This window comes from Peromyscus maniculatus, chromosome 4, assembly GCF_049852395.1.
Source record: "Peromyscus maniculatus bairdii isolate BWxNUB_F1_BW_parent chromosome 4, HU_Pman_BW_mat_3.1, whole genome shotgun sequence".
Classification (NCBI taxonomy): Eukaryota; Metazoa; Chordata; class Mammalia; order Rodentia; family Cricetidae; genus Peromyscus; species Peromyscus maniculatus.
This window is the reverse complement of record NC_134855.1, coordinates 134,603,268-134,734,187: the sequence shown is the minus strand read 5'-3', so window position 1 is coordinate 134,734,187 and position 130,920 is coordinate 134,603,268. Positions and strand designations below refer to the sequence as shown.

The 130,920-nt window shown below is 44.3% G+C and overlaps 3 protein-coding genes, 1 long non-coding RNA gene and 1 other non-coding gene across 5 annotated transcripts in view; 2 read left to right on the top strand and 3 right to left on the bottom strand.

Moving 5' to 3' along the window:
• Positions 1-4,533, top strand: part of LOC143273047 (uncharacterized) — a 9,783-nt gene extending 5,250 nt beyond the window's left edge. Inside the window, exons 2-3 of the long non-coding RNA XR_013050891.1 lie at positions 1-2,315; positions 3,593-4,533. The exon at positions 1-2,315 is cut by the window's left edge and continues 524 nt beyond it. This is a non-coding gene — a long non-coding RNA (uncharacterized LOC143273047). The remainder of the gene's footprint in view (positions 2,316-3,592) is intronic.
• Positions 4,534-9,852: 5,319 nt separating this feature from the next.
• On the top strand, positions 9,853-102,943 carry Pigu (phosphatidylinositol glycan anchor biosynthesis class U). The gene is made up of 12 exons (XM_042276564.2): positions 9,853-10,070; positions 22,855-22,919; positions 33,116-33,175; positions 34,239-34,301; positions 44,957-45,066; positions 48,774-48,874; positions 61,411-61,508; positions 74,363-74,517; positions 76,368-76,511; positions 78,592-78,716; positions 85,903-86,045; positions 102,536-102,943. The coding sequence occupies exons 1-12, from the start codon at positions 9,941-9,943 to the stop codon at positions 102,647-102,649; spliced, it is 1,308 nt and encodes a 435-aa protein (XP_042132498.1). The 5' UTR covers positions 9,853-9,940; the 3' UTR covers positions 102,650-102,943.
• On the bottom strand, positions 65,550-65,659 carry LOC121829279 (U6 spliceosomal RNA). The gene has a single exon (XR_006072046.2). It is a non-coding gene; the product is annotated as a U6 spliceosomal RNA (small nuclear RNA).
• Positions 102,944-103,117: 174 nt separating the features above from the next.
• Positions 103,118-104,718, bottom strand: Map1lc3a (microtubule associated protein 1 light chain 3 alpha). The gene is made up of 4 exons (XM_042276566.2): positions 104,535-104,718; positions 104,172-104,227; positions 103,977-104,083; positions 103,118-103,713 (listed from the first exon to the last, which is right to left on the bottom strand). Exons 1-4 carry the CDS (start codon positions 104,572-104,574, stop codon positions 103,551-103,553), a joined length of 366 nt encoding a protein of 121 aa, XP_042132500.1. The 5' UTR covers positions 104,575-104,718; the 3' UTR covers positions 103,118-103,550.
• Positions 104,719-121,724: 17,006 nt separating this feature from the next.
• Positions 121,725-130,920, bottom strand: part of Dynlrb1 (dynein light chain roadblock-type 1) — a 20,292-nt gene continuing 11,096 nt past the window's right edge. Inside the window, exons 3-4 of the mRNA XM_006988245.4 lie at positions 126,475-126,642; positions 121,725-122,087 (exon numbers count right to left, since the gene is read on the bottom strand). Of these exons, the coding sequence (XP_006988307.1) occupies positions 122,044-122,087; positions 126,475-126,642 (212 nt within the window). The 3' untranslated portion in view covers positions 121,725-122,043. The remainder of the gene's footprint in view (positions 122,088-126,474; positions 126,643-130,920) is intronic.

Genomic DNA, 130,920 nt, shown 5'->3' with positions numbered 1-130,920 from the left:
GTATGTATGTTTCTACTCTTGTTTGGTGTATTGTGCTTATGTAGCTCATTTAAAAACATAATGCATAGCTGGATGGTGGTGGCGCACACCTTTAATCCCAGTACTTGGGAGGCAGAGACGGGCTGATATCTGTGAGTTTGAGGCCAGCCTGGTCTACAAAGTGAGTTCAAGGACAGCTAGTACTGTTACACAGAGAAACCCTGTCTTGAAAAATAAAAAATAAATAAATAAAAATTTAAAAATGTAATGTATAGTTAGGAAATTATGTTAATAGTCATCTGTAATAATCAAATTTACAGTCACATTGGGTATATTCTCAAGATTAGACAGATATTATTTAGATAGATGGTCTTCAAACACTTCAAAGACCTATAGAATATGACATTTAAGATGTTTAATAACCTAAGGCTTTTCCTGACAGTGAAACATGTTTGCTCCTGACAGCACCAATGTATTTCAAAAGATGTTGGTGGGCATTGAAGAAACTCTGTATGGAGTTTGCTTTCTTTATGGCAAAAGCTAGCCATTTGGACAAAAAAAAAAAAAAAAAAAAAAAAAAAAAAAAAAAAAAAAAAAACTGTCCTTGCTTCAACTGCTGACAGTATGCTATCCAAACTGGACCAGAAGGACACAAAAGAAAGTGACTGTCAGACTTTGCCAAGACAAGGTAGAACAGTCCTTCAAAATTCCCTGCTTCTTAAAAATGTCTGTCGGATTTACTAGGCCTGTAGGCCAAAGATAGATACCCCAACGTTACAGAAGAACTTCTGGTGACTGTCCAGGCAGCCAGATGTCTCTGCCATTAGGTAATATGACACCCTTTCTGGGGTATCATTAGACTTACAGTTTTCCTTAGTTATGATAATAAGTAAATTAGACACAAAACTTTAGACTCATAATGATAAGATATATGATAGAGTATTTTCTCTGAATTTGCCAAATACAAATGGACTGGTTATTCTAATTGTAATTATTACTTGATAACTGTTTTTGTTGTGTATAATTTTACTATGTTAAAGTTAAGATCTTCCTTTTTTAATTAGACAAATTAAACAGAGAAACCCTGTAAACGCTTGTTTACAACTTCCTTTCTATTAAATATTTTTTGTACACTGTGGATATTTGTTGTTCTCATTTGTTGGTTTAATAAAAAACTAAATGGTCAATGGCTAGGCAGGTAGAGGTCAGGCAGGGCTTGTGCACAAAAAGAGAGTGCAGGGATGTGTTGTAGAATATTCTCCTTAAGATGTGTTACATTTGTTTATGCTGTGGAACATTTGCTTAATGATGCAAAGATGTATTGAATTCTTTCATGCTGCATTTGTTTAACTCTGCCTGTCTAAAACACCTGATTGGTCTAAGAAATAGCTGAACAGCCAATAGCAAAGAAGGAGAAAGAATCGGTGGGGCTGGCAGGCAGAGAAAATAAATAAGAGGAGAGATCAGGGAGGAGAGGGTGAAGGAGCAGCTACACAGCAAGCCACGGAGTAAGAAGTAAAGAAAGATATATAGAAGAGAAAGATAAAAGCCCAGAGGCAAAAGGCAAATAGGATAATTTAAGTTAAAAAAAAAAAAAGCTGGCAAGAAACAATCCAAGCTAAGGCCTGGCATTCATAAGTAAGAACAAGTCTCCACTGTGTTTATTTGGGAGGTGGGTGGTGGGTCCCCCAGAAGAGTGAAGAGTTAAGAAAGACCAACTACAGGGATGAAGGAGGGCAGAGTTGCCAGGCACATGCAGAGGAAGCAGGCGTGAATATGCTGTGCTGAAAAAGGTACTACCACATGGTAGAGCATAGATAAGTAATATGAGTTCATTTTAGCTGAAAGAGCTAGTTACTAACAATTGGCCGAGCATTTATAATTAATAAAAAGTCTCTGTGGTTATTTGGGAATTGGCTGGTGGGACAGAATACCCCACCTACAAGGAATCATCTTGTTTACAACTTCCTTTCTGTTAAATACTCTTCCTCTTTAGCTACAACTACAAAACAACCCAACCCACCTCAACTCAACCCAAACCAAATTCCTCTCATTTTTCTCAGGCAGAGCAGCTAGCCACAATACTCAGAGCTTACATAAACATCCTAATTGTGCCACCTGCCATCTGACGTTGGAAAAATTACTAAGTCTCTTTATGCCTCAGTTTCCTCATATGGTGATGAGGCCACCATAGCAGCTAGAATAGTGTATAGACATATGGAACACTTACTTTCCATGGCCCATTGTAAGCACTATTTGCTAACTTATTCTTCTTTTCATCCTTTTGTTACGTAGGTTACTGGGCGTGTATGCCTTTCAGCATGATGCTTTTCAAGGTATGGATTCTGAGTCAGCAATGTCAGAATTTCCTGAAGAAATAAGGAAGGCAGTTTACTGTAGAGAATCACAGTTTTTAGGGCAGACTGGAGGAGTTTACATTTAAAAAATACATTCTTGGGCCAGTGATGATGACTCAGCAGGTATGGACCTGATGCTGAGCCTGACCACCTGAGTTCAATCCTGACCCACAAGGTAGGGGGAGAAAACTGGTTCAGTTCAGTGGATTTTTAGGATATTCATAGACCAATATAACCATCACTATGATCTAATTTTAGAACATTTGATTACTTCATAAAGAAGCTGTATCACCTAACCTGGTGGCACAGGTCTGTAATCCCAGCTTCTGGGAAGACGGAGACAGGAGGTTTGAAAGGTCAAGGCCAACCTGGGAAATCTGTCTTAAAATAGAAAGTAGCTGTTATGGTGTTACATGGCTACAAACTCACATTCAGGAGGCTGAAGCAGGATGACTGCTGCAAGTTCTAGGCTAGTTGGGACTACATAGTGAGTACCCAGTCCTTAAAGGTACACGGCAAGATGCTGCTTCTAACACACACACACACACACACACACACACACACACACACACACTGTAACAGAAGGCAAGGAGACTAGGACTGCAGATCAGTTGATGGACTATGTTTAGCATACTGAAGTCCTGGGTCTGATCTGAGCACGACATAAATTGTGTAGGGTAGCTCACACCTGTACTTCTAGCACTTAGGCTGTATAGGCAGAAGGATTGAAAGTTCAAGGCCATCTTTGGCTAAATAGTGAGTTTGAGGCCAGAGCAACCTAAAAAAAGGAAGAATGGAAGGAAGAAGACAGAGGGTGGGAGGAGAGGGAGGAGGACAAGAAGGAGGAAGAAGAGGGAAGAAGTCAGAATCAAAACAACGCTGGCATACAGCTCAGTGGCAGAGTGCGCTCCACACGAGAAAAGAAAGACTGAGGGTTTGATCCCCAGTAACTCAGAAGGAAGAGAAGCAGAAGAAATTGTACCTTTTCTCACTCTCTTAGCCATCCCGAGTCTTAATCTTCCTTCTGGACATTTGCCTATTCTGAACAGTTCATATAAATGGAATTAAATAACATGTGTTTTTGTGATCTGGTTTATTTCACTTAGCATAATATTTTCAAGGCTCTTGCATATTGTGGCATATATCAACACTCCATTATTTTTTTATTGCCTACTTTGTCCTATTGTATAGATACAGGACCTTTTTGTTTATCCATTTCTGAGTACTTCTCTTTCTTTTTTTGTTTTTTGAGACAGGTTTCTCTGTGTAACAGCCTTGGCTGTACTGGAACTTGCTTTGTGACCAGACAGGCCTCGAACTCACAGAGATCCACTTGCCTCTGCCTCCTGAGTGCTGAGATTAAAGGCATGAGCGACTACACCTGGCCCATTTCTGAGTATTTATATGTTGGCTTTATAAATAAGCTGTCCACACTGTGTGGACGCATGTTTTCACTTCTCCCAGGTATATAGCAAGAGCTTTACCACTGAGCTACAAGCCTGTCCCATGCTTAATATTTTGTGGAATTGCCACACTGTTTTCCAAAGTGGCTACATTTTATGTTCCCACTGGCAATGCATGCAGGCATTTGTCTTGCCAGAACGTGTCATTTTGTTTGCTTTTTTCTTTCAGCCATCCCAGTGAGTGTGAAGTGATGGCTCATGATGACTTGGATTTGCCTTCTCCCAATAACTAGTGAGGCTGAGTATCTTTTCAGGGGCTCATTGGCCACTGTGTATCTTCTTTGCTGCCATGTCTGTTGAAATCCTTGGCTCATTTAAGGATTTGTCTGATGCATTTTTATAATTGAGTTGTAAGAGTTCTTTATATAGTCTCAGGCCAATGAGAGGGCTCAGCAGGTAAAGGCATCTACGGCCATGCAAGAAGGCTCCTGAATTAAATCCCTGTAATTTAACATGATGGAAAAGAACTGATTCCCACAATTTCTTTGACCTCTATATAAATGTCGTGGTATATGACTGACCCTTCCCTAGATAAATAAAAATAAATGTAAAAACAAATTAAGGGGCTGGAGAAATGGTTCATCAGTTTATAGCGCTTGCTACTCTTCCTAAGGACCCAAATTTGGTTCCCAGCAACCATATTGTTCAGCTCACAACTTCCTGTAACTCTACAGGGGATCCAATGCCATCTCCTTGCTTCTGTGAGTACTGCACTCATATGTAGCTACATTCACTTAGACACATACACATAAATAAAAAATAAAAACAAGTTTTATTTTTACATTTATTTTCTCTTTCTGTAGGCTGTTTTTATTTTTTGTTGGTATCTATTGGAGCAGAAAAGTTTTCAGTTTTGATGAGGTTGAGATGGTGTTGGTGGCAGCATGAATAGCAACAAGGAAGCAGCCCAGAGCCCGCACCAAATTGCGCAGAGGCAGGTCACTCTAGGTGAGTGTGGGCATGGAGCTGGGGGCCCGACCCTGGCCAGCCACTCTGCTTGCCTCGGTTCTGGCCTTTGGCCTGGGCCCTCAGCTTCGCACCTCCTCTTTACCATTCCGCAATTCACCAGTGAGGCCCGGATTGTAGGTGACCTCCTCCCAAACCGGCTCCGGAGCCAATCAGAAAAGGGCAGATCCCGCAACCCGCCTCCCTTTCTTTTTGATACCTCACTTAGCATGCCCTGACACGTCCAAAGATGCCACAGCCAATCAAGTTTAAACTAATGTAAGCGTTTCTTGCTTAGTCGATTGTGTTTGCTGGAGATGACCTAACTGTTCCTGGAATTCCCCGGGGTGGCCTTAAAAGGAGCCTGCAAGTATCTCTCGGGTCATCACCATTTTGTTATGTGGCTGAACGCTGCATGCCGGAATTTTCTCTCGAGAAATAAACCCTCTTGCTTTTGCATATGTGAGTGGTGGTCTTTTGTGGGGGTGATTTGAGACCCTAACAAGGTCTTAACGGGGCATAAGATAGCTATTAATCTGAGCTTATAGGTGGCCCTCTTGTTCAGATGTGTGAGCAGTCCCTCATAAAAAGACTCTCACCTGAGATTCCAGTCACTCCTTCCTTCCTCTCCTCACTCCCTCTCCCAGCTGCATGTATATTCATTTCAATAGGTGCTAACGTAGATAGAGGTTGGGAGATTAAGTGAAGGGAAGAAGGAGGCACCCCACTATGAAGCTTTTGTGAGGCAGTTACCTACGCAAAGTTGGGCTTTACGATGATTCAGTTATTTGGGGTCACATATGCACCTCTAAGTAAGCCCTATAAATTCATTGGCTCATCAAGCTAGACCTGGGTAGAACTGTGTCTTTGTTCTGTGCCCTCTCATAGGTAAATAGACATTTGTTCTCATATACCCACAAAAAATTAATTCAAACCGGGCAGTGGTGGTGCAAGCCTTTAATCCCAGCACTCGGGAGGCAGAGCCAGGCAGATCTCTGTGAGTTTGAGGCCAGCCTGGGCTACCAAGTGAGTCCCAGGAAAGGCACAAAGCTACACAGAGAAACCCTGTCTCGAGAAAAGAAAAAAAAAAAAAGAGTTAATTCAAGAGTCCAAACGATTTATTCTTTTGTTGCTCATGTATTTAGTGTTATAGTAAATAAGCCTTGTGCTTAACTAGGGGTCGTGAAAATTTACTCCTGTTCTCTCCCGAGGTTTAATTCTTGTAAGCCTTTACAAAGGGATAAATGGAGATAACCATGATTCAGAACTATTGATTTGGATCTCACTTCCATTCATAATGGTCATAGTTCCTCCCAGAGACAATTCTACTGTAAGAGCTTTTAAGTTATCTATTAAAATGATGTAATGAGGAGCCATAGAGATGTCTCAGCAGCTAAGAGCACTGGCTGCTCTTCCAGAGGACCCAGGTTCAATTCCCAGTACCCACATGGCCACTCATAACCGTGAGTAACTCTATTTCCAAGGGATCTAGCATCATGTTCTGGCCTTTGCAGGTACTACATATACATGATGCACAGACACACATGCAGGCAAAACACCCATATGTGTAAAACAAGAACAATTTAAAATGTTTATTTAAAAAAGAGGGTGTAACTAACACAACAGCTGTCTGATGTGTGTTAGGGACTGCAGATGTGCTAAGCATTTCTTTCTTTTCTTTTCTTTCTTTCTTTCTTTTTTTTTTTTTTTTTGAGACAGGGTTTCTCTGTGTAGCCTTTGTTATCCTGGAACTCACTCTGTAGACCAGGCTGGCCTCAAACTCACAGAGATCCGCCTGGCTCTGTCTCCCAAGTGCTGGGATTAAAGGCACATGCTACCACTGCCCTGCTTGTGCTAAGCATTTTACTGTGTATAGTCTTTTCAGTCTTTACTATGGAGTTGATGCTACTTCAACTTCCACTTTTCATAATGCAATATGCATATACCAACATCTATCTATCTATCTATCTATCTATCTATCTATCTATCTATCTATCTATCTACATACACACACACACACACACACATACACACACACACACACACACACACACACACACACACACATATTGTTTTTTCAAGACAGGATTTCTCTGTGTAGCTTTGTGCCTTTCCTGGATCTTGCTCTTGTAGACCAGGCAGGCCTCGAACTCACAGAGATCCACCTGCCTCTGCCTCCCGAGTGCTGGGATTAAAGGCGTGTGCCACCACCGCCTGGCCAACATCTATATTTTCAGAAAGAGAAATGTACAGACTAAATAAGCTCATGTAAAGAGTATGCCACAGTGCTTGAATACAAAGATGTGTGTCCTTCTCTATTCCTTTGTGACCTCATATGAACTTCTTAGCTATGAACTCTGAAGTTGATTTTTATATTATCCTAACATCCTGATCCCCCTCCAATCATTGTTTATGACTTAATGTTAGTTTTTGAAAGATTTGTTTTGCTAGACCTGGTGGAGCACACCTTTAATTCCAGCACTCAGGAGGCAGAGGCAGAGGCAGAGGCAGAGAGATCTCTCTGAGTTCTAGGCCAGCCTGGGCTACAGAGCTAATTCCAGGAGAGCCAGGGCTACACAGAGAAAACCTGTCTTGAAAAACAAAGCAAAACAACACATGTTTACTTTTAATGATGGGTCTGTGTTAATAATCTCTGTGTGGGTATGTACATAAGAGGCATCAGATCCCCTGGAGTTGGAATTACAGGCAGTTGTGAGAAACGTGGTGTTGGGAGTTGAACTCAGATTTTCTGGAAGAGCAGTATGTGCTCTTAACCACTGAGCCATCTCTCCAGCCTGACTTATGTCATTCTTAAGATTTATATCTCTTCATCCTACTCTTCCAGTCCCACAAAGGTAGAGGGTATAATCTTGTCGTCACATTACATCCTCTGACACTCAAACAGGCTTGGGCACACTGTGATCTGTTGCAGTGCAAGTGTTTATTTAGATGCACCAGGGCCTTTGGTTTCAACCCTAGCATCAAAGGAAGTAGGAAATACCTCTCCCCCCCCCCCCCGCCCCCGTCCCTCAAAAAATCCACAAATAAAAACATCTGATACCACTCTATTTAAAGGTCTCCAATGGAAGCTGGGTGTAGCGGGGCATGCCCTGGCCCCGGCACTTGGGAGGCAGAGGTAAAAGCCTTCTGACCTCCACATGTATTTCATAGCCTCCCCTATGCCATCAAAAATAAAAGCAAAAATCTTTAAAACAAGGATTGTCATGGATTTGAGGCCACTTTAAATCATATAGGTCAGACAGGGGGTGCAGGGAAGACCCCCACTTCAAAACACAAAAATACAAACAAAAAACGGCCAGCAGTGGCACAAGCCTGCAATTTTTCCGCAGCTGGGAGTCAAAGACGGGAGTATCATGGATGATCAAGGACATCTTCAAATACACAGTGAACTCAAGGCCTGCCTGGGCTACCTAAGTCCCAGTCCCTGAAAAGCAAAACAATGGAAAATAAGAATAAATAAACCTTCCAATGGCACATCGTTTGTGCTGGAATAACCCCCAGTTTGTTAACAACACCGAAAGAGCTCTGCTTGCCCGGTGTGTGTCTCCTTCCACAGCACAGGCTATCCTCGTCCCCTGGACCTGATCTTCGCTGCTCCTCTCGTCTGGGTTGTGAGCCTTCAACGGCTGAGCCGCCTCTCCAGCCCTCTTTTCTGATCCTCATGTATTTGTTGTTTCCTGACTGCTGAATCTGTTCCCTGTGCTGGCTATGATTAGTTTCTCACTCTGTAGGACTCATCCAAAATGTCAGCTTCTCCCCGTCTTCCCTGACCAGCTTGTCATGTTAACATCATCCCTTCATTCCTGATTATTCTCAATCACGCACTTTTTCTTTTTTAAAAAGGTGGTGGTTTTTTTTTTTGTTGTTGTTTTTTAAGCTGGGCAGTGGTGACACATGCCTTTAATCCAAGCACTCGGGACGCAAAGCCAGGTGGATCTCTGTGAGTTCGAGGCCATCCTGGTGTACAGAGTGAGATCCAGGAGAGGTACCAAAACTACACAGAGAAACCTTGTCTCGAAAACCAATTTTTTAAAAATCTTTAACTGAAACAGTTTACATATTTATGGGGTACAGTATGGTATACAATGTTTAGCAATCATATAGGGTAACTGGCACATGACTTCAGACACTACTTGTGTTAGGAACATCCAAAAGCCTCTACTACCTATTATGAAATATTTTTTTCTTAACCACAGTTATACTATTGATGCGCTGTTCCGTTTTCTTCATGGTTCTAAAATCTCCTGTATAATTAATTATTATAGCTAATCTTTAAGCCCTCACCTTAGCACTTCTCATACATTAACTAATGAAGAGGAATGCTGTTAATGCTTATCAATGGGCTCTCCAAGCCCCTGAGGTGTTGTGTTTGCTGATTTCTCAGATGTCAACACTCCCGCCTGGAGGGTTTCAAGCTACCAACCTGAACTGAGAAAAAGCGGGAGTGCATCATTTCACGGCGTTTACCACAGTAGTTGCTTTGGTTATTATCGTCAACTTTACACAACCTAGGGTCATCTGGGAAGAGGAAATCTCAGTGGTCTGTGAGATTGTCTGGATTTTGAAGCTGACTGAAGTGGGAGGGCCCAGCAGGTGTGCTTGTGCAAGAAAGCTGGCTGGGCATGAGCAGAACGGAAGGTGTGGAAGCAGCGTTCTTCCACGGTTTTAGCTTCAAGCTCCTGCCTTGAGTTCCTGCTCTGACTTCCCACGGTTAAATAACTTGCTGAAGGTCGCAGAGCTAAATATTAACCACTCCGAAGTGTTTCCTCAGAACACAGTATCACTGGTGCCTTGAGGATGGTTGCCGTTCAATAAATAACACCCGCCGCACTCTTTAAAACTATAAAGGCACACATTTTAACATTAAAAATATGCGCACGAGTGAAATTACTTCTTTCAAGTTTGCTCACGATCTCCGTGAAATTAGTACAGTATTTTTTTCCCCTTCTTTTCGGTGAACAGAAGCGTAGTCCAAACCTTTGCTACAAGTCTGACACAGCCTGCTTTCCGTCGTCCCGCCGCAAGACGTTCTGGGAGTGGTAGTCTTCGGGTGGGCGGGCTCCGGCAGCCGCCGCTGCGCTCGCTCGACCGCGGTACTACAGTGTGGCGCGCAGGTCTTGAGGCTCTTCCGCGTTGCCTTTTGCCCTCCCCGCCTGCGTGCCCGCCCCAGTTATCATGGCGGCTCCCTTGGCCCTGGTGCTTGTGGTGGCCGTGACCGTGAGGGCGGCCTTGTTTCGCTCCAGTTTGGCCGAGTTCATTTCCGAGAGGGTTGAGGTGGTGTCCCCACTGAGCTCTTGGAAGAGAGGTGAGGCCACCGGCTGGAGTGGGCCGGTCTGCACCGTCCCAGCCTCGGTGAATTGAATGGGAGGTGGAGGCAATGGCACCAGCGCGCGGTTCTGAGCCGACTGACCCGCGTCTGGGGTCCTTCGCGAGCCGAGGGCGGAGCTATGGTGTGGAGGATGGGGTGTGGAGGAGGAGGTGTGGAGTGTGAGCCCCGCTACCCGAGGGGTGGGTATCCGAGGGGGCGTGTCCCACGATCCCGAGTCGGGCAGCGGGATCCGCGGAAGGATGGACATCCGAAGGTGCTGCGTGCATTGGATCTGGTGGAGTGTTAGGGTTTGGCAGCGGTGTTCCGTCGGGTGGCAAAGTGGAGGGGGTAAGGGGGGGGCGAGGGAACCAGTGCTTTTGCGAGGAAGGCATCTGTGTGCTGAAGTCACCTCTGCCCATTCTAGGACTCTCAGTGCAGTTTTTCTTAGTCTTTGTCTCTTTAAAATAGGTATGTATACGTTTTACCGTATTGCATGCTGCTGTCCCCTCCAACAAGATACAGAAATTTGGCTGAAGGAGCCACAAGCCAGTAGAGGAAACGAACGCGTTTTTATAATAGTTTCCTTAGCGTCTGACCCTGAGTAAACTCTTTCATTTTCCAGAATGGACTAACGGAAGGACTAGAGTTTGGAAAAGGTTAGAAAAAGGGGGAGGTCCAGGTTGCAGAAGGCAACGAGGATCATCCAGAAATACCCGAGGATTTGAAATACTGAGAGTAGAGAAGATCTGTGGGTTAGGTTAGGGCTACAGTGTGGGGGTGCTGTGTGCCTGTGGTGTATGTTCAGAAGCTAAAGGAGGATGTTGGGTGTCCTGTATCACTCTACCCTTTATTCCCTGAGACAGAGTCTCTCTGAACTGGAAGCTATTTCCACTGGGCTGTATGGCCCAAAGCTCTGGAAGTTTTTGCCTGTCTCCACCCTTACAGTGTTGGAGTTACAGGCATCTGTGACTATGACTTTTTTTTTTTTGGACATGGGTTGGGGGCTTTGAATCAGGTCTTCTTGCTTGCATATCGAGTGCCCTGACCCACTGAACCATCTGTCCAGATCAAGTTTAAGTCTTTAAACAAAACAAAAACTGAAGTACGTTATATATCTAAAGCACATTTAAGTGTAGATGGAACTTAGTGAATTTTTATGAACCACGTGTACACGGATAGCCAGCACCCACATAAAAAATGTTAGCACCCTAGAAGTCTCCTCTGTGGCCTTACACTTTGTGTATTATTTGTTTTTGAAACAGGATCTCTCCTTCAGCTCAGGATGTACTCAAATTCATGGTGACCAGCCTTCAGGTGCTGGGATTGTGAGCCCCACATCTAACTTTATCCTCAAACTTTAGTATCACTTGTTGTCATGAACTTTTTTTTTTTTTAATATTTATTCTTCCTCTGCATGCTTTGTATTAAGACTCTTTCCCTGAGCTGGGCATGGTGGCACAGGTCTGTAATCCTAGCACTTGGGAAGCTGAGACAGGAGCATATCAAATTTGAAACCGTCCTAAGCTTCTTATAGAATTCAAGGCCAGCAGAGCTACATAGTGAGACTGTGTCTAGAAAAACAAAAACCAAACAGTGTTTCCCCTCTTACATAATAATGATTCGTTTAGATCTGGTCTTTCTGTAGTATTACGAGCTTCCTGGAGAACTGTTAGATTTATGCCTAAATACCTTGATGCCTTCCATAGGACAGGTTTGTAGTTAGTGACTACTGGATAATGTGGAAGAAATGGAAGCATAAGCTCTTATTTACAGGGTAGAAGAATTTAAAGATGAGGCAACGTTGTTTATGGTTTCTAGAATCTTCAGAAGAATTTGAATCTTTCTCTGCTTTGCCATTTACTTCCTCTGCGACTTTTTGTCTGTGAAACAGGACACGAAATGAGATAATCCATGTTGAAGCTTGGCACAATAAAGCCCAAAATATCAGTTCTGAGGTCTTGAGTTTGGGTACTGGAACAGTGATGACACTGACCGAGCTGAGTAGGTGAGTCAGGAAGGCTAGGGCAGTAAGTGTGTGGCATGTGTGTTGATAGTGTGACATTCAGAGGTTTAGATCCCCATAGCTTAGGTTCAGTATCTAGGCTAGAGAGAGTTGGTAGTTGTCTTAGTTAGGGTTTGCTGTGAAGAGACACCATGACCACAACAACTCTTATAAAGGAAAACATTTAATTGGGGTGTCAGCTTACAGTTTCAGAGGTTTAGTCCATTATCGTCATGGTGGCATACAGGTGGACATGATGCTGGAGAAGGAGCTGCTACAAGTTAATATGTAGACAACAGGAAGTAGACTGTGTCACTGGGAGTAGCTGGAGTAAAGAAGACCTCAAAGCCCACCCCCCATGGTGACACACTTCCTTCTACAAGGCCATGCCCACTGCAACAAAGCCACACCTAATAGTGCCACTCCCTTTGGGGGTCATTTTCTTTCACAGTAATCATACAGCATTTGCATCTCATTAACAAAGGGCAGTTATTAGTTCATTTTAAGGAGAGGATACAGTATCTGTCACTTATAGTTCTTTAAGTGAGATGGTTTAAAAGGAGAGGATACAATATCTATCTCTTATATTTACAGTTCTTTAAGTGGGGTGGATTTAAAAGCAGGTAATTGTGCCAGACATGGTGTCTCATAGTTGTAATCCCAGCATTTAGAGGTTGAGGTAGGGGATTCATTAGGAGTTAGAGGCCAGTCTGGGCTATATAGTGAGTTCTGGGTCAGCTTGGGTTACAGAGTAAGATGTCTCAAAACCAAACAAACAAGCAGGTGATTATATTAAACTCTAAATGCTAGGCATTTAAAGATAGTGAAGTAGGGCCAGATGTGGTGGCACACACCTTTAATCTCAGCACAGGAGGCAGAGGCAAACAGATCTCTGAGTTCGAGGCCAACCTAGTCTACAGAGCTAGTTCCAGGACAGCCAGGGCTACACAAGAGAAACCCTGCCTCAAACAAACAACAAAATAAAAGTAAAGTAGCAATCATTCTGGTTTTACATGACATTTTGAGATTTTTTTGAGTCACCAGCTCTTTGGATAAAGGGCCCAGTATCCTTATAAGACCTTGGTTGGCTGTAATATGGGCTTATTAGACATTGTGTGTGTACACAATGTATGTGCAGGTGTGTGTAGACTGGATTTGATGTTAGGTATCTTCCTTGATTGTGCAGCACCTTATTTTTTAAGAAAGGATGTACTGATTTGCTTTCTGTTGCTGTGATAAACACTGTCCAAAAACAACTTGGGGAAGAAAGACTTTATTTGGCATACACGTTACACTGTCAATCATTGGGGGAAGCTGGGGCAGGAACCTGAAGCAGAAACTAAAGCAGAGACCACAGAGGAAAGCTGCTTACTAACTTGTTTCTTCTTACTGGCTTGTTCTGCTACCTGTCCTGTACAACCCATCAATCCTACCTCAATAAGCAATTAAGACAATACCTCACAGACATGCCCACAGGTCAGTCTGGTGGAGGCAGTTTCTCAGGTGAGATTCCCTCTTCAGGCTGACAAAAACCATGCCATAGGGTCTTTTGCTGAACGTGGAGTTCACTGATTCAGCTAGGCTGGTGGTCAGTGAGCCATAAGATCCTCCTTTCTCTGCCTGCCTGGCGCTAGGATTACAAGCTTTTTAACATGGGTACTTTACCAGCTAACCATCTCCTTGTTGCCTGTTTTTTTTTGAGGCTGAGTCTCATGTATCCCAGACTGGCCTGAACTCACTCAGTTGAGGATTACCTTGAGGTTCTGAACTGCTTACCTCCACCTCCCAGATGCTAGGATAACAGGTGTGTGCCACTATGTTTAGTTTTATGTGGTGCTTGGCATCGAACCCTGGGTTTCTTGCATACTATGCAAGCACTCTACCAGTTGAGCTGGGTCCCAGCCTACCTGATGGGTTTTTAAGTTAGGGTATTATTATTTGCTCTTTTGTATGTAGATGGTAATGATGATGATGCCTCAGATCTATAATCCAACACCTGAAAGCTGAGGCAGAAGGAGTGCCACCAGTATAGTCCAGCCTGAGCTACAGAATGAGACCTGTCTTTAAAAAACAAAAACAAAACGACCACTGCAGGCAGAGTTTTCCTGGCCTGGCAGCTGCTTCCAGATTATTACACAGAGGCTTATATTAATTATGAATGCTCGGCCAATAGCTCAGGCTTGTTACTAGCTAACTCTTACATTTTTAACTTAACCCATATTTCTTATCTACCCTCTGACAAGTGGTGGTACCTTTTCTCAGTATGGCAGGCTCATCTTCTGATTCCTCTGTCTCTGCTGTCGACTCCTCTGGCTTCACCCTGCCTCATCCCATCCTTCTCAGTTTGGCTTTCCCACCTAATTTTATTCTCTTCAGCTACTGGCCAGTCAGCTTGTTTATTAAACCAATCATAGTGATGTATATTCACACAGTATACAGAAGGATTATTCCACAGCAACCACTGCCGCCACCACCACCACCACCAAAAAAAAAAAAAAAAAAAAAAAACCCGAAAACCTAGGGCTGGGGAAATAGCTTAGTGAGTACAAGTACTTGCCATGCAAGCATAAAGACCTGAGTTCAAATCCCAAATCCCAGGTAAAAGCTGCATGCATGGTGTGAGCATCTGCAATTCCCGTAATTTTACCAGGTGATAGGAGGCAGAGACTGGAGAATCCCTGGAATCTTGAGGGCCAGCTGGCCTGGCATATGTGTAGAGTGTAGCCCCAAGCTGGCCTGGGTGAGCTGTTAGGCCTAAAAACCATATCCTGGGTTGACATACTTTAGTTAACAAGGAAAGTTAGCCAGAATTGGAACTACAGAAGCAAAAAAGCTGGCTAGTATGTTTAGAGACTTTTCAGAACTATGGACTTTGATGGATTAGGCCTTTGTTTTCATTTTTTGCAGGTGGTAAAATAACACTATGTGCTCAGTTTTATAGCCTGAATGGTACTTCCATCATGGAGTCAGGTGTATTAAGGTCTGGGGGCCTCCTAAGGTCTGGGACCCTGTTACACATACATTCACATGATACATACATGAAAATAAATAAAACAGAAAGAAAGAAATGGGCTGACATGATAGCTCAGCGTGAGATTGCTTGCTGTCAAGACTGATGATCTGAGTTTGACCCTCAGAACTCACATGGTAGAATGAGAAGAATTGACTCCCCATTTTCCTCTGACCTCCAAATGTATGCAGTCTCACACACACACACACACACACACACACACACACACACACACACACACACATTCTAAATGAATGTTGAAAAAAACAACAACCCAGACTTAACAACAAAGATTTAGAGTTATAGTTCAAAACTGTTTATGTGTGGATTATGTTTGTTATATGGATGGGTAGGTGTGTGTGTGTGCCCACATTTGGAGGCCAGAGGTCAGTTCCCATTATCTTCTGTTATCCTGTACCTTACTTATTTATTATTTTAAGATACACCTACACACCATTTGCATACATATACATAATAAAATAATTCTTCTCCCCTTTTTTTTGACAGAGTTGAGCTGAGCTTGGTGGCTCATATTTGTAATCCTAGTACTTAGAAAGCTGAGGTAGGAGGGTTGCTGTGAGTTTGAGCTCATCTTCAGATATATAATAACTATGGTTATATATATAATATATAATGAGTGTCAGCTAGGTGGTTGACAGTGTGAGACACTGTCTCAAAAAAGCAAAACTAAATGAATAAAAATGGAAGAGCTCTAGGTCTGGGTATGTTGTTCAGTGGTAGATTACTTGCCTACATTTATCTCAACACAGCAAAAAAACCAAACAAACAAACAAACCCCACCCCTATCAATTAGATAATAATCCCTTCAAGGGAGGAAGGAATATTCTAGCCAGGTGTGGTGTTGCATACCTGTACTCCCCACTTGTGGAGGCCTAGACAGGGATTGCAAGTCTAAGGCCAGCCTGGGCTCTATAACAAGATCCCATCTCAAAAAAGAGGGAGGATTTGGTGTCACTCCTCTGCTGTACTTTGGGAATTTGACTTTAAATAAAATACTACATGAAAAAGGACAGCTTAAAGCTCATTAGCTCTTTGGGTTTTTCTTCAGTTTTGCCTTTTAAAATATTTAATTGTTATTTGCTTGAAATAGTCTTTGTAGCCTAACATGGCCTCCAATTAGCTATGTAGCCAAGAATGACCTTAGCTCCTGATTTTCCTGCCTCTAGGATTACAAGAATATGGTGCCATACCCAGGTGTGTGTGTGTGTGTGTGTGTGTGTGTGTGTGTGTGTGTGTGTGTGTGTGTGTGTGTGGTGCTGGAGGTCAAACGTAGGTACTTGCCCATCTTAGTCAAGGGTTCTACCCCTGAACTACAAGCCCTGAGTCTTTACTTTTTCTTCTCAGTCTTTGGTTAAACCTATTTTAGCCAACCTAGGCTACATGAAACTGTCTGACTATGACCCCCAAAAGAAAAAAGCATAAAAATTTTCTAGCCTTATAGTATTGGCAGATTGTTATATAAGTGTTAGAATCTGGCAGCTTGATTAATTCTTTGGTTGTTGTTTCAAACAGGGACAGACATCCTTACTTAATATTTTTTTTTAGGTTTTATAATGTCCTTGTTTACAAATCTTCGCTTCATTTTATATTCTTGTTTTATCACCATATCTTTTACTTTTAAAATTTGCTAGTACCTGATGAAGATCTCTGTGAGTGTCAAGCCACCAGGGCTTGGGCTCACCCAAGAAAAGGCCTTAATCTTCCTCAGCTCCCTCGAAGCATTTGGCCTTCAGGGTGGCAAGCTGCTTAGAGAGCCTCCTTTCTCCAGAACTTTGTAGAAGCCCAGTCATACCATGTCAGGGATGGCAGCTCTGGTCTTGATGTGGGCACCATTTACCCATGTCTGCTTGCTGATCAGTGTCCAGAGTTCCTGAGGTTGACAGTTGGGCAGAAGCTCTGGTTCTTCTTAAGTGATAATGCCTTACACCAGCTCTCCCAGACCATCTGGTTGATTTATGTCAAGTTGATCCTAAGTGCTTCCCTACTTACTGATGCTATGTGGCCAGATGTGGCCATGGCTGTAGCTCATGTGGCCATGAAGTGTTTGGCTTTTCCTCAACAGGATGGTAGCAGGAAAGCCTGAGGTTGTTCAAGGTGGAAGGAGAGAATGGACTCCTTCAAATTGTCCTCTGACACACACACACACACACACACACACACACACACACACACACACACACACACACACAGAGAGAGAGAGAGAGAGAGAGAGAGAGAGAGAGAGAGAGAGAGAGAGAGAGAGAATAAGTGGAATTAAAGAACATTTGGAAAGGAAAGAGTAAATGGGAACTTCATGTTTATAAAAGTATTTCTTTTTGCAGGCTAGCCTTGAACTTAAAGATCCCAATGTCTCTGCTTCCTGAGTGTTAGGATTACAGGTGTATAATGTATGTCTGGCTATAAAAGTATTTCAACCTTCTTCCTTTTTGCTGTACTCCTGATCTTTTTGTTTGTTTGTTTGTTTTGGTTTTAGGGTTTTGAGACAGGGTCTCACTATGTAGACCAGGCTGACCTCGAACTCATAGGGATCTGCCTGCATCTGCCTCCCAAGTGCTGTGATCATTCTTGGTTCTCACTGTAGCCCATGCTGGCCTGGAACTCCATAAATAGGACTAGGCAGCCTAAAACTTGTAGTAATCTTGCCTCTGCCTCCTGAGTGCTAGGATTACAGGCCTAAGCCACCATGTGTAGTCTGATTATTTTTTAAGACATTGAATGAATCCTTCATAGAGTCTGAAGGGAATTTGGGTACTCTTTTGGCTTGAGGTGAGAAATATACACTGTGGGCCCTAGGAAAGTTTTCATACATGTGCACTAAAATAATAGAAGTGACTAAAAGAGTTAATCATAAAGCTGAACATATTCAGTGGAAATATCTGCATAATGAAATCTGTTATACTGTGTGTTAAGTTTAAAAATCAATATTCTGAGTTTGTGCCTTTCTTATGTATTTTAATGTTACAATAAAGAGTGGTGTTTTCTATAAATTTTTTTTACATGAGGTTGACTTTCCTGCCAGATCTGTTTTTTCTTTTTCTTTCTTTCTTTCTTCTTCTTCTTCTTTTTTTTTTTTCTTCGAGACAGGGTTTCTCTGTGGAGTTTTGGTGCCTGTCCTGGATCTTGCTCTGTAGCCCAGGCTGGCCTCGAACTCAACAGAGATCCGCCTGGCTCTGCTTCCTGAATACTGGGACTAAAGGCGAGTGCCACCACCGCCCTGCTCCCGCCAGATCTGTTATCCATGAAATAATATGATGATGTATATCACCAGATACCAGAGCCATATTCTAGGCACTTGCCAGAGAATCCTCAAACAAGTTTACTGATGCACAATATCTAGCAAAAGTGTCTCAGGGAAAGGTGTGGAGTCTGCCCTCTAGCTACTTGCTTGAAAACCTCTCTGGATTAAATGGGAATGTGGAACCTGATGTTTCCAGACAGCCTTATACTGTCTGATCCCCAAAGGATTGCTTTTACTGCTGTGGTCAGGTGTCTTTGGCTTATGCTGCGGGAAGTCTTGTGAAGTGGGCTAATGAATCCTCTTCTTGGGTCTCTGGGAAGGCTGCTAGTCAGAGTTTAACAGCTGTCTTACAGAGCGGTCTCTATGCTGCTCCTTGAGCGCTATTTCTTTCTGGTCCCAGGAGAAAGGACCAGTTACAGCTGTCTCTGTAAATATTTATATATTTGTTTACTCCACATGTATACATGCACATACATGTGCTCAGAAGACAACTTGTGGGAGTTGGTCTTCTTCTTATACCATGTGGGTTCCCAGGATTGAACTCAAGTCATCCAGTTTGGCAGCAAGAGCCTTTACCTGGTTAAGGGGTCTTGCCAGCCCCGGTTAAAATTGTCTTACCAGGCAGTGGTGGCTCACGCCTTTAATCCCAGCACTTGGGAGGCAGAGCCAGGCGGATCTCCATGAGTTCGAGGCCAGCCTGGTCTAAGGAGTGAGATCCAGGACAGGCACCAAAGCTACACGGAGAAACTCTGTCTCGAAAAACAAAACAAACAACAAAAAATCATCTTAGTATTTATTTTCCCAGGTATTTCTTTTTTGTCCTCCCTCCCTCCCTCCCTCCCTCCCTCCCTCCCTCCCTCCCTCCCTCCTTCCCTCCCTCCCTTCCTTCCTTGGTTGTTTGTTTTGAGAAAAATCTTACAATGTAGCCCAGGCTAGCCTTAAACTTGAGATCCTCTTGCTTCAGTCTCTGAGTGCTGGTATTACATGTATAAAATGTCATAATGAAGCCCATTCTTTTTGTGTATTTGATGTTAATAAAATTTCTTTTAAAAGTTAATAAAATCGTGTCATATTTTACATGCTGTATTACTATCTGCTTTTCTCTCAGCATTCTGTGGACAGCTTTCCTTCAGTAAACGTAGCTCTGTAGTTTTTGTTTTTTGTTTTTTTGAGACAGGGCTTTTCCGTCTAGCCTTGGCTGTCCTGGAACTCCTTCTGTAGACCAGGCTGGTCTTGAACTGATAGAAATCAGCCTACCTCTGCCTCCCTAGTGTGAGGATTAGAGGTGTGTGCCACCACCGCCAGCTGAGGGAGAGGATTCTTTTCTTCCAGTTTAGGATCTGATGATCAAACTCATATCATCAATCTTGGCGGTAATAACCTGATCAACTGAGCCATTTTGCCAGCCTTGAAATATTTTAGTTTTCAAAAGAGTTGCAAAGGGGCTGGAGAAATGGTTCAGAAGTTAAGAGTACTTAGTGAGCCGGGATCCCAGCGCTCGGGAGGCAGAGCCAGCTGGATCTCTGTGAGTTCGAGGCCAGCCTGGTCTACAGCATGAGTTCCAGGGTAGCCAGGGCTACACAGAGAAACTCTGTCTCAAAAATTAAAAACAAAAAACATATATAAAGAGAGTACTTATTGGTCTGTCTGAGTACTGGAGTTTGGATCACAGCATCTATATCAGGTTATTTATAAACACCAGCTTGAAGAGATCTGGTAACCTCTTCTGGCCTCCATGTGTACACACACACACACACACACACACACACACACACACACACACACAGAGTTGCAAAAATAAAGTTTCTGTTTACACTATACCCATTATTATTCTAATGTAGTGGCTTCAATCAGTCAGTACTGTTAGTGTATATAACTTATTAAGATTGTACTGCTTCCCTTTCATTGTCCAGTTTCTGGCCTAATGTTCAATCCATGACCTCCTTTTTACATTTAGTGGTTATATCTCCGTACTGACTACCATCTGGGACACTTCCTGTGATTTAAAATTTTAAGAGTACTGGGCAGTTATTTGCCTGTCTTTTGGTTGCCTGATAATTTTCCATGATTAGGTGGAGGTTATGGGTTTTTTGTTAGTTTGTTTTTGTTATTATACCACATTGTTGGCATGAGGACTCCAGAAATGTTCTTATCACTACATCAGTGAATTATGAGATATTTGATAATTAGTATAGCTAACATATTGATGATGTTTTAATGGATCACCTGATTAAAGCAGGGAATGTGAGGTCTATATGAAATTATTACTTTTCCCCTTGAAAACACTTTGTTCTTCACACTTTCACCCACTAACTTGAGCATCCACTAATGGCGTTTGCCTTCAAAACCATTCTGTTGGTCATTCAGCTGGTGACTTTCTGTTCCATTTTCCATTCTTCGTTTCCTATTCCACATTCCACATTCTTTTGGTGTCCTGATGCTGAACTCAGACCCTCCTGCATGCTTTGCGTGTTGCCCTGTTGTTCTACCACATGCCCAGCCTTCCTACACGTGATACTGAGCATTCCATATAAGGAGAGCGTTTCTTCTTCTTCCACCTACTTATTTATTCAGTTATTTACAACATAGTTTTAATGCTTAATATATCAATATATATACATATATATATTAGATGATATTTTATTAAATAAATCTCCGTTAATGAATGTTGGGATTATTTTCAAGTTTTTATTAAGTGGGGCTGGAGAGATGGCTCATCAGTTAAGAGCACAGCCTGCTTGCCTGCTCTTCCAGAGGACCCAGGTTCTAATCCTGGCACCCACTTGTTGGCTCACAACCATCTGTAACTCGGTTCTAGAGGACCTGATGCCTCCTCAGAATCAGACACAAATGTGGTGCACACACACACACACATACACACACACAAGCGAAACACTCATACACAGAAAATAAAAAATGATTACTCTGAGTGCTGTGCTGAATATATTGCATCAGACTCTGAGTGCTGCACTGCATATATTGTATCAGGCACTTGATCAGTTGTTCCCTAAGGTAATGTACTTTAAGAATTATCATTTGGGGCCAGGCATGGTAGCACGTACCTCTAATCCCAGCATTGGGGAGGCAGAGGCTAGTGGATCTCTGAGTTCAAGGCCAGCCTGGTCTATGTAGTGAGTTATGAGTCAGCTAGAGCTACATAGTGAGACCCTGTATAAAAAACAAAATTATCATTATATTATGTATACTGTGATATAGCTCAGCAGTGGGGTGCTTGCCTAGTGTGCACGAGTTCCCAAGTTCAGCGCCAAACCAAAAAGCAAACATTTCAGGCTGGACGTGGCGGTATATATCCTGTAATCCTAGAACATTCCAGGCTGGACGTGGCGGTATATCCTGTAATCCTAGAACTTGGGGGTGGGGCAGGAGAATTAAAGAGTTGAAGGTGATTCTTGGCTGCACAGGAAGTGTGAGGCCAGACGGAACTACCGACCTGGACAAACAAACAAAAGTATCGTCTTAGCTGGGCTTGATGGCCGCCTCCTGTAATTCCAACACTTTGGTGGGGGAGCGCTGAGGCAGGGGGATTGCAAGCTTGAAGTCAATCTTCCCTACATGTAGATATTCTGCCACAAAACAGAAACCTAGCTAAACAACCATTACTGACTCCCCCCACACCCCCAAATTCCAAAATACAATTCCCCTCTTCCTTCCCCATCCCCTGTGAGGTTAGGATTAAAGGCACACAGCTAAAAAGTAATACTCGTCTAGAAAAATGACACAGATGTCACCAAAACAGCTGGCAGAAGAGAGTGACTGCCCATTTCACTAACCTGGGCAACATTATTTTACCTGTTGTTGATTTGTTAATTGTGCTTTGGAATACGTTAGAATATATATAAAAGAAATGCTTCAGAGTTGGTGGAGGTTACAGAGAGGTAGGAAAAGTTCATTTTTTTAAATGTATTTTATTTTTTTTTAATTACGTGTGTGTGTGTGTGTGTGTGTGTGTGTGTGTGTGTGTGTGTGTGTGTGTGTGTGTATCTGTGTGGGAGTATGTGTATGCTAAGTGCAGAAGCCAGAAGAGGGGGATGGGTTCCCTGGAGCTGGAGCTACTGCCGGTAGTGAGCTGCCTGATGTGGGTGTTGGGAATTGAACGGGGACCAAGAACAGTATGCACCCTTAATTGCCAAGCCGTTTCTCCAACCTCAGAAGTTTGCAGTTTAGTACAACGCTTTCTCATAATGAGTATTGCTCATGATGGAAAGAACTGCTTTATATGGAAGAATTCCCCATTTTTGAAAATTTGTGTGTGTGTGTGTGTGTGTGTGTGTGTGTGTGTGTGTGTGTGATATTCTTTGAGAATTTCATACATATGTACAATCTTGACACTTTTTCCAAATCAAGACCTTCAGCCACTTGCTTGACCTGAGGTAAAGGGATTAGATAAACTCAGGCATTCCTTGGTCCTAGGAATATCTTGACAGTTTAGTTTATGACCATTTGCTGTTGTCTCTCAAGTCTAAGTGAACTTGTATTTCTTCCTTTTCAGTGGTTGAAGGCCTTTCACTGTTGGATTTGGGAGTGTCTCCATATTCTGGAGCAGTATTTCATGAAGTAAGTGTTGTATTTTCTTTTCTGGCACTGAGTAGTTTATAGTCCTGGATACCAAAGCCTGAGCTCTGTTTGGTACAAACATTTAAAAAGATCTTTTTTGATAGGCATAGCCCGTTGTAGACATTTTCTGCATAAGAAAGATGCTTCACAATTACAGGGAAAATGATCCAGGTTAGGATTTTAAAAAGTTGGGAGGGAGGGAGGGAGGGAGGGAGGGAGGGAGGGAGGGAGGGAGGGAGGGAGGGAGGGAGGAGAGAACAACTTTCAGGAGTCAGTTCGCTCACATTGCTGAGGCAGGGTTTTGTACACCAGCCCAGCTGACAGTGAAGCTGCTGGGTGCTGCTCCTGTTAGGAGAGCTGAGATTCCAGATGCAGCCAGCTTTCTGCAGACTCCGGGGACCAAGCTCAGTTTGTTAGGCTTATGCAGCAAGTGCATTTACCTGCTGAGCCGCCTTGCTGGCTTGGGGGGATGCATGAGGCTTCTATGGAAATTATTTTTAATGTCAACTTTTAAGCAGCTCTCAGTCCATAAATAGTTGTATGCTACATGGCATGTAATTGGTTTTTGAAATGCTTGGCCATAAAAGGTGTGACACTGGTTTCCTAGAAAGTCCACTAAAGGTTGTTGAAGCCATAAAATTTCTCTCTCTCTCTCTCTCTCTCTCTCTCTCTCTCTCTCTCTCTCTCTCTCTCTCTCTCTCTCTTTTGGTTTGTTTTATTTTTGAGACATGGTTTCTCTGTGTAGACTGGCTGTCCTGGAACTCGATCTATAGACCAGGCTGGCCTTGAACTCACAGAGATCTGCCTGCCTCTGCCCGCTGAGTGCTGGCATTAAAGGTGTGCACCACCATGTCCGGCTCATAAAATTAGTTTTTTGGGTTTTTTTGTTTTTGTTTTTGAGACAGGGTTTCTCTGTGTAGTTTTGATTCCTGTCCTAGAACTCACTCTGTAGCCCAGGCTGGCCTCAAACTCACAGAGATCTGCCTGGCTCTGTCTCCCAAGTGCTGGGATTAAAGGCGTGTGCCAGTGCCGCCCAACCATAAAATTAGTCCCATCCCGTCCCGTCCCCCCACCCCCACCCCCCAGGACCGAACCCAGGGCCTTGTGCTTGCTAGGCAAGCACTCTACTACCGAGCTAAATTCCCAACCCCAAAATTAGTTTTTAAGACTAGTAAAAACCAGCTAGGAATGGAGGCTCACACTGTAACTCCAGCTTCCCAGAGGCCAAGGCAGGAAGACTGCCGTGAGTTCAAGGCCTGCCCAGGCCTGGGCTATGAGACTATCTCAAATGCAAAAAAACCAAAAACTGTAAAAATACCCTTTGTTAGGCCACTGTCACCTGTGACCTGGATCACTGTACCAGCTTTCCTTGTTCAGTTTGTCCTGGTTCAGTCCTGCTCACTTACTCTCTATTCTGCCGTCAGGGACATTTCTCTGAGATATAAATCTCACTCTGTCACTGTCGCGCTTGGGCCCTGTATTTGCCACTGACCTCAGGCTTAGAGTCTAGACACTTAGAGGAGCATTCAAAGCTCTCACTGTATTTCTTCCTGATCCTCTTTCTTCTCTTCCTCCCTCCCTTCCTTTTCTTAAGCACACAAGGCAGTTGTTGGGAATGGATGTGTCTGATGTCCACACACAGCCCACTGGCCCCAAGGACCGGTGGGAAGTGGGCCTGGGGGGGGGCTTTAAAGCCGATAAGCTCACTGTGCTCTTCTCTTGTCTAATGTCTGCTTACACTGTTGTCTCCTGCAGAAAAGCCATTCTTCCCCTTTTCCTGCTTGGCTCTATGAATGATACCCACGCTTAGATTTCACCCTCTCCAGAGAACCGTCCGACATCACTTTAGACTAAGTCAGACACTCTTTCTTATTCTATCACCTGAGGGATCTTATCCCTTTCATGACTCATACCCCACTCTTAAAATTACCTCTCATCTGCCAGGGGTGGTGGCGCACGCCTTTAATTCCAGCAGGCAGGAGGCAGAGGCAGGTGGATCTCTGTGAGTTCTAGGCCAGCCTGGGCTACAGAGCGAGTCCCAGACAGCCAGATTATCTAGAGAAACTCTGTCTCGAAAAACAAACAAACAATAACAAATAAACAGTGTAAGATACAGACTTTGGCTTTATAATACTTGTCTGTCTGTCAGTCAGTCGGCCTTTCTTTCCTCCCTGCCTCCTTTCCTTTCTTTTTCTTTTGAGACAAGATCTCATATAGCTCAGGCTGGCCTCTATATGGCTGGGATGATCTTGAATCCCCGACCATCTTGCTGCTGCCTTCCATGTGCTAGGTTTATATATACTTGAATTTTGAGAAGTACTTATTTTTGTGTTATGTTTATGGGTGTCTTCCCTGCATGTATGTCAGTATGCCACATGTGTGCAGCTCCCACAAAGGCCAGAAGAGGGCGTTGGATTCTCTGTAACTGAGTTACCAAGAGTTGTTAGCTATAATGTGGGTACTGGGAACCGAACCTGAGTCCTCTGGAAGTCATGTTCTTAACCACTGAACCATCTGTCCAGCCCAGGTGCTTATGCACATATTTTTGAAATAAAAGCAGTAACAAAAACAGACTCCAGAGCAAAGAATATATATCATCAGAGACATCAAAGTTCATTTTATTAGAGTGATAGGATGGGTTTTTCAAGAACAGTAATTACAGCTCTCTCTGTACTAATTACAGCTTTAAAACACCATGAGTAAAGACTGATAGGCTGGGCTGGGGAGACAACTTAGTGTGTACACGTGCTAGCTGTTCAAGGCCTGGAAACCATATACACAGCCAGATGTGCTACACACATCTGAATCCCAGCACTTTGACAGTTAAATGGGAGAGAAAGACAGACTCCCCTGGGACCTAATGGGCCAGCTAACCTGGAGTACACAGCATGGCAGCAGAAACAGAAAGAGACACTGCCTCAGTAAGGTGAGGGATTAGAACTGTGACCTCCAAACTGTGCTGTGGCATGCAGCAGCACCCCCCCACATGTAAATGGGGCCAGTCTCTGATTTGAGTTGGAGCTTTCAGTGTCTGTCAACAGTTGATAGAACAGGTGGAAAATTAGGGAGACTATAGAAAGTGTGTGTGTGTGTGTGTGTGTGTGTGTGTGTGTGTGTGTGTGTGTGTTTTAAAGATTTGCCTGTTTTTAATTTCTGTGTATGGGTGTTTTGCCTGCATGGATGTATGTGCATGATTTGTGTTCCTGGTGCCCTTGGAGGTCAGAAGAGGGCATTGGACCTCTGGGAGTTAGGGATGGCTGTGAACTACCATGTGAGTGCTTTGAGTGAAACCCAGGTCCTCTGTAAGAGCAAGTACTCTAAACCACTGAGCCATCTTTCCAGCCTCAAGAATATAGAAAATTTGCCGGGCGGTGGTGGCGCACACCTTTAATCCCAGCATGCGGGAGGCAGAAGCAGGTGGATCTCTGTGAGTTTGAGCCAGCCTGGGCCACAGAGTGAGTTCCAGGACAGGCTACAAAGCTAACAAAGCTACACAGAGAAACCCTGTCTCGAAAAACCAAAAAAAAAAAAAAAAAAAAAATAGAAAATTTGAAGCTGGGTGGTGGTGGCGCAGGCCTTTAATCCCAGCACTGAGGAGGCAGAGACAGGCGGATCTCTGTGAGTTTGAGGCCAGCCTGGTCTACAGAGGGAGCTCCAAAACAGGTACCAAAAACTACAGAGAAACCCTGTCTTGAAAAACGAAAAAAAGAATATAGAAAATTTGAGTAATATTGTCAGCCAGATTGACCTAAGAATGCCCCATTCTGTAACATCAAAGTACATTTTAAATTTAGGTGGAACATTCGTAACATAGACTATGTTTTGCCCATAAAAGAAGGCTCAATATTTTTAAGTCACTTAAAGATTCCTTTTTGCTGACCACAGAAGAAATGAATAGAATGAAATAGAGAGTTAACATCAGGAAGATATGTGGAAAATCCCCCAAATCTTTGGTAGCTAAATAACCCGGGAATCAAGAAATCAAAAGAGAAATTAGAAAGTATTTTTGAAATTAATGAAAGTGAAAACCTTAGCTGTCATATATGTAGCATGTCACCAAAGTAGTACTTAGGGAAAATTTATGGTCACTCAAACCATTATACAGCATACAGACAGATTACATTCAACTTGTGCTTCTTTCTTCCAGTGTGCTGTATAATAAACTGCCACACACATGCTAGCTCACTGTAGAAGCCAGCCTTTTTGCTGACAGGCTTTTTGAGAACTGTTGCCATGTTTCCCTTATTTGGGGCCTTTCTAAACTGTCCGAAGCATCAAGACATTTTGAAAGGAGGTTATTTCAAGCATCAGGTTCTTTTCTATATACTAACAAAGATACTTGGATAATAGAATTCATTAGTAGATAGTTGTAGTCCTTTTAGAACTTTGAAAGAGACAATTGATGCCTGTTTTTAAAAAGAGAAGTAAAAAGTTGATCGTAAGTAGCCACATGCTGAGGTTTAGCTTATGCTAGGCATTGTAGTAATTACTTCGTACACGTAACTGCATTTAATCTTCCCTAGAGAAATAGATTGTTGGGTTTTTGTTGTTGTTGTTGTTGTTTGTTTGTCTTTTTCCTGAGACAGGGTTTCTCTGTGTAGTTTTGGTACCTGCCCTGGAACTCACCGAGATCCGCCTGGCTCTGCCTTCCGAGTGCTGGGATTAAAGGCGTGCACCACCACCACCTGGCTGAAATAGATTGTTTTAATGATTTATATTTTAAGTTTTGGGTGTATGGGTGTTTTCTCTTCATGTGTCTGTGAACCACTTGCACGCTAGGTACCTGCAGAGTTACAGACAGTTGTAGTGGCTGGCTGAGTCCTGGAATTGATGTCTCAGGCCTCTAGAGAGCAGCCAGTGCTCTTAACTGCTGAGCCCTCTCTGCAGCCTCTGACATAGATCATTTTCCCAATTTATGTCAGAGGAAACCAATGCTCAGAGAGAAAAGCAACTTGCTACAAGAACTATAGATTTAAATCCAAACCCAACTCTAAAGTTTCCCTTCTTTCTACCATACATAACTTATTCTCGTTTACTACAAAGCCTGTCAATGATCTTTACAATTTTGCCCCCCCCCACATGCTTTTTTTTTTTTAATTGAAACAGGGCCTCTTATATAGCTCAGGCTGACCTAGAACTTACTGTGTAGCTTGGGCTGGTCTCAGCTTCTCAAGTACTGTGATTATATATGTGAGTCACTATTCCTGGCTCAGAGTATACTTCTAGCCTTTTTGACGGTTGGTAATAGAGTTTCCACTTAGGGCTTTGTGCATATAGGCAAAATGTTCAACTGTTCAACTACATCCTTAGCCCCTTTATAGTGTTATAAAGGTGGTGGGAATAGGTACTTCTGAGCCACCACACTAAAACCAAATTACGTACTTCCTTTCGGATTCTGATGGGCTGGTGACTTAGTTTACAGTAGTGGGCTGACTGTGCTGGCAAGGACAAGCAGAAAAGAAATAAATACCAAAAGAATAAATACCAAAGAATGTTTGTTTGAAGGTATTGGAAAGTACCAAGATAATCAGAATTCAAGAGCAAAGTTCAGAGTGAGCCTTGGGCTGGAGAGATGGCATCTGTCTGCTGTTCTTACGGGGGACCCAGGTTTGAGTATTAGCACTCCTGTCAGCTTGTAAACCCAGTTCCAGGGCATCTGATGCCCTCACCCCTCTTCTGGCATCAGCATGCAGCTACACATTACACACACAAATAAAAATAGTAAAATTAAATCTTAAAAAATTAGTGAGACTTGGCTGGTGATGTAGCTCTGCTGGTAGAGTACTTGCCTATTTTACGTGAAACCCTGGCCTCAATCCCAAGCATCTCATAAACCTGCTGTGGTACTGCATGCCTGTATCTCAGAGGTAGAGCTGAGAAGATCATCAGAAGTTCAGAGGTCATCCTTGGCTACATAACAAGTTCTTGGTCTGCCTGAGATACCTGAGATCCTGTCTCAAGAAAACAAAAGAAAGCAGAAAAAGTAAAACCAAAGCCTGTAATCATAGCACTGGGAAGATGGTGGTACCATGGTCAGAAGTTCAAGGTCATCTTGGCTACATAGTGAGTTTAAAGCAAGCCTTTGCTGCATGAGACTGCCTTACAAAGGTCCAGAACCAAACCAAACTAAAACAAAATAAAACACAGAAAAATAATTGTATGTTCTTTTTAAAGAAATGCATCTCAGAGCTAGGGAAATCTAGGATGTATCTTAATGATACATGATGTACCCACCATGTCAAGGACTTGGGTTTGATCCTTTAGCACCAAGGAAAAACAAAAACAGACACCCACCCACCCTTCTACCACTGCCGCCGCCGCCGCCGCCGCCGCCGCCGCCGCCGCCGCCGCCGCCGCCGCCGCCGCCGCCGCCGCCGCCGCCGCCGCCGCCGCCGCCACCACCACCACCACCACCACCACCACCAGACACTACCAAAAACACCTGAAGAGCACACCTTAAATATGAGGACACAGAGAAGTAAAACGATAGAAAGGCTTGGTCTTGGGGTGTAGCTCAGTTAGAGTGTGTACAGAGCCGTAGGTTTGATCCCCAGCACTCATAGATCCAGGCATGGTGGCGCACACCTATAGCCCTAGCACGTAGGAAGTGGAGGTAGGAGGACCAGAAATTCAACGTCATTCTTGGCTACAAAGTGTGAGTTTGAGGATAGTTTGTAATATATGAGACCCTGTCTCCTAAACCCCAAGAAGCGGAAGGATGGAAGGAAGGAAGGAAGGGAGGAAGGGAGGAAGGAAGGAAAGAAAGGAGGAAGGAGTCATGTAAATACTAGTTTGAAGAGTTGATGTAGCTTATGACTTTAAAGCCAAAAACAAAAGAAATCAAGCAACCCCCCACCTTATTAGACACATATTTTATATAATAATATAAAAATTGCTCTACCCAGGCGATAGTCATTCTACACAGAACTGCATCTAACTCACAACTTCAGACTACACAGAGCAGGATGGAGATGTAGCTCACTTGGTAGAAGGCTGGTCTAGATGCGTGAATCCATGGGTTCAGTGCACAACGCTGACCAAAACTGGGAGAGGTGGAGCACATTTGCAACTCCAGAGCTCGAGAGTAGGATCAGAAGTCCAAGGTCCTATTCAGTCATAGTGAGTTCGAGGACAGCCTGGGCTGTATAAGACCCTGTCTCAAAAACAAACAAAACACAAAGCAAAAAAGAGAAATTAGCCGGGGCGGTGGTGGGGCACGCCTTTAATCCCAGCACTTGGGAGACAGAGCCAGGCGGATCTCTGTGAGTTCGAGGCCAGCCTGAGCTACCAAGTGAGTCCCAGGAAAGGCGCAAAGCTACACAGAGAAACCCTGTCTCGAAAAAAAAAAAAAAAAAAAGAGAGAGAGAGAGAAATAAATACGCCTATAGTCATAGTGGGACTTCTTTTTTAAACTTAGTTTTACTAATTTTGCTCGCATGATTTTCTTCTGTGTAGCATGTATATGCAGTACCTTTGGAGGTGAGAAGAAGGTGTTGGGTCTCTTGACACTGGAGTCACAGATGATTGTGAGCTGCCGTGTGGGTGCTGGGACTTGAACCGGGACCCCTGGAAGAGCAGTTAGTGCTCTTTACCTCACCCCCTTTTTTTGTGACAGGGTCTCAAAGTGTAGCCATGACTGGCCTGAAACTCAAATATATCTGCCTGTTTCTGCCTCCTGAGTGCTAAGAGTAAAGGCGTGCACTACCGTGTCCAGTGATAGTGGGATGTATTTATATATATTTAAGATTTATTTTTTATGAGTATGTTTTGCCTACATGTGCATAGGAACACCACATATGTGCCTGGTATTGGAGGAAGTCAGAAAAGGGCATCAGATTCCATGGAACTGGAATTACACATAGTTGTGAGCCATCATTTGGGTGCTGGGAGCCAAACCCAGGTTCTTTTCAAAAGCAGCAAATGGTCTTAACTGCTGAGCCACCTCCAGTCACAATGATGAGATGTTTTTAACCTATGTTTTTTTCATCAATGATAGAACAAAGAGACTCAAAAATCAATAGGATGTAGAAATTTTAAAGATCATTACCATACAAATTATATGTAGAATGCTGTGACCATAAATGTTAGTATGTACATTCTTTTCAAATGTATGTGGAGCCCTTGCCCAAACAGACCAGATAATAAACCATAAAGTAACTCAGAACACACTTTAAGTTATTAAAATCATGTATTGTTCTTTTAATGATTATAATAGAGTTAAGCTATAAATAAATTATAATAATATAAAAAGAAGGGCTGGGGTCAATGATAGAATGTTTGCTTAGCATGTGGAAGGCCCAAAGTTTGATTTCCAGCACTTTAAAAATAAACAACAAATTTTGGAATTAAGCCATGTTCTCTTATGTATTTGCACTAAGGATTGAGCATAGGATTCATACATAATGAACACCCTACCAGTGAGCTACATCACCCTGGCTAGTCTGTACATTTTAAAGTCTCAAAGAAGAAATGTCAGTGGGAATTAGAAAATATCTTCTTTAAAAAGAAGATTCATTCATTTATTTTGAGGCAGGGTTTCTCTGTGTAGCTCTGGTTGTCCTGGAACTCACTATAAACCAGGCTGGCTTCCAACTCAGAAATCTACCTGCCTCTGTTTCCCAAGTGCTGAGATTAAAGGCATGAGCCACCACTGCCTGGCAAAAGATTTATTTTTAATTGTGTGCATGTGTGTGCACTGTGTGTGCAGGAGGCCAGAAGCATCAGGTCCTCTGGTACTGTAATTACAGGTAGTTGTGAACCACCTGATGAGTGCTGGGAACCAGACGTTGGGTCTCTGCAAGAGCAGCAAGTACTCTTAACCGATCTTAGCCTTCTCTCCAGCCCCCAGAATACATTTTAACTGAATGATAATGGGAAGAAAGCAACATACCAAAACTTTTGTGTTATTGCTGAACCCATATTGAGAGGAAAATGTATCATTGCCTCAAAAAAGAAAATATTGTGAACAACCTTATGTCAATGAGATGAAAGTTTAGGTGAAATGTATAAATTCCTAGAAAAATACTACTTACCTAGACTAATAAAACAAAGCAAATCAGAATAATGTTTAATATATGAGAGAAATTGAATCCATAATTTAAGTCTTTCAAATAAAACAAAACAAAACCAAACAAAACCTCGAGAGGGCAGACTTGGCGGTGCACCTGTAACCCTAGTCCTTAGCAGGTCAAAGCGGGACCATCGGGAGCTTATGGCCATCATTGGTCATATAGCATGTTCAAGGCCAGCTTGGTCTACATGAGCCCTTGTCTTAAACCAAATAAAACCAAAATAAAAGAAAAAATTAAAATCAAAGGAGAAAACCTCAGGCCAAGATTAGTTTCACAGCAAGTGAATTTTCTCAAAAACTTTTTTTTCCCCTTGAGACTGGATTCTGTAGTATAAGCCAGATTGGTCTTGAACTTTCTGCTGTACTTCAGCCTAAGTACTGGGATTGTAGCAGGCATCACCATGTGGGTTTCTCCCTAGGTCTCTAAGGAAGAATTAACATTCTTATACAAACTTATCAGAGACTAGAGGAAGGAAAAATTCCTAGATTTTTCAGTCAACAATCTTGGTCCTCTAAGGAGTCCCCCTCCCCCCCATTTTATTTACTTACTTATTTTGGAGGCAGGATCTCACGTAGCCTAGGCTAGCATGGAACTTGCTATAGCCAAGATCATTTGGAACTTCTGATTCCCCTGCCCTCCTTTCCTCTACACTTCAAGTCCTGGGGTTATAAGCACGTACCTGGGTTTTTGGAGTGCTGGAGACCAGCCCCGGGGCTTCATGTATCCTAAGCAAACATCCTACAAACTGAGCCACATCCTCAGCCCCTATTTATTTTTTCAAATGAAGTAAGCTCAAGTGCCCAGGCTGGTCTTGAACTCTAAGTTCAATCTATCTTCTCACCTCAACCTCCTGAGTATCTACCGCAGGGATGAAGCCCCAAGTCAGGCATGCCAGGCAGGTATCAAGCTAACATCAGGTTTTGTTATTTCCTCCGCTATGTTCAACTGATGGTGTCACTGATACCCTGTGATTTAGGACACTAAGTGTTCAATTAGTACAGGATAACTGTTGGAGGAAGGATCAGATTTTTTAGGTGAGTAAGTTTTCCCCCATCCCTAATTTGGAAACTGATAATTTATATTAAGGCTTAACTTAATTTTTTCATCTTTGTTTTTCTCCTACAGACTCCATTAATAATATACCTCTTTCATTTCCTAATTGACTATGCAGAATTGGTATTTATGGTAAGTATCTTTCCAGAGAAAATCAATATATGTATATACTTTTAATTTTACAGTTTGTTTTCAAGAAAATAAAGGCATGATGCATGCCTTTAATCCTAGCACTTAGGAGGGAGAGGCAGGTGGATCTTTGTGAATTTGAGGCCAGCCTGGTCTACATAGCAGGTTCCAGGCCAGCCAGAGATGTATCGTGAGACCCTGTCTGTAAGAAAGAAAAGGAAAGGAAAAGCAGAAACTGGAGTTTCTCAGAAAATAAAAGCCAAGACAATATCTTAGCTTGGAGCCTGGCTTTGGCATGGTATTATGGAGTATGAGGAACAGGCAAGGAGTTGTGACCAGTTCTACTTTCTTATTCTTTGGTTTCTGGACTATGTAGTCTTCAATTTTCAACCCCCCAAATTCTGTGGTTGGCTTTAGCCGTGCCAGTTTGGAGGGCATCCTGAGTTTCCTAAGCATTCTGCCAAGAGATTCTGACGGGGGCTAAAGAGGCTTTCAAGGACAAGAATTGAAGATTGAGATGACAGGGCGAGTTTTGAGAGCAGAGCAGCTTGAAACATTAGTCAACAGAGTTGAAAATCTGGGTCAAGATAGCATAAGAAACCCTGAAGTCTTCCTTAATTATAATGGCTGCCATTTGTTGAAGATTCAACATCTATGAGGTACTTGACATACCTGAAGCCTACAGACCAGTGGGTATTACTCTCATTTAGCTTTGGTGTGTGTGTGTGTGTACCTTTTTTTTTTTTTTTTTTGAGACAAGGTCTCACTATGTGACCTAGGCTGATCTTGAACTCAAGATTTAAGTTCTCCAGCCTCCTGGTGTTACCGATGTTAACTGCAATGCCTGGTTTATTTTCATTTAACGTGCTGGTCTAGAGATGTGGGCCACCAGATGGAATGGATCATAATGTAGGGGTTTTCCATCATACTTCCCTGAGTCGGCCTTGACTGGTTGTGTGTTGGGTTGGTACTGGGTAGCTCCTCAGGCCTGGCCGCACTCCAGGACCAGGTACTGACTGTATTGTACTACTCCTGTCCTCTCCGTTACTTCTCTTTCTCTTGACAGATGACAGATGCCCTCACCGCTATTGCCCTGTATTTTGCAATTCAGGACTTCAATAAAGTTGTGGTAAGTTATTAGTGGGTGGGACAAAGCTGGTGGGATTTGGTAATGTGCTTATTATGAATCCAAAGTCATGTACTCAAAGATCCAACTATTCTGAAATAGTTTAGTTGGGCTGGTGAGATGGTTCACTGGATAAAGGCACTTGCCAGCAAGCCTGATGACCTGAGTTCTGTCTCCAAGGCCAACATGGTGGAAGGAGAGAAATGATTCCTGAATGTACCACCACCACACACCACCACACAGAGAGACACACACAGAAACACGAGACACTCTCACACACACACACACACACACACACACACACACACACACACACCTCAAATAAAACAAACAAACAAATAAATAAATGAATAGGAAATGTCGCCTCTGTATTGGTTACATATGTAACCCTAGCACTTAGGAGGTAAAGGTTATATGAGGAGTGCAGGGTCATTCTCTATTCCACAGTAATTTGTGGCCAGCCTGGGCTTAATGACACACTATCTAAAATAAAATTTTAAAGGTCTTCACTTTTATCTGTTTATTTTTTCAAAGGAAAAATGAACATAGTCTTTAACTTACTGTATCAGGCCTCTTAAGTAAAATTGGATTCCCAGTGTTGATAAAGCTGTTTTCCTTCAGAGAAGAATTTGGAGGTTGGAGATTGAGCGCAGCGCAGGGCCTTGGAAAATGCCAGGCAAGTGCCATACCACTGAGCTGCATCCTCCAGCCCTAAAAGAATAATCTTTGCCAGGCAGTGGTGGCGAATGCCTTTAATCCCAGCACTCAGGAGGCAGAGGCAGGTGGATCTCTGTGAGTTCGAGGCTAGCCTGGGCAACAGAGTGAGTTCTAGGACAGGCTCCAAAGCTACACAGAGAAACCCTGTCTCGAAAAACCAAAAAAAAAAAAAAAAAAAAAAAAAAAAAAAAAAAAAAAAAAAATCTTAATTAGAAAATTTGGCATATTGGGCTGGCAAGATTGCCAGTCAGTAAGCATACTTGCTGCCAGTCCCTGGAACCCATATGGTGGAAGTTGTCTTCTGACCTCCATAAGCATCCCATGGTACCTGTGAGCTCCTACATACAAACAAATAAATGTGAAAAAAGTATTATGTAAAGTTTATTAGTTTTTCTGTGTGTGGGGTGGTTGTTTGCTTGTCTTTGTTTTTTCAAGACAGGGTTTCTCTGTATAGCCCTGGCTGTCCTAGAACTTGCCCTGTAGACCAGGCTGACCTCGAATTTAGATCTGCCAGCCTTTGCCTCCTGAGTGCTGAGATTAAAGGTGTGTGCCCAGGCTGACACAGCCATATCCAGAGCTTCAAAAAATGGGAATGACATCCCCTCCAAAGGAAACTGAGGAACGGAAGAGTACTTCACAATACTGTGGAAAGGGTGATAACAGAGTCCAAAGTATTTTTTACTATTCCCACAGCAGCTCTGACCCTTTCTGTAAAACCAACACTTGTAAGCAACATTATACAACCCAAATCAAAGTTAATTGTAATGTTTAAAAAAAAAAAAAAAAAGGTGAACCTAGTGATTCTACACCTGCAAGACCTAAACATACCATGACAGAAGAAACAGAAGAAATCAACCCTAAAAATGACATTAAGAAGATGATAGAGGCCCTTAAAGAAGAAATAAAACATTCCCTCAATGAGGAAATAAAAACTTTCCTTAAAGAGGAATTGAAAAACTACCTTAAAGAGGAAATAAAAACTTTCCTTAAAGAGGAAATAAAAAACTCCCTTAAAGAGGAAATAAAAACTTCCCTTAAAGAGGAAATGAAAAACTCCATTAAAGAGGAAATAAAAAACTCCCTTAAAGAAATGGAAGAAAAAACGAACAAAAAATGGGAAGAAATCAAAGAAAGCCAAGAAAAAGCAATTAAACAGATGAAAGAAACATTCCAAGATCTGAAAAATGAATTTGAGACAATAAAGAAAACACATGCTGAGGGAATGCTGGAAATAGAAATCCTGACAAAACGAACAGGAACTACAGAAACAAGCATAACCAACCGATTGCAAGAGATGGAACAGAGAATCTCTGACACTGAAGACACGATAGAGAAAATAGATTCGTCAGTCAAAGAAAACAATAAAGACAAAAAAGTCCTAACACAAAACGTCCAGGAAATTTGGGACACCATGAAAAGACCAAACCTAAGAATAATAGGGATAGAAGAAGGAGAAGAATACCAACTCAAAGGCACAGAAAATATATTCAACAAAATCATAGAAGAAAACTTTCCTAACCTAAAGAAAGAAATACCTATGAAGATACAAGAAGCTTACAGAACACCGAATAGGCTGGATCCAAAAAAAAAGTCCCCTCGCCACATAATAATCAAAACACTAAACACACAGAATAAAGAAAAAATATTAAGAGCTGCAAAGGAAAAGGACCAAGTAACATATAAAGGCAAACCCATCAGAATAACACCAGACTACTCAATAGAGACTATGAAAGATAGAAGATCATGGACAAACCTCATGCAGACACTAAGAGACCATGGATGCCAACCCAGACTATTATACCCAGCAAAACTCTTAATCACCATAGGCGGAGTAAACAAAATATTCCAGGATAAAACCAGATTTAATCAATACCTGTCCACAAACCCAGCCCTACAGAAAGCACTAGAAGGGAAAATTCAACCCAAAGAAGCTAAACACATCCATGAAAAATCAAGCAATAGATAATCCTACACCAACATACACCACAGAAGGACAACACAACACAACCAAAAAAATAACAGGAATTAACAATCACTGGTCATTAATATCCATCAATATCAATGGTCTCAACTCACCTATAAAAAGACACAGACTAACAGAATGGATTAGAAAACAGGACCCATCCATATGCTGCATACAAGAAACACACCTTAACTCCAAAGACAGACACTACCTCCGAGTAAAGGGCTGGGAAAAGGTTTTCCAAGCAAATGGACCTAAGAAACAAGCTGGTGTAGCTATCCTAATATCTAATAAAATAGACTTCAAACTAAAATCAATCAAAAGAGACCAGGATGGACATTACATATTCATCACAGGAAAAATCCACCAAGATGAAGTCTCGATTCTAAACATTTATGCTCCAAATACAAAAGCACCCACATTCATAAAAGAAACACTACTAAAGTTTAAAACGCACATCAAACCCCACACATTAGTAGTGGGAGATTTTAACACACCACTCTCACCAAAAGATAGATCTACCAGACTGAAACTTAACAAAGAAATAAAGGACCTAACAGATGTTATGACTCAAATGGACCTAATAGATATATACAGAATATTCCATCCTAACACAAAAGAATATACCTTCTTCTCAGCACCCCATGGGACCTTCTCAAAAATTGACCACATGCTTGGACACAAAACAAATCTCAACAGATACAAAAAAATTGGAATAACCTCCTGTATTTTATCAGACCACCAAGCCTTAAAGTTAGAACTCAATAACAACAAAAATTATAGAAAACCCACAAACTCATGGAAACTGAATAATACCCACCTGAAACATCAATGGGTCAAGGAAGAAATAAAGACAGAAATTAAAGAGTTCCTAGAATTCAATGAAAATGAAAGTACAACATACCCAAACTTATGGGACACTATGAAAGCAGTGCTAAGAGGAAAATTCATAGCTCTAAATGCACACATAAAGAAGATGGAGCAATCCCATACCAATGAATTAACAGCACAACTGAAAGCTCTAGAACAAAAAGAAACAAACTCACCCAGGAGAAATAGACGCCAGGAAATAATCAAATTGAGGGCTGAAATCAACGAAATAGAAAACAAGAGAACAATACAAAAAATCAATGAAACAAAGAGTTGGTTCTTTGAAAAAATCAACAAGATAGACAAACCACTAGCCAAATTAACCAAAAGGCAAAGAGAGAACACCCAAATTCACAAAATCAGAAATGAAAAGGGAGACATAACAACAGACAATGAGGAAATCCAGAGAATCATCAGATCATACTTCAAAAACCTGTACTCCACAAAAATGGAAAACCAGGAAGAAATGGACAATTTTCTGGATAAATACCAAATACCAAAATTAAATCAAGACCAGATAAACCATTTAAATAGACCAATAACCCCTAAAGAAATAGAAACAGTCATCAAAAGTCTCCCAACTAAAAAAAGCCCAGGACCAGATGGTTTCAGTGCAGAATTCTACCTGACTTTCAAAGAAGAACTAATACCAATCCTCTTCAAAGTGTTCCACACAATAGAAACAGAAGGAACACTACCAAACTCTTTTTATGAGGCTACAATTACCCTGATACCCAAACCACACAAAGATGCAACAAAGAAAGAGAACTACAGACCAATCTCCCTCATGAACATTGATGCAAAAATACTCAACAAAATATTGGCAAACCGAATCCAAGAATACATCAAAACAATCATCCATCACGACCAAGTAGGATTCATCCCAGGGATGCAAGGATGGTTCAACATACGGAAATCAGTCAATGTAATACACCATATAAACAAACTGAAAGAAAAAAACCACATGATCATCTCCCTAGATGCTGAAAAAGCCTTTGACAAAATCCAACACCCCTTCATGATAAAGGTCTTAGAAAGAATAGGAATACAAGGAACATTTCTAAACATAATAAAAGCAATTTATAGCAAGCCAACAGCAAACATCAAATTAAATGGAGAGAAACTCAAAGCGATACCACTAAATTCAGGAACAAGACAAGGCTGTCCACTCTCCCCATATTTATTCAATATAGTACTAGAAGTTCTAGCTAGAGCAATAAGACAACAAAAGGAGATCAAAGGGATACAAATTGGCAAGGAAGAAGTCAAACTTTCACTATTTGCAGATGATATGATAGTATACATAAGTGACCCCAAAAACTCTACCAGGGAACTTCTACAGCTGATAAACTCCTTCAGTAAAGTGGCAGGATACAAGATCAACTCAAAAAAATCAGTAGCCCTCCTATACACAAATGATAAAAGGGCTGAGAAAGAAGTCAGAGAAACATCACCCTTTACAATAGCCACAAATAATATAAAATACCTTGGGATAACACTAACTAAACAAGTGAAAGACCTTTTTGATAAGAACTTTAAATCTCTAAAGAAAGAAATTGAAGAAGATATCAGAAAATGGAAGGATCTCCCATGCTCATGGATAGGTAGGATTAACATAGTAAAAATGGCAATCTTACCAAAAGCAATCTACAGATTCAATGCAATCCCCATCAAAATCCCAACACAATTCTTCACAGACTTGGAAAGAAAAATACTCAACTTTATATGGAAAAACAAAAGACCCAGGATAGCTAAAAGAATCCTATACGATAAAGCAACCCTTGGAGGCATCACCATCCCGGACCTCAAACTCTACTATAGAGCTATAGTAATAAAAACAGCTTGGTACTGGTATAAAAACCGACATACGGACCAATGGAATCGAATTGAAGACCCTGACATTAATCCATGCACATATGAACACCTGGTTTTTGACAAAGGAGCCAAAACTATACAATGGAACAAAGAAAGTATCTTCAACAAATGGTGCTGGCATAACTGGATGTCAATATGTAAAAGATTACAAATAGATCCATATCTGTCACCATGCACAAAACTCAAGTCCAAGTGGATCAAAGACCTAAACATAAATCCAGTTACACTAAACTTAATAGAAAAGAAGATAGGAAGCACTCTTGAACGCATTGGCACTGGAGACCATTTCCTAAATAAAACACCGACAGCACAGACCCTGAGCACAACCATTAATAAATGGGACCTCTCAAAACTGAGAAGCTTTTGCAGGGCAAAAGACACAGTCAATAAGACAAAAAGACAGCCAACAGATTGGGAAAAGATCTTCACCAACCCCACATCTGACAGAGGATTGATCTCCACAATATATAAAGAACTCAAGAAACTAGACATCAAAGCACTGAACAGTCCAATTAAAAAATGGGCTAAAGAGCTAAACAGAGAATTCACAAAACAAGAACTACAAATGGCTGAAAGACATTTAAAGAAATGCTCAACATCCTTAATCATCAGAGAAATGCAAATCAAAACGACTCTGAGATACCACCTTACACCTGTTAGAATGGCTAAGATCAAAAACACCAATGACAACCAATGTTGGAGAGGATGTGGAGCAAAGGGAACACTCCTCCACTGTTGGTGGGAATGTAAACTTGTACAACCACTATGGAAATCAGTATGGCGGTTTCTCAGAAAATTAGGAATCAAACTACCTCAAGACCCAGCCATCCCACTCTTGGGCATATACCCAAAGAATGCTGATACATACCATAAAGATACATGCTCAGCTATGTTCATAGCAGCACTATTTGTAATAGCCAGAACCTGGAAACAACCTAGATGCCCATCAACGGAAGAATGGATGAAAAAAATGTGGTACATATACACAATGGAGTACTACTCAGCAGAGAAAAACAATGAAAGCATGAAATTTGCAGGCAAATGGATGGAACTAGAAAATATCATCCTGAGTGAGGTAACCCAAACCCAGAAAGACAGTTATGGTATGTACTCACTCATTGGTGGATTCTAGATATAAAATGAACAATCAGACCACAACCCATAGAACCATAGAGGCTATATATATATAGCATGGAGGTCCGTAGGACGACTGTGGCATATAATAAATTTCAGTTTTACTCAATTATTGAAAAAAAAAAAATAGCCAAATGAATGGAAACACATGAACTATGAACCAAAAACTGAGGGGCTCCCAGCTGGATCAGGCCCTCTAAATAGGTGAGACAGTTGATTGGCTTGATCAGTTTGGGAGGCATTTAGGCAGTGGGACCAAGTCCTGTGCTCATTCCATGAGTTGGCTGTTTGAAACCAGGAACTTATGCAGGGACACTTGGCTTAGTCTGGGAGGAAGGGACTGGACCTCCCTGGACTGAGTCTACCAAGTCGATCACAGTCCTCGGGGGAGGACTTGTCCTGGAGGAGATGGGAATGGAGGGTGGGCTGGGGGTAAGGGGAGGGCGTGGGAGGGGGGAGAATAGGGGAACCCATGGCTGATATGTAGAACTGAATGGTATTGTAAAATAAAAAATATATATCACAAAAAAAAAAAAAAAAAAAGGTGTGTGCCACCACCATCCAATGTGAAATTTATTCTTAATTATGTAATGTCCAAGGAGAGTTGCATCATGGGATCATTTTCCTTTTCCAGGCTTCTGGGAGGATTAACAGATAAACCAGGTGTACTACACACGTAATTATGAAAAACAAAAGTTGGCTACCATCTTCCATGTGTGGCTGGGAGCGACTGAGGTTTATCAGGGTAGGATGAGGGTACATTTTAGTGACCTTCTGTTACCAAGTAATAGAACCAGAAACAGTAATTTGCCTTTCTGTAGCACTGTGATGGATTAAAAAAAATAAAGCTGTTGAATTCTAGACTTTTAGACCTCAGAGAGATTTAAAAAATGTCTGGAGTATGGCCTTTTAATTTGATACCCATTTATATATAGGTTTTGGGGTATATTGAACCCTTAAAATGGTGTAAAAACCACATATGTGTATGTCATGTTTTGTGGGTTCACAGCTGTCTTGGACTCTTTCCCTAAGGGATTGAAAATTCAATTTAAAATGTTTAATTACATTCATGTGTGTTCTTAACGACATTTAAATTTTTATTACATTTATTTGTATGTTGGGCTGGCAGGCTGATTTTTATGCCACAGTGTGTAGAGGTCAGAGGACAACCCATGGAAGTCAGTCTAGGTCCCGGGGAATCAAACTCAGGGTGTCAGGCTTGGTGGCACACACCCTTAACCTGCTGTGCCATCTCACTGGCCCTAAGAACTGTATTTCAGACTTAGAGGCTTTGATTACTAACGCTGAGGAGTATATATCATACTAATGAAACATGATCTAAAAGCTTTAGAGGCAGAGTTGAACTATTCTACCAGGATTCCCTTGAGGGTCACAGATTAAATAACTGGGCATAAGATTCATAAACCGATGGTTCCATAGATAAATCTAGCAAAGGCAGACAGATCTCTGTTAAGTTCAAGTCTAGAGTAATCTACATAGTGAGACCCTGTCTTGAAAACAAACAAATAGAAAACGTAGATTGTAGCTGGTCGGTGATGGTGCACGCCTTTTATCCCAGCACATGGGAAGCAGAAGCAGGCTGATCTCTGTGAGACGAGACTTGGCCAGCCAGATCTGCAGAGTGAGTTCTAGGACAGCCAAGGCTACACAGAGAAACCCTGTCTTGGGAAAAGATAGATTGTGTATTGTGGCTGGCATATGCTGTTTCTGAATTTATGTGGAAACAAGAGGATTTTTTTTTTTTTTTTTTTTTTTTGGTTTTTCGAGACAGGGTTTCTCTGTGTAGCTTTGCGCCTTTTCCTGGAACTCACTTGGTAGCCCAGGCTGGCCTCGAACTCACAAAGATCCACCTGCCTCTGCCTCCCGAGTGCTGGGATTAAAGGCGTGCACCACCACCGCCCGGCCTACAAGAGGATTTATTTTTTAACTTTTGTGTTTTAAAATTAAAAAGGTGAGTGTGGTATCTCATGCCTGGTAGATGCAGGAAGATGCCTCAGCTACACGGAAAATTTGAGGCCAGCTTGGGGTGCGTGAACCCCATCTCAAACAATGACAACAAAGAAATAAAAAGAGGGAGAGAGAACTAAGTGACCTTGTGGAGATTTTCGTTTGTTTGGTTTTTGTTAAGTGTGTGAGTATTTGTCTGCATGTGTATGTGCACCATGTGTGTGCCTGGTGCCTGCAGAGACGAAGAGGGCGTCAGATGCTCTGGAGCTGGAGTTACACACAGTTGAGAGTCACCATGTAGGTGCTGACAATGGAACTCAGGTCCTCTGCAAGTGCTCTTAACTTAAACAATGAACCATCTCTCCAGCCGCGTGCGTGTGTGTGTGTGTGTGTGTGTGTGTGTGTGTGTGTGTGTGTGTGTGTGTTTGGATTTTTTTTTTGTTCTTGTTTTTGAGACAGGGTCTTATGTAGTAGTCCAAGAAGACCTTGAACTTTTTTGTTTGTTTGTTTGTTTTTGTTTTTTTGAGACAGGGTTTCTCTGTATAGCATTTGGAGCCTGTCCTGGATCTCACTCTGTAGACCAGGCTGGCCTCAAACTCACAGAGATCCACCTGCCTCTGCCTCCCAGTGCCACCACCCTGCTGACCTTGAACTTCTAAATCTCCTGTCTGTCTGTCTGTCTGTCTGTCTGTCTGTCTGTCTGTCTCTCTCTCTCTCTCTCTCTCTCTCTCACACACACACACACACACACACACACACACACACACGAAAATAGAAAGGGTCTGATGGCTCAGTGGTTGATAGCACTGATTGATTTTCTAGAGGATCCAGGTTCAATTCCCAGCACCCACGTGGCAGCAGCTCACAACTGTTCAAAACTCTAGTTCCAGGGGATCCAAAGCCCTCTTCTGGTCTTACAGGCACCAAGTACTCATGTGGTGCGCAGACACATGCAAACACATGCCAGCAAAAGACCCAGAAACATAAAAGAAAATAAAGAGGGACTTGTTGGACCAAAGAGTACAGGAGGAGGGAGAAGTAGATGGGAGAGCAATGGGAGATGGCTGTGATCGAAATACCATTCTATACATGTCTGAAATTATCAAAGGATAAATAAAAATTACCTTCACAAAGTCACCATTTGTTAAAAGGATCCGTACGCTATAGTCTGCAAACATTTAGTCTTGGTAGGACTTGAGACGACCCCTGCAGTCTGCACAGGGTCCTGGAAAACTGGTGCTGAGGGGACTTCACACCCACCCTCTCTCGAGCTGTTAGCCTGTGGGATGTGAATGCTGACGCTGGTAGCCGGTTCATCTTGGCAAAAGTATCATTAGCCTCATCTGTCCTTTGCTGTGATGCTGTTTCCCTTTTAGAACTCATGCCCGTGAATTTGTTGGGATACATCAGGGAAAGCAAAGAGCTTTCCACCCCGCATATGACTGCGTCTTAACTCCACTAGTCTCCTTTCTTTAACTATTTCACACCTCTTCTGTGGTAGTATAAGAGAAAACCAAACAAACAGACCTTTGAAAGAGAAGAATGAGGAAGGGAACCTGAGATAACATGCATCCAGGTCATTGAAACTGCTTGAACATGTTTTGCTGATAGAACTTTGAAGCCCTGCCACCACTGATGTTACCTCCCAGAGTGACTCAGAAGTGGCTTTGCTGTACATTCATTCATTTGTTTGCCCACTGTGCTAAGTGTTAGACATACACAGAGAGCAAATAAAGTCACCCAAGCCCTTGTGGAACTTACACTGTAGGGAGGAGCCAGGCACTAGTCAGTTACACGAAGAAGGCAAAACTTGGAGCTGTGGGCACTGGTCAAAGCGTGGGCATAGTGGGGCAGCCCAGGGACGGTGTCTTTCAAGGAAGGGGGCTTAGCTGAGCTCTCAAGGCTCTGCGAGTTAACTAGGGGAGACTAAGGGCCAAATGCGGAGTTCTGGGGACATGAGGAACATGGCTTGTTCATGTGCTGGAGCTGGGTGGGATGGGGTGGAGGAGGGGTGTGAGAGGATCTTGGAGAAGCAGGGTGGGACAGACAGTGGTGTGGGGGTCTTCATCCTAAAAACAATGGCAAACCAACTGTTTTGTGTGTCTTGTGCACCCGCCCCCCCCACCTCTAGTTTAAAAAGCAGAAACTCCTCCTAGAACTGGACCAGTATGCCCCAGATGTGGCTGAACTCATCCGAACCCCCATGGAAATGCGATACATCCCTCTGAAAGTGGCCCTGTTGTAAGTATTCCCTTACAAATCAAAGCTCAGTGCCAACAAGTGCAAGGAAAATCTGATGAGACTTTCCCATGTTGTTGTAGTTTTAGAGATTTGTGGTCTTAGTCATCAAGTATTTGCTGTAGTTCTGTTGCACAACTGGAGTTTTGACCAGCAAAAGACACAGAGCCATTATGTCTCTGTTGAGACAAAGACTTACACAGGGACATGGCACAATCAAACCCTTCACAAAGGCTTTCTGACTCAGTGCTGATCTGGGCTGGAACCTGCTTGTAACTAGTATTTCTAAAAAATGGTAGTTCTTCATTACTGATGAATTCTGGTCTCTATGTGGCTGTTGTTTTACATAGCTTCTATATTTCACGTATGATTTAGTTCCCTGTTTCAATGTAGAAAACTGAAGGAAAATACCCATCTGGGCTCAGTGACCAGCATGGAAGAGTGACACCAGCTGATGCTTTAAGAAAGAATTCTCTAGGAGTGATTAGCACTGCCAGTGAGTGTGGTCTCAGGTTATTCCTATTTGTGTTTCTGAGATAGGTGAAGTGAATTATTTAATCAACTAGTAGTCATCAGATATTAATAACGTGCTAGTTTCTAGGAACACATACTGAACAAAACATACATTTCCTCATGGAAAAACATGCCCATAGAATTTTGTAGAATTAGCAGCTGGGCATCCCAGGCTCAGGGGGCCTAAGGCAGGTGGATTGCTGAGTTTGAGGCTAATCTGTGCTATGTTCCATATCAGAAAACAAGGGCCTGTGGAGGGAACTTGGTTGGTAGAGTGGGAGCACAGAACATACGAGGTCCCCAGCACCAAGTACACTGGCGGGGTGGTTCTTGTCTGTGACCCCACCACTTGGGAAGGGGAGGCAGGAGGGTCAGAAGTTCAGGGTCAGCTTCACCTACATAATGAGTTTGAAGTCAGCTTAGGTCCTCTTGGATTCTTTCCTGGGGGCGGGTCTTTAGGAGCCTTTTCCCTGTGTGTGAATTTCCCATTCAGTATTCCAGGTAGATGTCTAGGCAGCTGCTTCTTCAATGTTACCTATTTAGAAATGGTTTTGTGTTTTTTCTCCTATGAGATAATTTTGGTATATCAGTTCTCAACTACATATTTAGGAAATTTGATGGGAACTACTTTAATAGGACCAAAGGTTTAGTAACATAATGAATCCTTATGGACTCTTGTGTCCCCTGAGGGTAGTTTCATAATAGCAACAGCCATTTCTTTAAAGGTTGTGTAACAAGTCTCTCTGATTGCTGGAAAAACAAAACAAAAGACAAGACCCATCAAACCCCCAAGAGTTTCTAGGCCTTTGGTTTTAGAACTACTAATCTTACATTCCTAGGAGGTGGGATTAACTTTAAGGTCTTTATTTGTGAATATTATAATCTTTTCCCTAAGACACTTGTGTTTCTTCCTTCCTGACAATCAAAATTGTGTAACTGGCCTTTCTTCCTTTATCTGCCAGGAAACTCAGACAGGTCTGAGGCTGGTTATTGTACAGCTGTAGTTTGTATGAGGCTGGTTATTGTACAGCTGTAGTCCTATCTGAGGCTGGTTATTGTACACTGTAGTCTGCCTGAGGCTAGTTATTGTACAGCTGTAGTTTGTATGAGGCTGGTTATTGTACAGCTGTAGTCTTATCTGAGGCTGGTTATTGTACATCTGTAGTCCTATTTGAGGCTGGTTATTGTACAGCTGTAGTCTATCTGAGGCTGGTATTGTACAGCTGTAGTTTGTATGAGGCTGGTATTGTACAGCTGTAGTCTGTATGAGGCTGGTATTATACAGCTGTAGTTTGTATGAGGCTGGTTATTGTACAGCTGTAGTCTGTCTGAGGCTGGTATTGTACAGCTGTAGTTTGTCTGAGGCTGGTTATTGTACAGCTGTAGTCTGTCTGAGGCTAGTTATTGTACAGCTGTAGTCTGTATGAGGCTGGTATTGTACAGCTGTAGTCTGTATGAGGCTGGTATTGTACAGCTGTAGTCTGTATGAGGCTGGTTATTGTACAGCTGTAGTCTGTCTGAGGCTGGTTATTGTACAGCTGTAGTCTATATGAGGCTGGTATTGTACAGCTGTAGTCTGTCTGAGGCTGGTTATTGTGCAGCTGTAGTCTGTATGAGGCTGGTTATTGTACAGCTGTAGTCTATCTGAGGCTGGTATTGTACAGCTGTAGTTTGTATGAGGCTGGTATTGTACAGCTGTAGTCTGTATGAGGCTGGTATTATACAGCTGTAGTTTGTATGAGGCTGGTTATTGTACAGCTGTAGTCTGTCTGAGGCTGGTATTGTACAGCTGTAGTTTGTCTGAGGCTGGTTATTGTACAGCTGTAGTCTGTCTGAGGCTAGTTATTGTACAGCTGTAGTCTGTCTGAGGCTGGTATTGTACAGCTGTAGTCTGTATGAGGCTGGTATTGTACAGCTGTAGTCTGTATGAGGCTGGTTATTGTACAGCTGTAGTCTGTATGAGGCTGGTTATTGTACAGCTGTAGTCTGTATGAGGCTGGTATTGTACAGCTGTAGTCTGTCTGAGGCTGGTTATTGTGCAGCTGTAGTCTGTATGAGGCTGGTTATTGTACAGCTGTAGTCTGTATGAGGCTGGTATTGTACAGCTGTAGTCTGTATGAGGCTGGTATTGTACAGCTGTAGTCTGTATGAGGCTGGTATTGTACAGCTGTAGTCTGTATGAGGCTGGTATTGTACAGCTGTAGTCTGTATGAGGCTGGTATTGTACAGCTGTAGTTTGTATGAGGCTGGTATTGTACCTCTCTGTTCTTTGGTTTCCCTAGCTTTGCCTGTAGCTTTTCTTCTTATGTATTTCCTCTGGTCTTGATTATGGCTGGTTTTACTTTATTACTATTTTTGTTATTTGCTCTCATTTTAGCTGATGCACATCTTTTGTAGAAGCAGGACAGAAATAAATAAAAAGAATCCATTTTGACTGAGTAAGATTTTCCAACTCAAAACACTTCAGATGTATTTTCTGATTCCATTCCTTCCCACTTTATGGGGAAAGGACTCCAGCTTAACTCTTTCCTAATGGGAGGTCACGATCCTGTGAAGTTCTATGCCAGCTAACTTGTAGAATTTAGAGGATCCTTTGTGTGTTGATGGGTCTGGGTCAGGGGATACTGCTCTGCTATGAAGAGGCTGAGTAGGAAGAATGCTGGCTTTAGAACCAGGAAGAACTGATTTTTGATATATTTAATAGCCTGTAAAAACTTGGGCAAGTTATTTAATCACTGAATCTTATCTGTAAAAGTAAGGTAAATCTACTGGACCGGTGGTTCATAGCTGTGACCCCAGCACTCGAGGTGGGGCTAGAGGATCAGGGAGTCAGTGTCCACATGAGACCGTGTCTCAAAAACAAACAAAACGAAACAAAAACCCAAACAAACCAAAATACAACAACCACACAAAAGCCCCACTAATAACAAAACAAAAACTAGGATGTTTTTGTTAGTTTATAGGATCTTTATGGTTAGTAAATAGAAATATGACAGTTTTGCATATGTCTCATAGCATAATGTTGAGTGCCTTTATTCGTTAACACCTGGTCCCACTCTATCCTGTTGTATTTGGGACAGTTCATTTCTAAGGAGTTTCCTTCCTTTTTGTAAGTGAGTTGGACTTCATGGCTGTGGTGGCCAGGACTCTCTGGTCCGTTGATCGTGTTTACTAATGACGAATATGTGTTTCCCCAGCTACCTCCTAAATCCCTATACGATCCTGTCTTGTGTTGCTAAGTCGACCTGCGCCATCAACAACACCCTCATTGCTTTCTTCATTTTGACCACAATAAAAGGTAAGGCCCCAAGAAGAGTATAAAACATGCAGGGCTTTGTTACATTATGCTCCAGCTTTTTTTTCTTTTCTTCTATAGCAGCTCAAGCTGTATATGGTAGCACATACCTATAACCCCAACATCTGGGAGGCTGAGACAAGAGGATCTGGAATTCAAGGCCAGCCTATGCTATATAGCAAGAATTTCAAAAAGAAAGAAAAAATACAATATTTTTAAAAATTGCACACAAATAGTAAAAGATTATTATAGAAAATGTAGCCAAACTGAGAGCAAAAAGTTAGTCCTGAAAATCTCCCACTCAGAGCCACCGTTGCCATGGCTGTTTTGAGTGTCAGTCTTCTGTACCCTAGTCCAGCTATGTCTTCCCTCAGTGCAGCTGATGAAATAAAGAAAGAGAAGCAGTCCCGATGTGTAAGGTGTCGAGGCCAGCCTTTGTTGTTGTTTTGAGTCAGGCTGGGGGAGGATGACTGTAAGCTCATAATCCTCCTGCCTCCACCTCCCAAGTGCTGGTATTACAGGCTTGTGCCATCACTTCTGGCTAGTTCAGATTCTTTGGAGCAATACTTTACTATTATTTACTTCTATATTTCTGAACTATATAACTGCTTTATGAATGATAAATTTTAGATATTTTTAATTGTGTTCCATTATGAGAAATGAAGATTTCTTATAGCACTTTTGTACCAATGTCCCTGCTTCCTCTTTGTTTGGTTTTCTTATAGTTATATTTCAGTTTCGATTAAATCAGTAGTTGGGTTGGGTGTGTGGCTCATTGGTAGTATGTACTTAGCATGTATGGCTAGACTCCTGCTTTTAAACTCTAGCTCCAATAAATAGATAAATGTCAGTACTTGCATTTCATGACATTGTATATTATTCACTGCTGGACAGAGCAGCAACTATTACTGCTTTTGCTTTTTTCTATGTGATTATTTTTATATCACACCTTATTTTTCCTGGATTGTTTTTATTTCATTTCGGGTTATGTTTAGTTTTTAATTTTATTGTTATGTGTGTTTGTGGTATGTTCATGGGAATACACATGCCATGGTGCATGTGTGTAGGGCAGAGAACAACTCTGTAGTTGGTTCTCTCCTCCTACCCTTTGTGTGTGTATGTGTGTGTGTGTGTGTTTTGAGACAAGAGTTTCTCTGTATAGCCTTGGCTGTCCTGGAACTCACTCTGTAAACCAGCCTGGCCTCGAACTCACAGAGATCCACCTGCCTCTGCCTCCCAAGTGCTGGGATTAAAGGCATGCACCACCACTGCCTTGGTTCTCCTTCTGCCTTTTTCTGGATTCTGAGATAGAATTTGGGTCATCAGACTTTCACAAGTGCCTTTACCCATAGAAACGTTTTGTTTGTTTGTTTGTTTTGAGACAAGGTCTCTTTTATGTAGCCCTGGCTGGCCTGGAACTTGCTATGTAGACCAGAGTACCCTTAAACTCACAGAGATCCACCTGCCTCTGCCTTCTAAGAAAACACTGGGATTGTAGGCATATGCTACTATTGATTGCTGAACCATCTCGATAGCCCCCAAACGTACATTTTGTTTCCTTTGTTTCTTAGAGACAGGGTCTCATTTTGCAGCCTAGTCTGGTCAATTTGTAGCCCATATTGCCCTTAAAATGCCTTTATCTACCAAGTGCTGGTGTTTGTCACTATGCCCAGCTTTAAAAGTTTGGAGGCTGCAAAGATGGCTCAGTGGTTAAGAGAACTGGCTGCTCTTCCAGAGGACCTGAGTTGGATATCCAGCATACACATGGTGTCTCACAACCATATGGAACTCTAGCCCTAAGGGATCTAGTGTTCTCTTCTGTCCTTTACAAGTTCCATATACACATGGTATACAGACATACATGCAGGCAGAATATCCATACATATAAAATAAAAATAAAGGTTAAAACTTCAAAAAGAATATTTTTGTTATAATCTGTTCTTAGTGGTTTACTTATAGTTTTACTTATATACTGTCATTTTAGTGAGGTTTCTGGAGAAATGAAGTATAGAACATGTGCCTGATCTGCCATTTTAACCATTTTAACTAAAAGTCTCTTCCATTCACATATGGGTTATATTTTATAGTTTTCTCCCACTTTTCTTTCAGACATCTAGATATTATATATATATATCTGGTGCCAAGCATGGTGGTTCATGTCTTTAATCCCAGTACTTGGGAAGTGGAGGTGGATGGAGCTCGGTGAGTTCAAAGGCCAGGCTGATCTACATAGTGAGTTCCAGGAGGCCAGGCTGATCTACATAGTGAGTTCCAGGACAGCCAGCGCTACATAGTGAGACCCTTCCTATCTCAAAAAAAAAAAAAAAGTTATTTAACAAACAACCCAAAACTCAGTTATTTAAAACAGCCACAAAATGAACTTAGCGCGTACTTTATCAGCTAGAGATCATCTGCTCTATATAGATGTGACTAGTCATTTTATTAGTTTCACTGTGGCTCATTTGTGCCATCAATAGAGAGTTGGAATTTACTAATCTAGGCAGGGCCTCACTCCCCATGTCTGTCCTCCTCCTACATCAAGGGCCTAACCTAAGCATGTTCCTGTAGGAACGGGAGGAGCATAATAGACATGAAGCCCCAACAGGCATGGCTTTCTTTCTCCCTTTTTTTCTTTCTTTTGTTTTTTCGAGATAGGGTTTCTCTGTGTAACAGCCCTGGCCATCCTGGAACTCACTCTGTAGACCAGGCTGGCCTCGAACTCATAGAAATCTGCCTGCCTCTGCCCCCGAGTGCTGGAGTTAAGGTTGTAGGCTACCACCCTCTGGACAGGCATGACTTAAGTTTCTGCTTGTATCATATATATTAATATCCCATTGATCAAAATATAATACATGGAGGGGGGGGCTGGAGAGATGGCTCAGCGGTTAAGAGCACTGACTGCTCTTCCAGAGGACCCGGGTTCAATTTCCAGCAACCACATGGTGGCTCACAACCATCTGTAATGAGATCTGGCGCCCTCTTCTGGCCTACAGGCAAACATGCTGTATACATAATAAATAAATAAATCTTAAAAAAAAAATATAATACACAGACCAGTTGTGGTTACATGTGTCTGTAATTTTAGCATCCAGGAGTCAGAGGCAGGAGGACTGCCACAAATTAAAGGACAGCCTTATCTGTAAAAGTGAGTCTTAGGACAGTGAAACCCTAACTCAAAAACAAAACAAAAACAAACAGAAGAAAGGGGAGGGATGACTATCTTTCTTGTCCACCATGGGAAGACACTGTAAAGTTGAAAGAAAGTCTGGACATAGGGAGGGATGGAGATCTGAAGCGACCTAGTAACGCGGCCCCATATATATCAACAAACATTTTGTCTGTTGTTTGTGTTATATTAGTTACTTTTCTATTGCTGTGACAAAACACCATGACAGAGGCAACTTATAGAAGAAAGGGTCTGAGGCTTACAGTTCTAGAGGGTAAGAGTCCATCACCATCATGGCAGGATAGGCATGGAGCTCTACCAGCTGCTGAGAACTCATAGCTAGACCCAGAAGCAGAGAACACACTGGGAATGGCAGGGGTCTCTTGAAACCTCAAAGCTGGCTCCCAGAGACATATCTACCCCAACAAGGCCACACCTCCCAATTCTTCCCAAACAATTCTACCAGCTGGGGACCAAATAATCACACATATGAGCCTGTGGGGACCATTCTCATTCAAACTATTATAGTTTGTTTGTTTTAGAGACAGAGTCTGCCATGCTGTCTAGGTTGGTCTCAAACTTACAGTCCTCTCTCTTTAGTCTCCCAAGTGCTCAAATGATCATAGCTAGATGGATGTAGTCTGGGTTTTATTTTGTTTTTCATAAATTGTATTAATTGTGTGTCTGCGTGTGTGTGAGCATATATACGCATGCCACAGTACACTGGAGGAAGAAACAACTTTGGGATTTGGTTTTCACCTTCCACTGTGGGCTCTGGAGATTGAATGCATGCACCCAGGCTTGTGAGCCAAGTGCTATAGCTGCTGAGCTATCTCATCAGTCTGAGTTTGTTTGTTTGGTTTTCTCTTTGAGGCAGAGTCTCACTATATAACCCTGACCTCAAACTTGCTATGTAGACTAGGCTGGTCTCAAACTCACCACCTGCCTCTGCCTCCCAAATGCTAGGATTAAAGGCCACTTTGACCAGCCCAAGTCTGCCAAGTCTGTTATTACTGAATACTATTCCATTATGTGAATGACTATATGTAGATTCTTCTTTTAATTATGTGTATCTGTGTATGGGGGCTGTGCACTCAGAAGACAGTGTTGGATTCTTGGAGCTGGAGTTAGAGATGACTGTGAGTACTGAGAATTGAATTTGGGTCCTTTGGAAGAGCAGTAAGTGCTCTTCACCACTGAGCCATCTCTTCAGCCCCCCTTTTACCCCTCTTCTTTTGAGAAAAGTTTTCAATATATAACCCAGATAGACTTTAAACTCACAATGTAGTCCAGACCAGCCTGAGGCTCTTCATTACAAATGCCTCAGCTTTCTGAGTGCTGGTATTATAAGTATGTTTCAACCACCATGCCTAGAATAGAAATTCCTTAATCAATTTCTACTGTTTAGTATTTAGGTGATTTTCTGATATTTAGCTACTTAAATACTGCTACAATTCGCTTCGTCGTGTGTATTTTTTTTTTTTTTTCATTCACAACCAGTGAATCAGGCATGGGGAGGTGAACACCTGAGGGTCAGGATTTCAAGGTCATTCTTCAAGGTCATTCTCAGCTGTAGTGTGAGAAGTTCGCAGCCAGCCTGAGCTGCATGAGAGCCTGTTTACAAAACCAGCCAACCAACCTTAGGAAGGAAGAGCTGACAGGCTGACTCAGCAGGTGAAGGTACCCCACCAAGTTGACAACCTGAGTTTGATTCCCAGGACCCGTGATGGAAGGAGACACCCCCCCCAGCTCTCACAAGTTCTCCTATGGTTTCCATATCCCTCTGTGCACAAACACAGTTTATTTTTTAAACTGGGGGGAAAGAAGTTCCAAGAAAATCCCAGACCTACAGTTTTGGTTCCACAGGGAAGCTTTTTAATTATATGACGCTGGAATTCTGTTGAGTGAATTCATAGCGTTTTTACAATGTTATACACATAATTTTGTTCAATATTTTATGAACATTGCCAATTGATTTAACATATTTGTATGTACCTTCTGGGTGGCCATTTATCAGTATATCAGTAGTCTTAAAATGTTTGTATTTTTTATTTATTCTACTTTTTTTTTTCTCTTGAAACAGAGTTTCCATGTAGCTCTGGTTGTTCTGGAACTCACTATGTAGACCAGGCTGGCCTTGAACTCAGAGATCTGCCTGCCTCTGCTTCCTAAGTACTGGTATTAAAGGCATGTACCACAATACCTGGCTTATTTATTTTACTTTTTTTTTTTCTTTTCGGAGCTGAGGACCGAACCCAGGGCCTTGCGCTTGCTAGGCAAGCGCTCTACTACTGAGCTAAATCCCTAACCCTTTTTTCTACTTTTGAGAGCCTATTCTAAAGTAATACAGAGGGTTGGGGATATAGCTCGCTTGTTAGAGCATTTGCCCAGCATGCGCGAAGCATTGCATAAATTGTATGCTGGTGTACTTTCTAAGCAATACAGACATTAAGCACACATTTGCCATTTTCTTTATACTTTATACTTTTTTTAAAGATTTATTTATTTATTATGTATATAGCATGTATGACTGCAGGCCAGAAGAGGGCACCAGATCTCATTACAGATGGTTGTGAGCCACCATGTGGTTGCTGGGAATTGAACTCAGGACCTCTGGAAGAGCAGTCAGTGCTCTTAACCTCTGAGCCATCTCTTCAGCCCTATACTTTATACTTTTAATTTTAAAAATTAGAAATAGTTCATGCACTTGGTAAGAATAAAAGAAATATAAACATACCAAACCAAAAGCAAGCCTTTGTGCACTCTACCCCTGTCTCCATTCCTCATCCACGTTTGTTCTGAAGCCTGGCTCTTCCCTATTGCTGGACATTTGTTTTCCATTGTTGTCTGCTATAAATAGAGACTATCACAGTGTTCCTAATCTACTAAAACATTTGAAGAATTCTCTCTTAGCTACATCTCTCTGAACCATGTCGACTCTTCAAGTATATTAGTAATGCCTAGTCGTAGTTTTTTCAGTAATACTGAATCAGTTTTTCATTCTCCAAGTTCTGTTTCTGCATTTCACATTTGCATTGTATGAATAATAAAACTAAAGATAAGATAATTCACTTTCATTTATTTATTTTGGCTTTTTGAAACAGTCTCACACTGGCCTCTATTTTATGGTTCAGATATAGACTGAGATCAAGCTGGTGCAGTAATACAGTGGGTCTGGAGTGAGATGATCCAGACTTATATCCCTTTTCTGTCTTTCCATTTCCTGGTCTGTAAGATGGGGGTGGCGATGGTTATTGAAAGGTCTGCTTTTTATGGCATGTGGCATGCTCACAGTCCTGTCTGGAACGAAGCAGGTGTTCAGTTTCATCATCACTGGTGTGGTTAGTTTGCCTTGGGACAGACTGCCCTGTTAAACCAGCACATTGGCCAAGAGATGTCAGTGCACCGGGCTGTGTCCCTGGCTACTCCTCTGCCTCCTGTTGCCTCAGATGCTGGTGCAGTTTCCTTTTCTGATAGTCCTATGGGGCCTCAGCCCTTTTGGTCAGTAGTCCAGTCTGTCCCACTGCCAGTCTGCCTGGAGACAGGTCACTGTCTGTGACCCAGTCTCTGACTCTGTGTATCACTTGCTAAGTCCATATCCTGAGTCATTCCCTTGACTCTTCCTTGTCTCATTCCTGTGTCTCTTTCCTGCTCTGCCCTGCTGTTGTGCCACCCACCCAGGCCCTCATGAAGGTGCAGTCCCTAGAGGCACCTTCTTGCAGAGGCTTGTTTTGGCCCCCACCCTGATACAGAGAGTTGGAAAACATACAGAGTTAGATTGGGTAATGCTGTTCCCTGATATGGCAACCAGTCTCCATATCAATTTAGCTAATTTATCCTAATGTTTCTGTGATCAGGCCAAAGGTGAAGCTTTGCTCATGAAACCTAGTGCTTATATGGGCTGGACTAGCAAATACTAGTAAGTTGTATCATTTGTGGGTAAAACTCATATCCCTTGTGGCACAGTTCCTCCTGGTTCGGCATTTTTTCAGTTGTAGACCTGTAGATAGGTATTTTGGATTATTTTTGGAACTAAACCCTTTATGCTCCGACCTTTGCCTGCTTGTTGAGACTTTAGATGGCATATTGTAACTTTTACTAAAGTATAGTAGGTATACACAAAAAATACAAAAACTGGGCTGGGAATGTACCTCAGTTGGTAGAGGGCTTGCCTAGCTGATATAATCCCTCACAGTGCATAAACTAGAGGTGCTGGCCTATGCCTGAGGTCCTAGCATTTGGAAAGTAGAGACAGGAAGATCAGAAGTTCGAGGTCATCCTCAACTATGTAGGAAGTCCAAGGCCAGCCTGAGCTGTATAAGACCCAGTATCAAAAAGAAAAAAGGGAGTGGGGTGTCCCTTGTAGATGCTGGTAATGTTCTGCCTCTCAGTCTGGGTTCTGCAACTCATTATTCTGTAAAACTTGATTTATCTTTATCCTAATGGTTCCCACGTTTTCTTTTTGTTGTTGCTTTGTTTGTTTTGTCTTGAGACAGGATCTTAGGTATCCTACCTAGGCTGACCTTGAACTCACTATGTAGCTGAGAGTCAAGGTTGAACTCTTTGATTTTCCAGCCTCCATTCCCCTTTCCTGTTAGTGGAAGCTTTCCCCACAGTGCCTGGTCTTCTAGTTTCTGCTTCCGGCATCCCCATTTTGCCATGTTGTGTTAGTTAACATCTCACCTATCTTTAGTACACCATTCTCCCTCACCTGTTTTGCCAATGCTGTTCCTCAGATGCCTGGGTCCCACCTACTCACTGTTCAAAACTCTGGTGTCAGCTCCTCTGACGGGCTTGTCTGTACTTCTTTCTTACATTCTGTGTCATGTGCTGGGAGCTCCGTGAGGACAGAAACTGAATCCCCTGTCTCCGACGCCCAGCTTGTCATGATGACAGAAACTGAGTTCCCCGTCTCCCTGATGCCCAGCATGTCATGAACTCTGGGATTAAAGGTGTGCGTCACCATGCCCAGCAGTATGCTTTTTAAAAGGATCCCTGTGTATTACTGAATGATGTTCATTCAGTCAGTTAGGCATTCGTCATGTATGCTTTGAAAGGTGGAAGAGATTCAAAATTAAGAAAGACTCATTGCCCTTGAGAAATTCCCAAGACAGATAGGGAGGAAAAGGAAATGGGCATTGCTAGAAGTCAGCAGACGAGGCTGCTGAGAAGAGCCAAAAGGATGGGTGGGGGCAGGGGACAACTTTAGGTTCTCCACTTGCCTTGCTTCTGTGCCTTGGTTTCTTCACTGGTGAAATGAGCAGACTACGTGATTTTATCACATTTAATGTGCACAAGAAAAGGAGCTGAAGGTATTCCTTCCCCAAGTCTGTTGTGATGCTTCCCGGAGGCCTGCCTTGGAGTCTGGCACATTCTTGAGGTAGACATTACACATGCATGTCACCTGCTGAGCAGTAAATGTTAGCTGTAACTACTTTTGTTAACTCTGCTTGGGCTCCAGATGCCACTGGAGGATGACAGGAAAAGAGCTCGGTCAGAAAGAACAGCCTGAGCAGACACATGAATGGAAGAGCCTGGTATTTTCAGAAACTGAGTGTGTGGTGTGGTGTGGTGTGGTGTGGTGTGGTGTGGTGTGGTGTGGTGTGGTGTGGTGTGGTGTGGTGTGGTGTAGTGTAGGCAGGACGTGTAGGCAGTGGTGAGAGGTGAAGCGAAGGAGATGAAGATCCTGAGGATCTTGCTTGCCCTTGGAGTTTGAGCTTAATCTGACTGATGAGACGGGACTTTGAGAAGTCTGTTTGGTTTTGTGTTATTCATTTCTTACATTTGAGGAACTCTTCAATGATGTTCTTGTCCCGAGATTCTTCGCTGTAGTCCTTAACCACTACACAACTCAACAACCACTTGATGGGGTCTCCCCTCCGGGTCACTTTGCAGAGGCCCACCCATTCCCTAGTCTCTTGCTGTCGTCAGATGTAATCAGTTTGTTTTGGTGGTCGGTACAAAGGGTCTCCACCGACTTGACATGCACAACTGGCAGCAAGCACACACAGATGGGCTTGGCACTTGTCCAAGGCCTTGGCAGCTCTGAGATTCCACAGGGTGGGCCATTGCAAATGAGGGTGGCTTTCCGTACCTCTTGTTGTGAAGCGGGATGAATGTCCATTACAACTCCAGCAGCCATGCCTTGATTGGCCATGGCAGTGGGTTATGGGTAAAAGCCAATCTTGAATACACGTGAGCCTCTGCTACTCCATGACGTGGCAGCAATGGGAAAAGACTGGTTTTTGGTTTCTTGAGACAGGATCTCATGTAGCCCAGGCTGCTTCAACTAAGCCAGAGGTGTCCATGAGTTTCTGACCCTCCTACCTTGCCTCCGGGAGTGCTGACATTATAGGTGTGCCCTGCCATATCTGGCTTTGTCCTTGTACATGAATCACTGTCTGCTTTAGAAGTCTCCTTTGGTGCTTCTGGGAAGGAGGGGCCCAGAAGAAGGAGACTGCTGGACACTACTGATAGATGAGAGCAAGGAATGACCTATACTTCAGAGGTGAATCAGTGGGCTGGGGCACTGGTGTAAGAAGGAATGTGGAGCTCAGGTATCCAGCTGGACTTTGATGCCACTTATTAATAGAAAGCAGGCGGAACAGATTCTAACTCCCTAAGATTTCCATCTAGGCCTTGGGAATGTAACTCAGTGGTAGAGCACTTGCCAGCAAGGCCCTGGGTTGCAACCCCTAGTACTAATTTAAAAAATTATTTAAGGTATCATCCAAGGACTGGGCATAATGGCAGATGCCTTTAATCCTAGCACCCTGGAGTCAGAGGCAGGTGGATATCTGTGAGTTCAATGGCAGCCTGATCTACATAGTGAGTTCTAGGACAGCCAGGGCTATGTAGAGAGACCCGGTCTCTAAATTAATTAATTAATAATAAAAAAAGGAAGGCAGACTGCTTCTTCCTGATCCTCAGAGCACATTTCTAAGATATTTCTAAGTTCATTCAATTCCTCTACTAACCTTTCTTCTCTCTTGGGTCTTAGAGACAGTTGTTCCAGACAAGCAATTATTGATCTTAGGCAATTAGGGTAGGAGGTGACTGTGTTTATTTCACTCTCTGGTGTCTCCTGGGGCAGAGACTGGGGTGAAGGTCATGTGTTTTCACCTCATTTGTATGAATGAATGGATTGGAACAATGGCCTCCCTGCTATGACAACACTTAATGGGTCTTTCCTTTCGCCAACTACCAAATATGTAGAAAAGCATGTAAAATAAAAAATTCTCTAGCATTTCCTCACTCTTAGCCAGTTTCCCACAAATAGTTATTCATTTTTGGGGCCAGGTCAAGGAATCCTGAGCTTACTTTTGCTTCGAGCTGTATGTAGCAAAGCACCTTTCTCACGGGTGCCCACAGCCCTGGCTCAGGGTGACCTGATTCTGGTTCCAGATCTATACAGCTCGGTAGGTAGGAGGAGGCTTCTCCTGGTGTCAGGACTCTGCTAGGCCTCTCCTGTCTCTGCTCAGTTGTTCTCACAAGTACCTGAAGTTCAGAATGTCTTGTCTGTCACTCATCAGTGCAGCGGGACGGCCTTGTTCCAGGAATTCTGCTCTTTGTCTTTTACATCCAGCTTCCTCCTTGCTCTGCCTTCTTCCTACTTCTGTACTGTCCACCATAACCTTGTAGTTTCTTGGTTTGAAGAATGGAATGATCAGGGTTCTTCTTTTCTGCTTTCTCATCTTTTTTAAGATTCACATTCAAAATAATGGTTTCATCGTGACATTTCATATATGTGTCTTTATAATTCTCATTTGTTCCTCTCCCTCATATCCTATCTCTCCCCCAGCTTGTTCCCCTTCTTCCTCAGTTTGTACCCCCTTATGCTTTTTTTCAAAGCATGCGTTCCTTTCCTGTATTTTCACTTTCCTTAAACTCTTTCTTTCCCCATCATACTCCTCTTCTAATTCCATCACACGCATGCGTTCTAGCCTTTTCTTTTCCCAAGGTGACTCTTTTGTGTTTCAAGTAAATAAACTACTTGAGGGGACGGTGAGATTGCAGTCGGTAAATAGACTGCTGTAGTGAGTGAAGGAGCGTATCGATCATCTGTGTATGTGTCCCTGGAGCTAGGCTGGGAAAGGGATAAACTTCCTCGGATTGGGTAGAGTGAGGGGTTCCTCTTATTGTGAAACACTGTTGAGAAGATTTCTGTTGTTTTTAGTAAAGAGTTGATTCCACATTCATGAGAGTAACCATGAGTATTATTGATTTATAAACCATAATCATGTGCTTTGAACCATTATATTCAACTGATTCTAGGTCACTTTGAAGCTTGTACGGAAACCTCTCACCTTGGTATAAAGGTACCTAGTTGTCTTAAAATATCTGAAAGGGAATAGCTGTTGGTTTGTTTGTTTTTTCCCAAATAGAAAAATCAATGCCTTTCCTATAACACAAACAAAGCATGTTAAGTGTGTTCTTTTTTTTTTTTTTTCTTTTCCTGAGACAGGGTTTCTATGTGTAGTCCTGGCTATCCTGGGACTTACTCTGTAGACCAGGCTGGCCTTGAACTCAGAGATCCACCTGCTTCTGCCTCCCAAGTACTGAGATTAAAGGCATGCACCACTATCACCTGGCTATGTTTGTTTTTAAAGAAAACCGACAAATTAAGTCTGATGGCGTAAGCCATACCTCTTAAATTTTCACTTAACAAGGTATTATTGTAAGTATCTTTTCACATCAGCACAGATTCTTTCATAAATGCTAATGACTCCCTAATAGTCGGTTTTGTGTGGGGAGTAGACTCTTTATTAATACAAGGAATGTACTCTCAGCTGGATGTGATGGCTTATGTTTGTTACCCCAGCACTTGGAGGACTTAGGCAGAAGGATTGCTACAAGGTTGATGCCATTCTAGACTACGAAGTAAAACCAAAAAACAAAGCATCAATAATATGTTTTATTTAGAAAAAAAGAAGCATGACTTGAATAGAGGTATAACAGAGTGGTGAGCTATTGTGATATCCAGAGGGCTAGGTTTCACAGCTCTGAATATCATGAACAGTAATTGCAGGTTTAATAACTCAGGGCATTAGACATGGATGTTAATAGATGTTATCTGTCTGTAAATCTTTGGGCTGAGGTTTTGTAAAAATCTTTCTGCATCTGAAAAAGTCTAAGAAACATGTCTGTGACATTGCAGGTTGCTAAAGGTAGGTGATTTTTGACTTCTGTGGTTTCCTTTCGTGGGAACTAAGCCAAGTGCTTTCATTCTGTCTGAGTTTGCACAGTACCTTGTATATCAGGAAGCACTTGGCAGGTAATTGAGCACTTAGGAGTTTCATGTTGATATGGACTTGTTGAGTGAAATCTTGATTGATGAGGCTGGGTTATTCTACACCTTTGTTTCTTTTCACAGGCAGTGTTTTCCTCAGTGCTATTTTTCTTGCCTTAGCAACATACCAGTCTCTGTACCCAATCACCTTGTTTGCCCCAGGACTTCTCTATCTCCTCCAGGTAAGCACTTGCTGGTGCCAGTGCCCAAGTGATACCTAGGACATGGCCTGGTTCTTTCTCGGGATTAGGGGGAGGAACAGCAAGGGGCACACTGCCCGTGTTTGGAGCTAGGGAGCTAGCTCAGTGGTTGCTGTTTGCCTGGCACACTGAGGCTCTGGTTCAATCTCTAGTGCTACACACAAGACAAAGCAGCCTTAAAAACGTTGCTGGGGCCGGGTGGTGGTGGCGCACGCCTTTAATCCCAGCACACGGGAGGCAGAGCCAGGCGGATCTCTGTGATTTCGAGGCCAGCCTGGGCTACCAAGTGAGTTCCAGGAAAGGCACAAAACTACACAGAGAAACCCTGTCTTGAAAAAACAAAACAAAAACCATTGCTGGGATTGGGTCTTCCTGCTTCTACCTGAAAAGGAGACTAATGTGAAACAGAGAGACTGAGTAGCCACTAAGTTTTGACTGTGTCTGTCATTGCAAGTCTGTAGGAGCAGTTCATGTAGAGTGTCTGTCGGAGCAGTTCACGTGGAGTGTCTGTAGTTGGGATCCACTAAACTCGGGGCACTTCTTTGTTTCACCTAATATACATAGACCTCTTCGAGCTCATTTGTAGTTTTTTTTCTTAATAATTGCACTTGCCTTGTAAGGTTCTTACAATGATTATATAAAATGGCAAATTTTTTTAAAATAAAGATTTATTTATTTTTATGTGCATTAGCATTTTGCCTGTATATATGTTTGTGTGTGGGTACCAGATTCCCTGGAACTGGAGTTACAGACAGTTGTAAATTGCCTTGTAGGCACTGGGTATTGAATCTGGGTCCACTGGAAAAGCAGCCAGTGCTCTTAACCACTGAGCCACCTCTCCAGTTCCCTAAAAATGACAAATTTTAAATAGTGTCTGCTGTTTTCAGTAAGCAGTTGGCTCCACACTAGTGGAAGTGATGGTAGGTATTGTCCTTTTTTGAAGCATGAGGCACCAACCAGTCTTACACCATTACACCTCGCTGACTTCGGCACTACTTTGGGACCTAGGCCACTTTGCCATGGTAAGAGCATAGTGAATGTTCACTACAGACCATAGTAATGGAAGAGTACAAAGTGCTGACATTTGTGGAGAATAGCCTACATATTAAGCCCTCTGTAGACATCATTTTAAAGAACTTAATGGGGCAGATTGAATTATTAGCCATAGAGTAACTAAATATATTTTGTTTAGACACATGAATTAAAGCTAGAACGTTGGGAGGTTCCCTTACCTAAACCATCAGATGACAGCCCTGAGCTGTGAGCTCAGGCAGTCTGACTTGGAAGTTGCTTTTCAGCTTGTAAAGAATATACACCTTGCCAGGCAGTGGTGGCGCATGCCTTTAATCCCAGCACTGGGGAGGCAGAGGTAGGCATATCTCTGTGAGTTCGAGGCCAGCCTGGTCTACAGAGCGAGATCCAGGACAGGCACCAAAACTATACAGAGAAACTCTGTCTCGGGGAAAAAAAAATGAATATACACCTCAAGCTTGGGATGTAGTTTGGTAGTAGAGCACAGCAGTCAGCATTCGTGAAAGGCTCTGGGGTTGATTCTTAACGACTCGACCTACCCCATAAAAAAGAGCACACATAAAATCAAGAGATAGGCATTACACGCAGGACCCAAATGGACCCAAGTCCATTCTTAGAAGTTTTGCTGGAGGTGTGTCGTTGGCAGCACTGGGGTTCAAATACAGAAGAGCCTGGTTTACAGGCTAAGGAGACTGTACGCCTCCACTCGCTAACATAGGTCATGTGCTTATTATTATCAGTTACTTGGTAATATAGAATCATATTGATGTACACAGAGGTAAAGATTAATTCTTTTGTTTGTAGAATTTGAGATATTTATTGTTAGTTTTGTGTGTGTGTGTGTGTGTGTGTGTGTGTGTGTGTGTGTGTGTGTAGTAGAAATTTGTTTTTCTTTTTTGGTTTTTTGAGATAGGGTTTCTCTGTGTAGTTTTGGTGCCTGTCCTGGATCTCGCTCTGTATACTAGGCTGGCCTCGAACTCACAGAGATCCCCCTAGCTCTGTCTCCCAGCTACCACTAGCTGCGTTTTCTTTATCTTTCCCCCCTGAGACAGGGTTTCTCTGGGTAGTCCTGGCTGTCCTGAAACTCACTGTATAGTCCAGGCTGGCCTCGAACTCAGAGATCTGCCTACCTCTGCCTTCCCAGTCCTCGGTTTAAAGGTGTGTGCCACCAAGCCTGGCTTCTTTCATCTTTTGTGTGTATAGTTTATCCTTTAGGAACTCTAACCTGGGCCCAGCAAGGTGGCTCATCTGGTAAAGGTGCTTACCTTCAGGTCTGACGACCCGGATTATATCCCCAGATGCAAATGAGGAAAGAGGACCACTTCCCACAAGGTGCCCTCTGACTCCACATGGACACTGAAGCACATGTGTGCACATAGACATACACACAAATAATAAATAAATGCATTTGAAAAAATGTAAAACGAAAACCTGAGCCTGAATGTAGCAAGGTGTTGTATCATTTCAACTTTTTTGCATACTTGAAAATTTTCAGAATAAGAAAAAGGGCCGGGCGGTGGTGGCGCAAGCCTTTAATCCCAGCACTCGGGAGGCAGAGGCAGGCGGATCTCTGTGAGTTCGAGGCCAGCCTGGTCTCCAAAGCGAGTTCCAGGAAAGGCGCAAAGCTATACAGAGAAACCCTGTCTCAAAAAACCAAAAAAAAAAAAAAAAAAAGGGAATAGGATAGTTTCTGACGTCGTGGTTGACACTCTTGACCTTCCTCTTCAGTTCCCTCAATTATAAACTAGGATAATGGGCCAGCAAGATGGATCAGCCTGTAAAGCACTTGGCACATAAGCCTGACAACCCGAGTCAGATCCCCTGAACCCACAGGGAAGAGGAGACCTCATTTCCCAAAGTGGTCTTCTGACTCCCACACACATAAGCATGCTGTGCTTACATATCACACACATGCACATTGCATGCAAGCATGCACACACTAATAATAATGATAAATAAAAATTTTAAATGGGATAATAGTACCTGTTGAAAGGGTTAATACATGTTGTGTATCTAGAATGCAGTCTAATGAGAGCTCGGTAGGTGTAGTTATTTAGTATTCAAATGGCAGTGATGTGGTCACGGAAAGGACATTGTCATTAGCTTGTAAATATGAGGCGTGGTGAGGGGAAGGAAAATTACTTCTTTTCTAGAATCAGAGGAACTGTAAAGTCAGTTTGTGTTTTCTCCTTTGACACCATGAACCTTCCTCCATGCTGCTGGTGGAGTTTCTAGAGACTGTAAAATGTGGATAAGTGGGTAAACTAGCGTCTCACCAGAACCAAAGGGGAAGGCTGTTTTTCTGTTCTCTCAGGAGACTTGGGGTCAAAAGCAGGGATGCTGCATCTGGCTCCCTGGTGAGTCACTGATGAAAATGATAGTTCGAGCCCATCTGGTCCCCTCCCCCAACTCTGCTCTTCTTTTGACCTTGGCTTGGAGCCTTGTTTCCAAATTAGAGAGATGCTTACAGTGTTGTGATCTGATAGCACGCAGAATAAAACAGAGAGCCCAGTGTGCACAGCACCGGAGTCCACAGTGAAAAACAAGCTGAGCTGTGCCCTTCGTGGTGGTGCATATTTGTAACTAGCACTCAGGTGACTGAGGCAGGGGGCTAGCCTGATTACATAAAGAGGTCCAGGCTAGCATGGGCTACATAGCAAAAAACCAAAACAAACATACAGAAGGGGAAAAGAAGATATGGAAAAAGCTTGACTGTGATGCCGGTGAGGGACACTGGGGTGGGGGTGGGGCTTCAGGGAGCTCCTGGCACAGTCCAGGAAGTTTTCTCTACCCTCTGCCTTTTTGTTTGGGATTCTCTCTCTCTCTCTCTCTCTCTCTCTCTCTCTCTCTCTCTCTCTCTCTCTCTCTCTCTCTCTCTCTTTCTCTCTCTCTCCCTTCCCCCTCCTTCCCCCCTCTCCCTTCCCCGCCTCCCTCCCTCCCTCTCTCTTAGGTTACAGTCTTCTATATGCTTTGTTGGACTTCAAAGCATCTTAAAATGTGGAACACTTCACGAATGTGTGTGTCATCCTTGTATAGGGGCCACGCTGATCTTCTCTGTATTGTTCCAGTTTTAGCGTATCTGCTGCTGCTGAAGAGAGCATTTTCTTGGAATTCTTAACCTTGGGTTTGAGACCCTGCTCTCTTTCAATGCTCTCTTTCCCCAGTAACAGACACTGGGGAAATACCTTGTAGACGCTCTTTGGATTTTTTTTTTCTTTAATACAATCTGACCTCTTGAATTGAAGAAGTTAAACCCATGACTGCCATAGTTTTCCGTGTCTTGGTCATTTCGTGATGCCTCACAAGGGAGTCGATCCCATCAGGTATTTTCTTGACAACTGCATTCTTCCTTCCCAGGCCTTCTCCAGGAGGGCCCTTATTTAGAAGTTTTACACCCTGCGCCATTTCCCTAACAGCTCTCTATTGTTCGTTCTGCATCCAGAAGGGCTCAGGGCAGAGGTAGCAGGCAGGGCTGTTAGCTTTTTCATGTTTACAAATAGACAAAATATAGGGCAGAGCTTGATCATGTATTTAGAATTCACTCTTCTGAGGCAGCCTTGAACTCCTGATCCTTTTGCCTCAGTAGTCAGCTATTCTAGCCTTCTTGTTGTGTTCCAGGCTAGTGAGAGACTCTGTCTCAAAAATTAAAAAACAAACAAACAAACAAACAAAAAAAAAAAAAAAAAACAGGGCTGGAGAGATGGCTCAGAGGTTAAGAGCACTGGCTGCTCTTCCAGAGGTCCTGAGTTCAATTCCCAGCAACCACATGGTGGCTCCCAAACATCTGTAATGAGATCTGGCACCCTCTTTTGTATACTAAATAAATAAATCTTAAAAAGAAAAAGAAAAAGAGAAAGGTGAGCAGTACCTGAGGAACAGCAACAAAGTTGTCTTCTGTATTCATGTGCACACATATATACATATACACATAAACACATATGTGTGCACAGTCACAAATCACATATATACAAAAAAGGAGTGGGAAATGCAATTTTTAAATTTTTTTTTCAAGACAGGGTTTCTTTGTGTAGCTTTACTGCCTGTCGTGGATCTCACTCTGTAGACCAGGCTGGCCTTGAACTCACAGAGATCCCTGGCTCTGCCTCCCGAGTGCTGGGATTAAAGGCATGTGCCATCACTGCCAGGTGGGAAATGCAAATTTTAAATGAAATTTTAAAAAATGCAGTCTCTTCTATGTATATATGTGCATGTATTTTTGTTTACATGTGTGGGAAGCAAGTGTCTATACAGATGCACATGAACACATGTGTGTCTGCTTGTGGATGCCAGAGGATGATATTAGATGATTTCCTTCTGCCTTATATATTGGGGCAGATCTCACTTGAACCCGTAGTTCCCCAATTTGGCTTATCTACTAGGAACTTGTTGAAGATATCCCTTGTCTACATGTCCTGAGTGCTGGGATTACAGGCATAAACCACCTTATGGGTTCTTGTTTTAAGATTCCAAGTGCTGCCTGGGTGGTGGTGGCGCACACCTTTAATCCCAGCACTCGGGAGGCAGAGCCAGGGGGATCTCTGTGAGTTCGAGGCTAGCCTGGTCTACAGAACAAGATCTAGGACAGGCACCAAAACTACACAGAGAAACCCTGTCTCAAAAAACCAAAAAAAAAAAAAAAAAAAGATTCTGAGTGCTTAAATATAAAATCATTGTTTGGCTTCAGCTCCCTTTAAAGACTTGGTTCTGATAACTAGCTTTTCCCTTTTCATGTCATGAAGGAAAATCGTTTCTATGGAAATATTTTAGAGCATTAAGGAGAGGAAAATTAATTTCTCTCCTGTTGGAACTTGAGTTAGTTCAGTGGAACATTAGCCTAGCACGTACAAGGCTCTAGGGTCCGTGTCTAGCCCTGAAAATAACCTCTCCCTTCTCTGCTAAGGCTCGGCTTTTCTACCACAAGAAGCCCTCAACAAGCAGTTTGAGAATTATTGTTCCTAAATATATATATTAGTAATAGTGTGACTTTGGGGATATTATAAGTATTATTTAAAAATTCCAGTTTGTGGGTGTATATATTCATGAACCAAATCTGGCCACAGATAGGTTTAGTTCATTGTGGTATTTAATTTTAGAAAATAAGTTGTGAGTGGGTTGGGGAAATGGTTCAGTGGGTAAAGTACTTACTGTGGAAGTGGAAAGACTCAAATGTGTGTCCCCAGAACACATATAAATTCAGGTGGGCACAGCAGACCTCGTGTAATCCAGCACTCAGGACACAGAGTAAGGGGGTCCCTGCCGCAAGCTGGTTAGCTAGACTGGCCAAGCCGTGAGCTCACGCTGAAGTAAAAGATCCTCCCGAAGACAGTACATGAGGTGGAGGGTATGGCAGACATCCAGTGTCAGCCTCTGCCTTCCACATGCACGTAGCTGACCCCACCCTTAGGTGTAAGCATTCATACACACAAATACATGCATAGTTGTATTTTTCAAAATTACATTAAGAATTTCCATTTCTGGGGGTTGGGGATTTAGCTCAGTGGTAGAGCGCTTGCCTAGCAAACGCGAGGCCCTGGGTTCGGTCCTCAGCTCTGTTAAAAAAAAAAAAAAAAAAAAAAAAGAATTTCCATTTCTGGCTTTTTGAAAATAACTTATTTTTAGTTTTATGTGCATTGGTGTTTGCCTGCATGTATGTCTGTGTGAGAATGTCAGATCCCCTGGAACTGGAGTTACAGTTGTGAAGTGCCTTGTGAGTGCTGGGAATTGAACCTGAGTCCTCTGGAAGAACAGCCAGTTCTCTTAATGGCTGAGCCATCTCTCAGCCCCACCATTTCTGGTTTCTTATACAAATGTGTATATGTGTGTTTGTGTGTAAGTACATGTGTGCACATGGTATGGTGGCCAGAGGACAATCTGGTGTTTATCAGATACTGTTATTTATTTATTTTTGTTTGTTTTGAGACAGGGTCTGTCACTGGCTTAGAACTCAGCAAGTAGGCTAGGCTGGTTAGCCAGTGAACCCATGAAATCCCCGCCTCCACCTCCTCAGAGCTGGGATTACAAGCACTTACCACCACTCCTAGCATTGATTGACAGACCTTTGGAATCAAACTCAGCTCCTCTTATTTGCAAGGCAAGCCTCTCACTGATATAAGCTGTCTCCCCAGCCTTTCTGGCTTCTTTTGAAGAATTTGAAGATCTGCCTCTTTCACATAGAGCATACCCTCCTAACTTTACCATAGTCCCCATGCTTCATCTCTGTCACACTTGTTACCTGTTCTTCCCCATAGATACTTGATTCATGTGTTTGTGTCTATGTATGCATGTACTCACTAAAAGGTCTAGAAACAATGACTGGCCCATCCTTAGTGCCCATACTGTAATCTAGAGTTGCCATCTACCCATCAAAAGAAATGAGTTTCTTAGAGAAATGGTTGGTCCCAGCACAGGGCGATCATAGAATGTTGTGATATCAGATAACAAGCCACAGCAGCTACTGAAGTCATCCCCAGAGGACTCAAGATCCAACTGAAGATTCTCCCATTGACCAAAGGTAGATTCAGTAGGATAAGAATTCCTGGGGCTAGGGACTGAGAATGGAGCTCAGTTGGTAGAATACTTGACCTGGGTTTCATTTCTAATGCATTTCTGTAATCTCAGAACTGGGGAGGTGGAGACAAGATCTGAAGCTCAAGGTCATCTTAGTGAGTCTGAGGCCAACCTGGGTTTCATGAGACCTTATCTCAAAAACCAAAACCAAAACAAGGGCCATGAAGATGGCTCAGTAGGTAATGGAGAAGCCTGATGACCTGGGCCCCACATGGCGGAAGGAGAAAGCCAGTTCCTGATAGTTGTCTTCTAACCACATGTGTCTCACATACACAAATAAATAAATAGATGCTATTAAAACAATAAAGTGAATGGCTCTTGAAGGATTCCCAAGGTTGACCTTAACACATACACATATGTACACACACGCAAACATACACACACACACTACCAACATCAACAAATGAATTTCAGTGTGCAAGGCATGGTAGTTCATGCCTATAATCTCAACACTTGAGAGACTAATGCAGGAGTATTGCTGTAATTTGTAGCCAGCCATGGCTAAACAACAAGACCTTGTCTCAGCCTAGTGTAGTGACACACAGTTGTAATTGTAACACTTGGTGGGAGAATCAGGAGTTCAGGGTCATTCTCAACTATATAGTGACTTGGAGGCCAGCCTGGGCTACATGAGAACCTGTCTCAAAAGAAACAAAAACTAAAACTTGTATTTCAGGTGCTAGAGAGGTGGCTCAGTGGTTAAGAGCATGTACTGCTCTTGCAGAGGACCCGAGTTCCAGCCCCCATATTGGTGGTTCACAACTGTCTGTTACTCCAGCTCTAGAGAGATTAAACATGTCTGGTTCCTGTGGGCACCTGCACTCACATATGAATACCCACACATAGACATACACACGTGCATACAACTAAAAATAGAACAAATCCTTTTATTTTATTTATTTTTATTTCATGTGCATTGGTATCTGTATGAGGGTGTCGGATCCCCTGGAACAGGAGTTACAGACAATTGTGAGCTGCTGTGTGGGTGCTGGGAATTGAACCCAGGTCCTCTGGAAGAGCAGCAAGTGAAATAAGTCATTTTAAAGGAAAGATTATTCAAAAACAATGAAAAGAGTTTCAGAGCCAGACATGGTAGCACGTGCCTGTATTCTCACCACTTAAGAGGCTGAGGCAGAAGTATTGACACAGGTTTGAGGCCAGCCTGGGCTACGTAGAGGGGCCAGCTATGGGTAGAGTGAGTCTTAAAAAAAAAAAAAAAAAAAAGAGGAATTTCACATATGCCTTGCTATATAACAGAAGTAATCCTGAAAGATCAAGCAAATTTATTTTTATAAATAGACATAAGTAAATATTCGTCATCACTTTTCTCATTTCATGGCTGTGTTTCCCAAGGGATTTATCTTAAAAATAAAATTATACCTGAAATTTAGTTCAAAATTTATAATTACAAGTTTGCTAAGAAAAAAGCACTTGCCATTCAAATGTCAGCAATAGCACATTGAATTAAATAAGTCACTAAGAACAAGGTAGCAAACAGAAACTTAGTTGTTATTTATTTTCTGTCTCCTGCCTCCACCTTCCAAGAGGGAGGGTTGTAGGCATATACCCTTACATCTACTTTATGAAACTTCACTTTTTAAAAATTATTTTTAAAAATGTTAGTTAAGATTTACTTTTATGTGTATGGGTGTTTTGCCTCCATGTGTATTTCTGCACCACATGCTTGCAGTACTCATGGAGGAGAAAAAGGGTATCAGATCCCCTGGAGCTAGAGTTAAGGACAGTTAGAAGTCACCATATGGGTGCTGGGAATCAAACCCAGGTCCCTTGGAAGAACAGCCAGTGCTCTTAACCCCTGAGCCACCTTTTTAGCCTCTGATAGAACTTTGTGATAATGGAAATGTCCAGCTACCTAGTCAATACAGTGGTCACATGCACACAAAATAGAGTAGTCACACAATATACACTAATCACAAAATACATCAGTCAGAAAGTACAGTAGTCACAGCCACATTTGGCTGTTGAACACTTGCAAAGTGCTGGTGAGGCCGGGCGGTGGTGGCGCACGCCTTTAATCCTGCACTCAGGAGGCAGAGGCAGGCGGATCTCTGAGTTGGAGGCCAGTCTGATCTACAGAGTGAGTTCTAGGACAGCCAGAGCTACACAGAAACCCTGTCTCCAGCTCCCCCCACAAAGTGCTAGTGAGACTAAAGAAATGCACTTTGTTTGTATTTTTCACTAATTTAAATAGTCACAGGTGGCTTGGTGACAGCACATTTAGGGGAAAGACGGGAATAAGAAAAGCAGAGCCGTATAGATGCAAGATTAAGGAAGTGCCTGGGGCGGAGCAGGCTCCTTACCTGCTTTACGTTTCCCTCGTTTGTTTTGTGACAGTCCTGAACGTGTATGCAGATAATAGAATATGTGTGATAGGAAACTGGAAGGGAGAATTTCTGGGGAAAGTAAGAAGCAGCCAGAGATGGACATGGGTAGAGAAGAGGGCATCCGAGACATAAATTAGAACAAAGGACCCTGACTTATGTGAAATGCCATAATGAAAGGTGGGTATGATGGTGCACACCTGTATCCTGGGCCCGTGGGAGAGAGGCAGGGTTGGTTCTCAGCACTCATATGGTGGCCTTACAACCGTCCACAATTACAGTTCTAGGGGATCCAACACCTTGCTCAGCACCAGGCATGCACATGGTACACATATATACAGGGGGGCAAATACACATAAAACAAATAAACCTGTAAAAAAAAGGAAAATGCCATAAGGAAACCTATTCTGGATTTTAAAATATAGTTTTGCATGTTCTATAACTTTAGTTTTATTTTTATCTTATTTTTTTGGTTTTTATTTTATTTTATTAATTTAATTTTATTTTATTTTACAATATAATTTAGTTCTACATATCAGCCACAGATTTCCTTGTTCTCCCCCCTCCCGCCTCTCTCCCCTTCCTCCCAGGTTATTTTATTTTTTTTGAGACAAGGTCTCATTCTGTAGCTGTTCTAGGCTGACCTGGAACTCATTCGATAGCTTAGTCTGGCTTTGAACTCCCAGCAGTCAGCTTGTCTCAGCCTTCCAAGTATCAAGGTGGATAGGTATGAGGCACCATGTTCTATCCTAGACCTTGATGCAGGTGAATAAAAATCGGTCTGTGTGAGGCTTCCTCCAGGTAGTCCGACTGTGACATCTGGCCAGCGGTGCTTTTGAACACGTTCCGTGTTGTTAGGTGTGGTACACTGCACTTGGTTCAGCTCAGCCTCCCTAGTGCACTGTGTGAGTGTGACAGTGTCCATGTGGAGGTCACAGGTCAACTTTCAACAGTCAGTTCTCTCCTCCCATATGGGTCTTGGAGGTCAAACTCAGGTCATCAGGCTTGGCCACCCTGGGTTTTTCTTGTAGTTAGTACCTTCAGAAAGATAATTTGAGATTATACAAGTTCGTTTCCTTTCAGAATTTCACCCACTAGTATTTTACTTTTTTTTTTTTTTTTGAGACAAGGACTCACTGTGTAGCCAAGGCTAGTCTTGAACTCTCGGGAATTCTCTTACCCCAGCCTCCGTAACACTAAGAGATTATAGGTGTGAGCCATTATACATACCTTCTGACATGCCCTTTGATTTTTAGCTTTTCTTTCTTGTGAAAGGCAGAGAAATATTAACTTAAAATCCCCTTTGTTTTGTTTTTTGTTTTTGTTTTGGTTTTTTTTTAAGCTGGGTTTCTCTGTGTAGCCCTGGCTGTCCTGGAACTCGCTTTATAGACCAGGCTGACCGCCAGCTCACAGAGATCCACCTACCTCTTCCTCCTGAGTGCTGGGATTAAAGGTGCGCACCACCATTGCCCAGCTCCCCAATCAGTTATTTTTAAACAGGGTCTCAAAGTAAAAAAAAGATTTTTTTTTTATCACTTTATTTCATATTTGCTTTTTATGGGAAGAACAGAGACTAGGTCTCATTGTATAACTCTGGCTGGCTTGCAACTTGATATGTAAACCAGGCTGGCCTTATTCTGTCTGCCTCTGCCTCCTAAGTGTTGGGATTAAGGCTGTATGCCACCATGCCAGGCTAATATTTGCTCTTAACGTGTTTATTGAACATTATAGATAGAACCAGTGACATGGCTCACTGGGTAAAGGCACCTGCTGCTGAGCCCAGCAGTCTGAGTTTGCTCTCTGGGACCCACCTAGTGAAAAACCAGAATCAGCTCTGTTAACTGCCTCCTGACTTCCACATGCTTGCTATGACATGAGTACATGTCCCCCCATACCAAAAATAAACAAAAAATAATTTATAAAGTCCTGTGAGTTTTTTTTTTTCTTTCTGCCTTGGGATATTATGACTTCAGTGTATATCCTTTCTTTTGAGTTTTTAGAATTACATTTAAAAATGTATTTTTTGTGTGATGGCACACGCATGCACATGCCTGTGAGGAGGTCAGTGCACAGCTTGCAGGACTTGATTCTCTCTTCCACCGTATGGATCTCAGGGATTAAACTCAAGTCACTAGGCTTGGCAGCAAGTGCTCTTACCCACCAAGGCATCTTGCCGGCCAGTGCATGTCCTTCTAATACGTTTCATAAAATTTTTATGCTTAAATTCCTACGTGTATATAAATAATACATAATGATGTTGGGTGTACTTTCAAGATAGCATGAGTTTTTCATTTCCTATTGATTATTTGGCATGTTTGAGATTTAGCTGTGCTGACATATATAGGTGCAGTTTGTATGTCATTGCTAGTGCGCCCTTGTCCCATCGCTCCATAGTTCATGCTTTCTCCCGGTGCAGTAAGTATCTTCTCGGTGGCATTTTGTGCACGGCCCCAGCAGGCACACCTGGAATGGTGTTAGTAGGTCTCAGGCAGAGGATACATTCTTAATACCTTTTTCAAAACACTGGTATTTTTTTGTTTGTTTGTTTCTGGTTTAAGAAAAGAATCAGTGTGTGGTGGTGATGGTGGTGGTGGTGGTGGTGGTGGTGGTGTTGGTGGTGGTGGTGGTGGTGCAGCACACCTTTAATTCCAGCACTCAGGAGGCAGAAGCAGGCAGGTCTCTGTGAGTTTGAGGCCAGCCTGGTCTACTGAGCGAGTTCGAGGGCTGCATAGAGAAACCCTGTCTTGAAAAAACAAAAAACAGAAAGGAAAGAAGGACCCAAATTGTAAACCTATATATCATGGCTTGATTTTATAGGAGAGATCTTTATGTATAAGCTGATGCTGTTTTTTGTCCTTGGTGTCCCTAAATGTCCTGTTGCGGCCTCTCTCCTAGCGGCAGTACATCCCCGTGAAAGTGAAGAGCACAGCCTTCTGGATCTTCTCTTGGGAGTACGCCATGATGTATGTAGGAAGCCTGGTGGTGATAGTCTGCCTCTCCTTCTTCCTTCTCAGTTCCTGGGATTTCATCCCTGCCGTCTACGGCTTTATGTAAGTACAGACTTCATGAGGGAGAAGACTACACAGGCAGTGTATAGCAGGGGTCCTCATGTTTTAAGATGCCTCAGAGCTCCTGACATCCAGATTGCCAGCCCATCCTAGGGGCTCTGATTGAGTAGGTGTGAGATAGAGATCAAGAATTCTATTTCTCAAGTCCTCCTGGCACTGAGGCAGTGCAGGGGACAGAGTTGGAGACCTCTGCTCTTTGACACATTTGGTTAGCTCTTAAAGAGGGCTTCTAAGGCTCAGTGAGGAGAGGCCTTGCTCCCAAGCCTTACGACCTGAGTGGGAGCCGTAGAACCCACATGCTGGAAGAAGAGCATAGACTCCCACATGCCTTGGCTAAGGGACACTGTCTCTCCTGTCCCTTTTCTCATTCATTGACTTTTTAAAATTATGTATTGGAGACAAGTGTGCCTTCAGTTCTAGTACTTGGGAAGCACAGGCAGGCATCTCTGAGTTCAAGTCTAGCCTGGTCTACAGAGTGAGTTTCAGGCCAGCCAAGGCTACATAATGAGACCTTGTCTCAAAAAGACAAAACACAAAACAAAACAAAAATGAAACAAACAAAAAAAAGTCAGTAAGATAAAAATAATAAAATTATAAACAAATCAGTTTCAATATTGCTTTTTTTTTTTTTCAAATAAAATATATGGTAGGGGTAGCAGATAGTACTCTTGTCACTGCCCAGCCTAGCCCCCCTTGCCCTTGCTGTCTTCATCCTTTGAAAGACACACACACACACACACACACACACACACACACACACACACACAGAGAGAGAGAGAGAGAGAGAGAGAGAGAGAGAGAGAGAGAGAGAGAGAGAGAGAGAGAGAGAGCGAGCGAGCGCGAGCACGAGCGAGCTCAGGATGTAGCCCAATGGTAGAGTACCTTTCTAGCGTTCTGGAAGTCCTGTGTTCCATCCCCAGGACTGGAAGACAAAAACAAAACCACAAATATTTGTGTGTGTGTGTGTGTGTGTGTGTGTGTGTGTGTGTGTGTGTGTGTGTGTGTACATTGGTAGCATGGACTTCTGGAAGAGCCAGTATTGCAGCCAATTCTTACATGATTTAACTAGATGAAGGTCTCCTAGATAAACTCAGATTTTTCAGATGAGCTCTGTAGCCCTGGGAAGTTCTCCTGAAGCCCTTGGAACACTGGGCTGCAGGCTCAGGCATGCAGTTTTCTGGCTCCTGCTGGGATGTGGGGCAAGAACTGGGAGGAGCAGCTCTCAGAGCTTGTTCCTCTGGGCAAGTCTTTGGAATGCTCAAAATAGATTTTGTTTATTTAAGTCTCCTTCCTCTTGCAGGACTGAGCTGCTCCTGATTGTAAACTGGCCTGATGTAGAAAAGAGGGGCTGCTCTTGTGATTCTAGGATGGATCCTTTTCATGTCAGATTCTTTTAGCTTAGCTGGTTTGGGTTGTTTTTTTTTTTGTTGTTGTTGTTGTTGTTCCCTCATGTAGCCTGTTCTAACCCTGAGCTAGTGTCCAACCAAGAATGATTTTAAGCTTTTGACTATCCTGCTTTTACATTTGGGCTTAATGCAGTCCTGGGGGTCGAACCCAGGGATTTGTGTGCGCTAGGCAAGCCCTCTATTGACTCAGCTGTATCCCCAGTCCTTAGCTAGTATGTGTTACAGCTTCTGTTCTCTGCATCTTCAGCCCTTTGTTTTGTAAATCATCTGTATGGGGTAACTAGAGAGCTCCTTATACTACTGTGACCCCTAGAGGGATGATGCCATCCTTGGTCACCTAGTAGTGACCCCAAGTCTTGAAAAAAGCAGGGCAAAGCCGACCATGTGTAACTCTGCTCTTCTCTCCCTGTGTTTTCTGAATTGCAGACTTTCTGTTCCAGACCTCACTCCAAACATCGGTCTCTTCTGGTACTTCTTTGCAGAGATGTTTGAGCACTTCAGCCTCTTTTTTGTCTGCGTGTTTCAGATCAACGTCTTCTTCTACACAGTGCCCTTAGCCATCAAGTTAAAGTAAGTGGGAGGACCTGCTGCTGATTTCCCTTCCCGCCCTCCCTCATGTGGCCTGAGCTCTCCTTCAGACTGGTGCCCCCTGCTACCAGGCTCCTGGCTGTTGTGATCATGTGCCAGTAGCCAGGGTCTGCAGTTGAGAGTCACACACAAGTACAGGTTGCAGGGAGGAGGGTTTGGAGTCCTGGGTTCCCCCGTTCTCACCGGGAGGTGCCTGGGCCCACATTACTATTTAGTCTACTCACCATTTGGGGCAAGAACAGAGATTATTACACTGAGGATGTTTTTGGGAAAAGTGGGTCTGGTTGGATGTTCTTGATCAGCAGCCCAGTTATGATTTATCCCCAGGGATTCCAATTGTGTTATTTTGGAGGCTGGGCATGTACAGCCCTGTTTAATCTTTTGATCAGTTTTCCTCAAATGGGGCTTTCTGTGTAGTACACTTCTATAATGGGAGAGCCTTCTCCCCAGGCACCTTTCTAGCTCTGTGAAATGGGTTGATAGCAAACTCAGCAACTTGGAGGCCAGCACTATCTCACTTCCACCATTCAATCTTGTACTTAAAAAATTGTTTCTCAGAGAGATGGAACTGTTCTCCTAGAGTTATATATACAGCTAGTAAGCAGTGGAGCTGGAATTCAGGCACAGGTTTGTCTGACTCCAGAATCTGTGTTCATCTCCTTGGGCCATGCCAAGTTCCTGAGGAGAGCACTTGCAGTAGTCCCAGAAATGGCTCATTTATCCTGGTCTCGGAGCAGCTGACAAAGACCTTCATAAGCAGCCATCTAGCTCCTGGGCAGAGTCAGCCCTGTGCTTGTGTTGAGGGTTATTGAGAGGGATATGTCACTGGCCTTTTCCTGTTCACTTCCCTTTAGCTCTTCTTTGTTTGTTTGTTTTGTTTTTCGAGACAGAGTTTCTCTGTGTAGTTTTGGTGCCTGTCCTGGAACTCACTCTGTAGCCCAGGCTGGCTTTGAACTCATAGAGATCCTCCTGTCTCTGCCTCCCGAGTGCTGGGATCAAAGGTGTTCGCCACCACCGCCCGGCTCCCTTTAGCTCTTGGTGAACTCTCAGAGGGCCCCTGTAGAATGATCCATGTCTGTCGTGTCCCCCCCCCCCCACTGTTGCTGCAAGACACGTGAAACACTGAGGAGAGGGACATGGTGGCACTGGGAGTCTGTAGACATACAGCTCCATCACTGACTTCACCTCTCTGAACTTCGTCTCCTTCCCTAGGAAGGACGGGGACAGGAATCGGCCTGCAGGGCCGGCTGTGGTGCTGTGAGGATCGTCTGAGATGATGCACGAGAAACTTTGCTCAGAATTCAGTGTAGAAAAAAAGGGCTCAGGAGATGGGAGTCATGGCAGTTTACTAATTTAAATCAGCTTCAGCTGTTACTAGTTTAAGGTCCCCAAATGCCACTCTTGAGACAGACATGGTAGCTGCCTGTAATCCTAGCACCTAGAAAGTGGAAATAAGAGGATCAAGAGTCCAAGGTTAGCCTCAACCATATAGTGAGTTGTAGGCCAGCCTGTGCTACATGAGACCCTGTCTCAAAAAACAAAAGAGAATTCTGGCCCCTGAAGAGCTAAAAATGCTACATGTAACTTTCAGTTCTCTTTTTGGACACTAAGGGTGTACATATTGCTCTGACCAAATTGTCAGTGAGCACTTTCTGTCTTGGGACCTGTTGACAGGCTGCGAGAGGCTGCATTATTTCTTGACAAGCAGTCGTCACTTAGGCTCCTAATAAGGAATGCTGACTTAATTTGCTTTCTTGCTTTGGTTCCTGGGAGTCAGGCCCCAAGCTAGTAGATAGGAGGTGGCTGTTGGTGGCCAGTGTCCCTGTACCCTGGTTCACTGGTGTTTGTCTGCTCTTCCTTGTCTCCTCTGGGAAGTTCTTCATCTCTGCAGTTTTCTGCTCTACTACTGGGGCCTGGCCGTCCATGCCTTCTGAGTAGTAAGTCAGCCTTTGCCTCAAGTACCCCAGGCAGTACTTTTGGTTTGTGTGGTGGGGTCAGGAGTCTCTAAGAGTTGGACTCTGGCTAATCTCTTTGCATGTTTGTCTTCCCTGCCCTGTTCCAGGGAGCACCCCATCTTCTTCATGTTCATCCAGATTGCCATCATCTCTATCTTCAAGTCCTATCCCACTGTGGGAGATGTGGCCCTCTACATGGCTTTCTTCCCTGTGTGGAATCATCTCTACAGATGTGAGTAGTCTGACTCTCCTCACGGGATAGATTCCAGTCCATCTATCTAACTCTTGGGTGAAACAGCTGGGAGAGGGGAGTTGATGAGCATTTACTGGGTACCTCTCGTGCTGGTGGCACAGAGGAAGAGGAGGCAGTCTGCATGCTGTGCCCGTGTGCCCCTGTGCTGTGGGCAGTGATGGACGTGCACATAACTACCATTCACAGAGCACTTGACTGTGCACATGACCATTGTCAATCATTAGCTCCTTTGCTCTTTGTATCAGCCCTTGAGGTAAGTATCTTTTATACAGATGAGAAAACTGAGGTACAGAAAGGTAGAGCCACTTCTTCCAGGTCCTGTGACTTCGATGAAAGACCAGGACTGAAGCCTAGCTCTGAGAACCTTGTCCAGTGCTGTCCTGCCGTGACTTCTGGAATGATGACCATGGCCACTGTGTGTTCCAGTAGAATGGCTACTAATATACAGAGACTGGGTTTTTTTCTTGTTTTGTCCCCTACTTCCAGCTTTTTGAAATAGGGTCTCATGTAGCCCCAAAACTGACCTTGAGCTCACTATGTAGCTGAAGATGGCCTTGAACTCTTGATCCTCCTGCCTTTACCTCTCAAATCTGGGATTCCAGGGGTGTACTTCAGTGTACAGATTTCATTCTTTGTTGCTGTTTGTTTGAGACACAGCCTAGACTTTAGCCCTGGCTAGCCTGAAACTCATCATCATGTAGCCTAGGCTGTCCTCAAATTAGAAGCAATCATCCTGTCTTAGCTTGCTGAATACTGAGATTCCAGAGTGAGTCACGGTGTCAGCAGAAACCAACATTTTCATTTAAATTCAAATATAGGATGCTACATATGGCCAGACTTCCTATTGGACAATGGCCAAATTTCCTGTTGGACAAGTGCAACTGTAGCTTTGGGCTTCAAACCCCAGACTTCCTGTTTCCTACAAAGACCCCTCTCAGTTCTACCCATCTCTCCGAGATGGCTCAGAAGTGTCCTGTGTTCCTTAAGACCCCAGTCTTTCCCTCCTTGGGCCCTTATTCCCCACTCCCTTGGTAGTTCTGTTCAGTGTCTAGAGGCTCCCTCGGGGCAGATATCCTTTGCCTCTGCGTTTCCAGCACCCACCATGGATTCTGACACAAAACTATCAGCAGATGCCTGTAAAAGGGCTTTTGAAGGCTCCCTTTGAAGGAAGCAGAGCCCAGTACCCTCCTGATTTTCTGTCTTCCAGTGGGGGAGCTGTGGTACACAGCCAAGTGTCAGAAATGAACTCCAAGTGCGAGCTTCAGAGGAAGTTAGTTTTGTTGTTTTGGAGTTGTCTGGGTGTCAACCAGGAAGTGAAACCGACCAGCTGTAAGTAGGAAACCTGCCTGTGAGTATAGGCCCCAGAGTAGAGGTAAACAGTTAAGTGGGCAGGGCAAGCCCAGGCCAGGTGTGACTGGTGGTGACCAGTCTGAGCTGACTGGGAGGAAGGAGCATCGTTTCTGCTTGTGACATCCTCATTTCACAGACAAGCATCACCCAGTGGTGAATCATGAGGCAGTCGGACTCTATGGACATGCCGTGGTCTGTGGGAGGGTAGGGAGGACTTCAGGCACTGGTCTTTCCCTCTCTGAAGCAGGGTATTTTCTTTAGCTGTCTATCCTACATAGAGTATTGTCCCTTATCAATGTGAGATATGCAGTAATCTCACATTGCTGAATTTAGTCTGTCTGTGTCCCAGCTACCCAGGCAGCTGTTGTGGCCTTTCTGAGCCTCTGACTTTTCCTCTTCCATCCATCAGATGAAGAAAGTATCCTGGTGTGGGTCCTTAACCCCAACACTTAAAAGGCTGAGGCAGGAGGATAGCAAGTTTGAGTTTAGCCAGAGCTACATAAGAGAATTCCAGGCCACATGGAGGACCTCTCTAAAAAAAAAAAAAAAAGTATCTTTCATAGATATTTTTTAAGTTTGAGAAAGAAAATACATTAATAGTACTCCAGCTATCTTCAGTAGTAATTAACCAGGGTAATCTCCTGCATATTTCCACCATCAAAGCTTCAGACTTAGCAGCCAGAGACACTGAAATAAATATGTATTTTTTAAAACTTGAAATAAATTGTTTTATGCCCACAGGGATGATGAGACAGAGAAGGAGGAGGGAGTTTTCAGACCTGATGATCTAATAGGCTCTATTAAGTAGAGGCTGTTACTCATTGGGCAGGAGTTTATAGACACAGCTTATCTGAAGCTCCTGCTGAGAGTGGGAGCCGCCACATTTGCACTGTCCAGGGACTCCTCAGGTTTGGAGCACCTGTGTGGGACTTGTCATCTTAGTTGTTGTTATTATTATTATTTATTTATTTATTTATTTATTTATTTATTTATTTATTTATTTATTTTGTTTTTTGAGGCAGGGTTTCTCTGTGTAGCTTTGCACCTTTCCTGGATCTCGCTCTGTAGACCAGGCTGGCCTCGAACTCACAGAGATCCGCCTGCCTCTGCCTCCCGAGTGCTGGGATTAAAGGTGCGTGCCATCACCGCCCGGCATCGTCTTAGTTATTATACTCACTTATAAATGTCTGTAGCCCTGGACCTTGGAACCTCTGAGTAGACTCTTGTCTTCTCACATTTTGTGAAGCCTTGTCCTAGGTGAATATTGTTAATGTTATAGGATGTTTCACCGAAACACTAGCTATTGATCCAACACAACAATTATTGATCTCCCTGCTCCCACCTCAACTGTTTCCTTGTATTGGCTAGCGGGGAAGAAAACAATGGCTCCTGCCCTGGGTACAACTCTCAGCCTCACTGGGTGATGGTGGTGCACACCTTTAATCTCAGGGAGGCAGAGACAGGTGGATCTCTGAGTTCAAGGCCAACCTGGTCTACAGATCAAGTTCCAGGACAGTCAGAGCTACACAGAGAAACCCTGTCTTGATAAAAACAAAAACAACAGCAACAAATAAATAAATAAATCCCAGTCACTGGCTTCTGTAGCCTTGGGTCAGGATGAGTCAGGCAGATGCATACTTGTGGTGTTAGAGAACAGCCTGCTGGCAGAGTTGGTGCCAGCCTGCAGAGGGCCAGATGCAAAGCCAGCTGCCACAGAGCTGGGGTTGAACATGTGTTGTATTTCTTTTTTGTTTTTTTAATTAACTATTGTGTAAAGGTAAAAGAATGTTGACTAAAATACAAATAAATAATAAGCATTATGCTTAAGTTCTCATGTATCTAGCTTATAATTTAAGAAAAGAAACATCTCTTGACCTTTGAAACCCCCTAATTCCCCTAATACCCTCCTGATGAGACCAGATACTTTAAATGACATTTTATTTCTGAATGTCTGAGGCTCGAGGGGGAAAGGGCCTTGTCAGAAGTTCCTGTTCTTCAGTGTGCTGCCACAGATTGGATCAGCCACCCGTGAATGTCTGGGGAACTTGACTCCATCTGACCTAGCAGGTCTGATGAAAGGTGTAGGCCTCGGTCATCTCTGACACCTCTTGGTGCCTGGGACAAGCTGTCCTGTGCCCCAGGTCCCCAGTTCCATCTGCTCTGGCGTAGAGTTTTAATCTCCCAGCCTTCCAGCCAGCAAGTGTGAGTAGCAGTTCCCTGTTCCTACAAAGGTCACCACTGGCCTGAATCCAACTGGACGCTGGCGAAGGTCTTCCAAGCACACTGGAAAGTCTCTCTGCAGCCCAGAGACTGCATTTGAAACTCCTTTCTTTCTGTCCCAGTCTCTTGGATGTCACCCCATCAGAGCCTCTGCCTCGGACTGGGTCACAGCACCAGGAACCACTTGAGCTACCAGGCCCTGCAAGTTTTATTCTAGAAATAATACATGTTCTTTTCAGCCAAGGTATTTACAGAGGATGAGAAAGAACTGCCGAGATTGGAATATCGGATTGCAGAGTGGAGGGGGAGTAAGCAGACCGTTCTCCTTTCTTCAGTGTGTGGTGCTGCTTGATGATAACAATATCCTAATACTCAGTGTAAACATGGCTTTCCCTGGGCTCCCTCGTCCTGAGAGAGAGGAAGAGGCACAGGCTTCCCTGGCAGGTCTCAGGAGACCTGAATCAGGGCTATTTTGGCCTATCAGTGTTGATCATCCGGGACTATGGAAACTTCAGATCAGAAAAGGCAACCTTTCAGGCCTTGAGGCTAGTGTCCAAATTAGGGGATTTCCTAGACCACTAACATTTGAAAAACAGTTTTTAAAGCTTTTTATTTTGGTGGTTGGTGAAACAATCAACTACCAATATTTGTCCCCATTTTAAATGACTTGTGTTGTTTTGAGACTGGGTCTTTCTGTGTAGCTCTGGCTATCCTGGAATTCACTGTGTAGACCAGGCTGGCCTCAAACTCTCAGAGTTCTACCTGCCTCTGCATCCTGAGTGCTGGGACTAAAGCAGTGCACCACCACACCCAGCTAAAATGACTTAAACAAGGATAATAACAAAAAGAAAGGTTCTTATCCATCTTTATAAAGATGAACTATAGTTGGGCATGATGGTGTATATTTGGAAGGTGGAGGCAGAAGGAGCAGGAGTTTAAGGCCATCCTATCCTAGGCTACATATCAAGTTGAAGGCCAGCCTGAACTATATGAGTCCCTGTTTCAAAAAAACAAAACCAAGCAAGCACTTAGCTTTAAAAATAACTTCCACATATTAGTGGTGATTCTATGGCAGACTGTCAGAGTCCATATTCAGTTACCCAGGAAACTTGCAAAACCTCTGCCTGGGATGTATCCTAGGCACTGATTTTATCTTGATGGGGCTTTCCTGTTATTTGCAGCTAGAGCAGAGAATTATCTGTTATCCAGTCTCCTTGCAGTGTATGAGTCCAGCATAGTGTTTCTACCCAATGGTTGTAGAACTGAGACTAGTGACCTGGGATTGTCTTCATTTTGTAAATCTCCCATTCAATTTTCTGGGCATGACGGCACACATCATTAATACCAGGACTTGAAAGGCAGAGGCAGGCAGATAGATCTCTGGTTCAACCCCAGCCAGGATAAAACTTGAGGGACCCAAGTAGTTCCTGGTTCTATGATCCCCATCAGAGACAGGCCACCCAGGGTTACATAGTGAGACCTTATCTTTTTTTTTTTTTTTTTTTGAGACCTTATCTTTTTGTTTTGTTTCGAGACAGGGTTTCTCTGTGTAGTTTTGGTGCCTATCCTGGATCTCACTCTGTAGTCCAGGCTGGCCTTGAACTTACAGAGATCCGCCTGGCTCTGCCTCCCAAGTGCTGGGACTAAAGGCTTGCGTTACCACCGCTCGGCTGTGAGACCTTATCTTAAAGAAAATTGGTTTCCTGTGAGTCTGGATCAGAGAAGAAATAGGAACAACACTTCAATAAATGCCTGCTGGGAGCCAGACCCAATGCAGATGATTATTTTTTATGTTATTTGCTTAACTTAAAATAATATTTACATTTAAAATATAATAAAGTATAAAGAGAAATAACAATAATATCTACTGTCAGATGATTCCTATCACATTAAAAGAAAACAAACTGAGTACCCTGTGGTAGGCAGAATAATTCCCTTCCTCGTAACTCCCAACAATGTCCGTATCATAATTTCCAGAACCTTATATAGCAAAAGGGACTTGACATTAGTGATTGTAAGATGAGATTATCCCGAGTTATCTAGGTAGGCACAGTGTAATCATAAGGCTATCATCTCAAGAAGAAAGGTGGGGGCTGGAGAGTATAAACTGTGTCTCCTGCTCGACTTCTTGTGAACCTAAACCTGCTCTAACAAATACAGTCTACTAAACAGAGCAGCGGGTCGCCAAGGCAGTGGGAGAGGGAGGCCAGAGAAGCAAGAATGGTAGACTCTGAGAAGGCTTGGTCTCCAGTGCTGGAAGCTGTGAGGGGGTTATGAGCTCAAGAGTGCAGGCCCCAACAAGCTGGAAAGGGAAGCCAGGAGATTCTTCTCAAGAGAACCCAGAAGGAACACAGTTCTGCCCAGGCCTTGAGTGCAGCCCAGAAGACCCATTTTGACTTCTGACCCAAGAAGTGTGTAGTGGTAAACTGTACTTTTTAAAATGCTGACAGGGGAATTGGCTAGAGCAGCAGTAGAAAACTCATCCAGTAATACAATGTCCAGGCGTTTCCCATGCTCTTTCCTGTTGAGATTGGTGTTTTGAGACAGTTTCTTACTTATGTAGCCATTCTCCCTCCTCAGCCTCCCTTTCGGGGGCTCGGAGACCAGGTATTTGTCACCATGTCTGACTTTTACATGTCTCATTTAATTCATGTAACAGGCATTTTAGTCCCATTTTAGAGATGAGGTAGCTAAGATTTACAGAAACTAATAAATGACAGATGAATTTTGTTGTGGTGGGTTTTGTTTTTGTTTTGTTTTGAGATAGGGTCTCATGTACCCAGGCTCTTCTTGCCCCTCCATTTCCTGTGTTCTGCAGTTATGGGCATGGGCCATCACACTTCGCTTGCCAGAGAAGGATTTTAACCTAGCTGTCCCTTAAAGGAAATCTTTGTGTGGTCACCATCTGTGCCCTAAATCTGTCTGGGCTCTGCCTGCCTGTCCAAGCTCTGGTATAGAGCTCCTCACTAGAGAGAGGGTCTCAGCCTTCCTTCCAGAGCAAGGAGTAATGAAAGAAAGAAGGGCATCAGGGAGAGATTTGTGGGCTGGAGAGATGGCTCAGTGCTTAAGAGCACGTATTCAGTTTACAGTACCCACATGGTGATCACAGCTGTCCATAACCCCAGTGCCAGGGAATCTGACTGTCTGTCAATCTCCATGGGCAGCAGGCACACACATGGTACACAGACATATATGCAAACAAAATGCCGGTTCATGCCCCATTCTCATTCATGAGACATCATGGCGTGTACTACCCAAGTGATGAGAGAATTGAAGAATTCGAGAATAGAAAGCCAATGTCTTCATGAAGTGTCCTCCTTGTTATGTCTGGAAACATTCTCCGGATTGCTGATTGTGGCTAGTTTTTAAGCAGACAAGCCTGCAGGGGGAGGAAAGTCTCCAAATACAGACTCCCAGCAGTTAAGGGCAGGGCAGCCATTGACCTGGGCCTGAGGTTTGCCTCCTAACACACAGTATTTCTGGGAGTGCTCTGCCTTTGAGCCTTGTGAGCTGCCCCCTGTCCTGTGTGGCTGTCACAGCAAGAAGAAGGTGTCAGAGAAGGACTGCTGGGCTAACTGACCATCTGTCTTTGCAGTCCTACGGAACATCTTCGTCCTCACCTGCATCATCATCGTCTGCTCTCTTCTCTTCCCTGTCCTGTGGCATCTGTGGATTTATGCAGGAAGTGCCAACTCTAATTTCTTTTATGCCATCACACTGACCTTCAATGTTGGGCAGGTAAGAGTTGAGGATGGCACAGGGTCAGGGGTCAGCTGAGACCATGCCTATTGTTATGATTTATTATCATGTGGGGGTGGGCATGGGTATCCTGAGCATGCAGGGAACCATGCTGGCGTGCTGGGCAGATGCAGCAGCAGGCTGATGGACATGGAAGCCGGGGGTTGGCCAGTGATACACAACCCAGATGATGCGTCCACATGGAGAGTTTATTGTAATAGAGAGATAAAGAGGCAAAGAGACAGAAAGAGGGACACAGAGGGGGGATCGAGAGGTACACACCTCATGGGAGGGGAGGGAGAGAAGAAAGAGAGGGGAGTTTGAGGGTACGCACCTCATGGGAGGGAAGCAGAAGAGAAGAGAGAGAGAAATATGGGCGGAGTTTTTCCTTAAGAGGAGACTTTGATGTCAGGACACAGGATGGCACCACAGGGCGGGATCTGGATATTAACACCTATCCTATAGTTTTGAATATGCAGGGGGAAAGCTCCTCTTGTCTTTGAACTCACTTGGGTAGAAGGAAATGGGGAGTGAATAGTGTCAACTGAATCTGTTTGCATGTGTTGGGTACCACGCTGAGTGTTGCTTCATTGAATTCCCTACAACAAATCTAGAGAAAGTACTACCCATAGTTTACAAATGAGGGACTGGGGCTCTTCACTCATGGTCAGTGGAGGCAAGAAACAAGTTCAGGTAAGGCCCAGCTTCAGAGGCACCCCATTTTTAAAATTGTGCCTTGTTGGCATTATCAAGTGAGTCGGTTGAGGGGAAGACAGCCTTGTGGATTTTGAGGACAGCTGAAGCAAAGGCAGGGAGTTTAGGAATGAGATGGATTGGTTGTTGGGTGAACAATAAAACAGCAGTGTCTCATGTAGCCCAGGCTGGCTGCAAAGGTACTATGTAGCCAGTGATGACCTCCATCTTCTGATCTTCCTGACTCCACCTCCTGAGTTTCCACCGTCCCTGATTTATGCAGTGCTGAGCATAGAATCCTGGCATCCTGGATGCTCGGCAAGTATTTTAACAGCTGAGCTACATCCCTAGCCCCTGGTTTTGTTTTGCTTAAAAAAATTATATAATTTTTTAATGTGCATTGGTGTTTTTGCCTGCATAAGTGTTTGTGTGAGGGTGTTGGATTCCCTGGAATTGGAGTCACAGATAGTTGTGAGCCGTCATGTGGTTGCTGGGGACTAAACCCCAGTCCTCTGAAGAGCAAGCAGCCAGTGCTTTTAACCTCGGAACCATCTCTCCAACCACAAGTCCCTATTGGTTCATTCTTAAAAGGACTCCTAGGTCTCACTCCTAAAGATCAGAGGCTTGTACTGTTAGCTAACTCTCTTAGAGGTCTGGAAAACCCTTTGTGGAATCATCCATCCTTCCTGAAGCTCCATCCTTCAGTCTGCCGTGTTCTTTCGTGGTAGACTCTGCCCTCAGAGTCAGTTGTACTGTTGACCACTTTAATGCCATTGGCATAGCCAGGTATTTCCTTGCATGGTGGATGGGTTAGAGGCAGAGTTGTTTGGAAAGACGATGGTGTCAGACAATAGGCCCCAGAATGTCTTGTCTCCAGGATTAGCAGTTTGGGGAGGAGCTTAAGCTTTTGCTAATGAGTTCGTGGGACTGGTGTTTCCAGTGTGGATGTTGCTGGATGATTTACATCCAACCCAACCACTTTTGGTGTATGAACAGCAAAAGAGAGGTCTCATCCCTAGTGGTAGTTTCTGATGGTGACTGAGCAGCGTCTCTATCCTTGTTCTACCAGGGCAGAAATCTACAGGATTCAATGTAGTGTCTAAAATAACCCGAAGGCCATCATGGTGATGGTCTTGGACCTGCCTCGGCGTCTGCGAAGGTTGGGGAACTCCAAAGAAATACTCCTCAGCCTGTTGTCTTGACTCTAGTTTTGCTCAAGAAATGAAGTTGGCAGTGTTTATGGGGCATCTGTGAGATGCTTCCTCTATGACAGGAAGGTCTCTTAATACTAAGGGACTGTTTGCAACCCATCAGGTGCCATCAAAAGCAAGAGAAACTTAACTTTGGACAAGAGGGATTTGGGTTGAACTAGAGACCAAAGGCAGAAGGCTCAAGTATACTGGTAGCTGAACTACAGAGAACAGCCAAGTTCTTGGCATCATTTCTTACCTTTAAAAGTTTTTTTTAAATTATTTTATTATTATTGTGTGTGCGTGTATGTATGTGTATGTGTGTATGCTTGCTCTAGGAGGTCAGAAGACAGCGTCAGATTTCTTGGAGCTATATTTACAGGTAGTTGTGAGCCACCAAATGTGTCTCCTGGGACCTGAACTTTGGTCCTCTGCAAGAGCAGAAAGCACTCTTAATCACTGAGTCATTTTTCCAGCCCCCACACCTTGTGTTTTGAGGAAGGCCTCTCACTAGAACTTGGGGCTTGCCAAATTAAGCTAGGCTAGCCAGCCAGTCAGTTCCATGGATCCTCCTGTCTCTACCTCTCCAGCTCTGGGATTTCAAGAATATGCCAGCATGCCTAGCTTTTTATGTGGGTGCTGGAAATTAAACTTAGGTTTCCATGCTTGCATGTGAAGTGCTTTATTGGTTGAGGTATCTCCCCGGCCCCATCATTTCGTATCTCCTATTTATTTTTATTTTATGTGTTTGAGTGTTTTACCTTCCTGTATGTATGTGTACTATGTATGTTCCTGGTGCCCATGGAGATGAGAAGAGGGTATAGACTTCCCTATAATTGGAGTTATAGATGTTATAAGTCACCATGAGAGTGCTGGATTAAACCTGAGTCCTCTGGAAGAGTAGCCAGTGCTTTTAACCGAAGAGCTGTCTTTCCAGCCCCTACTTCTTATCTTTTAAAAACATTTTAATACATTTTTAATCACAAAAGAATAAATGACTTTATTGTTGTTATGGGAAAGAGGTCAAACAAAAAAATGTGGAATGAAAAATAAAGTTTGAAGATTAGGACTAGCTCAGCAGTAGTATGCTTAACTAGCATGCTTGAAGCCCTAGGTTAAATCCCCAGGGTGGAGACCTGAGGGTGGGTATGATAGCACAAGGCTTTAATCACAGCACTGAGGAGGTGGAAGCAAGATCAGAAATTGAATGCCATCCTTGCCTATGTAGTTCAAGGCTTTCCTGGACTGGTAAAGCCATCTCAAAACAAACAAAAAACCAAGAACAAACAAACAGATAGAAGTCTTTATTGGGGTCTGAGAATGTACTCAGTGTACGGTGTTTGCCTAGCAGCCTTTGCTTTTGTGTGGGGAGAGTGTGCACATGGACATGTGTGCTTGTGGGTGGGGAGACCAGAGATTGATGTTGGGTGTCTTCTTCAGGCCCCCTTTTACTTTATTTTTTGAGACAGCGTCTCTCCCTGAACCTGGCGCTTGCCAGTTCACCCAGACAGGCTACCCAGCAAGCTCTAGGGATCCTGTCTTTGCCCTCCAGCACTGTGACTACAGTTGTGTGTTGCTACACATGGCTTTTAATACAGTTACAGGGTTGAACCCGGGTTCTTATGCTTGCAATTTACCAGCTGAGCTATCTCCCTGGCCTCCCTCTATGGTTCTCTGGAGACAGCGTCTCCTCTTTTTAGATGGCCTGCACCACTGTGTAGTCTGTGCTAGCCTCCATCTCTTGGAGATCCTCCTGCCTTAGCCTCCCAAGTGCTAGAATCACAGATGTGTATCACCGTATTCATTTTACCTAGCATTCTCTTTTTCCTTTCCTTTCCTTTCTTTTCTTTTTCTCTTCTCTTCTCCCCTCTCCTCCCCCCTCTCCTCTCCTTTTCTCTTTGGAGACAGGGTTTCTCTGTGAATCAGCCCTGGCTGTCCTAGACCTGCTGCTATGTAGACCAGGCTGGCCTCGAACTCACAGAGATCTGCCTGCCTCTGCTTTCCAACTGCTGAGACTAAAGGTGTGTGCTACCACCAATGGTTTATCTAGCATTCTTAAGACCCTGAGTTTGATCCAGCACCACCAAGGGGAGGATCTGCCTGGGCTCTATCCCTCCCTACCCAGAAAAGGTCATTTGGCCATGTGTTTACTTAGGTTTGTGTCTTTTAGGCTTATCCATTTAGAGACAGCTGTGAGGACCAAGAGGAGCTTTTGGGTTTGTGTGAGTCAGAAACGTCCTAATCTACAAACTGCTTTTGGACTTGGTGTTTTCACAAAAAAACACTCATCTTGAGATAAAATTTTTATTTTTATTTTTTCAAACTGAGTCTTACTGGGTGTGTTGGCACACACCTTTGATCCCAGCACTTGAGAGGCAGAAGTAGATAAATCTCTGTGAGTTTGAAGCCAGCCTAGTTTATAATTGAGAGTTCTAGGACAGCCAGAACTACATAGTAAGACTGTCTCAAAACAAACAACAACAACAACAAATTCGGGTGTGGTGGTGAATGCCTTTAGTTCCAGCACTCAGGATTTCTGTGAGTTTGAGGCCAGCCTGACCTACAAAATAAGTTCCAGGAGCTAAAGCTATTGCATAAAGACAGAGAAATCCTGTCTCAAAAAACAAAACAAAACAACACAACACAAAACCAAAGGGGCTGGAGAAATGGCACAGAAGTTAAGAGCACTGCTTACTCTTCCAAAGGTTGTGAGTTCAATTCCCAGCAAACACATGGTGGCTCACAACCATCTGTAATGAGATCTGGAGCCCTCTTCTGGCCTGCAGGGATATGTGCAGACAGATGTATACATAATAAATAAATAAATCTAAAAAAAAAAAAAAAAAAAAAGAAAGAAAAGAAAAACTGCCTGGTGGAGGAGGTGGCGGCGGTGCACGCCTTTAGTCCTAGCACTTGGGAGACAGAGGCAGGCAGATCTCTGTGAGTTCGAGGCCAGCCTGGTCTGCAGAAAAGATCCAGGACAGCCAGGGCTACATAGAGAAACCTTGTCTTAAACAAACAAACAAATAAAACAAAACAAACAAACAAAACAAACAAGCAGGGTATAGGAGAGATGGTCAGCAGTTAAGAACACTGGCTTCTCTTGCAAAAGACTGGGGCTTGATTCCCAGCACCCACAACTGCCTCTAACTCCAGTTGCAGGGGATCTGATGCCTTTCTCTGGCTTATTCATATACCATACATGTAGGCAAAATATCCATACACCCATACACATAAAATAATAATAAAAATAATTTTAAAAAATCAAACAGACTTTCATGTAGCTAAGACTGGCTTCAAACTTGCTATGTACTTGAAGATGACCTTGAGCTACTGATCCTTCTTAATCTATCTCCTGAATGTTGCGAGTACAGGCATGTACCACTGTGCTTAGTTTTATGTCCTGCTGAGGACTGAACCCAGATCTCATGCATGCTAAACAAGCACTCTGCCAACTGGGCTCCATCCTCAGCCTCTTGAGATGGATTTTGTAGCGACCCCATCATGTTCCTGGGGTAGGAGATCCTGTGATTTATTTGACCAGGTAACCCTTTGCTGTTGGGATTTGAGGTTGCTTCTGGCTATTTTGCTACTTGAAATGGAAGAGGCTTTTGTATTTGTCCACATAGTTCATATGTGTATAACAATGCATTTAGGGTAGATTTTAAATGGTAAGATTTGCAGAGTGAGAAGTTATGTGAATGCTCTATTTTTGGAATATATTACCAAATTGCTGTTCAGCAGAAGTCCAAACAACCCCTTAAGCTGGTGGACTATTACGTACCTGTCATTGGCCTTCATAGGTCTGAGCCCTGACCGTAGAGAGCTCCCTTGGGTTAAATGTTTCTGGAAGTTGTTGACCTTGAGTTTTGCTGCTGCTGCCCCCCCACCACTGCCAGATCAGCAGAAGAATGTATCAGGCGGCACATTGTTTACTAGGCTGTCACTCTAATCCTATCATTTCTTTTTCTGACCTGGATATGGTGGCACATAATTGTATTCTAATATTTCGGTGGCTGAGGTATGAAGATTACCTTGAGTTCAAGACTAGCCTAGTCTGTATAGGAAGACTTGCTAAAAAAATAAATAAATAAATTAAACAAAAAAGATTATTAACCTGGAGTGTTGACTAACAAAAACAGCCCCTCACCAGGAAGAGCATACTGCCCATGTTCTGGGCCTTCGGTCCACTGAGTGCAGATACAGGACATTTAGAATTTTGTTTTTGTTTGTTTCTTGAGACAGGGTTTCTCTGTATAACAGTCCTGGTTGTCCTGGAACTCACTCTGTAGCCCAGGCTGGCCTCAAACTCAGAGATCCACCTGCCTCTGCCTCCCAAATGCTGGGATTAAAGGCGTGTGCCGGCTTAGAATTTTTTTAATAGTTTGGCACTACCTTAGGCCTCTCCTGAAGTTCTCCTTTGGTGTCTTCTTCTTCCTCCTCCTCTTCTTCTTCCTCCTCATTATTATTATTATTATTATTATTTTGGTTTTTTTGAGACAGGGTTTCTCTATTTAGCCCTGACTGTCTTGGAACTCACTCTGTAGACCAGACTGGTCTCAAAAGCAGAGCTCGCCAGGTGGTGGTGGTGCATGCCTTTAATCCCAGCACTTGGGAGGCAGAGCCAGGCAGATCTCTGTGAGTTCGAGGCCAGCCTGGGCTACATAGCGAGATCCAGGACAGGCACCAAAGCTACACAGAGAAACGCTGTCTCAAAAAAACAAACAAAAAGAAAAAAAAAAGCAGAGCTCTGCCTGCCTCTGCCTCCTGAGTGCTGGGTTTAAAGGTGAGCGCCACTACTCCAGGCTTATTTATTATTGTGTGTGAGTATGTTTATGACATGTGTGAGATATATGTGCCATGACAAGTGTGTGGAGGCGGAGGACAGCTTTTAGTAGTTGGTTCTCTCTTAGTCTTCTCATATTCTGGAGCTTAAACTCAGGTCGCCAGGCTACACAGTAGGCACGTTACCTGCCAAGCCGTCTCTCTGTCTCTTTCTTGGTCTCCCTGTCTATCTCCGGCCTCGCTGTGCTGTCTGCCTCTTTTTAGACCATGAACTTCTCCAAGGCGGGGATCTGCTTCTCCTCGTGTAGCGTCCCCAAGTACCAAGTCAGTGAGAGGCACAGAGCAGTTGCTTAGAAAAGTATTTGTTAAATGAGTGAGTGAGGACGTGAACAAACCAACGGCAGCCAGAGAAAACATCATGTGATTTGTGGCTAGATGTGCATGGTTGGCGGAGGAATCCAGTAGGAACAAGATGGCTTTCCTGTTGAGAGGCCAGACAAAGGCCAGAAGGACTAAGAGTAGTGACTGGACCTTTAGACTTGGAAAGAAGACGGGAAGGGGAGCTGGGTGATCCTGAAATGGCCGATACTGTAATCCAGCACTTGGAAGGCAGAGGCCAGAGGTTCCTTAGTTCCAAATCAGCCTGCGCTTCATGGGGGAAGTCAAGCTAGCCTGTACATCCCAAGACCTTGCCTGGGGGAGGGAAAAGTGAGGCCGACAGGAAGAGGATGGGAAGGAAAGAGAGGTGGAGTGAAATCGCACATCTGAGGCCAGTTCACAAGTATCCCCACCCTTTTCCTTCTGCCCAAACCTGGCCTCTATGTCCTGCACAGCCAAGCCCAGTCCTGCTCCTATGGGGGCATTTCTGTTAAGATATCAGGCATTTGGGGACAGACGCTTATTCCACAGCCTGTGCTTATAAATACCTTTCTAGCAGGGAAAAGTATTTTCCTCTAGCCTCCTCCTTCCCTCCCTGGTACAGGCAGATAAGAGCTGTTCTGTGTGCCAAATGGCCACAAATTCCAAATAGGTGCTCAGAGCCCAGACCTTCATTGTCAAAATCAGCTTTATCTATATAAACTGCATAGAACAACTTGACCTATTGAGTTTTGTTAAAGTCCTGCTCTGTTCATGTTGAAAAGTATGATGCCCTATTACAGAATGAATGTGTGTAGATGATTAGTTACCCCAGCAGGTACTCCAGTGACTAAGGCTCTGTTCTTTCTCTTGGGGACCATTAAGTAGTTTTCATCATGTGGTAAGCACACATCGTTTGGTAATTACCATTGCCTCAGAGTCAGTAACAGGAAATGACAGCAGTAAACCATCTAATGAGGCGTGTGTGCGTGTGTGTGTGTGAGTGTGCTTGTGTGTGTGTGTGTGTGTGTGTGTGCTTGTGTGTGTGTGTGCTTGAGTGTGAAAGAGAAGATTGAAATCTACTGGTTGATTGCTTGAGGCCTCCTCCAGCTCCCTCACTGGTGACCTTCAGCAGGTGATTTAACTTCTTTAGGGTACAGTTTCTTAGTCTCAGATTTCAGGGTGATAATTCCCACCTCATAGGGTGTTTAGTGGATTTGCTATAAACTGTGGGTCCTATTATTGCCATAAATCACATTGCTGGCATGTGAAATGTGAAGAATAGTGTGCTCTTCAGATACATACAGCAACCTTCCAGAGCAGTATTCAGTTCATAAATGATGAGAAAGAGACAGTCTCTTTTTTCTTTCCTATTTAAATTTAGGACAGAATCTCATGTAACCAGCCTTACCTCCAGTTTTCCATGTAGCTGAAGCTGGCCTCGAACTCCTCATCTTTCTGCCTCTACCTCCCAAATGCTGGGATTATAGGTGTAACAAATTAATCAGTGGTTTATGTACACACACACACACACACACACACACACACACACACACACACACACACAGCCTTCATGAATCTGTTTTTTCTAAAAGAAAAAGCTAAAGTGTCCCAGTCACCCTAAATAGATTTAAGAACAGAGAGCACTGGAATATTACTTTAAAGTTGTAATTAGTGGCTCATGCTTAAGGAAGGTTTACAAGGAGCTGGCCCCATGTAATCTGGATCATGTGCTTGCTTGGCCTTCTGAGTCTTTCTCCATGTGTTTACATGTGTCATGTACTCATGGAGAGTTTGTGTGTGTGTGTGTGTGTGTGTGTGTGTGTGTGTGTGTGTGTGTGTGTGTGTGTGTGTATGTGTGTCATTATGATGGAAGTATCTTCTGTTTTCTTTTAGTAAAACATCTTGGTCATCTTCCTTTGTTTGTGTATGAGGGGAGCCTCCTGTTTGTCTGAGTCCTGCATGAGAGATCCACACATCTAACTTCTGCTCTCTACAGCCCTTCAGGTGAAGGAGACATAGCCCTCCTTACATGAACCCACAGCATGGGAGAGAATGCAGAATAAATAAGCAGGGCAGAGCAGTGTGATGTGCTTACCGTGGGGCTGGGAGCGTGGAGCCAGGACTGTGAGTGCCTCCAGGGGAAAGTGGCTTCTAAATACAGTTCTGGGGGACTAGGAGGAAGAGGAGGAGGAAGGGGGAGAGAGAAGGGGAAACCCGAGGAAGAGGATAATGCTGTGTGCTACTGTGTAGCACTGGCTGTGCTCTGGAACAGAGAAGGAGAACATTCCAGGGTTACAGTGGTCAGAGCTACACAGCCCTTGGGGACCTCATTCTGCTGAGGTTCAGGCTGAGCCATTCGTGTTCACCCAAGGATAAATGTGATGGGATTCAGACTGCAAACAGTCTGCTGCCAGGAAGAGAAGGTTGGGAGCGGGCATCCTGGTGTGGAGGAGGAGGAGGCTGCTGTAATCGGTGAGAGGCTGTACTCTTGGTTGCTTAACTTGGAAGGTGGCTGTGAGGAGTTAGTATGATGGTGAACAAGAATGTTTTTGAGACTTGAAAGGACCAGGTAAATACCAGCTGCTACTCTGGCACCAACCTACAGCCCTACCGCTAACAGTGACTTGAAGCCCTGTGATTCCCTGGGCTTTTTCTTTGTTTTTGAGACAGGATCTCTTTCTTGTAACTCATGCTGGCTGAGAATGACTTGAATTTCTGATCCTCTTACGTCCACCTCTAAGTGCAGGGTTGCAGGCCTGTGACACCACTCCCCCTTCCCTGCTGTTTTTATCTTTGGAGTTGGAAGGTAAAGCTTGTCCCCTCCCTTGCAGGGTCTGTTTGTCCTGAGTGGGTAGGCCAGAGCTCCACAGGCAGCTGCCAGCCTCCTCTGGCTTCTACTTGCCTAGACTCCAGGCATGTAGCCAAGGAAGCAGCACTTTGCCAACTACGGCAACCAGTTGAAGTCCCGAAGCGTGTCAGTGTCTCCAGCAGAAGGAAGAGGCCTAGGGAGTCAAGACATAATAAGGTGTTCGCGTCTGCTTCCAGGAGGCTGTAGTCAAGAGGCTCCGGTTAGTCAAGGTGGATAACCCAGTTGGCTCTCAAGTCTCAAACTTACGCCTTTTCCAGGAAGAACCTGGTAGAGCAGCAGAGCTGTAACTGGGGAGTACCACCTCACAGGTGCTTGTCAGGGCATGGAGTGCCAGCCAGCCTCGGCCAGTGCAAGCGCCAAGCCTAAGAGGTGGAGGGTGACGGAAAGAACTCAGAATTTGGACACAGACAGGCAGGCCTGATGATATGGCCTGACTTTTCACTCATACCTGTGACCCTGGGTTATAAATGGGCCACAGCCAAGTAGTTGCAAAATTCCTAAGGGGCCTGGCCAGGTGCTTAGAAGATGTTCTTCTGTCTCTTTTCTGTCACATCTGTACTGAAGCATGTTCTGAGTCTCATTCATTTTTGACTCATTTTGTCCTCTGTGACCCTGGCTACTTCATGAAGTCTCTACCACAGAGCCGAGAAGAGCAGCCCTGGGGACTTTATGATTGTCTAGGAGAGGAATGAAGTCACATCAAGCCATGGCTGAAGGGTAGTGCCAAAAGGCTAAGGACCAACACAATGCACCCAGAGTATGAGCCCTGTGCCAGGCCTAGGGCTCCAGAGCTGGAGCAGATACCACCCTATTGGGGTCAGATAACTGAGCATAGAGTTATTATGGGGGCTGCTGAGCAAGTAGGCATAGGGGCAGGGGAAGCAGCAGAGGCCTCTGTCAGGGTTTGCAGGCATGATAGCTCTGAAGATGCATGTGATCTGAGCATCCAGGTGGCTGAAGCAGGTAGACCACACTGAGTTCAAGGCAGCCTAGTCTACATAGTTCCAGGGCAGCCTGGGCTATAGAGTGAGACCCTGTCTCAAAAGGAAAAAAACAACAAAAAGAGATCCTTGAGGGGCCAAGAAGTTAGATAAGGGAGACACCCCTCCCCTCCCTGAGCCCTGTGGTGGTGCCCGGTGTGGTGGTACCCTCCTTTAATCCTAGCACTCAGGAAGCAGAGGCAGGTGGTTCTCTGTGAGTTCGAGGGAAACTGGTCTACCTAGTGAGTTCTAAGAGCCACATAGTGAGACCCTGTCAAAAAATAAAAACAAATCACAACAACAACAACAAAATGGCTGTGTTGGGGATAAAAGGAGCCCTGGAGAAAGTCTGAGAGTGTGGAAAAAACCCAAGTGAGAGGCTGGGTGATCAGCCTCAGCAAGCAGGGCAGCTTCCAAGAATAAGCCCCAGCTCTCTGAAGGCAAAGGGACAAATGTGTTCTTGGGCCCCTAAATCCTGGGTATGGACTAGGGAAGACCACTGTGGTGGGTCATGAACTGGAGCTGATTGCTCGAATTTTATACATGAGGAAAAGGAAACTGAAGGAATGGGAAGTCCGTCCCTAACTTGCCCATGCTTTTGTTACTTGCTGCTCAACTTTCCCCTGCTCAGAATAGGCAGAGGAGCTGGGTTTGCAGCTGTTAGCAGGTGAATCCTAGGACCTCTGGGAATCTCCTCCTTGCAGTCTTAATGGAAAGTCCCAGGCCCAGGCTTTCCTCTGAAAGAGCCAAGCCTCAGGCCAGCTTTCTATCCTTTCCCTGTAACCATGGCACCCGCCCAGAGCCGAGGACACTCACAGCTGTGTGCCCAAATGAGCAGGGCCTTTTCTACACTTTCTCATTATGCAAATATTGACACTCTGAACACCCCTATTCCCACTACAAGACCCTATCAGTAATATTCTGCAGTGCTTGCTCGGTTACAGAATCCATCCCGTAAACCATCTTTTATTTATTTTATTGTTATTTGGGTTTTTTTTTTTTTTTTTTTTTTTTTAATTCTGAAGAGGGCGCCAGCTCTTGTTACAGATGGCTGTGAGTCACCATGTAGTTGCTGGGAATTGAACTCAGGACCTTTGGAAGAGCAGTCAGTGCTCTTAACCACTGAGCCATCTCTCCAGCCCCTGGGTTTTTTTTTTTTAACTTACTATTTTGGTTTTTTGATCAGGATCTCATGCAGTCTAGGTACCTCCTAGGTGCTTCAATGACATGCCCTCCTCTTTTTTTTTTTTTTTTTAAATAAACATTTATTTTTGTGTTTGTGGAGGTGGGTCATGCACAGCATGCATGTGGACAGAGGACAACTTTCAGGAGTCAGTTCTCTCCTTCCACCATGTGGATTCCGGGAATAAACTCCAGGTCATCATCAGGCTTGGCAGCAGGTGCCTTAACCTTCTCAGCCATCTTACCAACTCATCCTGGATTATTTTTAAATTTATTTCAAATTGAAATGCCGATATCAGTACATTTCCTGATAACTATGTCAGCTTTTACATCATTAAATAGAGGTCAGTATTTATTTTCACTTCACTTACACAAAATTAACATAGTTGAACATTTGGGTCTTACATATGTATTTGTCAAAGCTACCTTTTACCATTTTTGTTTTGAAATGAAGTTTGTGTATCCTTGGGCAACCTGGAACTTACTCTGTTGACTAGGCTGGCCTTTAACTTAAAAGGATCCCTCTGCCTCCTGAGTTCTGGAATTATAGGTATTCTTCACTACGTCTTGCCCACCAAAATGTTTTTGAATTCATTGTGTTCTCACATACAATAGTCCAGCTGGACCAGGCTGCTGTAAAATTCACTATGTGGCCAAGGATGACCTTGAACTCCTTGATCCTCCTGCCTCTACCTTCTTGCTGGCTATATAGTAAATTCTAGATCAGCTTGGACTAACTATTGAGACCCTGTCTTAAACAGACTGGGATTTAGCTGCTGTTCCTTTATTGTTGTTTTTTTGTTCCCTCTGTAGCCCAGGAGGGTCTCGAACTCAGAGTTCTGCCTGCCTCTGCCTCCCGAGTGCTGGGATTAAAGGTGTGCACCACCACTATCTTGTGGGAATATAGCTTTTATAGAATGCTTGCTTAGCATTCAAAAAGCCCTGGATTCAATCTCCAGTGCCACGTTAAAACAGATACGATGAAACATACTTGTAACCTCAGCATCTGGGAGGTAGAAGCAGGTTCAGAAGTTCAAGGGGATCTCTGCTACATAGTTCAAGGCCAGCATGGGTTTTAAGAGACCCTGTCTCAAAACAAAACAAGTCAGGTGGAATGGTGTACACCCTTAATACCAGCAATCCAGAGGCAGAGTTTGGAGGAGCTCTGTGAATTGAGGCCAGCCTGGTCTACATAGAGAGTTCCAGGACAACTAGGGCTATATAGAGAGACCCTGTTTCAAAACAAAACAAAACAAACCCAACAAGAACCCCAAACCCCCAAGCAAACAGAAACAAAAACCCAGCAACAAAAAAGACCACAATTGTTTTTTTTCTAGATAAACTTTTTATTGTGGAATTGCCTTGGAGTGAGGTTGCAGAGATAGTAGAGAGAAGTCTTGTATATTCCATTCGGTTTTCCTGTGTTAACATCTTAAATTGCACAGAGCTTTGTTCAACTAAGAACCCACCCTGGGACATTACCATTAACTGAATGGGAGTCATGTCTTCTTCCAGGACCAACCTGGGGACCATGTCGCACTTGGTTGTGTCTCCCAGTGTGCTCTGCTCTGCATCTTGTCTTTATTTTTCATGACCTCTGCAGGCTTAAGAACACTGGGCAGGTCCCCTAAATTAGGTTCCTCTGATGTTTGTTCTTTTTAAAGAAAGCCAGGGGCTGGAGAGATGGCTCAGCAGCACTTGTTGCTCTTGTAGACGATCTGAGTTTAACTCCCAGTATCCCATGGTCACTCACAACCATCCATGACCTCAACAGACACACAAGGTGCACATACATGCATGCAGGCAAAATGTAGTGTAAAAAAATGTAGTGTAAAACAATTCTAAAGTGGAAGACGCCCCAGGCCAAGCTCCCTTCTCATTATCTTGTCAGAATGTGCCAGCCTTGTGATTTCAAGCTAATGCTAACTCTACACCACGTTTAGTTTGGGTTTTGTTTTGAAATAGTCTCACTCTAGCCCAGGCTGACCTGGAACTTGCAGTAATCAGCCAGATTTAAGGCCTTTAATCTGAGCACTCTGAATTTGAGGCCAGTCTAGATAGACTACATCGAGAGTTCCAGGACAGGCAGGGCTACATAGAGAGACCCTGTCTCAAAAAACCCAAAATAAAACAAAAAACTTTCTTAGTAATTCTCCAGCCTCCCCTTCCAAGTGCTGGGATTACAAGAATATGCCACCATGCCTGGCCTGAATTTTTATTTTTAATCCAAGCAATACAAGAAAGTGGTACACAGAATTAAGGTTTATAAGAATAGCTCCTGAGCTCCTCCTGTGGTAGGAGGTGCTCCTCTATAATCCCAGCAAGAGGATTGAGTTCAAGGTCACCCTCTGCTACATAGCCAAGTTTGAGGCTACCTTTGGCTTTTCATATGCTGTTTCCAAAGAAACCAAAGAACAAAAAGGAACAGTTCCTTTTCAAGTCCACAGTTATTTCTTCAGGTCAGGTCCTTCTGAATGATGTGTTTAATATTTGTACATTTCTTCCCATATCACATTAGACTGGATCCTATAAAATTGCCAACAATTATTATTGGCTTTTTAGACAGGGTTTCTCTGTGTAGCCCTGATGGATGTCCTGGAACTCAAAAGATCTGACTGCCTCTGCCTCCCAAGCACTGGGATTGAAAGTGTGAGCCATCACTGCCCAGCTATTGCCAACGTTATTAACTTGCAAAGCAAACAAACAACATGTTATTTCCAGATGTGGCTCAACCTAATAACCTAGTTTGATTTGCCTTCCTTTGACCTACCCAGCTCTACCACTGTGAGACGAGTTATGAATTCTGAATCTGCAATTGTCTCTCATCTACCCTGACACAGGGATTGGGCCTCCCTTTCCCAGACACAACATCTTGGGGTCTGGGTGAGAGAACCCCAGGGTTTAAGGTCAACTGAACCGCTGTCTCAACCAGGATTGCCAAGGTCTGCCTGGTTGCTTGCTGATAGTTACAGATCCCAGTGTCCTTTGTGAATTTGGCCCATGGCACAAGGGTGCACGCCCAATAGTCCAGACCCCGAGGTATGGCCTTAGTCCAATTGAATGCCTCGAGCCTCAGTCTCTCTATTGGTAAAATAAACCATTAGTCTCCCATTGAGATAATATAATGGCAGGCATGTGTCCAGTGAGTGTCAATGTTTTTGGCCCTCCACGGTCTTCTTAGCTGCTCTTCTACCTTCAGAAGTATATAGCTGCCCAGGACAGGGCTCTGGACACCTAGATCCCTGACTTACCTCAACCTTTCTTCTGCCCCAAGACTCTCACTGAATGCCTGCCACATTCTAGGCCTGTCTTCCCATGTGAGCTAAGAATTGGTTGCTGCTGGTACTCTGAGAGCCTCTAAACTTTTGAGAACCATGGTGTCTCCAATAGTGTGCCTGCCTTCCTTTGGCGGGGTGGGGCACTCCCCTGTCAGCTCGTTATTCCAGTCTTGGACACATTGGGCTGAATAGGGTTGTAGACTTCGGGGTCAAGTGTACAAGTGAGACAAATCCTGTTCCTCTCTGAGGCTCTATTTAGGATGAGAATGGACTGAAATTCTTGTCCCCTTTTGATTTTGTAGTCAGACTGAGTTATAGCAGATAAATGTCACAGTGGCAGAGGCAGTCAGGGTCCATCCTTAGCAGAAGGAGCATTACCACCAAGTGTCACATAGTTGATGTAAAGTTGCAGTTTGAATTGAGTTTATGTCAGCAGAAAGGTTAAGGAGTTGGGACCTAACCTGGGGTAAGTGAGCCTGCAACAGAGTTGAAGGGCAGACAGGTACTGGCTAGATGGAAATGTTCCAGGCAGAGGGAATAGCAAAGGCCTGTGGTTAGAGAGGCAGTAGGGGAAGTGATGTAACGTGTAGCAGGAACCAGGTGCAAGGCCATGCAGCTCTAAGAGTCTGAAGCATGAGCAGCCTTTGGGAGAACTCAAATCAAGCGGTAACACGATCGCTCCCTCCGGCTGCCTGGCGCAGGAGAGGGTTTGGAAGCAGTGATCTCTGGGAAGTGGTTTTGGTACTATTTAAGTGACAACAGTGACTCTGTCTAGGGTGGTTGTTACAGGGATGGGTGGAATTCTGTTTTCAGGGTACAATTCTGTGTCCTGAGCCCCTGAACAGGGGAGGCTGGATGGGGAGTGCCTGTGGGAAGAGACAGGGTGCATGCATGCACTGTTTGCTAGAACACTGGTCTGGATTCCCAAGGATGGAGGTGTAAACCAGCAGTAGGGAGCAGAAGGCAAAATACAGGCAGCTGCCAGATGGCCAGTAATATCTTTCAGGGCTAGGTATGTGCCAGGAGGGAAGCAGGTCCATGGGCTTTGATGGGAGATGCCAGGCAGGAACTGTCTCATAGTACCTGTCTAACCCCACAAAGGGCCTTATTCAGTAAGGTGCCACATGATTCTCATTCTCTCTTCCCCTGCCAGATCCTGCTCATCTCTGACTACTTCTATGCCTTCCTGCGACGGGAGTATTACCTCACACACGGTCTCTATTTGACTGCCAAGGACGGCACAGAGGCCATGCTTGTGCTCAAGTAGCCCTGGCTGGCACAGAGCTGCATGGACAAGAGGGGGAAGGGCCGGAAGCTGGGCCAGGTCCCTCATCCAGAGTTGCCAGCAGGCAAGTCCTCAGGCAGAAGAAGTTCACATCCAGGGTTGCAAATATCTGGCACCAAAGGGGACTCAATAGCTGGCCACAAGGCCCATGGGGAGAAGCTGGGAGCACCCCACTTGGACCTGCCACTTTGTGACTCTGCACAGGAAGGAAGGGGGAAGCAACAGGTGAGCAGAGCTTTAGGTTGTGGCTACTTAATAAATGTGTGGGCTTTTTCATTGTTGTTCTGATAACATTGATTCCTGGAGTGGGGTGAGTCTGGCCCCAATACTACATGGTATCCTGTATGAAGGAGCAGGTTTCTGACCCGTGACCCTGACTGACACCCGAGTGTGTGGACACAGTAACCTAGCTGCCCTCCCTACGCCCAAACAAGCAGCTGGAGGCAAAGGGCCAGGCAGGCCTGAGCAATCTTTATTCTGCTGAAGAAATGACCACAGATCCATATACCATGTCAGGACAAGGGGAGCCAGCCTTTCAGGGGTGGACAGGTCCTGGCAGGAGGCAAAAGCCTCAGGTGAATGAGGGACAGGTGTGCAGACAGGCAAGGGGCTTTAAAAAAAAAAAAAGACAAACCACACAGAGCAGGGGCTCCCCACCCACTCCCAACCCAGCCAGCACCCAGAGGAGCGACCCTAAGGTGACTGGCCCAGGACCCAGGGCATGGTAGGCTGGCTGGTGTCCCCTACCTGGGCAAAGGGGGGGGGGAAGGTTCACATCTCTGCCTAACCCACTGGGGACTGAAATAGCTCAGTTTAGGAGCCAGGACCTCCCTGGAGAGAGCCTGACCAGAATTCCCAGCCACCCCCCACCCCTACTCCTGACTCAGAAGCCGAAGGTTTCTTGGGAGGCATAGACCATGTAGAGGAATCCGTCTTCATCCTTCTCCTGCTCATAGATGTCAGCGATGGGCGTGGATACGCTCACCATGCTGTGCTGGTTCACCAGCAGGAAGAAGGCCTGCGTGGGGTTGAGCTGCAGGCGGCGCCTGCGGAGGCAGGAGGGCATGCCAGGTGAGGAGGCCGCCTGCCGGGGGCCTGGGTGACCCTCCGAAATCTTCCCTTTTCGTCCATCACAGCCCGCGCTAGAGACTCACCTCTTCAGAAGTTCACTCCAACCCTGACCTTGACCTTTCCCAGCTCCTAGAACAGGGGCGGTGCCCTATCTCCTGTCCCCTTGCTCCTCTCCACCCCTTCCGAGTGTAACCTGGCCCCTACCCCACCCGAGGCCTTCAGGAGGCTGCCCACGCACCGGATGATCTTGACCAACTCGCTCATGTTAACATGGTCTGGGACCAGAAACTTGGTCTTATCCAGGACAGGCAGCTGCTTCTCCCCCTTGTAGCGCTCGATGATCACCTGGAGTGTAGTGGGCGGGGGACTCGTAAGCCAGGGGCGGGACCTGGCAGGGCAGGGCGTGGCGGGGGGGGGGCGGCCGGAGACTTACCGGGATCTTGCTGGGGTGCTGGTCGCGGATCTGCTGCACCTCCTTACAGCGGTCGGCTGTGGACAGCACTCGGCGTGAGGCCCGGCAGGGCTGAGGCCTCCCGCGACTCCGCCTCGCCATCCCCGAGGGGCGGCTCCGGGCCCGCCCCGCCCCAGCGCCCGCCCCCGGGGCCGTCGGCCCCTTAGCCCTCGACCAGGGACGCGGTGGGGAGGCGGGCGACCCTGCCAGGCCTCACGGCCTCCCCACCCGGGGTCCGGCCGGCCGGTGCCTGACGTCATGGGGCTGACGTCACCTGCGGCAATCGGGGTCGGCTGGCACCCCCATCCCTCGGTCCCTGCTCGCAGTTCGCCCCCAGGGCCTCACCGAAGCTGCGCCGCTGCTTGAAAGGCCGGTCGGAGGGCATGGCGCGGGCCCGGCGGAGCGCGCAGCCGGGGCTCCGGGGCGCGCGGCTCAGGGATGTGGCTGCGGTTTGGTGCGCCGGGGGCTCCGGGGCTCGAGCTCAAGGGCTGCAGGGCTCGCGCTGAGCCTGGCGGTGGCGGCTGCGGGAGGTAACTCGCCTGGGTGACGTCAGGTCACAACATTCCTTAAAGGGGAGGCCGGCGCGCCGCTCCCATTGGGCCGACGGAAAACCCGCCTGCCCGGACCTGTGACGCCACGGCGCAGGCAGCCCGGATTCCCGGCGCAGGTCGCGAAGGGGCGGGGCTTCGTGCGCGTCACAGTTTTGTGACGTCACGGCCCGCTGGCTCGTCTCGGGGCCCCTCAGACCGAGGAGAAAGCCGGGTGGTCGTCGCCTCCGGTTCTTGGACGCCCGCCTTCACCGAACTTAGCATTAGAGATCAGAGGTGGTAACGGAGGTGGAGCGGGGAGGGAGTGGAACACCCCGGCTTGTAAAAGTTGCTGTGTGTCTGTGTAAGTGTACGACGCGTGTGGTCAGAAGATACCGTCGGACTTCTCCAGGCTGAGTTACTTACTGGCGGTGCTGGGAACCGAACTGAGGGCCTCTGTAATAATAGCAAGTGTAATAATAGCTCTTAACTGCCGACCCATCGCTCCAGCCCCCCACTCCCACCGCGCCAGGCTTTCAAATAGTTCCGGAACGGCCAGCCTTAGAAAGCATAGTCTCCCGGTGTGGGGTTAATGGGCGATTTCGATAAAGCAGGAGAGAATGGGAGGACGTATCAGAAGCGGCTAACCAGGCGACAGAGAACATACGGATTTGACAACACGAAGTGACAATTCACGGGGAGAGTCCCTTGAGAGGATAGAAAGAAGTGTGGTCTAGGAACGTTGCTCAGGGTAGAGAACTTCACTAGCACGTGTAAGGCTTAAATTCAGTTTCCCAGGTTTTGCGGGAGGTGGGGAGCATGGACACGGAGAGACAACTCCCAAAGAACTTTAAAATTGATTAAAAAACAAAACAAAACACAGGATTAATGCCAGATGTATCCTTTTTTTTTCGGGGGGGGGGTCAAGACAGGGTTTCTCTGTAGTTTTGGTGCCTGCCTTGGATCTCATTCTGTAGTTCTATAGACCAGACTGGCCTCGAACTCACAGAGATCCGCATGGTTCTGCCTCCCATGTGCTGGCATTAGAGGCATGCGCCACCACTGCCCGGTTTATCTCACACTTACAATCCTAGCTCTGTGGGATTTTTTTTTTTTTTCAGTTTGAGGCAGGGAGATGGGCTAGATTTGATTTGAAGTAAGGAAGAAAAAGGTTAAACTGAAAGAATTTACAGAAGACCATTGCTTGAAGAAAAAAATTATCGAGGATATACTTTAGAAACAACATATATCTCAAAAGGAAGAAATTAGATGGAAACTGGTAAACAAATTGATGTGTAAGTAAACCTAAACAGGTACTTACTTAATATAGACATAAGTAGTAGTGATTGTGGGGAGCAAAAACAAGTCGCTCGGGTCACAAGAATTCCTAAAACAGGCCGGGCGGTGGTGGCGCACGCCTTTAATCCCAGCACTCGGGAGGCAGAGCCAGGCGGATCTCTGTGAGTTCGAGGCCAGCCTGGGCTACCAAGTGGGTTCCAGGAAAGGAGCAAAGCTACACAGAGAAACCCTGTCTCGAAAAAAGAAAAAAAAAAAAAGAATTCCTAAAACAGGAGAGAGCAGTGGAGCTAAGATTGCTTTAGAGAGGCTGGGTAGTGGTGGTGCATGTAGGCAGAGGCAGATTGATCTCTGAATTCAATGCCAGCTTGGTCTAGATAATGAGACCCTGTTTGTTTTTTAAATGTCGTAGGGAACTGGATTTGTTTGGAAGTATATTGTCTGCTTGGTCAGGTATGTATTTGTATATATTTCAAAAACTAAAAGGGGAGACACCTCGATGGCACTGTGGATAAAAGTGCTTGCCCTCAAGCATAAGGACCTGAGTTCAGTTTCCAGGCCACGTTAGATCAAAGAGGCTGCCCTACAGAGAGGATCAGCCAGGCCTTATATCCGTAAGCTGCTAAACTCCTAATATGTAGCAGCTACAAGTTAGAATGGGACAGAAGGATTGGTTTCCTAAATTATGGACTGAAATCCTGTTTGGTACTTCCACTACTCTAATCTGAGGCATTCCCCGAGAGAAAGCCTGTAAGTGTAAGGTTAGCCTTTGTTCTGGGCTTGCTGCTGGATCTCCGTCACATCCCAGCTTCCCCTGTGGTGAGTAGACAGAATTAAGTCTGTCTCAGGGCATTTCTCTACTGAACCTGGAAAGAATTTTTAATATTTAAAACAGGACCTCTGTAGAGGTAGAAGGAGGACACCAACACCTACAAGCTCTCCTCTGACTTCCACATACACACCGTAAATAGATAAATGTAAAATACAGAAGAAGGAAGGAGGTGATGGGTAGTGAAGGGTACTGGAACATGGACGGTAGAAGCAGATTATGAAGGAAAGTGATTAGGATGGTAAATAGCACAAAACCAGAGCTGGAGAAATCTTTTACATTCACTACGTTCACCTTTGAAAATACAAAATGCTCAATTGATGGAATGCTTACCTCAAATGCAGGAAACCCTGGGTTCACATAGGCTGGATGTGGTAGCACATGTTTATAATCCCGTATTATCAGACTGGCCAAGAAAAGTAAGAAGGAAGGCCATAGTGTGTACAAGAAGAGTGATAGGGATAAAATAGAATATACGTGTGGAAATGTCAAAGAAAGACCCATTTCTTTGTATGCTGTGTAAAAAAAAATAAACCATGGACCAGTGAGATGACTGTGGGTAAAGGTGTTTTCTGCCAACCTAACCACCTGAGTTCAGTCCTTGAAGCCCACATGGTGAAAGGGGAGAACTAATTTCTGCAAATTGGCCTCTGACTTTCACCGGTTGTGAATACAGACAGCTCAAAATAAATGTCAAGCGGGCGGTGGTGGCACACGCCTTTAATCCCAGCACTCAGAGGCAGAGGCAGGCGGATCTCTGTGAGTTCAAGGCCAGCCTGGTCTACAGAGTGAGTTCCAGGACAGGCACCAAAACTACAGAGAAACTCTGTCTCAAAAAAACCAAAAAAAAAAAAAAAAAAAAAACCAAAGGTACCAAATTAATACGGAAAAATGTATACAGAGAACGAAAAGAAGTACTGATAGAAAATTCACACAAGGTAGACTGTAAGACAAAGGTCACTCATTAGCAAAGGATTAAGAGGGTCCCTACTAAGTGATAGAATTATTCTCTAGGAAGAGATAACTCTGAACTCCACTCCGAGTTTATGAAAGGCTGAACTGGATGTTGTGATGCATGCCTATAATCCTAGCATCTGGGAGGTAGAGGCAGGAGGAGGATCCGAAGTTTAAGGTCAGTCTGGCTAATGAGAGATCCTGTCTCAAAATAAAAAATGCTTTTGGTAAGCTGGGGGACTCTGCTGTAATCCCCAGACTCTGAAGACTAAAATCAGAGGATTACTGTGACTTCAAAGCTAACCTGGGCTACAAAGCCAGACCCTGTCTCAATACGTGAGACTTACTGAAATATCTTGTTATGGTAGACTCTTACAGTGAAGTAGGGAGCAGACAGACATCAGCAAACTTCATTTGAAGTGACAAGGACTTAAGGTTTGATGTCTTTAGTCACAGGTGTACCCTGGTGTCTGGCAGCTACTCAGTTCTGCAGCATCACGAGGGCAGCCTTAGCCCCAGTGGCACAGCATACAGACCATAGTTAGGTTTGGTTTTGACATACTTGGCCTCAAGGCCCCGATTTGTTCTTGGTACAGAGCTATGCCTCAGAGTGGACAAACCTCATAAACAGTGTCACAGAAGATTGAGTGTTCTTTCAGCCGGTAAGGGCGGCTGGAAGAAGTGGGTGGGCCATAGCCCTGGGGAAGTGGTTACACCTCTCTGCTGGCAGACTCAGTCCTAAAGGTCTGCACTCGATCGACCTGACACCTGTATGCTGTTTCCCTCTAGTCCTCCCTGTGGTCCCTGGGCCACCTCATCTCCTCAGAATTCAATAGCTCTCCTCAAGTTCTCTAAGTGAAACGTTCCTGGATGCCTTAAACTTGACCAGCCCAGATCTCCTAAAATATACTCCAAACCTCAGTCATTCGTGACAATTTTCCCCCTTGTCACATCCTTAAATCCTGTTGCTCCTACCTTTGAGACATTTCTTTGCCTCCACCACTACATCACAGAGATCTACCTGCCTCTGCCTCCAAAGTGGTGAGTTTAAAGGCATCATGCCAGGCTGTGTCCTGCTTTTTAAACACCAAGTGTTGGTAGTTTGTCTGCTTCTATGAAATACAGGCATGCAATACCACACAAGGCTCAGATAATTTCTCTTTTTTAATTTTCAATTTATTTTATGTGTATGGGTGTTTTGCCTACATGCTTGTGCGTGTACCACTTGGGTGCCTGCTACCCACAGAAGCCAGAGAAGGCATTGGAGCTCATGAATCTGGAGTTATAGATGGTTGTGAGCCACCAGGTGGGTGCTGGAAATCGAATTCAGTCCTCTAGAAGAGCAGTTAATGCTCATAAGTGCTGAGCCTTTTCTCCAGCTCCCATAGAGCGTTTCTTTGTATTGCCACGACCTGGTGAATTTCTTTGGTGTGGATTCTTGTAACTATTGTGTGGCCATTTTTATATTTTTTTTACTTGGACAAATGCTGAACAGAATTGCTGAGTTGTGGGGCAGGGTGTACATTTACTTTTTTTTCAAGATAGGGTTTCTTTGTGTAGCAGCTCTGGCTGTTCTGGAATTTGCTCGGTAGACCAGAGTGGCCTTGAATTCACTGAGATCCACCTGCCTTTACCTCCTCCACCGCCTGTCTAGGACTTTTAAATTTCATATGCTAATGGCTCATGTTTATAATCCTATCACTTGGGAGGTGTAGGCAAAATCAGGAGTATATGTAACAAATCTGACCTTTTTTTTTTGTTTGTTTGTTTGTGTTTTCGAGACAGAGTTTCTCTGTGTAGCCCTTGCTGTCCCGGAACTCTGAAGCCTGGACAAACCTTGAACTCCAGATCCTCCAGTCTCAGCCTCCTAAGTAGATGGGATTACTGTTGTGAGCCATTGGACTAGGTCAGATGACATGAAAAATTGTAAAGTTACAAGGAGATAGGAGTTTAGCTGGTAAAGGCATTTGCTGCCAAGACTGATGGTCTGAGTTCAGGACCTGTACGGTTAGATGAAAGAACTGACTAACACAGAATGTCCCTTGACTTCCACCTGTGTACTGTGGCACATGCACCCCTGCACACATACAAAATATTTAAAGAATTTTTATTAGTTCTTTGAGACGCCATTTATAAAAAGCATTTGGCCTGCATGTATGTATGTACACCATGTGCATGTCTGGTGACCACAGAGCCCAGAAGAGAGGGTTGGGTCCCCTGGAACTAGAGGTACAGGAGGTCGTGAACCACCTGAAATGAGTGCTGTTGTTCAAGTTTGGGTCCTCTGCAGGAGCAGCAAGTCCTCTTAACAGCGGTTAAGCCATTTCTCCAGCCTCTGTTTGAGAATTTCAGAGTTCATTTTCTTATGTTCATCCTCCAGCTTACCGCCCCCTTGTCTACCTACCCAAGTTTGTATCCTTTTTTTTATCCTTCAAGACCAATTCTGTGATGACTAAGTATTCTTGGGTGTGTGATCTACTGGTGCATGGTTGAATAACCATTACCAGGGGGTACACTCTTAGAGAAAATTGCCTCTCCCTCTCCCAGCAGCTAGCAGTTGCCAGTAGTTTTATGGCCTGGGGTGGGTGAGATTGTGTGTCCACCTCCTCCTCTCTTCTTGCTAGGATTTGGTGTGGCTTGGGCTTGCTCAGATTTTGAACACACTGTTGCAGCTGCTAAGAGTTTATGTGTGCAGCTGCCCTGCTGCGTCCCCGAGATGTTTTCTTGTAGTCATCCACTTGGCTCTTACACTCTTTCCTCCAACTCTTCTGCAATGATTCCCTAGCCTTGGGAGAGGAGGGTGCATTATACATGTTCCCTTCAGGACTGAACACTCTACAGCCTCTTATTTTCTCCACCGTAGCCAGCTGTGAGTCTCTGTATTAAGCACTATGTATTGCAATTAGAAGCTTCTCAGATAAGGGGTGAGAGGTACATTGATCTTTGGATAGAATGTGAGTCATTAGGAGTCAATTTAATAATATATCCATTTAGCAGCATAATAGTAGTAGGTTCTCCCCAGGGCTTGTGACTTTTTAGCCATAGGCTCTTAGCCTGATAATGGTGCCAGGTATGGATTTCATCCTGTACAGAGGAATTTAGATTTAATCCAAGGTGGTTGGTTCTTCCCATGATGTTTGTGCCACTATTGAACCAGTGAGCACATATTTCCAAGCTAGTCATTTTTGTAACTTGAAGGATTCACAGCTGAATATGACTAATAACTGTTCTCCTCCAGTAACTTGCATAGCACCTTTCTAGACTATGAAAGCTAGCTGGTCAGTAGGGATAAAACTTCAGGCTCGGACCAGCTTGATTTTTGCCATGTTCTATGACTCAAGCATGTGCTGTCTTCAGCAATAAGTTCTTCCTGCCTGGAGGGTAACCAAGAGCAGGTCTGTGGGACCTCACTGGCCAACAACACCAGTAGGCAACTCATATAGGCCCCGAACTTTTTGTTAGCCTCTGGTGTCTGGTAGGAGCACTGTTGCTCTGTTACAGAGTAACTCCGTTTTAACTTGTGTATGTGAGTTGGGGGATGGATAGATTTAGGAAGGCTCTGCAGTAGTAGCTTTCCATGTCTTTTTCAAAGGGTCTTCATTGTTATTTATCCCTTGCTCTACTCTGTCTTCTACCATACCCTCTACTCCCTCGCCCTAGGTTTTTTTTTTTTTTTTTTTTTTTTTTTTTTGTGTGTGTGTGTGTTGTTTTTTTTTTTTTAATGCTGAATGCCGTTTATTGAAGGAGAGAAGAGGTCTTAAATACAAGCTTACAGCACAGTGGGAAACCCTGGAGGGCAGAAGTTCACTACAGATGTTTTACAGTCTTGCATCTAAGCTGTTAACGCCTATTATGCAGGATACTCAGACAAGGAACTTCCATTAAGCATTCAGGAGGGTGGAACCCGGGAGGGAATTAGCATAGGGAGGATATCAAGGTCAAGGTCAGCAAGCAAGGCAACAGTTACCCAAAGGGGGGGGGCAGGGACCTACAGGTCCCCCTTTTACTAAAAAATGAAAAATGAGCTTCTGACTTAGGTTGCATGGGACGTCAGCAGGTCACCTTACTCGTCATGGAGACGCCTGCCCAGGCCACACAGGCGCTCTGTCTTGGGTTGGCCCTCACCCTAGTTTAACCCTTCCTGTTCCATGATTCCTTCATAACAGTACAGTTTATCTCCTCTCCCTTGAACATGGCACCTTAGTCATTTCCTGACCTTCATGAGTGTTCCAAATGAAACACACATATCTGAATATTTAAAACTAACATCTACTGATGGGAGAAAACACATGACATTTGACTTTCTGGGTTACCTACACAGAATGATGTTTCCAGCTCTCTCCATTTACCTGTATTTTTATAATTTCATTTTTCTTAATAGCTAAATAGTGCTCTGTTGTGTAAATATGCCATATTTGCATCCATTAATCAGCTGATGGACGTCTAGTTTGTTTTCATTTCTTGGCTGTTGTGAATAGAAAAGCAGCAAACATCAGTGAGGACGCCGCACCTCTACAGTAGAGTATGGAGTCCTTTAGGTATATACCAGGGGTGGTGTAGCTGGATCACATAGTAGGTCTGTTTCTAGCTTTTTGAGGAACCCCCATACCGATTTCTATGGTGGGTAAACCAGTTTGCATTCCCACTAGCAGTGACTAAGTGTTCTGTTTTCCCCACATCACAGCAGCATCTGCTGTCATATGTGTTTTTGTTGTTTTGAGAAAGGATCTCACTATGTAGCCCTGGGTACCTGAAACTGTGTAGATCAGGCTGTCCTTGAATTCACAGAGATCCACCTGCTTCTGCCTATGGAATGCTGGGATTAGAGGCCAGTGCCACCACGCCTGGCTAGACATGTTTGTTTGGTTGGGGGGCGGGGAGGGTTAGTTTTTTTGAGACAGGGTTTCTCTGTGTAGCCCTGGCTCTCCTAGAACTAGCTTTGTAGACCAGGCTGGCATCGAACTTACAGAAATCTGCCTGTCTCTGCCTCCCTAGTGCTGAGATTAAAGGTGTGCACCACAACTGCCTGGCTTCCGTGGGTTTTTTGTTTGTTTGTTTGTTTCTTTGTGTTATTTTAACCTTTCTCTCTGGGATAAGATGAAATCTCAGAGAAGTTTTAGTTTACATTTCCCTGATGGCTAAAGATGTTAAACATTTTTTAAAGCCTCTCTCAGCCATTTCTATTTCATCTTTTGAGAACTCTGTTTAGTTCTATGCCCCATTTTAAATTGGATTTTTTGTTTTCTTGTTTGATTTTGAGTTCATTATATGTTGAATATAATGTGAATTTTGGGTTCATTATATGTTGAATATAATCTGTCAGATGTATAACTGGTCATTTTTTTCTCATTCTTTAGGGTGCTTCTTCACTTGTGTGACTGTGTCCTTTGCTGTACAGAAACGTTTTAGTTAGGGTTTCTCTGTGTAGCTTTGCGCCTCTCCTGGAACTCACTTGGTAGCCCAGGCTGGCCTTGAACTCACAGAGATCCGCCTGGCTCTGCCTGTGTGCTGGGATTAAAGGCGTGCGCCACCACCGCCCGGCTGTATTACAGATTTTTTTTAAATTTATTTATTTTTATTTTATGTGCATTGGTGTTTTGCCTGCATGTATGTCTGTCTGAGGGTCCCCTGGAAATGGAGTTACAGACAGTTGTGAGCTGTCATGTGGGTGCTGGGAATTGAACCCAGTACCTCTGGAAGAGCAGCCAGTGCTCTTAACCGCTGAGCCATCTCTCCAGCCCCCTGTATTACAGATTTTTAACCATACCCAATTCCCTTAGCTGTTTTTTTTAATAAAGTAGAACAGCATAAAACAACTCTAATATTATATGTACCCAAATGACATATGAATCTGTTACTACATTAGATTCAGTGGCCAGAAAGCCCAGAGTGTAATTCTGAGCCCAGGCAGCATGGAACATAAAAAAACTCATGCATCCAAGACCAGTCAGAAACAAACATGCACTGGTCACATACATTTATATATTTAACTGAGTCTGATGTAATTTTGTGTGGCTCCCATGTCCACAAGAAGACTTACAGGCACGGATCCATCCACACATACAAAATAGACAAAACTTTTCTAACAGAAAGACAAAACTTTCCTCGGGAAGCACACTTTGTAACAAATTATATAGATTTTAAACCATGCCAGATGAGCAACTCACAAATCCTGAAATAAGAGTTTACACTATAATCTTAAGACATAGAGCAGCATGCAAACCAATCATAGGAATAAAGATTTTTAGGAGTGAGGGAGTAGAACCTTAAAGGTAAGGGACTTTGGGTAGTGTAGCAGAGCAAGTTTAGGTATAAGGTATTTGGGGATCATTTGTTTGCAGCAGTAACAGTTAACAATTTGTGAGAATTTGGAAATCAAGCTTGCCAATTTTGGCCATTGATTTGTATTGAGGCCAAGCTAATAAAATCTGAGTCTGTGGAGGAAGAGAGAGTGTGTATCAAAGTAGAACACTGTGGGGGTGGTCAGGCTGGCTGCAATGCAAGAGAAAACCAGGAGGGAGAAGAGAAGGGAGGTGTCCACGTGGGTCAGCAGGCCAAAAGAGCCAAGGCCACGTGGAATACAGCGGCCTAGAGCTTAAGCTGTGGCCCTCCCAGGCTGCTGGGAGAGGGGAGAGCGCAGGAGAGGAGATGTCCACATGCCTGCAAGAGGCTGCAGGAGCCAGACAGCACGTGAGCCCATGTGGATGGTAACATGGGGCAGAGGGAAGCAAAAGCTGAAGTATCAGACTCTAGAATTTGGAATCAAATTTATACACAAATGAGCCGTACATACCTTACTGAGGGTTAGATCAGTAGATGCTGTAAGAAAGGACAGGCATGTGCTGGGCATTCTGTAGCTGGCCTCTCCTGCTTATATCTCTCACTCTCAGGTAACGTATGGATGGAACATTTGTGCAGTTTAGGGTGGGAGAGCAGACAAAAACAAACAGAGCGGATCTGTTGAGTTTAGGGTGGGAGAGCAGACAGAGATAGGATTTGTTTCAGGTAGAAGGGGCGGATAGGATCCCAGCATGGCCAGACCAAACACCGGGAGAGCTTAGTGAGTCCTTGGCACCAATGAAAAGATTGAAAAACAAGGTGAAGTGGGTACTTTTCAGCGGGCCCTGCCAAGGTATGCCACCATAAGAACACTCCATGTACAACAGAGTACAAGAGGTTTATTGGAGGAAGTGGAGAGAGAGAGAGAGTGAAAGGCCATCTTGGAGTTGGGAAGTGACAGAGGAAGGTAGAAAACAGAACAGGGAAAGACAAGAGACAAGGAGAAGTGTATGTGTGTGTGTGTGTGTCGGGGGCTGCCAGTGACTCGGTGGCTCAGCTTAGGGTCAGTCCCTGCAGTGAAAAGATGTCAGAAGCTGCCACAACCCTGGCCAACAAAACCCCGGCCACTGAGTGCTGGCTACCGTGGGAGGGGTGGGAGCACAGAGCTAAGACACCGGGGACAGAAGCGAGTTCCAACAATTTGGTCTGGGAGTATGTGTGAGACAGCCCCAATCTGGATAAATTTCACAGCAGACACCCCATGGGTGACTGAGGATTGGGTTTAGACCTGGTGTTGCCATCCAAGCATGTACCAGAGACCAAAGACTAGGGCCAGGCTTCCCATGGGATAGCCTGGGCTAGAGCAGTGGGGTTGGGGTAGCCTTTGGGAAGGGCATCTAACACAGCTCCCTGGAACAGAGACTGCCTCTGCTCTGCAAACGGATCTGGCTTGCCCTGCCGTGGCCGTGCCGTGGCAGGGGATTCTGAGGGTCCTGGACCCGGAAAGAGGTACCTTTACGTAAAGACCTCGTACCTCTTTAGGTGGTGGCTGGGAAACGGCTGACTTACCCTGAGTCAAAAGTTGACCTGGCTTAGTGCCTCAGTAGAGAAACCTATTATGGGGGGCGGGCAGAAAACCTATTAGGTGGCACATACCTTTAATCCCAGTGCTCATACTCTAGTCTCCAAAGACAGAGGCAGGAGAATCTCTGTGAGTTCAAAGCCAGCCTGGTCTACATAATGAGTTCCAGGACTACATAGAGACCCTTCATCCCCCTCCTGCTCCACATAAAAAGATGTTAAAGATGCTATCTCTTCCATTTTTTTTTTCCGAGACAGTTTCTCTGTGTAGCTTTGTGCCTTTCCTGGATCTTGCTCTGTAGACCAGGCTGGCCTTGAACTCACAAAGATCCGCTGGCGTTGCCTCCCAAGTGCTGGGATTAAAGGCATGTACCACCACTGCCCAGCGCTCTCTTCAATGTTTATTGTTGGCTTTTTGTCAAAAAGCAGGTGGCTATGAGGCTGTGTCCTCAGTTCTAGTCCATTGAACAATAAGTCTGTTTTTACGCAAACACCATTGTGTTTTCATTACTATAGCTCTGTAGTATAATTTGAAATCTGGGGTGGTGATGTCTCCTTTCATGGTTTGAATGAGACTGCCACCCCCAGCTCATATGTCTGAATATTTGGCCCATATTGGGAAGATGAGGTGAGTCCTTGTTGGAGGAGTGTCACTGGGGGCAGGCTTTGATGTTCCAAAAGACTGTTGTGATCCCCAGTGCTCTCTGCTTAGTAGTTGTGGATGAAGATGTGAACCCTCAGCTGTTCCTTCGTTTCTGTCATCATGGACTCAGAGTCTCTGAAACAGTAAGCCAGATTAAATGTTCTCTTTTATAAGTTGCTTTGGTCATGGTGTTTTATCACAGCAATAGAAAAAGTAAGAGGGCTGGAGAGATGGCTCAGAGGTTAAGAGCACTGGCTGCTCTTCCAGAGGACCTGAGTTAATGGCTCACAACCATCTATAATGAGATCTGGTGCCCTCTTCTGGCCTGCAGGTGTACATGTAGACAGAACACTATACATAATAAATAAATCTTAAAAAAAAAAAAAAGACACCTCCAGCAGATTTTTTTGTTGTTTGGTATTGTTTTGGCGATTTGGTTTTTGTTTTAATGTAGTTCCATGTGAAATTTAAGATTTGTTTTAATTTCTGTGAAGAATTGCATTGGAATTTGATGGGAATTTCATTAAATCTGTAGATTGCTTTTGGCTGTTTTCACAGTAGTAATCCTGCCAATCCATTTCTTTCTTTTTTCTTTTTTTAATTTTTATTTATTTATTTGTTTATTTTTTTCCTATTATCAGCTTGATACAGTACAAATTCTTATCCTAATTGTGAAATGTTTCATTGAGGCTTGCCCAGTAATTGAGTAAAACCAAAACTTATTATAAGTCACAGTCATCCTATGATCCCCCCTGCTATGTAGCCTCTCTGGTTCTGTGGGTATCCACTTATGAGTGAGTACATACCATGTTTGTCCTTCTGGGTTTGGGTTTCCTCACTCAGGATGATATTTTCTAGTTCCTTCCATTTGCCTGCAAGTTGCATGCTGTCATTGTTTTTCTCTGCTGAGTAGTACTCCATTTGTGTATATGTACCACACTTTCTTTATCCATTCTTCAGTTGACAGGCATCTAGGTTGTTTCCAGATTTTCAAGACAGAGAGTTTCTCTGTGTAATTTTGGTACCTGTCCTGGATCTCACTCTGTAGACCAGGCTGGCCTCGAACTCACAGAGATCCGCCTGGCTCTGCCTCCTGAGTGCTGGGATTAAAGGCGTGCACCACCACCACCGCCCGACATGTCGGTGGTTCTTAACATAGTATAAGCTACAAGTGTCCCAGGGCTTACCCTGAAGAATTCTTTGTCTGGGGTGGAGCCCAGGCATAGTTGTGTTGTGTTTTTAGTTGGCTGTCTCATCTACATTAAACTCTTATCACTGTGTCCTTACGTGTAGACTGGGTCTGGCGTATAGTAGGCATTCACTAAGTACTAACCAAATGAATAATCAAATGAAGCCTGTTACATAAAGGATGATTAAAAGGGAGACACAGACATCGAATTTTGTTTGCCTAGTAGAATATTAAAATCAAATGCATATCAAGAAGGTATTCAGGGGTTGGGGATTTAGCTCAGTGGTAGAGCGCTTGCCTATCAAGCATAAGGCCCTGGTTTTGATCCTGAGCTCAAAAAAAAAAAAAGGTTTTCAGAACCCCAGAAAATTCAAAACACGATCAAATTCCCTATTTTATCTTGCCATTTGTTGTGAATTTGGATGTTAAATTGGACCTTGTTTCTGCCGAGACCACAAGACCTAGTTCCTTGGCCACATGCAAGGAAACAGTTGCCTGGGGCAGGACCACAGCCAAGTGGCCCATGTGGTCTCATACTTTTGCCTGGGTGCTGTGTGTGTGTGCGTAGGGGGGTGGAAGACAGAAAAGTTCTAGGCTTCATGCTGTGAGACCCATTATCAGGGAGGATGATCTGGCTTCCATTTGGGTCAACAGAGAGGAGGGGAGCAGATACATGTTAGGCAGGCTTCAAGTGAGCTCGTAGCTGTATGGGTGAACCTGCCGCTCCCAGCTCAACAGCCTCTTAGCAACATTGATGGCAGAAGGCAGGCAGGAAGGCTAAGGCCAGACACTTGGGACTGTGTCACAGGTGAGGAGGGGTAGGCCCACAGTGCCTGTCTCCACGAGCAGGTCACAGATAATGTTCTTGCCATGTGCCGTGGGACAGACAATGGTAAGGAAAATCAAGCTGCTTTTGATGTACTTGGGCTGTCTCAGCCAAATAGAAACAGCATTTTGAATTTTTTTTTTTTTGAGTTAGAATCTTGTCTATGTAGGTCTAAACTCTATTTTTGGGGGGGGGGAGGGAGGGATGGGGAGAGAGAGAAAAGAGAGAGGAGAGGGGGGTGAGAGAGAAGAAGCGTTTAATCCCAGCATTCAAAAGGCAGAGGCTGGTAGATCTCTGAGTTTGAGGGCAGCCTGGTGTACAGAGAAAATTCCAGGACGGCCAAGGTTAGGCAGTGAAGGAAACCATGGAAAACAAAAGGCTGGTGAAGGTGTAATTGAACAAGGGGGCCATGTTCCAGCCCCAGCAAGCAGCAGAACTTGGCAGCTTCGGCCACGTGGTTCTGCAGTTAAGGACAGAAGAAAGGGGCTGTGGAATTTGCCTCCATGATTAAGGAAAGCTGCTGAGACCAGGCATGTGTCAGGGGTGTCCCCGAATGGAGGCCCAGAGACGCCATTTCACAAAACTGAAGTTGAAGCCTGGATTGCCTTGGAGACCCCAAGATGTTACTTGCTGAGGAAAGCTGCTAACAAGGAAGGGAACCGTCCCAAGAGAGAGAAGTGTGCTGCAGTCAACAAAGCTGAACGGACTTGGAGATCTAAAGAGGGTTTTGACATTAGATAAGGAAATGCAGAGTTTGGAGTTTGCCCAGCTGGTTTTCAGTCTTGCTTTGGTTCAATATTTCCTCACTATGCTCCCTTCCCTGTGTTTGGAATGGTAATGTATATCCTGTGCCATTATATGTTGGAAGTATGTGATCTGCTTTCTGATTTTGATTTTATAGGAGATTACATTTAAGAGATTGCATGAATCTCAGAAGAGACTTTGAATTTTAGATTTTAAAATATTGTTGAGTCTGTGATAGATTATGGAGAATTTTGAAGTTGGACTAAATGCATTTTTGCATTATCATATGACTTTAAGCTTGTTGTGTGATGTTTTGTGTTCTGACAAATAAGCTTGCAGATCAGAGGGCAGAGCTAGCAACTAGTTAACCATAAAGGCCAGTCAGTGGTGGCTCACACTTTTAGTCCCAAGCACTTGGGAAGAGGAAGCAGGAAGATCAGGAGTTGAGGGCCACCCTAGACTACACGAGATTGAACCAGTCTAAAAGAGAAACAAGGCCAGGCAGTGGTGGCCCACGCCTTTAATCCCAGCACTCAGGAGGTAGAGGCAGGTGTATCTCTGTGAGTGGAGCCAGGGAGTGGAATGTGATGGTTTGAAAGAAAATGGCCCCCAAAGGGAGTGGCACTATTAGGTGGTGTGGCCTTGTTGGAGGAAGTGTGTTACTGTGGGGTGGGCTTTGAGGTCTCCTATGCTTAAGCTACACCCAGTGAGACAGACCACTTCCTGTTGCCTGCAAGTCAAGATGTAGAACTCTCAGCTCCTTCTCCAGCACCACGTCTGCCTGCATGCACCATGATGAAAATGGACTAGCCCCCTGAAAGTGTAAGCCACCCCATTAAATGCTTTCCTTCCTAAGAGTTGCCGTGATCATGGTGTCTCTTCACAGCAACAGAAACCCTAACTAAGCATACTTGTCCTTTTTGTTCCTCTCAGGATGGCTGTAAACAGCCTCCACTTTTCGGGGACAGGGTCTTTTCTTGAAGGATTTCTGGGATTTTACTGTCGGTCACAGGATGGACTTGTGCAGCCTCCTGAGCTCTCAGGATCACACCCATCTGAGGGAGTCAGGACAGTTTTAAGTTTGTTCCTTCACTTAGCAGACTTCAGCCAGGTAGGGCAGACAACTGGGTCAAGCCCACCCTCTGACCTACACGTGTCCACACAAAAATTATGTATCCATGGGGTGTGCGTGCCATAGCAGACAGGAAGTGAGCTCAGGCATTGGTTTTCTCTTCCAACATGTAGGTTCCAGAAATCAAACTCAGGTTATCAAGCTTGGTGTCAAGTGCTTTTACCAACTGAGCTACCTGCCCATCCCTCACCCTCCTGGGTCACACATGATCCCCACAGACATTTGTGACCTGCACTCCTTGGGTGCTGGGAACTGAGCTGGGGTCCTCTGGAAGGGCACAAGGTGCTCTGAATTGCTGAGCCATCTCTCCTGCCCCAAACCTGTTTTATTCTTTTAATTTTGAGGTTCTAATTACATTGTGTCCCTCCCCTCTCCTCCCACCAAACCCATACAACTCTCCTTGCTTTGTCTCTTTTTGTTAATTCGTAATCTTTTTTTTTTTAAGGTAGAGTTTCAAACTCTAACTAGATACATGCTGTTTATGGGGTTCTGGGATTGAACCCAGAGCCTTGAACATGCCAAGTGAGTGCTCTCCTAACTGAGCCCCAACCATAACCCTTTGGAACATTTTAAAAAAAAAAAAAAAAAAAAAAAAAAGGTTTTTAATTATGTGTATGTCTGTGTGTGGGTATGTTCATATGAGTACAGGTGCCCATGGAGGCCAGTCCAGCGTATGGCATTCCCCTGCAGCTGGCGTTAGTGAAAGGTGATTTTGAGCTGCTTGACATAGTTGCTGGGAACTGAAATCAGGTCCTTTGCAAGAACAGTGCACCCTTAGACATGAAGCAATTGCTCCAGCTCCCGAACATTCCATTTTTTAGACGTGTTCTCCTGACTCAGTGTGTGACCCACCAGAATTAGAAAGCTGCACCGGCCTCTTCTGTGCAACAAGGAGCAGGAGACAAAATGCAAAGGCAAATACAGGTGGTTCCCAGGGTGGGGAGGAGCAGTAGAGTGGGTGGTCCAGAGCCTTAGGGAGACCTGGTGAGGACCTCCTTGCACTTAATGCTACAGGATGAAGGACGATCATCCAGAATGAGCTCACCGGGAAAAGATGGGGTCAGTTTCTGTGGAAGAGCAGGCTACCTACAGACCCCTGGTCCCAGCCATGAGACCCTGGAAATGACCTGTTTCCTCCTACCTACATTACTCTAAATTTCTCAGCTCTCAGGCAGTTTTAACTAAGTACACCAGGTGCATTGTGGGTACTTGGTAGACACCACTTCCTTCTTCGTTCACACCAGGTGCATTGTGGGTACTTGGTAGACACCACTTCCTCATAGTAGTGCAACAGAAAATCATTGGCAGGAGGAGGGTTTGATCAAATAGGTGTCTAAAGGGTAAAGAAGCCCAGGAACCAGGGTACCAACCAATATATACCAAGGCTATTTGGGAAGTGTGCCACAGGTGCAGTGAGGAACAGGCCCAAGGAACATGAAAACCTGCCAGGGAACAGAGGCCATGGGTTTGGTCAGATGACCATGTGCTGACATAAGAATAGGCCTTTCCAATCTAGTAAAGACACAACAGCCAGGCAGATTTCGACGTTATTTTTAGTTAAAGAAAAAAACAAAACAAAACAGGCTTTCCAAGGGTGACAAAGTTAACTGAAGGTCAGAAGGAAGCTGTGTGGGGGCTTATCATAAGCTCTTCCTCCAAAGCCTGGAAATGAGAACTGACTGGATCGCCAGAGACACTCCTTGTTGGGGTGGGCAGGGCTACCATTGATCAATGGCATGGTCTGTATGGGCTCTTGGGCAACCACCCTGTGCCCACTGACATGATTACCACTATTATTCTGGGGGACGTTAAATTAAGGAATGACACAGGAAGCCGAGACAGTGGCTTGTTCGGTTATTCAGTTGGATTCTGAATCACAATCAGGAAATAGTCTTTATCTGAAAAAGAAAAAACCAGAAAAACAAATCACTAAATATAAACCAGGAGAAAGATAACAGCTCCTTAATCACTAAGCATACAATGCAGGAGGGAAGGAAGCTTTCAGAAGAGGTCGTTCTCCACAGCTGGGAACAGGAGAGAACCTGCAAGTCTTTTTATTGCCTCCTGCCAAGTGACTGCTAGAAAATGGAGTCTTCAATGCAGGGCAGTGGACACTTTGCAACATACTCTTTAATTTTTATGAATAAGTAAGATTTGGGGCTGGAAAGATATAACCTGAGGGTTGATTCCCAGGACTCACATGGTGGAAAGAAACAACCAACTCCTAAGGGTTGTACTGTAATCTCTGCACTTGAGTGTGTGTGCACACATACACACATTAGTATAAATGAGATTTCAATAATATGATTGACAGATGCCTTAGTTTGGTGGTTTTCATCCTGTGAGTCATAACCCCTTCAGATACTTATGATTCATAACAGTAGCAAAATTAGAGTTATGAAGAGCAATGCATTTCATGGCTGGGGTTACCACAACATGAGGAACTGTATTAAAAGGTTTGCAGCATTAGGAAGGTTGAGAATCTCTGCCTTAGTTCATCCTAATAAGCTTATCTGCTGTTCTCTATCTTCTACAACATGTGCCCCCCCCCCCAAAAAAAAAAAAACCATTTTGAAAGGTCACAGGAAGCTATTTGCTTCTTTGAAGCATTTTCCAGTGATAGTCTCATGAATCAGACTCTCCATAGAGGTGATAGGGGCAAAGTGCCATCTGTCAAGGAAAAACAGGTGTTTTGATCATGTTTTATATCAGTTTGTTTATTTTTTGGTACTGAGGATCAAAGCCAGGGTCTTATAAATGCTAGACAAGTGCACTGAGCTATACCCTCAATCCCAAATTCAATTATGGACTTTAGATGCAGGTACTCTGTTCAACACAGCATGTCAATTGAAACTTTGCTGGGCTTAACAGGGGTGCCTCAGATCTGGTGAGGGTTAACAGGGGTGCCTCAGATCTGGTGAGGGTTAACAGGGGTGCCTCAGATCTGGTGAGGGTGAAGCAGTGTGCAACATGGTTTGAACTGGGATCATGCCATGAAAGCTCTGATTTTTTAAAATTTCATTTTGTGTATATGAGTGCTCTATTTGCATGTACAACTCCATGCCAGAAGAGGGCATCATATCCCACTATAGATGGTTGTGAGCCACCATGTGGTTGCTGGGAATTGAACTCAGGACCTCAGGAAGAGCAGCCAGTGCTCTTAAACGCTGAGCCATCTCTCCAGTCCAAAAGCTCTGATCTTGATGACAAAAGACTGCAGGTTCTACAGGTATACAGTAAGGCCATTAAGTTCTGGACACCTGACTGTGTCTCTGTGCCAGTATTTAAGCTCTGTCATGGATAAGCTTTCTCAGGTGGCACCTAAATGAACCCCAGAATCACTGTAGGCAGGTGCTAGTGGTCTACCATTTTACTAATAAACCCATGACAACTGGATGAGAAGACTGAATAAGTGACTTAACAGTTTTGTAGCTAAGCAGTATGCACAATAATGAACAAGCTAACAGCAAAACCAACCAATAAAACCAGGCTATCAAGTTCTAAACCCTACAGTACCACATTAAGTACTCTATGGGAGGCAGTGTTGTAATAATTGTACATTTTAAATTTTAGTGTGTGTATGTGCGCGCATACATGCTGTAGTACACAGGTAGAGGTCAGAAGAGTGGTTCTTGCAGGAACTTTTGAAAGTGGTTAACCTACCATGTGGGTTCTAGGACTCACGCTCAGGTGGTCAGGCTTGGGAGCAAGAGCCTTACTGGCTGAGACATCTGGATGGCCAGGGATGTCGTAGTCAAGGTTGTTTGTACTGCATCAAACAGTAAGGTTAAGAAGTCCAACTATGTCAAATACCTTGATTTGTTAAAACGTGAAGAGTTCAACTTTTGGCCCAGGAAGCTGCAAGCAGCCCGTTTATGTGAGTAAGAAAGAGACTGGACCTCTTCCTTCCTTCACTCCAGTCCCCTCCAAGACTCAGCTAGTCCCAATCCATGCTGGGGCTGCCCCAGGCAATCCTCAGGCATTCTAGCCCTACTGCCTCTGAGGCTCCTGCTCGGAGTTCTTTCTGTATTGACCACAAGTACACAAATCGGTATGCACTACTGATTTTCATCTGAATACCATGTCCCAGGGGCTGGAGATAGGGCTCAGCGACTAGTTAAGAGTACTTACTGTTCTTAGGAGACTTGCAATTAGTTCCTAGCACTCATAGGGCAGCTCAGGTTATCACTCCAGGTCCTGGGGGATCTGGTGCCCTCTTCTGACCTCCACTGGTACTGCATGCACATACATATTCCCAGGCACACATACACAAACATTTAAATACCATTATCTCAGACATCCTTAACTCTACCCCTCTACTACATCCAGCCTAACCCACAACAGGGGACTATCTGCAATGGGAGGAAATTAAAGCCATATGGGGGGCCAGGCATGGGGGCATATGCCTTTGATCCCAACACTTGGGAGGCAGAGGAAAGTGGACCTCTGAATTCAAGGCTGGCTTGGTCTTCTGAGTGAGTTCCAGAACAGCCAGGGCTATGTAGAGAGACCTTACCTCAAAACAACAAAAGCCACCTGTTCAATGTATTTGTTCAACACTGTCTTACAAGTCCCTGCCCTCATAGAACTTACTGTAGAAAACAGTGGAAATGTAGCTAAGTAGTTGGTTAGCAATAAGGAATGATGGCATGTTCTAACAGAACGGTGTGTGAGAAGGCCCCAGGAAGGGAGATGCAGCAGTTCCCAAGAAACATCACACAACCTTCGGCATAACCTGAGTGTGAGTGTGTGAGATGTGCTGACTATAGCCAGGTCAAGTGCGAGCATGTGTACTCCATGCACCTCTCTGTATGCTGCCCATGTAAGTGTCTGGCCATTATCTCCACTGATGAGACACCAACGAGAACTCAAGCACCAACTACCCTCAGGGGCTCTGAATGTCCTGGGCCCCAAGGACAGACTGGAGGTGCTACTGAACTGAGCTGAGACCTGCATGATCAGGACTTCCAGACATCTCTGGACCTTTAGGTGGAGAGAGATTGTCTCTACCAAGTGTCTGTCTTCACGGCACTATGTCATCTGTCCTTTACTGAGTTTCTGGGAGTGCCACCGGGCACCTCAAGTCTGCACTGGTCACTATTAAATGGAAAGATGATTCCCAGTACCAGTTTTAGGGCCATGGAGTCCCACAGCAGGAAGCTGGGGTGGGGGTGGACTTTCTATTCAAATTTGATTGTAAGCTTAGCTCTAACCTGATCTTAACATATTCTTCCTGATGTGTCCCAGAGGATCACAACAGCACCTGATTTTTTTGTTTGTTTGTTTTTTGAGACAGGATTTCTCTGTGTAGCCTTGGCTGTCCTGGAACTCACTCTGGTTCAGAGATCCGCCTGTCTCTGCCTCCCGAGTGCTGGGAATAAAGGTGTGCACTGCCACCATCGCCCTGTACCCCAACTCATAATCCCTAAGCACCTCTGCTCGTGGGATCAGATCCACACAGCTGAGTCTGTAGTCTGAGGTCCCTTCTAAGTTGGACCCAGTCTCACTTTTCACACCTTCCTTCATAGATGAACTGTTCTACCACCTGAGGCACCACCATGTAAGACCTCACACATATCCCAGCCATGGCTGAAATGTCCCAGGCTTGGGTGAAAGACAGGGAGAGAGGTAACCACAGAAAAGTAGTCCTGTAGAACCTGCCTGCCACTCTAGTCTGTGAATTTGAGTTAGACGAGGCAGAGCAGGAGGCAACCCCATCCCTCCTCTGCAGTTCCCATCCTTGGCTCCTCCAAGTGTGAGCATCTCATTACATGAGAATGATCCTAAGGCCTAAACACAGGCATGCTTGTACTACCCAGACAAGCTTTTCACTGATGAGTCAAAATAGCAATCTGCTGCAGTGGGAAGTTGGCTGCATGGGTTGGAGACAGGATTATAAATTCTTTTTCATATACAAAGAGCTTTTCCGCCCCTCTGACTCATGTTTTCCTGGCCCTTAAGATTCAGCTCTAATATCCTGCTTCTGAGAAATCTTTGTTGACTGCCCAAGCAGAACTGACCAACCTTTCCACATCCCAAATTCTTATGGGATTCTTCTGTGTCTTTCTCCCTCATGAAACTACACTTCCCATGTGAGGCCTGCTGAAGACTGCTGGTGGACCACCTAATACTGGCTAGGTAGGCAGTGAGGCAACTCGACTCTTTCCAACCCCCTCAGGCCGACCTTGAAGCTGTGGAGATACCAATGTGCCACACTTTCCAGATAAGCCACAGGAAACCTGCTATGGGTTCTGAAACTAAACACAGAGGTGCAAGAACCCTTACCTGGTGCAACCATAATTTCATTTTTCTTGGATCGGATTCGAAGGAAGGTTAGATCATTCTGGGGGTCAATTTCACGCACAGTGCTCCGTGCCTTCAAGATGAAGTTGTGCATGAGGTTGGCATATTGTGTAGTAGTGGGATTGTCCATGGTGCTCTTGATGGGAATGCCTGTGGGAGAATAAATGGGAACCAAGCAGTTCACTGGAGCCCCTTTCTGTTCACTATCTCACCTCATCCCTATTCTAGAATATTCAGCTGGCAGTTAACAACCAATGCCACTATTTACAGAGGGCTCGTTATATGATAGGCACAGTGCTGACCTTGTGTGCCAGTGCCAGACCCAACCTCTGTGGGTGGTATCACCATTTCCACTCCACCAGACAAGAGGAGAACTGAATGATGGGGTGACCTGCCTAGAGGTACACAAATGATAGGGATTTAAATGTAGGCCTGGCCCAGTGGTGGTGGTGCACGCCTTCATCCCAGCACTCGTGAGGCAGAGGCAGGCAAATCTGTGAGTTCAAGGCCAGCCCGGGCTACAGAGTGAGCTCCAGGAAAGGCGCCAAAGCTATACACAGAAACCCTGTCTCGAAAAACCAAAAAGAAAAATAAATAAATAAAAAAAAATGTAGGCCTGGTTCAACTTCATACTCCTTTCCTAGAGCTACCCTGCCTGCCTGGGTTCAAGTAATAGAAGGGGAGGTGTTCTTCTGCAACACTTAAAGCTTGGACTCAATTATTACTTGGGAAGTAGAGGCAGGCAGATCTCTGTGGGTTCAAGGCCAGCTAGGTCTACACAGTGAGACCCTGTCTCAAAAAGAAGAGATTGAAAAGGAGGAAGAAAGAAAAGAGGTCAGCTTGTGCCAAGATATACCTGACATGACCCATGATTGTTCTTGGCAGGCTGGCTCAGGGCTCAGCTGTAACCATGTAGCCATGAAGCTGCCTCCCCACTCCAGTGGGTTTCTGTAAGCAAGCAGCATTGCTGTTGTTAAAAGAGCCCACTAAGGGGTAGGAGGTATAGTCCAGTGGTACAGAGAGTACTGTGTGTGTCTGAGACCTGGGACCAATACCTAGCACAACACAATGAAACAGAGACAGAGCCCATGAAGTAAGACAGTCCTGACTCCTTAGATTCAACATTCCCCTGTTGTTGGATGCTTAGGCTAGGATTTTACTGGTATAATTAACCAGCCAATGACCATCATTGTGTATCAAATCTCTTTTTGAAGATTGAACAATTAAATGGACATTACTAGGTGTCCTGCTGTCAAGGAGGTGAGGAATGTGGCTCAACCTGATGACCCCATTGGGTCATCAGGAGCCTGTGAATTGGCTGTGACCTCTCAGCTCCATCCAAGAGAAGTCCCAAGTTGACTGGCTGACACTGATGAAGACTGTGGTTTAAGTGACTCCTCACATCCAAGTGGCCAGACATGGGCCCAGGACCCTGTGAATCTGGCAACAAGTGACCAGCTTAGAGATTAGCCAAAGGCAGGCATTCAACCTACTTTAGTTAGGGCATCAGGAACATGTGAAGCAGCTGAGCAGGAGAGGCTTTTGTGAGCCAAGTAAAGCCACAAGAATGGGGTACAGTGGTCATTTGCCTTTAAGGGACCAATGCTGGTGCCTCAGTGCTGCTATTGGGTCCTAGATGGCAACAATGTGCACATCTGAGCCCTATGAGGCCTCTCTACAGCTGTACCTTTCTGAGGGTGGCAGTATCACTGGTACCTACTATAATCTCTCCACAAGTGGATGATGCTAGAGGAAGGACCCTCAAGTCTGATGACATCCCAGGACCATGCAGTTCTCCTTTAGAGTAGTTCTAATCCCAGCACCACACTATTAGGAAAGCAGACATTTTGCCCATCTCCCTCTAGACATCCGTTCCCTCGGAGCAGGACCGAGCCTCATTTGCTCACTAGCATCTGTGGTTACATGTTAAGCATCCACGGATGTTGGTATCTGAGCTGTTTCTGGGGCTTGCTTTCAGTGGTTCAGATAACAGAATGCGTTTGGTTATATATCAAGTAGGCCAATGTAAAGGGGCAAGCAAACTTAACCAATAGTGGCTCCCTCTGAAAAACGAGGAGTTAAGGGAGCAGGAACCAAAATTCAGAAGAATTTCAAACAAGGACAAAATTAAGTCCACATTTAAGGATGACAGAGCTGGGGACCTCACAGATGGCCTACCTAGTTAGTCAACCTAGTTCAGCCCTAGTTCTTCACAAATACTGTGTAGCTTGCAGAAGCAGCTAGTTACTGGGGAAGCTCAATTTCCAGGCATGGTACAATCAGGTGCTCTCAGAGCAAACAAAAACCTGCCCAAGCCGGGCGGTGGTGGCACACGCCTTTAATCCCAGCACTCGGGAGGCAGAGGCAAGCGGATCTCTGTGAGTTCGAGGCCAGCCTGGCCTACTGAGTGAGTTCCAGGAAAGACGCAAAACTACACAGAGAAACTCTGTCTCGAAAAACAAAACAAACAAAAAAACCCCAACTGTTGCTGGAGGGCTTCTCTCCAGGTTCCCCAAGCCCTGCAGTCCCACAATCCACATATAAAATAATCACTCAGACGCTTATATCACTTATAAACTGTATGGCCGTGGCAGGCTTCTTGCTAACTGTTCTTTTATCTTAAATTAACCCATTTTTATAAATCTATACCTTGCCACGTGGCTGGTGGCTTCCCAGCGTCTTCACATGCTGCTTGTCCTGGCGGTGGCTGTAGTGTCTCTCCCCTCAGCCTTCTGCTTCCCAGAATTCTCCTCTCTCCTTGTCCCACCTACTTCCTGCCTCGTCACTGGCCACCAGTGTTTTATTTATATAGAACAATATCCACAGCACCCAACCCTGCCCAAGACCTTTAATGGGGCTGTGAGTAGTCTTTATCTAGCATGTTCAAGGCACTGAGTCTGAGCCCCAGCACTGAAGCAGACGATTTTACCAGACACTGCTGGCTGTCAAGCGCACATTCTGTACTAACCTGGGTGCTGGGAACAGGAGGGCAGACACTTGGGTGTTTACAGTGGAGGGCCTGCACAGTCTACTAGGTACATCACTTCACTACTCCATCTCTTACCCCCACCCCCTTTCGGAGCCCAGGCTCATCAAGCTGTCCTTAACTCACTATGTAGCTGAGGATGACTTTCTTGGGTCACTATCTTCCATGTGCTGGGATTACAGGCTGGTGCCACCAGGCCAAGTGCCTACTTATCTCTCTCAATCTCAACTTCCTCGTTGGTAAAATGGGCTATGGTTTAAAAAAAAAAAAAGACTCCTTACCACTGCTCACTCCCCACCTCATTATATCACCTTGACTGACCTACAATCATGATGTGGACCAGAACAGCTTGGAATTTGCTATGGTCGTCCTCTTGAGTACAGACACAGCAGATATACTGCCATGCCACACCTGCTCCTTCTTCTAAAATCTTTATATATATGTATGTACTGCGTGTGCACATATGGGTACTGTACATGCAGGAGCCTGCGGCGGTTAGAAGAGGGATCAGATTCCCCGAACTAGAGTTAGAGGTGGTTCTAAACCACCATGGGTCCTCTGCAACAGCAGCAAGTACTCTAACCACTGAGCCATCTCTGCAGCCCTGACTGGAGCTTCTTCAGAGATGAGATCTGAGGTGGTCGTGGGAGGAGGGTGACACTGGGAACAGTAGGAGGCGCATTCTAAGTAGAGTGAAAACATGGACTAAGGTCAGAGGATGGACTTAAATGACGGAAGACTGCCAGCTTTAGCCATCTCCTTGGCCTGCTCACAACGACAAGCTGTGTTTGCAGCCTCAGCACACTGGGACTCAGTCTGACGCCCTAGTCTGTCAGCTAGCCATCTGTCCACACTGGGTCAGAGGTCAGGAGCGGGCTATGAGGCTCGGCTGGCGCTCTCCCCGCTGTCTTTTGGATCGGTTCATGAACCTCTCTCTAGGCTGGCTCCTCATTTCGGAAAGTGTTAACACTCCATTCTCACAGAGCTGTTCAAGTGTAATGACGACTAGAAACCTATTCTTTTCCACATACTATCAGTGTTGACGTTACCATATTAGTCATGGAAGGAGAATGGCATCTAACGTGTTCAAGTTTGCTTTTTCCTCTAGTAGGCCATCTTGGACCACACTCCTCAGTGTGGAATTTTCAAATCAGGGCTAATGGTACCACCGAGGCTTTTTTCTTTAACAAATCCACTGCTTCAGATCCAGTGCCTGTGCTGGACGGACAGCACGGGTTCCAGTAGTGACGCAGACAAGGTCTTGCCTTCATGGTTCTTTCACAGCTGAACTGCTGATGTCAGCAGCAATGTCCTGGTATATACCTGTCTTCTCCTAGCCCTACAGAATGGTTTATATTATTTTTGTATTTGCTAGCAGGTTAGTTTTAACTTTTGTCTTTTCGGTCTTTCTTTGGTAAATAAGGTTTTGCTGGTGTTTTTGA

What these genes read in the sequence shown, in the direction of transcription:
- Pigu (XM_042276564.2), top strand. Translation starts at nt 9,941, where the DNA reads ATGGCGGCTCCCTTGGCCCTGGTGCTTGTGGTGGCCGTGACCGTGAGG. An exon ending in ACTGAGCTCTTGGAAGAGAG is followed by an intron (nt 10,071 to 22,854) that starts GTGAGGCCACCG and finishes CTTCCTTTTCAG; the next exon opens with TGGTTGAAGGCCTTTCACTG. An exon ending in CCTGCCGTCTACGGCTTTAT is followed by an intron (nt 74,518 to 76,367) that starts GTAAGTACAGAC and finishes TCTGAATTGCAG; the next exon opens with ACTTTCTGTTCCAGACCTCA.
- Map1lc3a (XM_042276566.2), bottom strand. Translation starts at nt 104,574, where the DNA reads ATGCCCTCCGACCGGCCTTTCAAGCAGCGGCGCAGCTTCG. An exon ending in CAAGCAGCGGCGCAGCTTCG is followed by an intron (nt 104,228 to 104,534) that starts GTGAGGCCCTGG and finishes TGCTGTCCACAG; the next exon opens with CCGACCGCTGTAAGGAGGTG. An exon ending in AGCACCCCAGCAAGATCCCG is followed by an intron (nt 104,084 to 104,171) that starts GTAAGTCTCCGG and finishes ACTACACTCCAG; the next exon opens with GTGATCATCGAGCGCTACAA.